This window comes from Homalodisca vitripennis, chromosome 1, assembly GCF_021130785.1.
Source record: "Homalodisca vitripennis isolate AUS2020 chromosome 1, UT_GWSS_2.1, whole genome shotgun sequence".
NCBI classification, from domain to species: domain Eukaryota; kingdom Metazoa; phylum Arthropoda; class Insecta; order Hemiptera; family Cicadellidae; genus Homalodisca; species Homalodisca vitripennis.
In genome coordinates, this window is record NC_060207.1 from 221,210,728 (window position 1) to 221,354,906 (window position 144,179).

The window sequence follows — 144,179 nt, forward strand, 5'->3', positions numbered from 1 at the left end:
CCTGAAAATGGTGATTAAAAACACTTAAAATATCACAAGTGTTTTAAATGTAAATTTGGAACAAAGGAGCACTAAGGGGCCAATAAATTTTAGTTTTTTATGAACAATACCTGAAAAACTGTCCAAATCCAATGACAGTATCAATACTGTATTGGAATTAGGCCGAAAGTGACATAATTTCATGTATACTGTAGACACACTGCATAATTTAAAATAGGAGAAATTTTAAAGCTTCAACATTAGTTATTTTGATGGTTATGAAAAATTATATAAAATTAATATATACAAAAATATCATCTAAGAATCAAATAGTCAAGGGATATCTAATAATATTATGTTACTTACAAAAAATCTGATATTTTAGTTTGTACTTTTTTACTTTAACAGTATTTTAAAAATTCAATCTAACGTGTTTTCTTACAGGTTGTTTAAGGAATCAACACATATGTTAATAATAAAATAGTTTATTAATTTACAAAAAAAATCAGACAAAACAGTGGCAGTGAAAGAAATTTAACCAACAAAATCGAGATATACACTTCAAAAAGTTTGTGTGAAATTAACAATAATATTTTGTTCCAAACTAAAAACATTTTTAACAATAATATATTGTTTAGAATACATAAAAGGTAAAGTAAAATAATGCCTTCTTGAATGCAACATAAAACTAACACATAAACTAAACACACAAATTAGATTTATATGAATAAAAGCTTAGCAGTTAGTTAGTAAAACTTAGTATGAATAAAAACTCTGCGACTATCAAAAGTAAATGGGATTAATTTTTGGCTGGGTGTTAGCTAAGCCTATTATTTAGGGGCAGGTAAAATTTCTTGTCTGTGTGTTTATCCACAGATATCCTGAAAACGAATAAACCTTTAGATTTGAAATTTTATATGAATTTAATTTCTATGTAGGCAAACATCAAGTGCAAGTATTCCTCTATGGGATTTGGCTGAGGGTTAGTGAACCCTAACTTTCTGTTGAATATCTAGAGAAGGACTTCACTACAGACTTAAAATACTGAAAGCTATAGATTTGAAATGTTATATAATTTGCCTAAGAGAGCTGGCAAAATTCCTTTTCTATCTTATGCCTATGTATCTGTCTGTCCGTTTTCTGCAAAATATCTTGAGAACTAATTGAGCTATGGACTTGAAATTTTGTATGTAACTTCATTTATATTGAGATTGATTGATTAGGGAATTTGTTCCTCTGTGAAAATGAACTCTGTAACGATCGCAGATTGACTGAGAAAGAACCTTCTGTGATATTTCTGCAAATCTCTGGATCTCTGCCACACGAAAACATCACAGCAACCCTCGGATAAAGTGTGTCTGCTAGGTGGGTGCCAAAACAGCTGACAGATCAACACAAGTTGAATCGAGTGGAGGCCGAGTAAGAGTTTTTGAGACTTTACAAACTCCACTGATATAAATTTCCATTGTTTAGAATTGTTCAGTTTTTACCTTATAATAAAACTCAATCGGAGATTTTTCCTTCCAAACAAGATAAACGGATGACGCTATGTATTTCGCACTTGGTGGGAGATTGGAATTACATTCTTCATGAAACGTATTGTCACATCAACAGTTCTCAACATACTGACCTTGAAGCGGTCTCATTGCGAAGGGGAGGAATCAGGCTACAGGGCACTGTAGCCAACATGTTAAAAAAAAAATCCCTCCAACCGTGAGAACCTCAGTACACTTACTTGACTTGGATATGTCTTGTAATACTCTCTTCAATTTCTCATCAGTTTTAAGAACACACTGCCACTCCTAACCGCACAAAAATCCTTTCTGAAATTTACAGTAACAAGGTTAACATGCTCTTTGAAGTTAAATCCACGATTAATCCTCTAGAATTTTAAAGGATAGTTTTTGTTGTTTTTTACTGTTTTGTAGAAATAGATCCAAGTATAACTTTTGTATTAAATAAAGGTGATTTGGTTGTTACTATATTATAGGGCAAGTGAAGGAAGCAGATGTCTACTCCAACATAGCTGGCAACAATCTTGGTCTGCTATCAGGCTCCTCCATGTTCTTCGTCATGGCCAGAGGCAAGATATTGCGTCCGAACCGGATGAAACACTCACTGCCTCTAGGAAGGAGGCAGTCTTCACCTCCCTCTTGGAGTGTTTGGACCATCTGACTCCTGAACATCGCAAGGTAAATGTAAAAATGAAATTACCTTTAACAATCTTAATGGGATTTTGGCTCTTTTAACGAGCAGGTGGTCAGAGTTAGGTAAAGGGTGCTCCCTTCCCTCTACCGCTGGGTGAAGGTCATTTATAAATACTTCCTTGGCAAGCGCAATAAGCATGGAGCGTGCACCGGGTATTTCGATGGCCTTGTGTGAACTAAAAAACTCTCCAATAGACATAATCTATAATATCGGATATAACTGTATATGGCGTTTTGGTGAAAGTGTATCATTGTAATCTATATATATAAAAATGAATGTTTGTATGTTTGTCCTTTATGGAATCGTGAACTATTGGACCGATCATGATGAAAATTTGTACGTATATGTATTTTTCCACGGAGAAGGTTTATAAGCTATGCCCATCCCTTTCCCGATTCAGGATTCCGCCCCACTGGTTACAGAAATACCCATAAGAAATGCATTGCAGCAAACATATGTTAACGTCTTTTCAAATTTTTAATCAGCTGTTCTTTGTAAACATATATTACACTTATAGTTTTAAAGCATAGAGTAAGCTTAAGAGAAACGACAAATTTTGTTTAAACTGTTTTTGCAATCACTGTTAAACATAGACTTTACTATCCAGATAATACAATTCAAATTTGACGTAAAAATTCACCTTTAACTGCAATATTTATTTAATATAAACCATGCTCATGCTTGATCAGAAGAGTAATGCAGATATCATAATTACTATCTTACGTTGGCTACAAATATAAAGAATGTTATAAAATCAACCTTAGTTGTTTTTTTTTGACAGAAGTATGGTTCTCAAAACTCCGTGTGTACATATTCTCTCGATCGAGACAACAAAGCAAGCTCAATCGTGGCATCGGAGATATAACTAATTTAATCTAAAATTTATTATAGTAAAAAAAAAAAAATTTACTAAGTAATATAAGGACTTCGGTTCTTAAGATTTGCGTGCGAAGCCGTGGGTAACAGCTAGATAGAGGCAGGAATATGGTACATACCTTCATAATACGCCCAAGAGGCTCACGATGGAACGACTATCAATTATCTCAGCAATGTTTAGAATGTGATAGAAAAAGAATAAGTGAATATAGTGTACTGTTTTCAACGGGAAATTGCGTGCGAAGCCGCGGGCAACTTTTGCAAAAAATTATTGAAATGCGCAGCAAAGCGCGCCGGGCCCGCTAGTATATCATATACGGCATGGGAAGGGTTGATATCTAGAAGGCCAGTGCTTTTGTACAAATGTTAGATACAGGTGGAAGCACTCAAGCAAGAATGCTAGAGGTAAAATATGTCATTAGTGTAAAGGAAGTTCTCTGGATAGTGAGTGTTTACCAACATGTGTTGAGCCAGATTCTCTTGTAATTGAAAGGGATATTGATATAGATTTACTCACTTAAAAAATGAAGGAAAATCACCCATCACGAAGTTCTAGTGCTCAAACTATGGCGGACTGGCAAACAATGGATGAAACTCAGAGATTTGCAAGATTTGAAAGAATGGGACGTGGATATGTAAATTTTAATATGACCCAGTTCTCACTTATTTGTTTGGCTATGGTCGATTTTTACCAAACGTTCATATGTGGACAGATAGTTTCTAAAATTCACCTTTTCAGTTTTGTGGTAGTTTTAGAACTATGTTGCATTTTAACTGTTACTCTATAATTATATGTCACATGTCATTTGTTTCTTTATTATTAATCTTGTTGAAGTTTTGTTAATGAAAGCCTAAAGTAAAGGTTATTCTTTTATATTATGTTTTAATTCTATAACAAGTTTTTCCATTCCTCTTAGTGTTATTATAATGTTTTCACAGAAAATAAAAGTCTTTTGAACATCTTAGTAATTGTATGTTATTCCATTATTTTTTCTGTTATTTATTTATAATTTTATAGAAAAATGTAAAGCCATAAAGTATTTTCTTAAAATTAACAATATTATTACAATGAATTTAAGTTAAAGTGATGATAGTTAGTTAGATCAGTCAAAGTAGTCAGAGGAAAGTGGCAATCTCTGTTCAAGGATTCAGCAAGTGTGTAGACTATAACGTGGTTGGTTAATCAACTACTTGCTCATCACCCTCTTCAGGCCTTGTCCCTTCAGTCTTCCCAATTCCTCTGGAAGATGATCCTGCAGCCCTGCAATATTTGCTTATCAGCGTACAGAATCTGTTTCTGTATGTATGTGTAAGAAAATACATGTCAAAGTAACCATGAATTAAGATTTGTGTATATTTTTAGCTCATTAAGATTGTGTACCATAATTAATTTATAAACTCACATAAGTAACATAGTTAAAAAATCTTGTTTCAATGGTTTCAGGTTTTGAAAGCGGTGTTCAGTAAAATTTTATTAGAAAATTTAATTAGCAAAGAAAAAATTCTTCCGAAACTGGATAGATCTATAGAAGATGCTCTACACGACAGCTTGATTGCACAACTAGGGGAAACACACTGTCTGCTGCAGCTTATGCTGTGCCAACACAATGCTTTTAAAGATATCAACCAAGGGATCTCTGACCTGTATTCTTCAGCTGTGATTTCCTGTCTGCACAAGATTCGGGATTGTGGTAAGCTATTGTCTGTGATATAATTTACTATCTAAAAACTTGTTTAAGTGCTGTAATGTTCAGTTTTATTGTTCTGTTAGTTTTACGGACCATAAAATAAAAATTAATATTTTGTATGGGTTTGTAATAATTAGAGATAATCCTATAATTCGAATTTTTTCATCAAAAAGTATGATAGACGCTTTGTAATAAGAATATGTGTTCTAAAACAAAACTAAAGAATTTTTATATAGTATATTAATGTTTTTAGAATACAGATACATGTCTTTATTGTTCATATAGCTATTGTTTGTTTAGGTAGTTGTCATTCCACACAACTAAATTTTTAAAACCCTCTTCATAAAATCTTATTGTCTTTTTTGATAAGTTCAAGAGTTATTTTTCTTCTTTTTTACTGTTCTAGTGGTAAATGTTATTAAAACAACACTTTTCCAATATAATTTATTTTTTGTACGAGGCTTTTCGAAACCAAAGGTTTCATCATCAGGGGACTCCACAAAAAATCATGGGGACAAAGCTTAGATTTGGTGTTAGTAAAATCCCTTGTACTTTGCACTGTTGTAGGTTTTAGATAAAGAGAGTAAATCACTTTTAATTACTTACCATTTTTATTGATACAAGACGTAAATTTTAACAGGTATAGATTCAGTTTTGTATGCTCTTACATGTGATAGGTCACAAGGATAGGGTTATTATTTCAAATTTTAGTGTCTTCGCATGCCTACCCATATTAAAAAAGGAGCGAAATTAAAAAAAAAAAAAAAAAAAAACATTATCAAGCTTTGAAAGTGTTCATATTTTTTTCATTAACAGTTTATATCAAGAATAAGTATGTTTGTTTTATTTAAAGAGTGTAGAAAACTTAAATGTTATTACCAGCCTTTCTGTGGAAACACAATATAAGTTTTTTTGTAAATGAACTTTTATTTTGTATTTCTTTATTTGATGAGTACTTAAAGAAAATACCATTAGAGAATCTTCCTATAATCCACAATGTTAGGAAAAGGAACAATTTATAAGAAATACACTTTGAATATCATCTGAAGCATTTGATTTTAATTTAATTACCGTACTCAAAATATTTACATTGAGGAGGGTTTCTTTATTTCTACTTTGTACGAATGGTATCAATATAATATTAATTGTAGTGAAAATTATCTGTTTTAATACCAATTGTAATGTTACATAATTTTGTATCATAAATTTACACACTAGAATAAAGGCTATAATTGATCAATAATTCTTTATTGTTAATTTTCCCAGAGAACTCGTCAAAAGACATACTGCTGAATGCACTGTACGGTCTTCTGATATTGATGCCGCCGGCAAAGCTGAGTGTCTGCGAAGAGATCGGTGCGCTTCTCTACTTGCTCTGCCTGGCTAACGTGTTGGAGCTGGATACTGTCCTGCGTGTCACATCATGTTGTAGCAGTCTCGCTGTCTATGAATACCTCACAGACCGTGAGAGCAAACGCAAGCTTCGGCACATCGACTGCAGCAATGCCACAGATCCGCAACTTGTAAACAGCGTATTCCAAGTGATCACTAAGGATTGTAGAGTATCTCTGGAGGAACTGAGTCTCCGTGTCATCACCTCCAAGTGCCATTGGGTGGAGGAGCTTGTGGTAAGTGTTTCTATGAATATCAATGTGTGTCCTCAATCTGATTATATGGCCTATGACATTTTGTGGATTATGTTATGTTGTTGCCAATGGCGCAGTGTAGCGGGTACGGCGGTTATCGCAAGATAACCAGATCAAGCAACGTCGAGCGTGGCCGCTGCTTGGATAGGTGACCGCTGAGCGATCCTGTCCTTGCAAGCGGCCGCCTGCCCGGCCATTGGTGGTGGTTCGGAAGTCACCTTTAAGCCGTTGGTCCCCAGGTTAAGTGTTAGAGAGGGCTTCTTAGCCCTAACTTCGCCTGGTAAAATAAGACATTCTTTACTTTACTTTTTTACTTTTATGTAAATGTTCATCCAGTAGTGTTCAGAGATGCAATATTTGCAATAAAATTGGTTTTAATTAATTAGTGTATTTGAGGATTATTATTTAAAATAATGTAATGATGCTGTTTTAACAGCTGTTTCATGATCTACGAGGGCCATCCGGAAAGTAGTACCCGTTTGTGAAATAAAGACACAGAAGTAAATATTAACAAATATAAACATTTTTATTGAAAAGAGCATACCTTAAACTACTTCTCCACATAATCTCTAAGCAAATTTAAGCATTTGTCATAACGTGTGACGAGTTTTTGTATACCAACGTCATATTCCTCCACCGCCAGCCGATTGAAATACGTAGGCACGCCTTCTTTAAGTTCTTCATCGCTGTCAAATCTTTTTCCCGCAAAAACTCTTTAAGTTTTGTAAAGAGGTGAAAATCTGAAGGGGCCAAGTCCGGGCTATACGGTGGATGGTCAAAAATTTCCCAATTGAATTGCTGCAGAAGTTGTTGTGTTATCCCCGCTGCATGAGGCCTGGCATTGTCAAGGAGGAGAATGACGCCATCAGACAATAGACCTCTCCGTCGATTTTGTATTGCCCGCTGTAATTTCTTTAATGTTTCACAATACGAAATTAGCGTTAATAGTGTCTCCACGGGCCATAAAATCAATAAGCAGTACACCACGTCGATCCCAGAAAATGGTTGCCATAAGTTTCCTGGTGGAAAGAACAGTCTTGAATTTTTTTGTTTTTGGTGAATGAGTATGATGCCACTCCATTGACTGTTGTTTACTCTCAGGTGAAGCAAAACAAACCCACGTTTCATCACAAGTAACTATGCGATTCAAGAACGTGTCTGCTTCATCAGAATAACGTTCCAAAAATGTGAATGCAGCAGCCATACGCTTGGTTTTGTGCTCATCTGTAAGCATGCGAGGGACCCACCTTGCACAAATTTTTGAATAATGCAGATGGTCTTTGACAATTTCATGAACAATTGTTCGAGAAACATTAGGGAAATGTTCACAGATGTCATCAATTGTGACGCGCCGATCGTTCCTCACGAATTCGTCTACTGACCTCAGCAGTTGATCTGTAATGACAGATGGTCTCCCTGAACGCTCATCGTCGTGTGTGTTCCCCCTCCCCAAGTTGAAATTACGACACCAGCGCCGAACAGATGACTCTTCCATCACATTGTTGAGATTACAATACACTTCCTTTAATTGGCGATGATTATCACAAGGTCGAACGTTTCTTGCGTTGAGAAATTTTATTACAGCCCTCACTTCACAACTGGCGGCGTTTTCAATTTTTTTAAACATTATGAACTGCCACAGAAACAACACAGGCAATGCTAGCGTCACGGAACTTGTAACAGAGAAGGCAGACAAGCCACTGAAGCGATCTGACCTTGACCGGCGGCTACTCGCGTCGTCAGTGCCTCACGCGGCGGAAACAGGTACTACTTTCCGGATGGCCCTCGTATGATCCCCAAACTGCAATTATTCTTTATTTTTAATAATAACTAAATTATTTCTTTAAATACCTTGAGACTATAACAATGAATTTTGTTGAGGAAGTGCTACGTGTTAATTACACCACAATATTGTTTTAAGCTAGAACCATCTATTGGAATATTTAAAGAATCATCATTACTATTTTTGAATACAGAAGTAAGTTAATTGTATTAAAATGAATTATTTTACTACAATTTTTATATTTTCCTCAGTTTTATTTGTTTGAACTCCTGAAGGTTCTTGACTCTGACATAGAACAGTAATTAGAAACTTGAAACATGATTTAGTAAATAGATAATTAATAAGTCCCCTGTCTGACCATACTATCACCTGGTAATGATGACAATTGATTAATTAATATTGTTAGCAAGTAAACTATTTGCAAATGTGTAATTACATACTAAATATTGAGATAAATGCTCTGTATCAGAAATATTAATTACTTTTTCGTTAAGAAAAGAATAGGTATCAGAGATTACAATATGGTCATGATAGTTTACATGATTTTGGTAATGATAAAAATTAAAATTGTTTACAATACATGTAATATTTTTCTTTTAAAGATAAGTCTTTGTTACAATTTTGAACTCTTGAATGGTGTAGATTGATTTATCTCTGAGCCAGATGTGTAGTCGTCTGTTCAAGCTCTTGGAATCACAATTATTTTTAAAGTCTTGTGGAAGCATGTTGAATAGTCTTGCTCCAATACAGGAAGATTTATTGGAGAAAAGTGTAGTTCTGTGGATTGGTAAGGAGAAGTCATTGGTATATTGAGTGTGATGATCATGGGTAGTCCTCATTTTAGGCAGGTTTCCTTGTGAAACAAGTTATGACTTCAATGATGTAGATAGATACCACTGAGAGAATGCCAAATATCTTAAAGGCTAGTCGTCAGCTATCGTAAAAAGCCAGCCAGGGCCTGTTCAGCGCACTTTTGTGTAACAAGAACTCTTGAGATTACCAATTGAAGAACTTCCCCAGAGGATTATCCTAAAACAAATATGGGATCAAAGAGGGTGTAATACTTTTCTGTTAATGTTGGTGTGCTTACTATTTATATTCTTTTAAATACAAAAACAGTACAATTTAGTTTATAAGAAAGCTTGTCAATGTGAAGCTTCCAAGAGAGATAATGATGACAGTAACTTGACAATTGGTGACGTTGTAGACTCTTGCATGGTCAGAGTCCAGTGTGGCAGAACTCTGAAGTTACACTTACATAATACATGAATTTTGATAAAATTAGAACATTGTTAACCACAGCTCATTCAGGCATCACCCTGAGTTGTCCCTGAACGAAAACATGAGACTACACTATTTATCTCGGTAAAAATCAAATTCCGGGTTTTTGTGCCAGGAAACAAAACTGTTGCAATACACACAGCCGAACGCAGTGACTCATGATTGCTCTCCTCACACAACATGCTTGTGCATAAACGCTCTTGTACCGTACAACCGTTGCAGCTGTCTGTGGTTGTGCATAAAATTCAGATTGATGATTTGGTGCAACAATAGATTGTACAATTATCATAACTTCAAGTCTGAGTCTTACATTTGGTGTTAAAGATTTTCTGCATAGTTTTTTTTTGGAAACAGTACTTTTTGGTAATGGTGAAAATTTCAGTTCTAATTCATAGGAAAAAATTATTCAAACAAACACCATTTTATGTAGAAGCTTTTCAATTCTTTACCGCAATATTTATAAAAACGTATCATATAAACAATTTTCAAACAAAATTGGAAACCTTTACTTTGATAAGACCAATTCAATGAAATAAATATTTTATAGATTCAGCCAATTTTTTAAATTTGTAAGTATTATGAATTTTATGTTTTAATGCTTTTTATTTGTATGTTTAATGGTTTAAAATTATTTTAGTTAGTAGTTATTTAGTTGGTAAGTTGATATCATGACGAGGTAACTATTTTGTATTACAATTTGTAATATTTTACAAATGTTATACATGTGCTAATGTATTTTATTACAAATTGCTGTGTAGTAAGTGGTGCAATAGTGTCATCTGCCTATAATATATATATATATATATATATATATATATATATATATATATATATATATATATATATATATATATATATTGTTGTTTAGTACATGTTTGAGAGCTCATAATTACAGTATAATACATTATTGTATGATCGTATATTTACTACCCAATTTTTGATGTGTGATATTCCTCTCTGCCTGTAGGGAATGGCGACCCAGTTTGTGTTGGACCACGATTGGGAAAAGCTGAACACACTGGTCTTTTTTCCCAGCCCTGTGGCCCATCCTTGCCGTCAACGTCTGGAAAGTCTTGTCTAACAGAGCAGATATTCTCAATGTAGTTAATCCCATCATTGAAATTTGCCAGGTGAGAAGTTTGATGTAGCTTGCTCAGCTGAAACATAACCAGTTTAAAATCAGTGTGTATGTGAATGTATGCAGCAAACGTCTAAAATGTATTCTATAGTTTAAAATTAAACTTTCCTGTTCTTTAACCCTCTCCCGCTCGCATTGTTTTTAGGCGCTCACGGTGCTTCTAACCTCAATTAAAATTCCCTCTGCCGGTCGTGCTCGGTCAACATAAGCGACGCCTCAACTTACACACGTTCTGTTATTGTAATTAACTATAATTATATATATTAATTATTTTACTATATATTGGTTCAATGAAGTTGATTGTACGAGACCAGGGAGGGGCACACGGACAGCTGGGCACCGGTGGCCCGGGGTTGTTTGTTGCGCAGTTACTTGGTGAAGGTCATTGTCTGGCTCGCCGTCACTGCCACTGCCACTGTGATCACTCCGAACTACATCCTCAATGCCACCAACCACTTCACAAGGCTCTGGTACATCTCTACATCACTACTCACTTGAATCGTCGCAATCACTACTAATAACGAGATCGATTTCACTGTCACGAAGTGTACGACTACACCTGCCATTGTTTCCGCACAACTAATATAAATAGCAAAATAATGGAATAAATCTACTGTAAAAGTAAAGTAAATGGTCTCCTGATAGCAAACAACCCGTAGTAGTACAAAATATTGCTACTCGAAAGCAGCACTTATCGGCTCTAGTGGGTAAAGCAGTGCGGGCCGATCTGTGCCGTTTAAGCTGCAGTGGCTATGTGGTGGCCGTGCCGATTCATGCCTTGCGAGCGGAAGAGGGTTAAACAATGTCCATACCTACTTGGATAGTAACATTGATACATCATTACAAGTTCTTTAGAACACCCTAAACAGCCCTCAGAGAGCTTATTATCTTTTCGAAGGGGGTTTTAACCCTAAAACTGTGGGAAAGGCGTCTGCAATGTCTTTAGACGAATTATTTCATTACATTGCTAGTATACACAATATCACTATGATATTCACTATTGTCATGTCATTTGATTCTCAGTATTAGGCGACTTGACAACATCTCGTTTCGTTCCGGTTGTTTATATCTGTTTTGTTCTTCAGCATTCAATTACTCTGCATATTTTTATTTTATTATCAACTCGGGCATGCGTTGATATTTCTCGTACTATTAGTAAAATCCTTAATGCGAAAATTGACAATAATGTAGTAAATAATGTTAAATCTTAATTTAAATAAATAAATTACCTTTAAATTGGCATTTAAAAAAATGTAATGTAACATAGCTGTTTTTAAGACATTTTGGAAAAAATTTACACAGGTCCCAAAAACATCTGAGACAGTTGTACAATAAAGACTACTTGTTTCTGACCTACCCTTGCCAATCACTCTACAGATCTAGACCACAGCAAAGATCTCGATCTATCTGAACAATGATTAACCCTTTGAACCCCAGACCAAAATATTGATGGTGGAAAAAACGTACCAAAATCATTTGACCTAAGAACTACCGAGAATCCCCGGAGCAGAAACAGCTGTTTTGCATACTGTTTGTAAAAAATTAATACTTTTGCTATTTTTTATGCTGTTGTCTTGTATTACACACCAAAATGTCCAGAATGAAATTGTATACACAGAAAAAGATTAGTCTGAAGTATAAAAAAATGTTTAACAGCATTAAAATAATTTTAAAATATATGTATATAGATTTTTAGGCAAACAAATTGATTTTAAGATTTTTTTAATTAAAAAATAAGAAATATTTTTACCATGGGCACCCACATTTTATTTTTCTAAATTTAGTTTTGTGTATGTACAAAAAAAAATTATATTGATATCTCTAAAAATAAACTTTTTTTGAATTTTTATATAAAAGTATGCGACTTGTAAAAACCTCTAGGCGTACAACACAAAAATCACTTATATTACCTAATTAAATAAATAGTCAAAATTGTTGGTACTTACGATTTTGTATTTTAATAAAATACATATAAATATGTATTAAAACTCATAAAATTAGTATTTTACGATTTCAAATAAATATGTATTAAACGCATATACCATGGCGACGATATTACGTCGCCCGGGGATTCTCGCAACTTCATTGGCGACGATACATCGTCGCCGCGGGGATCTTCGCATATCTTCTCGGCGACGATATTTCGTCGCCTGGGGTTCAAAGGGTTAATAAGACTGGTTGACTTGATTTTCTTTGTATTAATTATGTGACTTAATAATGACTTAGTTATCTCATATTCGGGTCAAGTAAAATAATCAAAAATTACTTACTAGTGATTTTCATATCATATCCAATGAAAGTTTAAATATGAGGTGATATAACTAAGAGTAAGAATATTTTTATTGACGTTTAGGCTTAAAAAGGCATTGACAGTCATTCAAATTGAGCAATATTGCCATGTCAATATTACCTATCTGTATAAATAATATAACAATACTTAATTTTAAGACAAATAAGTTAATGAATAGTTAGTAGAACAGTAGTAGAAAAATAGTTGAAAAAGTTATTGCAAAATAAAATCTCAAAAACTTATTTTTTATGAAACTAGAGACCAAAATAACAATATAAACATAACAACTTATCCATATACAAAGAAAACACAAATTTATTTATCAATAAAATTAGACAGAGACCTATTTTAAAACATTAATAGATAATTAAGTACAGTACAAAAAAACTAAGTTCTTAATTTAAAAATTGATCACAGACATTAAGAAAAATTGATCTAAAGAATAAAAAGAATGTGTTTAAACATTTTTACTGAATGTCCACTTATAAGGTTATTAACCTTATTGTACACTTTCAGAGACAATGCAATTTAACTGTATAAAGATTTGCTCAGTCTGTGGTACTCAATTACTGCCTTTTTCTTATTACAAGTATTGTGGTCATGAATTTTATTTATAAATTTTAAAAAAGTCATAATTCTTCAAAATCAAAGATTTAGATTCATTAGTACTTAAAATTACAATCCGTCCATATAATTAAACAAAATAAATCATACTTTATAACTTTATAAAATAACTGAATTTTTTTGTTGGCAGCAAGTTAGGTATGGATTCTGTCCTTAAATATGTTTTTATCAATATAAATGTTAGGTGAGATTCCTGATAAGAAAATCAAATCTTGCAGTGGCAGTATAAATGTGGTATGTAACGTTTGTAGAGCCACTACCCGAACCAGCTGAGTCAGATCTGTGAGACCACCAAGAGACTGAAGGTGGTGACAGACTGGCTGACGGCGCAAGGTCAGAAGGCACTGCCAGACGTGAACGTGATGCTCTCCCTGGCCAGGAACCACAGCCCTCTGTATATCTTGCAGGCCACCACTGATTTGGTAGATCTGGACCATCATCGGCTGCTTGACCTTCTTTTGGAACTGGAAGGTGACATACACGTCTGACTATTAAATAAGTGCATCATTCTTTTTATATGATAGTTGTTAGGAGAAGTGTTTTAAGTTTTTGAATTCCTAAAATTTGTCGGTGCATGAGACCTTGATAGAGGTAAGCTATAACATCGACAAAGTGGGATACATATGTAGCTATGGTGGGAAGGATTGGTTCAGTGCGAATGTGTCGACTTTACCTTCCACTTAGTGCAGCGTCTGAAATATGACGCTATCACAGACTCGGCTCTTGCGACCTAGAATCCCGGAGTCCATGACCATCTGAAGAGATTTTTAAAAAGTCGGCGTTGAAGAAGTTCAACACGAACTCTTTGCATTGAAATGAAAAATGTCTTTATTGAATACAACGAAAAAGCATACTCAATTGGTGAGGTTAGGACTATTAAGTCCTCTCTTACACCTAACCATTGTTTCGACATCAGTGACACCTAGACTGGAAAATCAAGTGTAATGTAGATGAAGAGGTATTTTCATTGTCTCATCTGGTGCATAATTGCGCTCATCAGATATCAGATGCTGCACTAAGCAAAAGGTGACGTGGACTTAACTCAACATTCAAAGTGGGATACTTAACAATTCTATAACAATTTTAAGGTTTTTTAAAAATAAGAAATGTATCGTTGTTCATCGTATCAAAAGACATTCTTCATTCAATTTGAATCATTTTAATTTCATTTTTTATGATTTGAACAAAATATAAAATATTCGGAAACCATGTTTTTTTTCTTCATAAATGGTATAAACAAATATAAGATTATTCCTCGAGTTTAGGTCTATTAGGATTTTACTCTGGGCTGTGTTAGTATTCATTGAAACATATCCATCGTAATTAGTAAAAGCTCCAAGTTATAACATGTGCTTCAATTTGAACCCGATGTCTTGCATGAATGAACAGTTGGGCAAGTATGTAATAATACTTGTAAGTCAGAATGGACATAAGTAATTAAATCATGGTCCTAAAGTTAAAAATGATATTTTGCTATAAAAAATGTCCTGTTGTTTAATTGGATATAATTATTTCTTAATGGGTCACATAGTAAGTTGAGGTTTTGTTTTTCTATTTTTAATTGCAAAAAGGTTAAACAGAAAAATTAATTATATTAGATTTAAATTATTAATAATTGAATGATCGCCAAATACTTCTTAATCATTTGCGGACGAATGTAGATATATCCACTAAAGACAGTTTTTGACAATTTGGTGATGTATCTGCAAAAAATCAGAACAACACCATAACAATTTACTTATTATGTAAAACTGTTAAAAATCATACTTATCGAAGAAAATTTATAAAAATATGTATAAAAACTCTCAAAACACAAATTGAATCATTACATGAATGAAATCATTATTTTTAAGTACAATTTGTTTTATGCATTGGCAACACTGCAGTCATATATATATATCAGCATGTCTTTTTTTTCATAAAACATCTAAAGAACTACTTGTGAAAATTTTCTATCCAACAGTTTTATATCAAAATCTGTCAGGAAAACGTGTTTGTAAAATCTTTTTGTCCCCAGCCTAAAATACTCTATACGAGGGTCTTCCAGAAAGTAAAGAACGATTGCGCATCACGGGCGGCGCAGTTCCCCCACCACCGCGGTAGATAGCTTGTTCGTTAGCCACACCTTCTGCCTCAGTGTGAGCTGAGTAGCGGTACCCGTGAGGTCACGCTTGCGTCTCCTGTGAAAGTTTAAAATGGCGGCGTTAATTGAAAATCCCGCCAAGTGTGAACTGCGTAGTGTGATACGGTTTCTGAATGCACAGAATGTTCGACCTATTGAAATTTATAGGCAAATTAAGGCAGTTTACGGTGACAATGCGATGAACGAGTCATCAGTGAGAAAATGGTGCATTCAATTTAAAGAAGGTCGAACTAATGTGCACGACGAGGAACGAAGTGGAAGGCCGTCACTCGTTACTGACGAGTTGGCAGCGAAAGTTGATGGAAAAATTCAACAAAACCGTCGTTTCACTTTGAGTGGTCTAGTGGAATTTTTTCCACAAATTTCAAGGTCGCTTTTGCACGAAATAGTAACTGAACGTCTTGGTTATCAGAAAATGTGTGCTCGTTGGGTGCCTAAGATTCTTACTGATGTCCACAAGACTAAACGGATGGGAGCAGCTCTTGAGTTTTTGACTCAGCATGACGAAGAAGGTGATGCGTTTCTTGACCGCATCGTAACGGGTGACGAAACTTGGGTTTCCTATCGAACCCCGGAAACAAAGCTCCAGTCAATGGAATGGCATCACTCGAATTCACCAACAAAAAACAGGAAAGAAAAACCAAATTTGAACACCAGGAAATTGATGGCAACAGTTTTTTTGGGACCGAAAAGGCCTAATCCATGTGGAGTTCATGCCGAGAGGCGAAACAATCAACTCAGAGGCCTACATCGAGACCTTGCATCGGCTTCGCCGCGCTATTCAGAACAAACGACGCGGAATGCTGTCGTCGAAAGTGGTGCTGATCCACGACAATGCTCGGCCTCATTGCAGTGCACGAACCAAAGCAGAACTCAATTCTTTCAAATGGCAAATCTTCGGACACCCTCCGTATAGTCCCAGATCTGGCTCCGAGTGACTATCACTTGTTTCCAAAGTTGAAAGTGTTTTTTAGGCGGAAAAAACTTTTTGGGTGACGAAGACCTCAAAGAAGGAGTAAAAACGTGGCTTCATTCCTTGGCGGCAGAACAGTATAACGTCGGTATAGAAAAACTGGTGCCACGCTACAACAAGTGCCTTGACAGTTCCGGTGAGTTTGTAGGAAAATAGAGTAAGTTTATAAGTATTTATAAACAAATTTTCATGCTCTTATCTTTTGTTTTTATTGACTTATAACAAAACGTTCTTTTACTTTCTGGAAGACCCTCGTATATTTTGTTAACTTCTAGCTGTCCGTGAAGGGTTAATTGATACTCTGTCTTATTTTTTAAGGTGAAAATAAATTTGTAAAAGATTGAAGGTCGTGTCAGAATAAATACCTTGCATTAAACACTAGGTTTCTAAATGTTTAAAGTTTTAAATTATTGAAAATTAAATTGTAGAGAAACAGGTAAAGTAGTTGAAAATGTTTTGGTCTAATGGCTATTTGTAATATAATAGGACATTTTTTTAAAATTGATTATATACCGGTATACATTGAAGATTGACGTGTAAACAAATGTAATGAATGTTTACTGGTAGGCTGTACATTACATCATTAATATCTCTAGAATCCACATCCACACTCTTAACTTAATACAGGTTTTTATAGGCGTTGTATTACAGTAGACTGCTACACAAATTGTAGAGCACCCTTTAACCTTTTTTAAAACCCCATATAGTGAACAGTAAACAAGATTGTTATTGTTCATAGTGGTTTTGATTTCAGGACCAAACAGTTGGAATGTTCAAGTGTTTGAAGGATTTACAATTCTTTTCTCTGTGTTCCAAATTCTTGAGAAGGGTGTGGATATCTTCAATGAATGTAAGTGTCATGAACTGTTATATCACTTGTGGTATAGTCCGAAAACACATTAAATATTGTGGAATTATTGAGTGGGAGGATTGCTTTGTAATGATCTATGGCAAATACCTTTGGTAAACCAATCAATCCAATACGAAAATACTAAATACTGATAGCCCTCCTTGATCAGTTCATCTGAATGTGGATTTTGATTAATTTTAACAGCAGACTAAAAAAAATTACGTATCACTAAATTGGGAATGTGATGCAGGTTTGTGATATGGCATGTTGTTTAGTAACAAGTGGTTCTGTTGTCTTCGACATTGCCACAAGTTCATTTTTCTACAAAATATATTAAATTAAGCATTACATTATTTTTAATTAAAACCGGCCCACATAGAATCCAAGTAAATTAACATGAAATAGAATGCTTTACTATATTGTATGTGTTATCCAGATGAAAAAGAAGACAATGACTGTGATTTAATGTGCCTTAAATACAAAGAAGAGGTTAGCAAACCGATTTCAGACCTTGACAAAAGTCTCAACAAACTGGAGCCGTTGGATTTTAGGTGAGTAATATTTTTTATTGAGAAAGATACATGGTTTTAATGCTAATATTTTGAGTCTTAGATGACATTTGCTAATGGTTTTATTCAAGAACGTCTGTAACTCACTGTAGTTTGACAAGAAACACTAGATAGAGAACTTTGATAGTACTAGTAGCTCACGAGATAACTCATCCACTGCCATATATCGCTGTAGTTTGACAAGAAACACTAGATAGAGAACTTTGATAGTACTAGTAGCTCACAAGATAACTCATCCATTGCCATATATCGCTGTAGTTTGACAAGAAACACTAGATAGAGAACTTTGATAGCACTGGTAGCTCATGAGATAACTCATCCATTGCCATATATCGCTGTAGTTTGACAAGAAACACTAGATAGAGAACTTTGATAGTACTAGTAGCTCACGAGATAACTCATCCATTGCCATATATCACTGTAGTTTGACAAGAAACACTAGATAGAGAACTTTGATAGTACTAGTAGCTCACGAGATAACTCATCCATTGCCATATATCGCTGTAGTTTGACAAGAAACACTAGATAGAGAACTTTGATAGTACTAGTAGCTCACAAGATAACTCATCCATTGCCATATATCGCTGTAGTTTGACAAGAAACACTAGATAGAGAACTTTGATAGTACTAGTAGCTCACGAGATAACTCATCCATTGCCATATATCGCTGTAGTTTGACAAGAAACACTAGATAGAGAACTTTGATAGTACTAGTAGCTCACAAGATAACTCATCCATTGCCATATATCGCTGTAGTTTGACAAGAAACACTAGATAGAGAACTTTGATAGCACTGGTAGCTCATGAGATAACTCATCCATTGCCATATATCGCTGTAGTTTGACAAGAAACACTAGATAGAGAACTTTGATAGTACTAGTAGCTCACGAGATAACTCATCCACTGCCATATATCACTGTAGTTTGACAAGAAACACTAGATAAAGAACTTTGATAGTACTAGTAGCTCACGAGATAACTCATCCATTGCCATATATCGCTGTAGTTTGACAAGAAACACTAGATAGAGAACTTTGATAGCACTAGTAGCTCACGAGATAACTCATCCATTGCCATATATCGCTGTAGTTTGACAAGAAACACTATATAGAGAACTTTGATAGCACTAGTAGCTCACGAGATAACTCATCCATTACCATAAATTGAGGCATTACAAAAGTGGACACTCTCTGTGGTGCACCCAGACTGACTTTAAGTGAACTTATTATCTCTCTCACGCACCCCATTGATGAGTTGACGCCTCTGTTCAGCTCAGCTCATTAGAATTACAACTATAGTCTACTTCCCAAGTGCAGCATTGCTGATGTTGGAACAGGCTGATTGGGACGCTTTAGCATTATTACTTGTCGTTGACATGACACTTCATTAACTATTACCACAGGGAGTGGTTGTTCTTCTTGTAAGCTTGCAAATATTATGGATGGACATCGAACATGCAAACACAGTGGTCATGGTGTAGCCCCGAGCATCGAACATCTAACTACGAACTTAACTAATCCCTCGGACAGTTTAATGACTGATGAATGCAGACTCTGTGAAGAGACAGAAGAATCAGTGGAGCATATAAGGCTGAACTGTCCTGCTGTTTGTAAAATCAGGAAAACTTCCAGGGTCCAAAGGACAAAAGAGAACAGGAACCTAAAATCTAACTGATTTTTTTTTAGAAGCCTTAGATTCAAGTGTTAAACACAAGTAATGGAGGTGGAAAAGTCGGTTTAGGACTAAGTGCAGACTCTTAAACTCTTAGACTACAAAACATTTTTCAGCACACCTGGTCCATGTGAATTAATTATATCCATGATATCTGTTCAGTGTTATGGAAGGATATACAAAACCAAAATCGGTCTGTACATGTGTATATACCCAATATGTACCTGCTACACTGCGCCACTGTCATATGGCGGTTATCGCGGGATAAACAAATCAAGCAATGTTGAGTGTTGTTGCTGCTGAGCGATCCTGCCCTTGCAAGCAGTTGCCTGCCGGGTGTTGGTGGTGGTTCGGAAGTCACCTTTAAACCGTTGGTCCCCAGGTTAAGTGTTCGAGAGAGCTTCTTAGCCCTAACTTCACCTGGTAAAATAAGACGTTCTTTACTTTTTACTTTTATGTGTATCCAAATTCATGCTTTCAACAGTGTTTCAACCTTTTTGTTAAAAAAAGCTGTTAAATTTAAAGTGCACATTTTCTCCCTGGTATATATTATAGAGTTGGCTAGTGACCATAGTGGTTACTTCAGACTCAGTAAATATCAGTACAGTATTTATATTATTTTGTAATATGTTTATCAATGGTTCATAACGTTAAAGATTGAATCTATTTTTAAAAGTAAGCTTTAAAAATTTGATATTTTTGCAAATTTCACAAAGTCCTGTTACCCTTTGAAATCATCCATTGTTAATAATAAATTGTAAACAAAGAATTGATGTAAGTGTTACAAATAGTGTCGGTCTAACAGATGATGATACAGTCGACTCTCGATAACTCGAATTTCAAGGGAACGGCTGTTTTCTTCGAGTTACGTATAGTTCGACTTAAGAAATAGTTCGAGTTATAGAGGTAATATTTCACTAAATTCGACTTACAGAGGTAATTCGACTTACAGAGGTAAACAAAATAAAATTCGAGTTATAGAGGTACAAATAAACTATGTTTTTTATTCCCCACATCCTATACAAAACTAATGTATGTACTGTAACTACATACAGCATTTGTACTTACTGTCACACTGCAATGTATGCCTACAATTCATACGTACATACAATTCAAATTTGAAAATAATCCATAATCTTCTTCTGCCTAAGGCTTTTTTCAGAATTTAAGTCTATAATGTTCTCAATAACAACAACAGCAGAGAACACGTTGTCTGGTACGTCACTTGATTGTTCTAAGTAGCTACGTAAAGTGTTCACTGCGGCCTTTTGTAGACAGTCGGACAATTCAGCGACATGTCCAGACCTGTTCGCCTAGGTCTATGACCTAACACAGGTTCACTGTAAACACAGCACAGCTTCGTGTTAGCGAGGGTTGATCTGAAAATTTCGAGTTGTAGAGGTAATGTATTTAAAGACTTCGACTTATCTACTGAACTTCGAGTTATAGAGGTAATTTTTCTGTTACTTCGAGTTATTGAGGTAAAATTCGGGTACAAAATTAATTCGAGTTACGCATGGTTTTTTTTCGAATTAGGCAGGTTTTCTCAAGGGAACGGAAAAAAATTCGAGTTATCAAAGAATTCGACTTATTGAGGTTCGAGTTATCGAGAGTCGACTATATGTAAAAGAATTATCTAAAAAAATTGTAATCTGAAACTTAGAGCAATTTCACAGAAAAGTATGGGTGTTATTTTATGTATTTTGTAGACAAAAATAAATCTGAAACTAAAGCTACCTACGACTTCGAGTGGATTGGTAAGTCAGTGGATCATCAACACTATGAATTTATTATCGCATTTTAATGTTAAAGGTTGTTGTGCTTATTTTCAGCGTTTTAAACTTACGTGCATTCAGTGAAGTGTTTGGTAAGTTTTTCGGTGTTGGTGATTAAACATGTGCAACTAACTCAACTGCAGCCAGAAAATAAATCATGTTATTTATATTTTTATCTTAAAACTAAGCTTAGAATAAATGTTATTCAGCCAACTTATTACAATCCACATAAAAAGTGGAATTGCATTCTCTACAAGTAATTTAAATTATATAGTTTTGCGAAAGTACTGCAAGTTTTTGCCTAAAATTTTATCTGTACAAATTTGCAGAAATAATTGAGTAGCTCATTTCAAAAAGTAACTTGTTAGAAGGTTTAAATATTATTTCTGCGTAACCATTGATTGAAAATAGTCAGCATTTATAAAGAGCCGATTGTCCTCCTTGAAGACTTTACCCTATAAAGAAGTTATATGAAGCTTACTATAAATATCTTCCATCAAGACTGAAGGGTGTGAGGGTTACAGACTGGAAGTACTGGAGGACATATTTCTACTGCTATTCCTACGCTCGGAGGACTATTGCGAGGAGAAGGACTGTGTGGACAGCAGTGCCGAGGAGCCTGAGGAGGGTCACAATTTGCTCTCACGGTCCGCGTCGGACAGCGGTGCTCTGGAGCCACATGCCCCCACCACCTCCCGCCGCAAGAGCTCCCCAGGGCGGGCTTCTAGTACCTCCTCCTACCCCTCCACCACCACAACACAGCGAAGATCGGCAAGTCACAGAAGGAGCAATAAGGTCTGCATTTATCTTTTTTCATTCATGACAGTTCAGGGATTTCTGTTTCTATTTTATACATACTCATATTGATTCATATTAAAGGTAAAAATTGGGATTTATTTATTTAACAATGTGTGAAAAATAATAAAAGGTGGGTTTTCAAATTGATAATTCATTGTAATAAATATTTTTAAATGGTAAAAGAAATTTAGTAATAAGTTATTACCTTTTTTCAATGTAATATAAAATAAATTTCACCCTTTCAAAATTTTATTTATTTTATGAAGTATGAAAATAAATGTGTTATTATTTATTTAAAAACTTAAACTTTTTACACACTTCATCTGCTGTGCACCAGTTTTTTTTTTTTTTTCATTATGAAACATTTTTAAGGGACACCACAGAAATCTATATTGAAGTCGAACCTCTCTGAATGTCTCCCAACCTTTGCATTGCTATTCATATATAATGAAATACTGGTTTATTTATCACCATTGTTGGATTGGAGTGACCTTGATCTGTTCATAATTTAAATTGAGAATAAGAACATAAAAAATATATAAATCAAATTAGGCAAAATATCAAACAGTTTAAATTACTTAGAAATTGTTCTTATTTAGAACTGAGGTTCATACAAAATGAGGTTGATTTCTGTAAAATATTGAAATTTGTAATGAACCCATATTTGTCAGAGAATATAAATTCTGTTAGTTACATTAGTTAATTTGATTCTCATTTTCTGCAAATACATTATCTTAACAATTACTGATTCTAGTAGGTTCTTAGCGTAGGAAATACAAATTTTATTAACATAGGATATTACACAATTGTACTACTATGGTTTTCTTCATAGTTATTTTGAAATTTGTATATGCAGTTGTATAACAGAATTATGGACATTTGCCATTGTTTTATATTACAACAATATAACACCACAATTTTTTGTGACATACATTCAACTCTTAATTAACGGCAAGCCTCCCACGATTAAACCAAAAGCACGGTCAGAACAAAGGGAGCCGTTAACAATGTTAGACTAGTAAATAATTGCTAAATAAAATGGTTTTCAGTTAATCCTACCTAACAGGAGTATTTGTAATCCATTTAAATCGTCTATTTAGTTAAGAATAAAATAAGGTTAATACAATTTTAATACCCACGAAAATTAATAAACAAAATACAATATTTACAATCTAACCGATGATGTGTTATGATTACTTATTATTTCATTGGAAGAAATTGATTATTGTTTTTTGTGTTTTTGCAGCAGCTTCCTTCCTTATTATTGTTGAACATAACTCCCGCAAAACGAGTTTGTCACAAAGCAAACTGTCTTCCTGCCCCTCCAAACGACCAAGCAAACACTCAACGTGATTACTGTTGCCCCGCCACGCAGGCTACACATTTCTGTCTGTGTGTAGTTATTACAACTGCCATGTTTCAATCACTACACTTCGACGCCCTGTTGTTACTTTTAAACATTATCTCCCCTCTTATCTACAAATGCTTGCATGGCAGTTCTTTATCTGATATTTAAGATCAGTACTAAAACTCAATTTAAATAAAAAGGAAATCAAATTGCAAAAATAAGATGCTCAATTGCTTTTAATTTGTATGGACCATATAATTAATTTTTATCGTCACTGAATTTTTTTACCCCAATTAATCCGCAATACGGTTGATCATCTTTGGAAAATCGCGAGTTGACTGTACATCAAAAACAAATTTCTGAAATCCTGTTATCCTTTCAAATAAACCATCATCAGTAATAAAAAGGACAATATTTTAACATGACAATATATAATCCAAGAAGTTATAGATTATCAGAATTTTTCTTGTCTTATTTCCAATAATATGTGTTTTGTTTATGTACTAATATTTTTGTTCAATATTAATTCTAAAGTATTATTTTTCAGTCTTTTGCAGTAAAGTTCAGTCAAGGCTTTGTTTGCTACCCTTGGCTTGTCAGTGATATTCTAGGCTGTCTGAAACGCTCTCTTGAACATTTGGAAACTGTCTGTGATCATTTTGGCTGTGATAGATTTAAGAGGTAAGTGTTGAATGAATAACATCATAAGTATTCATTATCTAAAGAGAGTTCAAGGATTTTTAATTCTTAAATTTAAAATTTTATAAGTTTTACTCTTAAATATAAGATTTCTACACATCAAGTAGCTAAGGTGGGAACGGCTGATTCAATGCGAATGTTGGGTAGAGTTCTATTTCAACGCTCGTTTTGTGGAAAACTCGATTGTTCTTGAGTGCTTTGGGATTGTGTGTAAAACATTGTAGTGCACTCAGTTGAGGGACCTGATGAAACAATCAGAACATTCATCTAGATTACACGGGATGGCTACTGGGTAACCAATTAAGAACACTTATGATCTCTGAAGTCAAAACGATGTGAAAAGCGTTTAAATATTGTTTTCGCCAAATTATTTTGATCTCTTCAGATTGACATGGACTCCAGACTCCAGGAGTCAAGTCTGTGACAGTGTCATATTTCAGACACTGCACTATGCGAAAGGTGAAATGAGCTACACTCAACACTCGTATTAAGACTTTTTAATCATATTTTTAGTTCATTACAATTTGTTCCCCATATGATTCTATTTGTTTATTAAGCTAGTAAAATATAATAATAGTCTCATAGATTGATACAAATCATTGACAACTTCAAAATTATAGCCTAAAACCTATCCAGTGCACTAAAAAAGGTAGGAACAAACTTCAATGAGGCTGCATGTAAAATTTAAAGTCTATAGCTACATGTGTTACTATGTCACATGCTGTTGTATAGTAACATTATTTTGTAATCATATTAGTATGTAAGAACATGTGGCCATGATTGTATGTATTATTTAATGTGTATCAATAACTGGAATAGTGTTAGCGTGAGAAGAGTAGACGTTAGATAAGTAATAGATATACAACATTATCATTAACAAATTGTCACTGCTCACACAGCAATCTACAGATCATTAGCACTTTGGACAATGATATGTACAGAGCGATAATCGCTCTTAATGGGTTGTGTTATTTAAGCCCTGCGAGGCGCAGCAGTAGTTATCAGTCTCCGCAGACTGCACAGTGAGGAACGGTCACGGTGTTGGGATCAGTCTCCGCAGACTGCACAGTGAGGAACCAGTCGCGGTAGTAGGCAGAATAGTTAGATGTTGGAATTATGAAACACAAGTACCACAAAGTATAGTGTTAATAGTTTATTCTCAGTAGTAATTTTATACAGGTGTTTTCATTTTACATGTTGTGAACAGAGTTGTGCCAAGTGACTATTTTCAATAAACTTATTTTTAACCCGATGTACCGAGTCATCTCTTGAGTTCCTACTCTTCAAGGTGAACATTGTTACGGGTTATCTTGCCACTCGGGTAGCCCGCTAACCGTCCCCGCAACAATGCTAACATAACATATGATTGTACTCAGTTTGTTTACAAATTTAGTTATTCTGTGTTTCTTTTGTTGCCATCATTGTTACCATAAAACCAATGTAAAAATGTTCACTAACTCTGTCAAATCCCATGGAGTGACATGCACCATCAACGAACTCAGTGTTTCTTATATAAAAATGAAGCTTCATGCAAAATTTCAGGACTATAGGTCAATTCATTTTCGAAATATCATGCAGACAAGTAGACATTAATGAGATCTTTTCAGCCTCTTGAGTGCTAGGCTTTACTAACTCTCAGCCAATTAGATAAACTTGTAATTTATTTCATATATGTTTAATTAGGATGAATGTTTTATAATAGGAAACTATACTTTTAGAAAGCAATTCAAATCAAAGAAGAGATTTCCATAAATGCCAACTGTGAACTGTAAAGTAATTTCTTCAAATTATATAAGTGTGTTTATCAGTTCAGACATAACCTTATCGATTATAAAGTGTTCTAAGTATTTAATCCTTTAAGTGTCAACTGCTTGTTGAGAGCTGCCTAAATGACGTAGTTGTGACCACTGCTGTATAAACGTTGGTGCTCATTTCTTTGTCTCACTTCATGGGCTTTTATAAGGGGGGCTCAGGGGATTCAAGCCCCCCACAAAATTTTGAAAGACGTAGATTAAAATTACACTCAGTAGATTGTTTTAAGCTAGAACACATGTATAAGATCTTAAAGCTTATTTGGAGGGTATTTTGTACATTCTAAACCATTTAGTGAATCAGCTCCCTCAAAATAATTGTTTATATTAATACGCCACTGTCTCATGTAGCAGTGAAAATCACAACTTGGTTTCCCCACAAGGCAACAATGTCTGCAACAGGGATCGTTTTTAAGATTAAGAAAACGTAATCAAATAGAGTTAAGAGACTTTTTGGCCACCCATAATTTAAGATTTTATTAATACGTAACCAAATGTTTTTGAGTTTTTCTTGTAAAATTTCTACATTAAATGTACATTATTGGGGTTCAATCAATTTTGATATTTTTTTCTGAATAACCAATAAAAGATATTGTAAAATGGTGTTTGGATGCCTATTAATGATTTAAAATGATATATTTCCAATAATTTTATGATTTTTCCTTCTTCTTGTTTTATTCTTCTTTGTTTTCTTTGCTTTTCCTTCTTCCTTTTTCTTAACTTTTAAGGAGAGACTGATTCCCTTTAAACCTTATTCTGCGCGTCCTCGAAGGCCACAGGCCTGTGCGAGGATCTTATTAGACAGAATAAGGTGGAGAGTCGATTCAGTACAAGGTCGATGGTACTGAAAAGGTCCTATGGTCTCAGTCAGGATTTGAACTTGTTCTAGCTCAGCTTCAATGTTTAACATATTAGACCGCTCAGCCATCAACACTCCCGAAAAATTAATAATAAGGGCTTTAAAATGTTTGTTGTTGTTATAAGGTTAAAATCAGATTGAAAGTAGGGGGATTTTGCAGGTTAAAAGGATCTGTTGATGATGCTGCATGGAGATTGGCCATGGTGTCAGATTCAAGTTCTGGTATCAGTCGAGATGTGCACAGTCGGGTGGAAGCCTGCTGGGTGTACGAAGGAGGTGACAGTTCAGACTCTGACGACACCCCCTCTCTCCCACCATCACCTAGACGCAAGGGAAGAAGATCCCGTCACTTGGAAAGCTCATCTAGGAGTGAATCCAGCAGCAATGCCACCTTCGGTACGTTGATTCTTGTAGATTACATCCAAGTATGCAGCTTGCAGTTGCAGTGATTGCATTAATATTGATCATGTTTATTGGTACCACCAGGCTCGTTTTTCAATAACTTAAACTTAGTTTTCATATATTCTTAAAGTTATCTCTGGTTCATATTAACATGTTTCGTGTTGGTTCACATTAACATGTTTCGAGTTGGTTATGTGATATTATTATGTAAAAGTGTGAATGTCATTTGTGCCTCTACAGTGTAGCGGATTTTAATGTTTTATAATTTAGTTAATCATTATGTCTATTTAAATTACTTTCTTAACTTAACTCTTAAAAAAATGCTACTATTCTAATTTTAACTCAAAAATGAAATCATAAGGAGCGATTTGTAAATTAAGGTTTCTTTAGTACAAAAATGTTCATGTAAAGACCTGGTGTCGTTTATTTTCTTTACATTATTAATTATATTTAATTATATTAATCTACATCATTACCAACTGTTTACAAGCATTTTCCCCAAGGTTCCAAGCAGATGGAAACTTATCTTAGATGTGGTATGGTAATGCAGGGAAGAATAAATGCTGCTAATGTGCAGAGTGTTAGAATAAAAAGGAGCTATTACAACAATAATTGAGTTACAACTAAGTATAGATAAGCTTTCAAAACAAGTTTACACTTCATAACTATCATCTCAGTCTTTTTGAAAAACTGTCCTGCAAAAGAGCTACCTTCTACAACTTTCTTCCAGAACATCTTAAGAGAAAACCAGTGAAGAATTTAATGATAGCACTGATAACTTGGCTTCTGGACATGTTTATACACACCATCCAGGAATTTCGGAACTCAGTGCAGAATGCTTCATGAATGCTCTGTTAACAGCTGTTATATAAACATTTGTTTCTGCATTTGACATATGACACAACACTGTATCCTACATTTGTGTGAACAAATAATCATTGTATTTTTAGTTGTAGTTGTAAGGGAGTGTTTAATGAATTGGGATACTGTGTGCATGTCTATTGTTCCATTTGACTCAAAATGTACATGTATAATTGCTGCTCTAAAGCTTTCACATTTAAGCTTAATCTTTTTTTATATTCATGTTTTTCAAATATTTTTTTAAAAAACATTTTGTATTGGAAAAATTACAATATATTTGTGTTTGACTGATTTTACTTCAAACATAAAAAATATATTAGATACAACTTGAAATATAAGTTTTTAAAAACAATTATTCAAAATAAGTTGATTTTGTGTTGTACCGATAGTGCACATTGCTTGAAAGTATAATTCTGGCTGCACAAATGTATTGTTACTTAGTCCTGGAAGAGTTAATACTATTTAAAAATTTAAAAACACAAAACACTGACAAACCTCAATCCTTCCTCCAAAACAACTTTCATTCCAAATATTAACTTTTTCAGGCCCCAAGTTCTCTTCAAGTGCAAGTGTTACGAGCAGTGTAAAGACTAGGAGATGTTCACGGCTGTTTTCCACGTCCAGTAACTTGATCAACCTAATGTTGGCATCCCCTTCGTGTCTTGTTTCCTACTTTATCGCTAAAGAAGACTTGGACAGAGCCACAAATGCAGTTGAAGTAAGTAAAATCAAATTATTTCACAACTGTTTTTATGTACTTTGTTCCTTTTTCAATCTAACAACATCTCCATACTGTATAAAAATGAATTATTGTGAAAAAGATTCTTTGGTTGACACAAGAAATGTATAGAATATATTATTAATTTAAATTAACCTTGAACTGGAAGTGCTCTTTTACAATATTTGTTACAAAATAACAAATTTGTAAAACAACTCAGTGATAAGTATGCTGCTTGGTAACAAAATTAAAAAAAAACCCTCCAAACCTAAACCTGAAATAAGTCCACTCGCTTCAGCAGGCTAACATTTTTTATATATATGTCATATTTAATATGGTATAAAAAGTGAGTTGACAGCACTGTTTCCCACATTGACTCTGAAACCCAAAGTAAACAAACAAGTAGAATTTTCTCTACTGGTTGAGAAAGTGCAGTGCAATAGAAAATTTCTAATTATGTGTAAAATATGTGTACTTTTATGTGTTCTTTCAGTCAGTGGACCCTACAAGATAGTTTTGAGAGCAAGCCTGCTGATTTTGTTATCACTTAAGCAAGACTATTCTGTCTTTGAGAGAATAAACTCTTAAGGTTCCTTTGTTTGGATTAGCTATAAAGGTGTTGTGTTGTTATGCCTGTCAAATTGCACCCAGTTGAAATTAATTGAAAAGCTACCATTGTATAAATGAGAAAATGATCTACAGGTGGTTTACTGAATTCCAACTGGCTCGCTGGTGCTGGAAGATCTTGTAAAATGAAAAGACTGGAAGCAGGCAGGATTTTTTATAATATCAAGTCTGCTTGTATCCTACTTCTGGAGGGACTATATTACTTACTACTAGGAGTGGTTGAACTTACTTACTGCCAAGGCCATCTGTATCTAAATTTATATTTAGCCACAACAACATGCCTCTTCCGTCTTCTTCATCTTTCTTCTCAGCTCCAATTACATCCTTATAAGATTTTACTTGGCTCATCATGTCTGTTCCTAAGAGTCACTTTCCCTTATGGTTTAGTTTTATTAGCGGTTTTACTTGAAATTCCTCTCCTCTTCTGAGTACATGTTCAGCCTACCCGATTCTTTTGCACCTCATTTCCCTCACTATATCTCTACCCTGGTAAAGAAAGATCCCTGACCTCCTCACCCTTTCTTTTCCATTGACCTCATTCATATGTGGGTCCATATTAATTCCATTCCTTTTCAAGTCCATTCATTTTTTGCTCTTGTTTATTTTTCAAGTTTCATATGCATAAAGCAAAACTGGGTATACTATTGTTTTATGTAGTCTTATTTTTGTTTCGTGTGACTAGGATTTACATACAAATCTCTGTATGTATTAAATGTAAGGTGCTTTAAAGTAGCATTCAATTTACTGTTAAGATTAAGGATAGCTGGATAAGAACAATGTCCTTGGTGTGACCAAAACAGCTTTGCAAAACAATGGAATTGACTATTGTTTTGGGAAGTAGAGGAAGTGTTGGATGTATACTCTTCTCCTTGATACAGTTATACTGATAATTTCTTGATAATTATGTTACTGTACTTTGTTATGTTTAGATTCACCTTGAATGTAGTATTATTTAATTCAGATACGTATTGGTTGATTTAAAAAAAAATAAAATTATTCATAGAGACTTAAGTGTTTCACTAAACCAGGTTGCATAAAGTAGAATGTTAAATAAATGCTATATAGTTTTAAATCATAAAATTACTTTTTCTCTAATTCAAAATCTAAGCTATATAAGAATTAGCCTTAATTATTTTTGATATAGTTTTGTTTAATCATTAAATAGACAATCTACTGTATTTATTTTCTAAAACAGTGACAATTTTGCCATATCAAGTATATTTTTTAGAACCATATGTTATCTTTTTTTAAACACTATAAGTTCACAGAAAAATGCTTGATGCTGAACATCTCGTACTCAGAATTCAAAATATTTGTATTTAATAATATTTTCGTCGTAATTAAACGTATACAGTACTTATTTAGTATCTTAAGTGTCAATGTACATTGCTACTATATATGTAACAATTTCTTTTATTTCCAACTAACAACTTATAGAAACACATAAACCATCATAATTTAAATCATTTCATAACTACATACTTTAAATCAAGGAGAAGTTTGTTTTTTTGTTCTTGTAATCTGATGAGCCACTTGGGAGATTCTGGAGATATTATCTCCTCTTCCTCGGTTGCCATTCTCTCTCTTATTTCCCTTATGCCTTTTTCTGGGTGTAGTATTTCAAATGGGAAACAGCAAAAGCACATTCCTAGAAAGAAGATTAGATTAGGTATAAAAGGGGGTTAAAAGGACTCTTAGGTCGTAATGTGTCAACCTAAGCTTATGACACACTCCAAGTTCACTAGTAGGGCCTTCCCATCCCTGTACTTTCGAGATCAAAGATTTTCTGTTCGGTGCTGACGTAGAATTCATCACCTGGACATGAGGTTCAAAATAGGGTTCTTCTCCTGACGTCACACTCCTCACAATAAAAAATAATGTGTTCAGCAGTTTCCTCCGCCGGATTATGTAGTTTACACTTAGGATCTTCAGTAGTGAGTTGTAACACGTGCAAGGATTTCTTGAATTGACCATGCCCAATAATCAGGAAAATGACCTGTGTTTTGGTTTAGTTTCATTAACCAGTTCGTGAACTGGATGTTCTTTGTTTGAAGTTTATTTTTGACGATGGAAGGATTGTGAAGGAAACAGGATTTTTCCAGACATTTGTCATCGTTCAGTGAAACAAAAAATCAGTGATTCAACTGTTGGCAAATGTCCGGAAAAATCCTGTCTCCTTAACTGGATGTTAGTGCCTCTAATGAGTTCCTTGCTCTATGATTGTCCAGAGAAACTCGCTACCAATGTCAGTGCTTATCTTTGAACTGCTTTCTAATTGCTTGGTAGGCAATTGACTTGTGATGTGAAAGTGATTCTTTGAGCCATTTCTCGTCAAGTTCTCAGCAAATTCATTGCCCTTAAAACCGGCATGTCCAGGAACCCAGCTAAGACGTACTGAATTACGATGAGCTACAATGGATTAAGTCTTACCAGAAGTATATTCTGTCGAGTTAAGACAAACGACCTGGCTATAAGATAGTATCACTAACCATCAATCGACATATTCCTAGTCAATCCGAGAGAGTAAGAAGTGGTCAACAACTTAATTTTCAGTTCAGACACACTAGGATTAGTGAACTTTATATTAATATTGCTTTGAACTTCTATGATATTCTGTTGATATTGGAGTATGTCTTATACCCAGCTCATCCCATTCCACATGTGCTAGGGTTTCTATCACACATTTGGGACTTGTCTGGAAATAACAAGACCTCATTTGGGTTGGTTGACTTACTAGTCATGCTCACTTCCGGAGGCATGTCCACAAGATAAATCTTTTCAACGGAGATTCTATATGGTCAAACAGAAGAAACAGTTCAGCGTATCATCGGTTAGTGAGGCACTAATAGCAAGTTGAGGAAAGTTCTTCCTACTCTTTGTCAACTTGTCATCAGACTAAAGTGACCAATCAAAACGATGCGTGGTGACACACTTCTTACTGATCATTATATTTATTTAACAAGTCTTACGTCTGACAAGCTATGTTGTTATTCACTATAATAATGATCTCAGAAACATTACTTATCAGCCACCCCTAACTATACAGGTCTACAAATAATACATTACATACAAAGTGTTTACACACTACCATAGCACTATATCACAGTATCGACAATACGAAATGTACATATACCTATACTAATGCAAAACGATTACTTACCATCATAGCACCACATTATAGGAGCAACAAAACAATATATACTAGCCCATACAAATAAAGTTTTTAGGATCAAAAGTGGAATGCTGTAAAAATATTTCATAGCCGAAAGATTTGCAAATTCTGTCACAATGCATACGGGTCCAAACACTGCGTGTTTCCAAAGGGCCATGTGTACGCACCGGCTGACTTCTTCAAGCTCCATGGTTACTTGGAATTCTCCTTCAATCTGAAGGCAAAGAGATTTAAAAGACATTAAGCTGGTGGAAGCAATGTGCTTGGAGACCTGGTCTCTAAGTGTTGCAAATACTATATTTTGAAAATGTAACTTTATTGATTCATGTTGGCAATAGACTACTTTTAACAATTTGATCTACAGTCAAACCAATGTTAAAGGAAAAATACATGTTCCATTAATTCTGACAATTGTTGGTTAAAAATGTACACACATGGTTGATATGTATTTGTTTTGTAAAATTATGTGTCATAGTATTGTGCTTTTAAAAATGTAATGTTGAGTTTATCCAGTTCACTTTCCTCTTACATGCAGCATCTAAAATCTGATGCTGTTGCAGACTTGAATCTTGAAATCTGAAGTCAGTTCATCTGTAGGGATCCATAAACAGTCGCTGATGAAGAACGAAGAAGCTTAACATGAAACCCCCCACATCGTTTCGACATCAGAGACACCCAGACTACAAAAAAGTAGTGCAATCTAGGTGAAGAGGCATTCTCATTGTCTCATCGGTTGCTCCAGCGTGTTTTGGAATCGTCATCATAGTGCACACAACTGTGCACCTGATGAGACAATGAGAATGCCTCTTCATCTAGATTACACTACTTTTTGTCGTCTGGGTATATCTGGTGTCGAAACGATATGGAGGGTTTCGTTTTGAGCTTCTTCGTTCTTTGTCACCGACTTGATCCTTTGTTCTTTGATCCCTTTAAACGAACATGACTTCAGATTTCAGGAGTCAAGTCAGCAACAACATCAGATTTCAGATGCTGCACGTAAGAGGAAGGTGAACTGGAGCTAAACTCAACATTCGCGCAAAGTAGATGTTCTGAACTTTTTGAGTTCGCCCTCAAGTTACTATTACCATATGCAGAGTATCAGTACTGCAATACTGACAGTGCAAGACTTCATGAGTTTGATCTTGACAGAACCTGGTAACATGCTTCTGAATCTGTACAGACCCCTTGGCCAATATTGTACTCTAACATGATGTATTTTTTAATTAAAATTTATTTTATTTAGTTCTTTCACTAGTAGAGTTTACTATCACAAATATTTTATTACAATAATTATATTCCGACATTCTTCCAGAAGTATTGAGTATTTATTGACTTGTTTTTAATTTATTTATATTTAATCAATTGTAATTTTTTTCGTTTTGTATTAGTGTAGTTAAATTATTTGATTTAACTTAGAATATTTTACTCCTTCATGATCATTTAATGTTTTACAGTAAAATACGTAATCAAATTACATGAATATTTAGCATTATTGTTTATTCATTAAAATTAGGTATTAGAAAACCCTTTTTACAACGAAGTTAAAGATATTTAAATTTTGTTTTGCTTTAGCAATAAGAAACAATCTACTTACTTCGTCACTTTCTGCTATATCTGTTTGATTTGCATAACGGAGAGTTGCAATATCTGGTGTCATCAAAGTTGCAGTGTCATATTCCTCTTTGAACTTCTCTAAGTCATAATCCAACTCTTTGTTTGTCCCATTCAAAATAGTGTCGACTACTACTTCTTCTGACCTTTCGGGCACCTCCCGTTTGAGTGATTGGTTTTTGTGTACGTCAATGTTACTGGAAAAATTCTAAAGTTACCATCTTCTTGAAATAACAAAATTAGTTCTAAATAATTTCTCAAGAAATACATATATGTTTTTACTAGTTTGTGAATCATAAATATCATGTAATAAGATGCTATGTTAGTTTTCAAACAGTTATAAATAATACAGTTGCTGTACTGTACAGTATTAATATGTGTAATTTTCATTCCTATGTAAAAGTCATTAATTTTGACTTTTCTCTATATACATAAATATTATGAATTGCTGATAAACCCTACAGCAATGTATATTTCTTTGTTCATGGCAAAATTTACTACAATTAGGCTATTCTAAATGTTATATTGCTACTATATTTAGTATAATATAAAAATTAAGAACATATAATATTCTTTCCTATTTGCGGTACTTATATAACACAAATTTACTACAATTAGACTATTCTAAATGTTATATTGCTACTATATTTAGTATAATATAAAAATTAAGAACATATAATATTCTTTCCTATTTGCGGTACTTATATAACACATTGGTGTTATATAAGTACCGCAAATAGGAAAGAATTTTAAATGTGCACTTATTCATAAAAATATTAAAAATATTATTAATATAAGTAGTCTTACATTATACATTTCTGTCTCCAGAACAAAATTTCCTACAATTTGGCTATTCTGAATTTTTTATATATGTAATATTTCAGATACATGTAAAAATTGTATTGCAAATTTTGTTTTTATTTTTTTTTTTTAATTTCTAAACCAAGAAATTGTTTTTTCTAACTTCATAGTTACACAGTCTGAAAGCACAGTTCTTTGCAAAAAAGTGGTATATAACACTTTATATTTAAGTTACTATTTAGATTTATTATATATTTTACAAGGACAGTTATCAAAACCTCACAAAATGGGTATGCATTTTACAAAATATGATGGACGCTTGGAGGGTTAAGCTATTGTATTTTAAATTACAAAATACAAAAAAAGTTTTATTATTTACTCATAGTCAGTGCCATAGTCGTAGTTCTCAAAGTGGACATCATGATACCCCTCCTTGGGCTCGGGTTGGCTTTGGGCAAGGTGTTGTAACCTCTCCAACTTACTGTCGTCCACCAGCAGGCCCAGGGCTGCCAACATTTTAGAAGAGATGCGTTCCAGGTCGGAATTAAGCAAATCACTGGAGCTGACACTGTAATGTTTGTCCCATACAATACTGGCAGCATTTGTTTCCGTTTTTGGAGAAAGAATTGAAATCAGAATTAGACTTAAGTAGAATGTTAACATCTTTAATATAGGTTATTACTTTGAGACCATGATGTTTATCAAATGTAGAACAATACTTAGCAAACATACTGTTATAACATGTGTATGTTAAGTGTTTGATTGATTTACTTTTTGTGACAGCTGGGTTGTTTTGTGTGAAATATGTTCCTTGTTGGATTAATCTGCTTTAATATTGATAAAACAATACTGTCCAATATGGTTTATTTTTTTGAAGATGCCTTTCGAAACCAAAGGTTGATTAACATTTAGTATTATTTAAAAATGTTCTTCCAATTGGTCCAAGAGTCTTCAATGATCATATTATAGTTTTGTTTGAACACAGTACTGTACTGTAGGTAAATACAAGTGCAATGCTTTGTTAAGTGTGTAATTTTTGTAGTTAATTTTATGTAGTTCACTTTTGTGTGTGGTATTAAAACTATTTTTATTTATTTTGCTTATTAATTTGATTAACCAGTTGGCACAGTTTGCTTTATTTACTTTACTTAAATTATTTATCTACATAAAAAGCTATTGAGGAAAGTTTAACACATCTGTATATTTATATTTCTTTTGCAGAGATTCAACTTGAGAGGTACTGCAGTTAATGTGGAACTGAATTTTCTTAAGGAATTCTCGAATTTGAGGAACAATATTTTAGAAGTGGACGTCAGAAATAGTGACGAGAAATCTTCAATAAAGAATTCTACTCTTCAGGTAGACAATAGACAATAGACAATAGACAATATTCTTTATTCATAAACGTTGAGTTTAGAATTTTTGTCAATACAATAAAGGACATACAGAACATAAAATTAAAAATATCAATTCATGATGCAATTGATTTCCAGTTTATGAAACTCTTGAATAGTGTAGAAGGGTTGCTGGAGAAACCAACTTTTGAGTGAGTTCTTCAGGTGTTTGGCTGGTGTTTTCTTCAGTGAGGTCTGGTAGAATGTTGAAATAGATTGCTCCTTTGTATGATGGTTTCCTCTCATATAAACTTAGGTGGTGTGTTTCAAGAGCAAAGTGGTGTCTATTTCTTGTGTTGTAGCTGTGATGGTCTCCAGTTCTAGTCTGTCCAGTTGTTACAGAGTGCAAAATAGTATCAATTATATAAAGAGCTACTACTGTTAAAATCCTCAGTTCTCTGAAGGCTTCCCTGCAACTGTCTCGTGGTCTCAGTCCAGTAAGAGCTCTGATGGTTCTCTTTTGTATTACTAATACTCTTTGTAAATTTGTTGCTGTTGTACTTCCCCATACAATTAATCCATATCTAAGGTGGGACTCAAAGAGAGAATGGTAGGCTGATTTACCCATATCTATATTGCTAATTTGTTTAATTCGTCGTACTACATAAAGGCAGGAGCTAAGTTTTTTGCATAGTTTATCCACATGAGGCTCCCAGGATAGTTTGTTGTCTAGAGTCAGACCTAGGTATTTTGTTGATGTTGTTACCTCTAGCTCTGGGAGACCCCTGTGATGGTTTCGGGAGGCAGTGAAAATTAGCTGCTGTGTTTTCTTCTCATTTAGTACCAGATCATTGATATGGCAGTATTGCTTTGCCATATCAAAAGCTATATACGAATTGATGTCAAGTTTGTTCTTTGTCTTCTCAGTAATAATAAGGGCAGTGTCATCAGCATACATCACAACCTTGCAGTATTTCTCCAGATATTGTGGGAAGTCATTTGTCAAAAGAGTGTAAAGCACTGGACCAAGCACAGATCCTTGAGGTACGCCTCTTGTTACTGGTAACAGTTCCGACTTTATTTTGTGAATTATTCCGTTGCTTGATGATGTAAGCTCTACGAGTTGTTTCCTGTTGCTCAAGTAGCTCTTGAACCAGTCTGCCTCTTTGTCTTCAATTCCTAATGATCTGAGTTTTTCAATTACTAAGCCATGCTCTAGGCAGTCAAAGGCTCTTACTGAAGTCTAGGAAGATACTTGTGGCTATACAACCTTCTTCTAGTTTGTCGATAATAGATTCAACTAGCTGGAGTTATTGCTGTGGTTGTTGATTTTATATTCTTCTTGAAGCCATGCTGTCTTGGAGTAAGAAGTTCATTTTGATTCAGGTGGCCTAGAAGTCTTTTTTTAAGATGACACGTTCTAGAATCTTTGAGAAGGTTGATATTAGTGAAATGGGGCGGTAGTTGCATGGTTCATTCGTTTGACCGTCTTTATATTTAGGATATATTTTTGAAGTTTTTAAACAATTTGGAAATATTCCTTGGAAAGAGATTTATTAAATTAAATTTGTTTAGTGGGATGAGAATTTCATTTTTGCAATATTTAACCAATTTTGATGAAAAATCATCTTCTCCTGCTGAGGACTTTTGTTTTAGTCCATTGATAATTTTGCCAATTTCATCACAGTTTGTTTTATAGAAGTACAAATTGCATTTTGAGGTGTCTTGGGTTATTGTTTTCGTGTGCTTGTTATTCTGCGTACTGTTCATGAGTGTTCTTTCAGCTGTGGTTGCAAAAAATTCATTGAGATGATTTGCTATTTCTGTTGGTGAAGAGATGGTTTCCCTGTTGACGATGAGAGTGTCTAGCTGCATGTTTGAGGTACAAGACTTTCTTTCCTGGTTAATTATATTCCATAAAACTTTGGTCTTGTTGTCTGCTTCCTCAAATCTGTTTGCGATCTCTTCTTTCTTAAGTGTTTTTAATTTCAGATCATAGGCTTTCTTCTTTTGTGCTGCTTCCATCTTATCCTCTGGTTTCCCTGTGAGAATTGCTCGGTTTATGGCTTCTAGGTAATTGTCCTTGAGCTCATTGCTTTCTGCATCCCATATTTTTTTGAGGTTGTTCTTTTTTAGTTTTATAATAGAGAGAGGACAGGAGATGTCTAATGCTTGTTGAAGTGTGTTTTGTGGAACATTTCAAATGCGTCATCAACATTGCTTGTTTGTAATACCTTACTCCAGTCCTTTACTTCCAGTAAAAGTCTTAAGTCCTCCATTGTATATTTGTTTATTTTTTCTTGTCAGTGTCTGTGCTGGGATGAGTCTTTTTTGTCTGTATTGATTTTACATAACTGGGCACAGTGGTCGGATATTCCTGTGTCGAGGACTTGGGTAGATATGTCAGCTTCACTCATGTTTGTACATATAAAGTCGATGCAGGTTTGGGCTACTATGTGTTATTCTTGTGGGGGGCAGTTTAAGTCTTCTCAAGTCATATCCTAGGAATGCTTCTTCCAGTTTCAGTGTGTTTTCATTCACTGTCATGGCATCTACATTTATATCACCCATTAACAATCATAGGATTATTTGTTGTAAGAGCGTTGTCTAGTTGAGCCATGAGTACTTCAATGGTCAAGCCATTTATACCTTGTTTGTATATGTATTTCTTAAACAATCTTATCATGTCATTTCAAATTGTGAAAAACAGTTGAAAATAAATATATTAAATTACTTTATTTTCAGCAAATTAATATGGTATTCTTTGTGTGAAATTGAGCAAAACCCTGTTTAGTACACCTTAACTTTTAAACTCTTAACCAGCCAGGAATGAACCCTCCTGGGGATAAGCTTGTATGTTACTATGTAAGCAACCTTATAAACATTGGAAAATGCTCTAAACGTTACTAATAACACAACTCTGCAATAAATTGATAAATGAATGTTAATATTTATATTACTTGTTTCAGGCGATCAGTGAAACAACGTCGTCAGGAGTTTTAAATGTCACACTAACAAAACTTGTTGAAACTTTTTTAATACAGACTCCATTACCTGAAGGTAAGATTAATGTTATATCAATATTTATGAGGTTGTGATTAAGTTTAACAGAAGTTAAAAAATTATTTTGTAGGTTCTTTGCACCAAAACTTTCCTTTCCAGCATATATAAACTATCCTCCAGGCAATCTTTACAGATCACCATGAAGCACTCCAGATACTATAAATCACCGTCCTTAGTTAAATCGTTAAAAAATGTATTTTTGTAGTCTACTTATTAACCATTTTAACCCCGACGTCCGCAAAGTACGAACGTTTTAAAAATAGTGTCAACTCCCAATGGCAATATAGTGTGGATGTGCACTTTTTTATTATTTTACTGGCCACCTATTTTACCAAATGCATTCACATTCTACAGACTTGTGTACAAAGTTGTATCGCATTGAAATATATTAGTTCTTAAAGCTTTGACTTCTTATTTTGTCAGTCTGTGATTGAGAAATTGCAATTCATCTCAGCTGACTGCTCAATGAATTTTGCAGATTTCATTACATAGTGAATATTCCACCTTGCTTCACGTTTTTAGGTTAAAACGGTATAAAGTACGGCGGTTATATTTTAGTTTGTTATTCATTTGATTTGAAAATGAGTAAAAGGAGTCATTCAAAGTATCCCGTAAGGTAAAATATACCAATTAGTAACTTCGTTGCAAAAGGCGTGGATGTGGGCAGTGATGAAAATTTGAGTGATAGCTACCTTGACATTTCTGTAAACATTTTGTACTGATATAAATATTGTATTAAAGTTATTTTTAGTTTTTTTTAATACATGCTATAAACATATTTGTGTCAAATATTTTTTAGCTGTACAGTTTTCATCAATAAACTTGAAGTTATCTATATATAAAAATGAATGTTTGTGTATTTGTCCTTTATGGAATCGCAAAATATTAAACAGACCATTATGAAAATTTGTATGTATACGTATTTTTCCACGGAGAAGGTCTATAAGCTATGCCCATTGATGTAACTCGCCACCAAGTGACGCTGCAAAAGATAAAAGGTTTCAAAGCGCCTGCACACTATAAACTGCAATTACAAGATAGTTACGTATATTACATAGCCAAACACTATTTGAAGGCGCTAAGTTATTATGTATATTTGTCTTTAAGATAAATTTCTGATTGAACTTAAAGTTTGAGTGTTAGACCACTTTATAATAAAGTAGATGTACGTGCACAATGGTTATAAACATAAACACATTTTCTTGATCGTGGCAACAAGGCAAACCTTACATCAGCGTTGTAAATATAATTCAATTAAACCAGAAGTTCACATACACAGGCAAAGTTTACGAAAAGCGTGTAAAGCCGCGGGAAAAAGCTAGTGTGTATATATATATATATATATATATATATATATATACACACACACAAATTAAAAATAAATAATTTTCAAGGTATTGTTGAGTTTTTTCATATCTTTATAACTTACATTTATTCAGAATTAAAGCAAAAAATAATTAGCTTGATAACTTAAAAAATACCCTAGTTATGAGTTAAAAGTTCCTTGGGATTTTTAGGACATGACTTGATATAATGGGCGAGGTTAAAAGGGTTCATATTCAACTACATATAATGTAGCTATGTTGGGAAGGGTTGACGCAATGTGAATGTTGAGTTTAGCTCTACTTCACCTTCCTCTTAGTGCAGCATCTGAAGTCCAATGCTATCACAGACTTAACTCCTGGAATCGGGAGTGCACAATTGGTGCACCTGATGTACCTTATGCACTTTGATGAGACAATGAGAATAACACTTCACCTATTTACACTACTTTTTGTACTCTAGGTATCTCTGATGACGTAACGATGTAAGAGTTGAGTTTCTTAAAACTTTTTTATCTCTTCAGACGATCATGACTTCAGATTCCAGGAGTCAGGTCTGTGACAGTGTCAGATTTCAGAGCACAAGGTTTACTGGAGTGAAACTCGACATTCACAAAATATGCAACTACTTTTCAAAGGTACCCCCGTCAAATAATGTACAAAACTTTAAAGATTAGAAGGTGCTTATGCTATAAAACTAGTACTGAATATTAATGTTATATTTCTTCTCAATGTATTGACAAAAAATTATAACTATAACTAAAAAAAGTCAAGTAAACTTTTTCCAACAATTTATTTTTATATGCAAGCTTTCATTTTTATCTACTATTGCATCTATTTTAAGGCACTTATCATATATACAAACATTTGGTGTAATATCTTCATAGAATATTGCTACCTAAATTAACAGTGACTGCAACACAACCTTTTTTGACCCTATCGTTGTGGCACTGACCTTCTAGATGCTTCTTCTGATGAAAAAACAAATGCTAGACTCTGGCCGCTAAATTGGGGCTTTTTGGTGGGTTAAGAAATTGTTCCTGGCAACATGCTGTGGTGAGATCTTGAGTTTGTTTTGCCGCGAGTGGACGGACATTACTGTATAGCAAAACATGTTTCTCTGTAAAAGTGTCATAGAGAACACTTGTTGAAAGTCCTTTCAAACACCCATCGTCAGTAATGAATTCTAAACAAGGCTTTTAAAAAATTGTTTAATCAATCACTGTACTGAAAAATCACGTATGTCAACCAATATTGTACAACTTTTCATGTGCAAAATAAAAATATTTATATTCATTGATTTAGGCATATTGTGAAGCATTAATATGATTTTGCAGAGATGGATTAGGTTATATTGTATTATTTCAATCCAAATTAGTAACAATTGCAATCTCAATGATTTTTTCCACACTGAAAGAATGATATCTGGCCTGAGGCAGTTTGTTATAATCTTACTAAGACACAGTGAACACTGTACGCCTGTCTATAAATGGTAAAACTACAAACATTCACATTTTGGAATTTTATGAACTCGCTCCGCCAGGACTTGGAACTGGATTACTTACTTGGCAGGCGAGCATGTTATCACTCAACCACAGAACCCTGACCTTTTGTAATTAAATTATTTTTTATTTAGTGAATGAATACATATGGAGAGTGTGATTATTGTTACGTTACAGAAGTGGGAGACAACAAGGGAGTTGTGGTGTTGGACTTGGCTCTTTCACCACTTCCCTCGCTCAAACACTCCATCTGCCTTCTAGATCTGGCTAGAACATACACCAGAACTGCATTGGCTTCTCCTGGTATGTATTTGTTGCGTGCTAAAGTAGATTAAAAGGTTAGCAAGGATATTTAGTGATTTACAAGTAGAATCTGAATGTATGTGGCAAATTTCTAAAAGAATATACTATGGAAAAATTAAATCATATAATTGTATTCTATTCTATTTGTGTAAGGTACAAAACTATTTGCTATTGTAAAAACAGGTGGGGAAAACAATAGATAAATAGAGCTACATAGCGGAGAAAGAATTCTTCAGCTTTTAAATACAACCTTGATCTATAGTGTATTTACAAACTTGTTTGAGAAAACTAAATTGAGATTTGTTGTTAAAAACTTTTAGTAGACTGGTAATGATGCTAAAGGAGTCATACAAGACATTATTGAACTATTAGGAGGTTAAATTAATTGCAGATTGCTTTTGCCACCTGATCTCACTGTGCCACTAGGCCTGGATGCTGCATGGCAATATATTTCGTGAATGGTCCATAGTGGGTTAAAATTATTTCCTTACACAAGTGACTTTTATTGAAATGTTCACCAGATTTATTGGTTCTTTTATCTATGCTGAGGTGGTAATCAGCCAATGGATAGATTAAGATCCTTCCAGAACTGTTCACATAAATGTACAAGTTCTACGACAATTATACGATTGGCTTATGACTTTTAGTTAATGAATGGAATTTATTAGTTAAAGGAACTGTGGAGGCGTTCACGCAGACAATGAGACGAGTAGTGGATGAAATCGATGACTCCTCCTCCTTGACAGACATCCTGCTGGACCCGTGCGTTCCTTTGAGGGATGCCAACAAGATCAGCAACCTGAGAAAGTTCTGGAGCTCACTTCAGGAGTGCCTCAGCAGTTTCCAATCCTCCATGACCTCAGCGGACGACGACTTGGCAGACGCAGCATTCCTCAAACTGACATCGTGCATTGTAGTCGGTCAAGGTTTGGTGTGCCACTTTTTGAATTTTCAACTTAAATAATGTATGATAGAACGAGTTAATTAAAAAATGCATTAATGTTTGTTTAAGGCAGGAATCACAACAACCAATGTTGTGTTTCAACTCCATGAACAATGACTCTAAAACATGCACTTAATAAAAGCAAAACACTAATTATTAAAACTGAACAAATTGTTTATGTTACAACGCTCTGGTATGATTTGTCTATTTAACCTAGATTTGTAATTATGTGGTAGATTGGTAGTTATCCACCTGAGGAAGAGATCAGATTGCAGATCTTCAAATGTAGTGTTACTGATTTTTTGTAACACTGAACAATAACAAATGTGCAAAAAAAACTGTTTTGCGTTCAAACCTTCCAACATCAAAATCAAATATTAAATGAAGAAATAAGATTATATATGAAATAATGTATAGTGTCTCTTGGAAAGTTTTGCTGTTCATAAAAAGCCTATTTTATGGCTAATTTTAATTATTATTTTATTTTCTTAGTAGGGTGTACCCTTTATAGCATAGTTATAAAAAAATAAGTAACTTTATTTAAACATATTTTTTAATTATCTTATCATTAAACAATTAAAATATATGTTTTAAACTATTAAAAACTGGTTTAAAGAACTATTTCTATGAAATCTTGGATATAAAAACCTGTATATTTTGTAGTAAAAATACCTCTTTTTAAATTTATTTAAATTTCATTCAAGTAGTAGTCTATAAACTATTATGTAAAATATTTTTTGTAAAAATTTTCATTGACATTCTAAAATGTTATAAGCCTGAAGGTAGATTTTTTTAATATTATTTCTCCATTTATTATATTTTTTAAGTCCATAAAAGTTCTAAAAATAAATATTAAACTAAAATTATAATTTACATCCTCAATTTCCTGTGTACTAAACTTTTCACCCCTTCATTATAAAAAGTAGGAGAATGTGTGACAAGTCAATACTTAGGGGCTTTTACTTTCATACAGTATATTCAGAATTATTGTGTAAGATTTCAAGGACATTTTCTGTTTCCCTTAGGCTTGGTACAAAACTATCAAGATGACACCAAGGAACACTTCTTGAATCACCTGAGATCTTATGTCACATGCTTGTGGAAAATTGTCTCTCATAAAATACCAGCAGGTAAATTGGCTCCTTTTCTATGCTGTAGTCGTTAATTGTGTAGTATATGCAATCAATAAAACTAATAAATATTTATAATTATTATTTCATAATTATATTTAATAATCAAATTTTTTAAATTTATTGCAGTGGACTAATTAGACAAGTAAACTTTGTGTAAAGTGTTTGCTGTACTTTTGGAAAAAACGGTTTCGACAACAAATATATCTGAGATTGGTTGTCTGAACTCGTGTAGAGATGACAGAAATCTATCATTGTCTGTACCTAAGATACAGGAATCAATGTGGCCCAATTCTACCGAAAAATATGAATAGTTAAAAAATTTATAGAAGAGAGTGTTTGACTTGGTGTTTGTAAAATTATCACCAAGTATACAATTATCTTGTGGCCAAAAATAATGTCTTAAGAAATATGTTATCTGTTGTTGCTACATTTATTTATTTATTTTAAAGCATCACATCATGTACATGACTGGTGACATTTTACTTATGTTCTTTTAATAAATGTACAAAGTTATCTGCAATCTAAAGTCTAAATTATTATTATTTCACAAAATCAAAAAGTTACAGTTATAACTATATTTACATTTCAAATTATTCTTAATAGAGTGAAATCCTCCACTCTGAAACTGTTTCTGAAGATCTATCCTAAATTGTATGAGGTTAGATCATTTTTATTTCTCCTGGAATTTAATGGTACACTCTAGGTTCAATAAGATCAAAACGTTTGAGTAGATGTTGTACAGATCCAATAATTATTGTATTGTCCTTGAGTGAAGCTATCAATTTTGATTTCTGCGGGAATTTAATGGTATATTCTAGGATCAACAAGATAAAAACGTTTGAGTAGAGCCGTACAGATTCTGTATTATAGTGTAAACACGTGTTAATTTAGTGTTATAATGAAGGTAAAGGATTCAGGAAGATAGATGAGAAGTAAAGATGAGCAGTAACGATCACTTAGTTGTTGAATTCAATCGATTATCCCATCTCTAGTTATTCTTCGGTTACATCTGATAACATTGTGCCACAACTCTAGCGTGCATTGATATGTCTCTTACTATAATAAGGAGCCTGTGATAAAGAAATATTGATCACTTTCAGTCATATTGGTGGGTTAAGCTTTAGCCTTATATCCATATATTATTTGCAGTAATGCCAAAATATTACAAGAATTAAACACTGTTACCATCACACTATTGCGGTAACACTGTGATCAGTGTTAAATTAACTCAAAGTCCATCACGGGCCAATTAGATCGACTTTGCATATTTTCATCACTACACGGTTATTTCTTTACCAATAAGTGTAAAATTTATACCAAAATATAAGTAAAGAACTTTTCTAAATAGTTGGTTTTTGTAAAATTACAAAATTAATATACCTAAGAGAGGTGACGATAAACATCAAGTATGCCTTGCTGCATCAGCTAAGTGCGTTAATCAGGTGATTAACATTGTTTGTGAACATTTTTGTAAATACAATTCAATACTGTTTTTTTTTTACTTTTTTAATTTTTTTAGTGTTTAGACTGGTAACTTGCACTAGTATTTCTGTGAACTCTGGATTATAGGGATAGCAATAATACAATTATGCTATAATTTAAAAAGTTTAAATAAAGAGTTAGTTTTTTCAGAGCTACAGTTATATGCTATTGTAATAAACTGTATTTTTAATAGTAAATTAAATTGAACACCGGCATGTACAGTGTAAGAACCCAAATGGCATTATTGTGATAACAGTTAGAAATTACTGATATTTAAAAAAAAATTTCAAAAATGCATGTTTTGTTCTTCTTTCCTTATATTTATTTATTTTTCAATATTTTATCTTCAAATTATAGTTGTATTCTTATAACATATTTATGATTACAGCAATACAGAGTTAACTCATAGTAAAAAAATGTATGTACATTTTTCTAAGTTTTAAAATTAAAAGTATTTTTAATTTTAAACATTTGTTTTTTTACACTAAAATCATAGTTATAACATTTTCAAATTTTACATGTAAGTGTAGAACAATTAAAGATGAATAAAACAAAAATTATAGCTCTAGCCATTGTATGAGTAGATTTATGATCGTTTTAACAGATGTCAGCAAATTAGCGTTCTTCAGTTTTAGCGCAAGTTCTCAATTGTCTTAGCGCTTTGCGGTCATTACGCACCAAATTGCTTATGTCTCTGCCGGTAAAAGGGTTAATTTGTGTGAGCGATGTTTTGTCACAGCTTGAACTTAGATGTTAGTTATGACACTGACCACATAAACCTAAAAACTTAATAAATCTTCTTTGCTTTTAACCCAGCTGATTTTTGGTTCAAAGCAAAAATCTTACGACACTCCATGAAAATTAAAACAAATTCAGGTAATTCTCAGCATCCTCCTTGAGCTGTGTGAACTACATCATGTAATGAAACAGAAACGAAATTTTTCAGGCACAAAATACAAAGTGTTAGAGTACGACTTGGACACTCTGGTGGGGGAATTGGTGTTCTCGGAAGGCAAGGATCCACTGGAGGTAGAGACAGCCTTGGAACCTGTATCAATCAATGTGATACACCTGGTGATGGCTCACTGCACACCATCCATCAGCATTAGACAGCTGAAGCAGAGACCTGCCACAATCGTTCTAAATTCCTGCCATCAGGTGAGGCTTGGAACTGCCAGAAGGTTAATTTGTTTAATCTTTCCAATTTACATGTTTCATCTTTCCAATTTCCATTGTTTCATCTTTCCAATTTCCATTGTTTCATCTTTAACTCTCCACATTGTTTCATACTTAACTTTCTAAGTGCTATCTATATCAGTTTAAAGTTCCGGCCCCATTTTCAAGTGTATGACTTAGTTTTTTTAAAGATTAGATTTTAAATACAATGTATTCAAATATAAATAAAAAATAATGTCTTTATTTGAGGCGATTTTCAACATTACAGTGGTTTTCCAAAATAAATATACATTCAAAGCGTAATACAAAATTTAAAACATATAAAAAATAGGTAATATATTAAAAGGAAACAATTATTTAACAGTAAAACACTCCTCCTCCAAAGTCAGTCTAAGATTGTTTTTGAACGAGGCATATCCATAAGCCTGAAGACTATGAAGGACGCTCTTATATATCTGGAACCAGATTATCTAAATCTATTCCTCCCCATCTCTAGCCTGACCCTGGGCACTTTCTGCCGAGTGCAACAGTCCTTAATCTCAGTGCGGGTCTGCAGCATCCCCCTGAGGTAAGAAGGTTTTTCCCTTCAGCAACACCTTGTGAACAAGGCAAGCCACCTGAAGCCTGAAAATTCACTTTACCGTAAGGATCCCAGCTGCACTGTGATACTGGCTGACGTGATCAAATATCAATGTCATGTATTATACGAGGGTCGTCCATAAAGTAACCGCCGTTTGGGCGTGGCACGATAAGTAGTGGGGGGGGTAGCGCCGCGATTCTCACATCGATGTGCGCAGCCGTTCAGTATGCTTCTAGCTGTGCAAGGAAGAGCATCGTGCGATCGCGCGTTCTTTTGGTACAACGTAAAAACATGAGCGCCGTGATAGAAAATCCCGCCACGTGTGAAGTGCGTGGTGTAATAAGATTTCTGTGGTCGAAAAGTTACACAGCAGCTGAAATTCATCGTGAATTGAGTGCGGTGTATGGCCCAAACATTATGAGCGAAGGTGTAGTCCGTCAATGCAATGGGGTCATACCGCTTCGCCAAGCAAGCCGAAGAAAGCTCGCCAATCTTTTTCAGCGAGAAAATTGATGGCTACAGTGTTTTGGGATGCTAAGGGCATCTTGCTCGTTGAATTTATGGAGCGTGGTACGACCATTACAGCTGCAGCTTACTGTGAAACCTTAAAACGGCTACGACGAGCGATTCAAAACAAGCGTCGTGGTCTTCTGACATCTGGTGTTGTGTTTGTCCATGACAACGCCCGCCCTCATACAGCTCAAAGAACGACAGAACTTTTGAAAAAGTTCAAATGGGACGTTTTTGACCACCCCCCCCCCTACAGCCCGGATTTGGCTCCCAGTGATTTCCATCTTTTCCCGTACATGAAGCGGTGGCTTGCATCTCAGATGTTTGCGAGTGATGAAGAGCTTCAAAACGCTGTAACATGTTGGCTACATTCTCAGGCGGCAGATTTTTTTAAAGACGGAATTTAAAAAACTGTTAAAAGATATGATAAGTACTTGAATTTGTATGGTGAATATGTAGAAAAGTAGAGAAAAGCTGCAGTTTTAACATTTATATAATAAAATTTTTGTATCTAAACTAGTTTATTTTTTATTTCAAAACGGAGGTTACTTTGTGGACGACCCTCGTACATATCTTTTCTAGAGAAACATGTTTTTGGTGAAGAAAAACCAAAATACTAACCATTTTTCATTTAGAAAAATAGTCTTATTGACTTTTCGGGTAAAACATTTTTTTAATTCATGAAATATAATATTTTTAAATTTGTAATAATGATTTCAAAATATCCTAAAGGTTTCAAATTTTATTCTAAATAAGATAAATGATGCACCAAAGCTGTTTGACCAAAAAAACAAATCTGACCCCGCCATCCTGAATGATCAGCTGACTTATATTTCTCATAATTTTCTGAATGAGTACATCAGTTCTGTAAGTGCATAGAGGAATCTTTTGTGCATTTTACAAAAAAAGCAAATAGTGAAAAAACCATTTGTTTCTAATACAGTAAAAAATAGGATATAATAGTGGATGCTAACACTTTAAAGTGGTTCTAGTTCATCGTACAGAGTGACAATATCACTTTGAAGGTTAATTCAGGAGTGTGATGGAAGTGAAATGGCTATCAGAGTAAGTAAGTTGTTATGTCATTAGATTTTTAATTGTTTAATGTACTACTACATTAAATTTAATGTAGTAACATTTAAATTTAATGTTTTTTTTTCATTTGTTGTTTTTAGATCCTCCTTAACTACAAATACTTATCCCTTAAAATATATTTTTCAATCATGTCTCCGTTGTTGGAAAGAAAATTTCTGTTTATCAAGAACAAAAATCCAAGACAGGCAATGTTGTTTATCATACACATACATCAGAAGTTTATATATCTCAATTTTTTATAATGGCTAGGGGTGGTTTAAATTTTGGTTTTTCATAGTGCGTGCATATCTGAGCAAAAATAAACGTGATGAGAGGTCTTAAAATAACGGATAAAGTCAGAAACTAAGTTTTATACTAAATATTCAGCTTGTTATTTTGTGATGAGTGTAACTTTTATGTGCGGATAACTGAAGGTTGCTGGAATTGTCATCAGCCTAAATGCATAGAACTGCTATTTGCCCTTTAGAATAATAATAAACATTTTTAAGCTGTCCAAAATATTTACTATTTGATATTTTCACAATAGACTTGTGAAAGTAAAGGAGGCCTGAATGTACCGGAAGAAGTATCCTCTCTCCTCTCCAAGCTGCTGGACACCATTGAGTGGAAGAGTTCAAGGGCTCTAGCCGACCTACCGACCTCCCCCAGAGTGCAGGAGGTCCTAGCGGCCACGTGTTGCCTACAACAGCTGGACTGGAATCAGCTGGTCCCTGGTGATCAGCTGTTTGCCTTTCTTGTCAACCTGTACAACCTGATGTGGCTACACGCTCTCATCTTGCTTGAAATATCAGGTTGGTTACAATATTGTGGTGTCTTTCAGAGATTACACCAGTAATGAATATTTTTTAATATTTCATCCTTTTAATTTGTTAACACCTGTACTGCTACACATTGTTTATGGAGTTTTACAAGCGTATGTTGAAAGTAAATGATAAGCACATAAAAATTAACAAAGTTCAATGTATTATTTTTTTTCAAGAAGCTATAGAATAAAAAAATTGTAATTACAATTACTTACCGTTGCACGTTGAAAAGTTATTAACAGCTTTTTTAGAAAAAATTTTTTTACTTTTTCCATGTTTAACTCAGCATAGCACTTTATTGAATTCACACAGAAAAATCCCAAAATATACAAAATAAGTATTATTTTATTACTAATAAAAAATATACAACTTGCATATTTGTTTTTCAGAAAAATTCACAGAAAACATGTATTACTTGTGCCGGCTGAAAAGCCTTACAAATCTGACAGATTACTTCAGTTACTTCAAAACATCAGTGTTATAGCTAAAAAAAGGTCCTTGTTGGTATTTTACATATTTCTGATCTGTATTATGATTAAAAAAAGCAAAAAATCTTTAGTTCACAAAGCAAGAAACAACTTGTGTAAGGAGTATTTCCCATTAGAAACAACGGTTCCAGCTTACCATAAATAAAGCTTTAAAAATTATCTGTTGCTAGTGACATTATTTAGGATAAAATAAAGACGGCATGTGTATAAATGAATAGTGATTTTTCTAGTTGAGAAATATCAACTATGGATGTTACGTCATTTTTTATAAACGTCAACATCACCACACTTAGCGCAGTGTTAGCAAGACCGGGCAGCTCGTTGACATTGTATGACACAATTTCAGCTCTTTTAGGGTTAAATATTATCTTTTTCAAAAAATTGCTGTGTTTTCAATAGCTCTTTTCATACATAGGTTTGTTATCAGATGGAAGAATAGTAATCTGCAGGCACCAGATATCAATGGATCAATAACTGTTATAGTTAATGTATTTTAAAACATTTTATTACACTTATTATCATTTGGCAAGATAGCATAAATAGATACAAGTGACAGAATAAATAGGTTTATTCTGTGAGCAAAAATTATATTGGATGGAGGTCAAGCTGGACACCCTTATCGCTGTAACCTTTCAGCGTATCTCCTTAGAAAGAAACAACTTCAAGCCTACTAGATAATATTAGTTTTAAATCAATTAAATTATGCTTATTGATGTCTCATTTATTTGTGCTATTGGTTTTATTTATCGCTGACAGGTTGTTTAAAAAAAAAATCCATGATTAAAAACATTTTGGGGTTTTAATAATTCATTATAAGTTAACAGGAAAAGTAATTCACTTCCGCAAGTAGATTACGGAAGGGTACGGAGCTTCATCATGATTGGCTGAAGCTTAAACCAATGCCAATCAATCTGTTCAGCCCGGCAGTCTATGCTGAAGAAGCAATATTGCTCAGTGATTTTTACAATTGATCCACTGGGTTATGAACCAGAATCTTTAACCACAAAACACTTGTGTCCAGCCAGCAAAATTTTAGAAACAAATTGTGCTCTTGGTTGATACCTTTATTCCAGAGTATGCAGCTTGTTGTTATCTTATGTCTTTAGGGAAACATATTTGTAGCAACAATTTAGACTCATGTAAGATTGACTACCATTCATACAGTGTTTTTTTCCAAAATCTGAACAGTGACAAAAGTAAACCTTAACTTGTCAGAATTCTCTCTTTTGCAGTGTTAAAATCAACATAAAGTATGTTGAATGTTTGTTTAGTACTTTGACATTAGTTATGGTGTTAGTTCTTAGAGTAAGTAGCTAACTGAGGACAGAGGATTTTGACAAAAAGTGTCTTAAAGTTTTTGAAATAATAAATATTTGTTATAGAAAAACTGATTTTCAAACATTTTGGTGTCCACAGATGAGTACGGTCTGGTCTCTCCGTCTGCCTGTCTACGAGACCTGAGCGCTCAAAGTGTGGGTTACATTGTCGGTGAATGTTACAGATGAGTACGGTCTGGTCTCTCTGTCTGCCTGTCTATGAGACCTGAGCGCTCAAAGTGTGGGTTACATTGTCAGTGAATGTTACAGATGAGTACGGTCTGGTCTCTCCGTCTGCCTGTCTACGAGACCTGAGCGCTCAAAGTGTGGGTTACATTGTCGGTGAATGTTACAGGTGAGTACGGTCTGGTCTCTCCGTCTGCCTGTCTACGAGACCTGAGCGCTCAAAGTGTGGGTTACATTGTCGGTGAATGTTACAGATGAGTACGGTGTAGTCTCTCCGTCTGCCTGTCTACGAGACCTGAGCGCTCAAAGTGTGGGTTACATTGTCGGTGAATGTTACAGATGAGTACGGTCTGGTCTCTCCGTCTGCCTGTCTACGAGACCTGAGCGCTCAAAGTGTGGGTTACATTGTCGGTGAATGTTACAGATGAGTACGGTCTAGTCTCTCCGTCTGCCTGTCTACGAGACCTGAGCGCTCAAAGTGTGGGTTACATTGTCGGTGAATGTTACAGATGAGTACGGTCTAGTCTCTCCGTCTGCCTGTCTACGAGACCTGAGCGCTCAAAGTGTGGGTTACATTGTCGGTGAATGTTACAGATGAGTACGGTCTGGTCTCTCCGTCTGCCTGTCTACGAGACCTGAGCGCTCAAAGTGTGGGTTACATTGTCAGTGAATGTTACAGATGAGTACGGTCTGGTCTCTCCGTCTGCCTGTCTACGAGACCTGAGCGCTCAAAGTGTGGGTTACATTGTCGGTGAATGTTACAGATGAGTACGGTCTGGTCTCTCCGTCTGCCTGTCTACGAGACCTGAGCGCTCAAAGTGTGGGTTACATTGTCGGTGAATGTTACAGATGAGTACGGTCTGGTCTCTCCGTCTGCCTGTCTACGAGACCTGAGCGCTCAAAGTGTGGGTTACATTGTCGGTGAATGTTACGTGACATTAGCAGATCTACGGAGTGTGCTTGCTCCATTCCCTACCACTCTGGTGACTTCGACTGTCGCCAGCAGACCCCTACCAGTCTATCCACCCCGTGACCCCAGAGCTCTCTTCCTCTTGGCTAACCCCTACAAACTGTCACCATCAATCGAGGTAATTATGCGCTTTTTAAGTTACGAATCACTAGGTGTTTTTTTGCTGATCAACGTATGCAACATCCAAATTTATTGTTGATAGATTTTAACACTTTGTTTGTAAGTTAAGCTTTGCAACAAATGAAACTGTCTAATTGTAAAGCAAATACTTATTGTTACTTTATGTTTCTTTAATTTGAAGATATAAATGCTGGAACATTTCTGAATCAGACACCCTAGTTTTTTTTTTGTGTACATTAGATGTTGCCGAGCCGCGATGTAGACCGTGTGATCGACGCTCGTATGGCAGCGTTTGTGGAGGCGACAGTTCAGGTGGGGGAGGACTCTGTCACCGTACCAGTCACTCTGTGTCACTACATCGACTATGTTACGCTGACACAAGGCACGGAGAGTGAGTACAGTGTGGACAACATTAGCAACTCCAGCCGCGAGCACATCACCGACTTCCTCAAGGAGTTCCTGAAACGCGATGATATGGCTGGAAAAGGTAATCACATCATACCATTTTAGAATTCTTGTAGTTGCTTGTTTTAACGTTAAAATTCGTTCTTTGTTCACTCATTGCAGAAGAATTATCAGCATTTAAAATTGGGTTAGGTCTTTTACATACATTTCTGAAACTGCTATCGATTACTGTATAGTTTGATTTACTGAACAATTCTTTTAAATAATAACACTTAATTATCATAAACAAATATTTTTCATAATACTCTTATCCTGATTGACTGATATAACCAAAGTATGTAACTGATAGAGATAAGTATTGTTATTGTTTTATTAATATCATTAATAAGTGGTTAGTTATTTCAACTAGCCAAATTCACTTTTCATGTGTTTTGTGTCTACAACAAAGTTAATAAAAAATTATATTAACTATATTTTTTTTCTTGCAGAACTAACGTTAGACACAAGTTCTGAATTTCAAAATTCTAATTTAAGAGGAGTGAGTGAGTCATTGATACTAGGCATTTTAATTATGTAATATTTCTGTTAAACCCAATTTCAAACAATTTTGTATCAAATTGACATATTATTTTAGATGTATGTCTTCTTTATCTTTGTATATCTTAGATATTTTTATAAGTATGTGGTAAAATAAAGTTAGGGGTAATTATGGGTGTTTTTATGAAAAAAAGTACAAAATGTATGTATTTTTAAATTTTAATTAATAATTATTCACAAAAGAAACATTCAAAATACCATTATTATTGTTTAAGATCTTACACTATTGAGCAAATAACAAATAAATGTGTTTTATTCAGGCAATGATTTGTAAACAGCTGAACTCTAGTTTGTCACTAGTGTAAGAAGGGTCAATGAAAAATATTTCAACACTAACATGTTTGTTTAAAATTGATTCTGTTACACTCTTTGTATTTTAAATACAAGTCACTAAATCGTCTGATGTTTTCAGAGATAATCATTGAAAAGGACGTAGCATTGACTGTTAGCAAGAGCTACTCAACTGTCATTTTGACCAAAGATAGTCGTCATGAAAGAGATGATGAGATTTGGAAGTCAAGATATACAAGGGCGGAAGTTTTAAAATACCTCTTTATGAGAAATACGCTCTTGGGTCAGATCGTGGAGAAGATCCACTGTATAGAGTCGGGCGTAGAGACTGTGAGGACGCCCGCCGCGACAACACCTCTGGAGCGGGAACTAATGAGTGAGGATACATGTTGTCTGGCCGCACTGTACGAGGATAACGTGATGAGGGCGGCATTGGAATCAACGGTAGACAGCGATAGGCTGTGGCTGTGGCTCGACACCGCCGTGCTGCAACAGGACTGGCAGGCTTGTCTTGACATGCTGTCCTCTATCCCAGAGAAACACGCAAAGACTGACCCTCGTTATCGACACTTCCGTGATTGGGTTTTGGAGCAGCTGTCGCCCACACGTGGTAAATAGACAACAGACTTAATTATTGTATTCTTAGAGAACAGTATTAGCAACAATATTATGTACAGGATTAAGGTTAAACTGGTTTTGAATTTGCATTGTAAAATTCTTCTATAGAGTATAGATACCTGTTACTGAGCCACTTGTGCAGTTCTCCCTCTTCCCCCCCAAAAAATTTTTACTTCACACTAGTCTCAAACGCCTAATAGTCTAGTTTGTATCAACTTTCAAACTCGGATGTCTACTTTTTGATCTGAGAATAGATATCAATATTTAGCTTTGGTTTTGAATTTTGCTGTAAACTGTTTTATGCAATACTTTGGTCAGTATTGTTGTGATTACATTTTGTTTTAGTTAAATACACTTCATATAAACTGTGTTTGTCTCAAAAGATTTTATTTATCCCTGTATAAGCTTCCTGGTGATTGGTGGTAGCGTGGCTTTACTGGAAACTTTATACACTCTGATCTTAGGCGCCCTTTTGTACTAGCTTGGAAGTACTATAAAATAAAGATTTTAGGACTTAATATTTCAAAAATTTTATGGGAGAGACGTCTCGGTTCTTCCTAGTGACCTGGGGGGGAGGGGTTTGCCATATCCCCCAAGATCTTAAAGTGGTCTCGACTCCCCTCAGAGACAATTTCTGGGTTGCACCACTGAGGAGTTGTATACAAGTCTATAATAATGCTTTAAATATTAACCCTCTTAACAGTAATAATGCAAGTCGCATCACCACGCTTCAAGCTACCAACTCATTAACAATGTCACTATTGCGTTTTTGTATTTATGTTAAAGCATTATGATCGCAATTGTTACTATATACTTATTTTTGTTAGTGAACTACTCTGCCAACTCTCAGTGAACTTTGGAAGTAAATGTAGTTCTAATCATATTCCCAAAATTTATTATATTTTTTTTAATGTTTGTCGTGTATCAAAAAGTGGTTTGAAATGACATTTTTCTCACAAAATTTCATAATTTCTGAACAAACACTTTATAAAGTGCTAAGAAAATTATAAAAAATTAATTTCACGAATGAAAAAACTCAGTTTTGGTGGTGCAAATTTATGAGTGTTTGGTGTAGATGGATGGAGGTATTGCCAGAACATGGAAGACCCCCAGAGACTGTGCCAGCAGACCCTGGCTAACCTGGACAAGTGGCCTCTGCAGGGTTGTATCACCGTGCTCAACGTACTGCTCTCGTTGGACTCTACTGCATTGTCACTCTCCGACCTGGCCAGGGCGAGGGAGCTGCAGACCAGCATGCAGACTACCAGCAAGGTACGCTACCGTTCCATCCTCTGGGAATATCTGACAATCCTTTGCTTCCAATATAAAGGAAACAAATATTTGGGGGTCGGCAATCATGAAACATCATCCAAACAGTAACATCAACAATACGGTAATGTTAAAGATAGATATTAGAAACCCCCATTGTGCGTAACGTTAATAGAGTCATCATCACAAACAACAACTTTTTTGACATAAAACATAGAAATTATGTGAGGACTTTTCAGAAAATGAGTATCAATCACCAATATTACGTGGAACGAAGATTACTTCACCTCATTGTATGAATGAAGTTAATACATTTTCTATTTTCCCCTGTTAGTGCTCCAAGGGTTAAGTAAACACAAAACTTGATTATTTAAATAACAGAATTTTTTATTTTTATCAATCAAAATAATGAATTCGTCTTATGTAGTTGTTTACTTATTTGTGTAACTGGTACAGCACGATAAGATTACATGTTGCAAAGTCTTATGTAACAACAGTTTAGCTTGCTTATTAGGAAGTTAGCTTGTCTTAGAAAAACTTGTGAAACTGCGATCAAAGTGAATAATTTGTGTTGACAGGTGACACAAGCTTGCACATTGACCTCCACAGATGATGTCTGGGAAGTGCTGGAGGAGCTGCTCAAGTGTGAGGAAGTGCACCTTGCCTTACAATGGTTCTACCACAGTGATCTCATCAATGTTGAGCATTCCTCCAACATGCTGTTGGTGAGTTGGATAACATTTGGTGTACAAGTTTAAATATGAGGGTTGAGGTGCACCTGGCCTTACAATGGTTCCACTACAGTGACCTCATCAATGTTGAGCATTCCTTCAACATGCTGTTGGAATGTTGGATGAAGTTTGGTACAAGGTAAATATGATGGTTTAGGTGCACCTGGCCTTACAATGGTTCCCCCACAGTGACCTCATCAACGTTGAGCATTCCTCCAACATGCTGTTGGTAAGTTGGATGAGGTTTGGTACAAGGTAAATATGAGGGTTGAGGTGCACCTGGCCTTACAATGGTTCCACCACAGTGACCTCATCAACATTGAGCATTCCCCCTACATGCTATTGGTGAGTTGGATGACGTTTTGTACAACGTAAATACAAGGGGTAAGTTTTTATGGCCTTACAATTGTTCCACCACAGTGACCTCATTAACGTTGAGCATTCCTCCTGCATGCTGTTGGTGAGTTGGATGACATTTGGTACAAGGTAAATATGAGGGGTGAAGTGCACCTGGCCTACAATGATTCTACCACAGTGATCTCATCAACATTTAGCATTCCTCCCAAATACTGTTGGTGAGTTGGATGGAATTTTTGGCCCAATGTAAATGTGAGGGTAGCTTTCTAGTGATTAATACTGATTGTTCAACCTTGGGAGTACTGTGTCACAGATAACTATGTCTTCCCATATTGTGATACAAAAATTAACTGGAACAGACAGTAATGCTAGAGTAAGTCCAGTCCTGTTGACACTATGGTGACTTTATGTGCATGATATAAGGTTGGTAGCAATAAAGCCACATTTGCATTAGACTGTGCTGCCAAACCAGGCAGGATTATGCCAGACCACGTATCATGTAACATGTTTTGCTAAGGAAAATACTTAAACTGTCCTCCTGAAGACCCCACTGTGTAGGACCATAGCCTAGATCTAGCCCATGTAGAAAAGAAGTTTCAGGCAAAATTTAAATTCTATAGATCAATATTTCCTCAAGTTATCCTACAGACAAATAGACAGACAGCAGAAATGAAATTTTTCAGCCTCTCAAGGCTTTGCTAACCCTCAACCAATAGGACCAATCAATTCAGCTGGGAAAAAAACATTATCATCAAATATTTCACAGAATATTTATGATTTGTCCTGACAAATACTTTAAATCTTGTTTTTAAAGGTTAGACAAAGGGTGTTCCCCTCCCCCTGCCATTGTGAAGGTCGTTTATAAATACTTCCTTGGCAACTGCGATAAGCACGGAGCGTGCCTTTTGTGAACTAAAAAACTCAGACATAATCTATAGTATCGGATATAACTGTATTTTGCGTTTCAGTCAAAGTCTACTATTCTTATATATCCTTTTAAGGCATGGGAAGGGTTCTTCTTCTATGGGGTGGCCTATTGGCATGCACATAAGCCTCAAGGGTCTTTTACACATCCCGGAAGCACACCATGAGGCCTACTAGTCTATGATTTCAGCAGTTCACAAACCACCGAAAACAACCTATCAGGTCCTCCTGGGGGAAATTCACCACCCTTGTCCAAACTACCAGAGATGGCATACCGCTCCCTTGCTATTGCAGGACAATCAAAGAGCAAGTGTTTGGAAGTTTCATCCTGCTCATCACACATTCTACAGAGCGGATCCTCCCAAAGGATGCAGATTCTGTGAAGAGGTGCTTCCTCAGGTGACCATGTCCCATGATCAGACCTATAACCAGAGAAGACATCGATGTACTTAATGACAGGTCAGGTTTAAAAGGGGGTTGCATTTGCGACCTGTGCTTGTCACCTAGGCCCACCCTACTGCATGATAAGCTACTTCATTTAATCAGTGATCCTCAATGAGTTGAAGCAGATTTTAGAAATATTTTGTTTTGAAACAAATATTTTGTCAGTTAAGTGGTTGAAAAATACAATTGTAGAAGAAGTAGTATTTTAAACTATACCTTTGTACAAATTTCAGTTGTAGTCAGTCTTGTTTTATCACAACAATCTGTCTTGTGACAGCTGATAGGTCAGTTGCTGCTGGAGCTGCTCGAGAGAGGTCAAGACGTGAGTGCCCAGGAACTACTACAGTTGCTGCCGTCCGAGCTGGCAGTTCAGATCTGTGAGAGTATCCTGGCACGAGCGCAATCTGTCAGTTGCCTGCAGCAGATAGTGCACTTCCTGCAGTCACAGGTCACTAAGCCTTCGCAGGCACTCCGATATACCCACTACGACATCGGCATACACATGCTCAACCACATCCCCTGGCAGGAACAGGTAGGCTTACTCTTTATATAATAGTGGTCACGTAAGATGGGGACTAAACAAAACTTAAAATATATCTAACGTCTTCAAACAAATCACTTTTATAACCTAATAAAACCCTTCTGTGTTTTCCAGTAACTTGTATGTTGTTCAAAAGCCGTGAATCATTCATTTATTAAGCAATTATTCTATTTGCTAAATTGTATAGTGTATTTTGAGAGGAAATTTATTTCGTTTTCATCATCAAGTACATATCTTGAACTACTTTCAGATTAAACATAACATAGCTTAGGTGAGAAGGGTTGATTCAGTGTGAATGTTGAGTTAGCTTCAATTCACATTCCTCTTAATGCAGCATCTTAAATCTCTGACACTATCATAGACTTGAATCCTAGAGTCTGGAGTCATATTCATCTGAAGGGATTCAAAGAAGTCGGCAACGAAGAAGCTTAAAAGAAAATTATATGTGAATATATTTTATACAGAGGTGCTGAAAACTCATGAAACTGTCAAATATCTTCTATACTTGTAAATGTACAAACATAACACTTTGTACAGTGGCATAGGGCATAAAATTGAACCTTTTGATTCAGTAAGTAACTCTTTACCACCTCATGGAGATTGCCCATAAGCAGTTGTGGAAAATCTTAAATGTAAGCACAAGTCGATGTGCATACCATTTTAAAGGCAGAACATCATGCCGCAAATTATAGCTTAAAAGGTTAATCCTAAACAAAATGACAGCACTCTAAAGTTTCAATACTGATCTTGTGCGAGTTCAAGAATGGCTTAATTTTATTGTAACCGTATCAGATGAAGTTACAAAACTTCACACATGATTACTGTACACAAACTCCTACTTTAAGATTATTCAGTGTTGTCCTGCTTGGGAACGGTCCACGAGAAGTCAGTGGAACATTTTTAATGTAAGCATAGGTTGATATGCACATCACTTTAAAGGGCTAGTCAAGCAAAGAAGTACAATTGCAGCAAACTGCACTTCTAAAGCTTTATCCGTTTCAAAATGGTGGTGGTTAAAAGATTTTAAAAGTAAACTGTAAATTCAGCACAAAATTCAGGAAGTTGCTTTAATTATTTTAATTTAACATTAACAATTTTTAGTGGTTAATAACAATAGTAACACAAAATTACCTACCTAGATTGTTATTGGAGGTGTTCAAATTGTTTCCCCTTTGCTTCTTTGCAATATCCCAGCCAATGATGAAACGCTTATAACACGTTATTTATTACATCTACTAGAATACGCACAGTTTCTTCCAAAAACGGTGTCGTGCTATTCTTGTCCTTCAATCAATTTTATAATCAAAACTCTTGGATACAACTGTTCTAATTCTTACCGTTTATTAATCTATTTGTGCTTGTCATGAATAAAGTGTTTACTACAGTGTAAGAACCTCATATTAAAATGAACATAGGGAAGCCGGGTCACACACTATATTGAGAGAATATTATGTATAGTGTATATATATGGATATTATACATATATTATGTGTTAACGGTTGGTATTCACTGTGTTCAGGAGTGGTATCGAGACCTCGCCAGCCAGCCGGAGCTGTTGGTGGAACAGCTGTTGATGTCAACAAGGATATCTACGCTGGAAGAGATTCTGGTAGCGTTGCGGGGACGGCTTAGCTCACTACCTCCTGGCTCCCCCCTGTCACCCCCCTGCCTGGATGCACTGTTACGCCGCTACGCTGCTCGAGCTGTGGACGTCCGCGTGCGCACCAGGGAGCTCCCCACGCAGCGTCAACTCACCCCGGAGATACCAACCAAGTTCACACCACCTGACACTCCCCCTACCAAGCAGGAATGGGTTGCCAATGACGAGGTGAACTTTTTTGCTTGTATTTCAATCAACATCATTTTTCGTGTTTGTATAAAAAATTATTGAAATTCATATAAACATTTTTTTCTCCACAGTTGGTTTTATCAACATTGCCAGAGGAATTTGTTTGTAGTAAATGTCTCAAGTATTTTTTTATAGCTACAACTTTCAATCTAATATTATCTATCTATCTATCTTTCTTGACAGTAAAGATCTATCTTCTGTGCCTAATACAATGGCTGTTGATGCTAATACGCTTCTCTACGCTGATGACACAACTTTTTCAATATGAACTAAACGAATTAACCGACACCACAATAAACAAAGCATCAATATGGTTTAAACACAAAGTACGATCAAAACACTTTTACTTTTGGTAATGTACGTGAAGCAGATCAGATGCCGTCTGCAAATAAACACAGAAGACTCACAGCATTGTGTGAACATAAATAGGGAAAATACTAACTGCAAGCGAGTTATTACTTACAATAGTTTGAATAATTATTGAATTAGGTTATGTATTTACGGTCTAGAACATTTAGAAAAGTTTGGTAGAAACACGTTTTAGTGATTGTTAATTTGTGTACTGTTGATCAGCCAATAATTAATGATGCAGTGGATTCCCACAGATTTAAATATCTAATACCGTCAATCGATTCTCGAATCCGAATCTTGGTTTAGGATTCAGTGGATTCGAGATTCGGCCTTGACACATCACTAGTGCCTAGTGTTAACACAGACTGTTGTACAGGTGACCGAGTGTATGTGCTGCCAGTCCACCAGGTTTTCCATGTTCAACAGGCGGCATCACTGCCGGCGATGTGGGCGAGTTGTCTGCGGTAACTGCTCCCCTCACCGTTTCAAGGTGAGAGTATTGAATAATAACACTAAGATATTTGTGGACTATGTGCACTCCGTAGTGTTTGTTTGTTTGTTTATCTTTACAGCAACCTCTTGATTATTGTTTTATTTAACCCTTTGAGTGCCACGGGTATTTTCCGAAGGCATATGCATAAAGTGCCACGCTGTTTTTCGCATATTTGTAAGCTTTTGGGAAAAAAGCTGTTGTAAAATAACTACCAAACAGATTTCCATCATTTTGTTGTTGTTTTTTTTTCTTATTAAATGCAGAATATGATACATATCGTTACAAATAAAATTTGATTTATAAAAATATAAAACTTTCAGTATTTATAAAAAAAGTTTTTTACTTTTGTATAAAAAGTTAAGTTTTGACCTAATTTGTGTTTATACGGTATTTTTAAGATTTTTTTTATTTATACCATGATAAAGGCCATATGTTTCTAAATAAAATCCATGTGTAATATCTTATTCTAGATTTTTAAAAACATGGCATTATATGTATTAACATAATGCTGCCCGGTACAGACATTTTATAAACTGTACTTCATTTGTCAGAGTTTAGAAATTACTTAGTAATGATGTAGTTTTCCCAATATATCTAATAAAACATTAATAAAACACAAATAAATATGATTAGTAAATTTAGAAACAAATACTTGCTAACATATTTACATAAAAGTTTACATTTACTAAATAATAACCCTAATAATATTTACACTGAAAATTCACGTTTTACGCTTGAACACGACTCAAATCATACATTACTTTTGTAAAGAAATACAGTAAAATACTGTATAAGTTACTATTTTATTTTGTATTTACTCAAATGCTTGGTTATCGGCACATAAACAACAAGAAAGGCCGTTACGCAACACGGTACTCGTCCGCTACGTCGCGTGACTGGAAGACAGAATCATCGTACAGGTACTTATCACAGCCCACTATTTTTGGACGAGTTTTCCTTATCAGAGATCAAAATAAACTTCATTATACGTTCCTTCTTCCATAATGAATCGAAAAATACTCGATGAGTCATACTTCCTATCTCCAAATCGTCTCCTAATATACACACGAATGGCCTGACATTTTCGAATAATGAAACGTTGTTCTTATAGTTTTTTATTTAATTGATTGTCGTAATAACTTGTAAATTCCAAAATAGGTTAAATAAAGTCAGTTGTTTTTAATACTGTAATTTATTTTGTCCCCGATAAGGAAAACTCGACCAAAAATAGTGGCTTCTTGATAAGTACCCAAACAACATAAGTTTCACAAATAAAATAGTAGAGAAACAACATAAAACTCGTATTTATTGATAGTTTGGAACCTATTGAATACAGCTGTCTGATTATTTGGCCAAAATAATCTTGTACTATATAAAATATTATCGAAATACGAAACGTCAAAATTGGCGATGCTGGCACTTTATGCACTTTTCGTACCGTCAAAATTAGCGACGCTGTGGCACTCAAAGGGTTAATCTGCATGTATTCCACGAATAAGTGAGTTTCACGAATTAGCTGTGAAAGTGTTATTAGTGTCTAAAAATGGCTTTGATTTTATTTTCTTTATGTAATATTGATAATGTTACGACAATAAAAAGTTTGGTTTTTTTTAGTTTATTTTTACCTGGGCAATGTATTTCAAGTCACACGTCACAATCAATGTAATAAATCCTGATTTTTATATATTTTAATTTAATTTTAGAATTGGAAAATACATTAATACTTTACAAATGTTCTAAATACCACTAAAAGAACAATTAATCATGGTTTTAATTATAACTAATTTAATCTAATATTATTTCTTCATATTTCTATTAAAATAATTCCAAATGTCACATATTTGTTTTTTTAATACTTCAAATTAAGTTTTCCTGCATTCAAATGCAGCTTGATTTTCCAGATCTCTCAAATATTCCAGTGTATTTAATGGTAATGTAATTTATTTTGTTCCAGGTGTGTGGTTACGGCAACGTCAAAGTCAGAATTTGCAGTGACTGTTACGAATACATTTTGCCCAAAGCAACTCAGGTAAACTTCAGAACCATTTAACTTTTATAATGTTTTCCTTAAATCCTAGTTTTTCATTGTGTCAATTAGTAATTATGCAAAAGTCTGTGATACGTTCAGTGCTGAGCAGGTGTTATTTTGTCAGTAGCACAAACTGCAAGAACTATGGAAAATCTTAAACTACCAAAAAGCACCAGCCAAGATCAATAAACGTAAGTTTTACATTATCAGAATTAACCAAGAATCGCCTGGTTGTTTTAACCAATGATCCTGTGAGACAAAAGGGACCTAAAAATAACCACATTTTACATTATGACAGGAAAATTTCAGAGAGCTAGAAAAGGGTAAGGTCTTAGCAGGGGCAATTATGACATGTTTTTACATATAATAACAAACCATACAATGGTTCTTAATTATTAGGCTTATGTAGCTGATGTCTGTACTATCATCTATAATATCATCTAAACATATATATATATTCTATAACCTAATGTATGTAAAAGAAAATAAAGGTAGATTTGAAACACAATGTACACTCCATGAGTATGATACCAGATCCTAAGAATTCCTTACCAGGATATAAGGTCCGATAAATATTATAAGATCTTGACATTTAAAGCAATTTGAATCAAATATATCAAAGTGGCTTAAGTTAAAGGAATTTTACAGTGTTAAGGAGTCAATGAAATGTGATATGCTGTAAATAAGAAAATAAGGATACTCCATAATTTATTATTTTTATTTTAAATTTTAGGTTTTAATTCCATGTTCAGTGTGTGTTCTTTATGTTTTATTTATTTTAGTAGATGTACGTATTTACTATAATAGATATGACTGGAAACTAGTATATATACACGATATCAAGCTAATCAAATGATATTTTGTCGAAGCCGATTGTAAAACATGGGTGAATACTACCCAAACAGTAAAAACGTATTTCCAAGGTAATACAGGTGTATATTTTAATGTGGTAGATGTTTTTTCAGTTGAGATGTTTTGCGTGTGGGTGAGGTCGCTGGGACCCGGCTTCGTCAAAGATCTTATTTAGAAAAACTATAATAGAAGTTTCAGTGAAAAATATTCAAAGTAGCGTAAAAAACTAATCGATAGTATTCTGAGTGAAGTTGGTGTCCCCCAGCCTGAAGGAGCAAGGCGTGTGAGAGCTGAGAGCAGAGACAGCGAGCTGGGGTGGTGGCTGACCAAGGATCTGGTGTACAACGCTACAGTCCGGGAAGAGTTCACCTACACGCACGCGCCCAGCGTCGCACTCTGTCTGTCCATACTGAAACTACACACAGAGCACTCGTCCTTACTGAGGTAACATTTGAAACTGGGGCGGTCGTGTCCACTCCAATCCTGGTGTCACTCAATTTTGAGTAGTGTTGAGAAGTTGATTATTCTTGTTAGTTTTAAACTTGTTTTTCAATCAATCAATAAAGCTTTATTTGTCGGTCACAATATTTTAACAATGTATGACAAAGGTCAAAAGATTTTACATTAGGCTACATTATTTTTAGACATAGTCATATAAGCCTAAAAATTCTTCTACACTGTAGTTACATATTTTAATAATAATATTTATTATATATTGTTCGAGAAAGAGAGGATTGCGTGAGGGAATAGTAGAAAGAATAAAGAACCTGTACGGCATATGTAAAAACAGGGTAAGAATTGAAGAAAAATATACAGATACTTTTAAAACAGAGAGAGGAGTAAGGCAGGGAAGCATATTGTCACCTTTCCTTTTCAATATTATAATGGATGAAATTATTCTAGAAGTACAAGGAAACAGAGGAGCAGAAGAACTTAAGACAATAGCATATGCGGATGACATAATGATATGGGAAAATAGGGAAGAAGAGTTAGAACGAGAGTTAAACAAATGGGCAAAAGTGGCGAAGAAATATGGTTTAGAGATGAACATACAAAAATGTAAAGTAATGAAAGTAGAGAGAAGGGATGGAAATAACAAAGACGTGTTAGTTGAAGGAAAAAGACTTGAAAAGGTGAAGGAATTCTGTTATTTAGGAAGTATCATAACAGATAGGGGCACAATAAGAGAAGAGATAGGAAACAGAATATGGAAGAGTGGAAAGTTTTTCAATATGGTAAAGAAGATTGTGTGGAGTTGGAACATTGGGAAAGAATCAAAAGTATTGATGTATAAATCTTATTTCCAACCAATTTTATTATATGGAGCAGAGACGTGGACGTGGACTAAAAATGATTTAAGCAGATTGCAAGCTGCAGAAATGAGATTTTTAAGAGGAATAGAGAAGATTACAAGAAGAGATAGAATAAGGAACGAAATAACTAGAGAAAGATTGAAGGTAGTTTCACTGCAAGAGACAATGGAAGGAAGAAGAATACAGTGGATGGGGCATGTGAAGAGGATGGGAGATAATAGAATGCCTAGAATAGCACTGGAGAAGGAGGAAGGAGGAAGAAGACCAAGAGGAAGACCAGAGAGGAAGATGGGAGGACCAAGTGTGGAAAGACATAGAGAGAAGGGGACTACAGAAAATACAGGTGGATGAAGAGGAGACCTGGAACGATAGACTAAAGTGGAGGAGGCTGTGTACGACGACCCGTGAGAACGGAAACGTCTGACGATGATGATGATGATATATTGTTCGTATAGGTCCATAAGTATAACTTGAATATTATATGGAAAAACGTGATAAAATTTAATACCCAGATACTGAAAGCTCTTTTGGGTCAAGCTGTATGTACAACTATATTTGATTAGCCTATGTTTGTTCCTAGTGTCATGATTAGGTACAGCAATATGGTCCTGAAAACTACCTATATTACTTTCCACAAACAACATGGAGAATTTATCCATAAAGTAATTGCATAACTTAAATGTTTAAACATATGAGCTTAGTACACACTTAACAAAACATCAACAGATACATTATTGTTCAACACTCGTAACAAAAACAAACTCTTGGCTACTCGAGCAGCAACATGATCAGTATGAATAACCCATCTTAAATTATCTTGAATACTGATTTTAAATTATCCAGAAATGTGGTGGATTTAAAATTATCTACGCTATTACAAATACAAAATTTAGTATTAATAATTTTATCTTGATGCAAACAAAGTTTGTTTGCAGCACACCAATAAAAAATCTCACCAGTTTTTTCATTCAGTAATCTCTGATTATCAATTTCCAAATCACTACAAACATTCAGACCTAGATCATCAGCAAACATATAACTGCCGACCCCCTGGCCAATGATGTTGGGCAGTAAATTATTAACGTACAGTAAGAAAAAAGTGGACCCCAGGATGGAGCCTCGAGGTACACCTTGTGACACTAGAAGAGTTTAGAAGAGTTAGAAAAACATCTGTTTAGAAAGACAGACTGGTGGTGATCAGCAAGATAGGATATAAAAAAAGGTAGTACAGGATCAAAACCATTCTGAGATAGCGTAGAGAGACTAGTATGTTATGGTCAATGGTATCGAAAGCTTTTGGTAAATCAAAGGGTCTAAACATATCACTATTTTTATTTCAATATTATTAAAACAATTATTTACAAAATCTTGGACAGCATTGATAGTACAGTGGAACTTGGATAATTCGAATCTCAAGGGACCAATAAAAAAATTCGAATTATACAAAAATTCGAATTAAAAAGTTAAGAATTAAAGGCTTAAAATAATGGCACTTTACATCTTTGCTGAAAACCTTTATTGAAAATAACATGAATGGTTGTAAATGTATGTTTTTCTGTGCATTTCTACCAAGCAAAGTATGGTAAAACAGTGCAAAATTGAATCATGAATTATCTAAAAAATACACAATTGCATTATTTGTTTTTGAATAAAAGAAAATAAGTTGAATGGTGATAAGGAAAATTATAAAGTACAATATTATTTAATTTTTTCGAAAGAAGTCGGAAATCTTCACTTGTTTTCTAAAGTTAAGTCTTTTGGAAGTGACAAAAGATTCTGCCATATTCAATGAATTGAAAATAGACTCACTTACGTCATTTTTACTTTCAAAAATACGTCTAAGTTCCATGATGTGATGTGCGGCCGCACTCGGAACGTTTATTTCCGCCCCAACTGATGACTCGCCGTCTTCGTCACCCGATGCCATGTCGCCATCTTTTTTATTGTTGAGCACGTAAGCGATGATCTCCGCGTCTGTTATCTCACCACATACTGCAACATCTTCATCCACGTTGACAAAATCTTCAAACGAGATGGCAGGGTCAGTAATGACGTCCTCCCAGCCGTCAACTGAAGGTACCGCTTCCGCTATAATGTCGTTGGCTTTTTCGCCGTAGTCCTCCTTTTTTACAAAACCAGCTTTTTTAAAGCAATGTTTGATCGTTTCGGACGTTACTTTGTACCAAGCTTTCTTGAACATGCGAGAGGCTTGAAGAATGTCTAACTTGATTTTTAGGGCGTCGCTATCTTCAGTCAGTATGTACTCAACCAATAAACGTCTGCAAAACTGTTTTAGATTTTTTATGATCCCCTGGTCCATTGGCTGGACAACCGAAGTCACGTCTAAAAAACAATAGGCGCGGAAGGATAGGGCCGAGCCGGCCGGCCGGGCGGGAGGGTGGCTAGATCTATGTTCAATGGCCTTGCGATTAGAAAGAGTGCAGCGTCTTTTCGCGGGTTCGCTATAAAAAGTTCGAAATTATCCAAAATAAACTTCGAATTAACCACGATATTTTTGCATTACTTATATAAAGAAAATGCTAGGGACCAATATAAATATTCGAATTAAAGAAGATTTCGAATTATAGAAGTTCGAATTAGCCAGGTTCCACTGTATATCAATTCTTTCTAGAGCCAAACTGCATTTCTGAGAATACATTATTGTCCTCCTTTTTATTCCAATATATCCAATTATTTTAGTGTATTTACACAGGTTGAGCATTTTACAGTTCTGATAGTTCTAATGTATTGCTATTGTGTATCGAGAACCAAAGTAAATGAATTTGCCCATTTACAGAGATACTGTTATCAAGTTCCAATTCAATCGATATACAAGATGCTACGATTCAAAGTGATCTAAAGTAAGAGGCTAACATTTCAGAAGGGACCTGTCAACGAAACACCTGCCATGGTTATGCCTGCACTTCTTCAGGTTACAAAAGATATCGGGAGAAAAGTTTATCATATTGTTTCACAATGATACATGTCTCCAAGGGGACGTGTTCTCTGTAAAAGAAACTTTTAATGTGATTATTCTAAGCAAATCACGTGTTCAGTTTGAAATAGTGTAATAAAAAAATTAGTTCTGTTATAAAATCCTACCTTAATTATTATTTTGAATTTTTTTATCCTGTTTGTTTTAATACTTAATCACTTAGTATCTAAATTTGAAATGAGTTGTTCTGAACAAATTCTTGAATAAATAAAAGCATTTTATTATGTATATATCGAAGACCAAAATATTCATGTAGCAATGACTTGCAGACAGTTCATAAATGTCAGTAATGTAGTTAGAAACACGTGGAAAAATCTTGTGGCAATTTTATTAACCATGCTAGCTCTGCTTATTGCAATATTCCAAACTAACATAATCTTAGTTTGTCCAGTTAACTAAAATTGGATTAACCCAATGTCATGCACAGGTTCCTCTTCAACACAATCGAAATGATGTTGAGGCTGTTGCGTCCAATCAGTCCTGGCATCATAAACCCCGAGGTGGACTACACCCTGCTGATCACAATGATAAGGTACCGGACATCATCTCAAGATACACCCCAATCTTTGTATCCCATTGCATTCAGTACTAAGGCATTACACTTTTTTGTACAGTAACTTACGGGTAGAAATGAAATGTCACAGGCAAAATGAAATCCGAAACTGGATACAATGTTCACATTAATTTTGAATTTAACTTATACCAAAATTAAAATCCAGATCCAATTGGATCTTTTCGAATCCATACATTTTTGTACTTGAACACAATTAGGACATTTGGGCAAATTTTGTCACATGCCTATAAATAATATATATGATGACTATTAATTACGTATGTCCTTAGTATGAATCATTGTTAGCCTAAATAAAATGTTCAGTTAAATCTAAATTTGTAACGTGCAATCTCTCGCCGGTCCTACATTGCACGAAAAAGTTCAGCTGTGTGATCTATTGCGGTGGATTTTATTATTTTTTGCAATAGCAAATGTTTATAATTTGATTATATATTCAAAGATTATTTATTTGAAATACTAGAGCTTTAAAATTTGTTACATTTATACAAATTACATATAAAATCAAAATATAACATTTCCCATATGTAAAATATTGTAAAATTCAATTGTTTTTCATAATTTATGTCTATTATTTTTTTTTTTTAATTTATAGACATAATATTTTTTCTACATATAAATATTTCTATTATTTTGACTTTTCCATTTTTGTTGAAGTGAAGGCTATGAGTTAGGTAGAAGTGTCTTGGAAAGAGATGGAGTGGAAGAAGGTTTAAATTTGGGTTTTTTTATGTTTTCAATTCTCGAGTTTATCTTTTTTATTTTAATATCTAGGATTAGTCACTAAATAAAAACATAACTAATATTTTATATTTGTTATTTTTAGGCTTAATCCACTACTCCATGTCCAATACTTTTTTAAAATCAGAAACATGCTCAGCTTTAAATTTATTATCTAGTATCTGAAATCATACATGTCTTGTGCATAATTTTTGTGGTTATAATAACGGATGTGTTCTCTCTGTACTAGATCTCTCTTGGATTTTGCCAAGTTAAGCTGTTCCCAGTACGGTTCTGGCTCAGAGTGGGCTACTGTAGACGGATTGTTTGCCGAGGTCGACCTGCTGGGCATGTTGGTAGCCTCACCTCAGACCTGCGCAATGCTGCCAACCGAACCTCTCCGAGGTCAGAGTTTACAAAGTGCCCTGTCAACGCTGCGAGAGAACCTGCTCAGGTCCGAACTCTGGACACTCGCTCTTGAGGTAATCCTTCATTTATGGTTTACTACTTACCTCAAGAGAGTTGGGAAAGCTTAGCTACAACTTCTAACGGATTGTCGTAACTAAATTTTTATGCTACGGAAGAGGTTTTGACGTGGTCTGTGTCTAAACCTTGCATCACTTTAAACAGTGCAAAGTTATTCTTCACTAATTTTAATGGGTAGTATGAATTCTAGTGATCATACTTATGAAACTAATAGATACAAATTCGGTTAAGAAAATATTATGCTTATGAAAAATCTGTTAAAAAATAGAGATGGATAAATTGGCATGCTTGAGTGGAAACAGAAATTTTGCCTAATTTTTAAAATGATAAATTTTTGTATAAAGAAAACTGATAGATATTTGTCAAACTTGTGAGATTTTAAATAATTGTCCTTTATTGACATGAATGATTTGGAAGGATCAACAACTGTTATTGAGTTCAGATGTGGAGTGTTTTGTAGCTCCAGCTCCTGCCTAGTTACTTCTGTTAACTATTATGGTGGTTGTTGTTGTCAGGTGTCCACCAAGGCTGGTCTGGACTACAACAGCGTGTGGCTGGCTTGGGGCAAGTCCTGTCTCAAGGCCGGAGCCTGGACGGAAGCCAGGGACAAGTTCGCCCACTGTAACCCTCACAAGAAGGACACGCAGATGTTGTCAGATATAATGCAGATATTACAGGTACTACATATCTATTTGTTGCTGAGCTTTAGCAAAGCTGATCACTCGAGAGGCTTGAAAAATTTAATTTCCGTTCGTCTGACTTTGTGTCTATTAGTCTGTCTGTCCGTACGATATCTTGAAAACAAAATGACCTTAGAATTTTGCATGAACAGATATCCATCGATTGGCGTTTAAGGGACGAAAATAAACTAGAATAGGTATATTTAATTATTGTATTAAATTTTAATCACTGCAAATGTACAAGCTATATTGGCCGTCAAGTATGACAAGATCAACTTTTTATTAAAGAGTTTATTCATTTTTGAGCCTCTAAAACTTTTTTTAAAACAAAATGGTTAAGAGATTTCCATAAAAAAACAGTCAATTAAAGGAGGTGACTTCAAAGTCAGTATTCGGAAGAGAAAATTAAAAAAATGTTGCTGTGTATAAAAATGTAATACAAATTATCCAATATTAAATCAAATGTTATATTTGCTTATAAGTGATTAACATAATCAATGATTTCATACACCTGTGCAGGATAACCCGCAGTTAACGGATCTGAAGAGTCGACTGGGTCGGCTGAAGATGTTATCGACAAAACAGGAGACTCTTCACACCAACCAAGGACTGGAGCCCAGGGTTTACGAGGAGTGCCTTTACTACCTGCGCACTTATGGCAGTTACGCCACCACCCTCTCCTTCTACCTCAACCAGAATGATATAAAGTATGTTAGTCCTCTAGATTATATTATTCCATACAGGAATTATTGTTTTAAACAATCCGTGTATGACTTATTCTGATTTCTACTTTGGCATACTACTAGATTTATTTTCAGGCTCTTTGGTAGAATATTCTGAAATGTACATATCTCTCTCTTTGTCTAATTACTTCGATGCACTTCTAGCGCCACCGGACTGGATTGATTCGACTGGTATTCCATAGGAGAATACTTTAGTGTTATTATCATTATAACAACACTATTAAACAACAGTGAACAAAATTTTTAAACACTATATATTGTTGTGAAGATTATCAAATTCTGTACGATATGGTGGTATTTAAAACATTATTAAGCTTAGCAGTAAAGAACAAATTAACCAATACCAAAGCTGTGAAAATAACAATATGATGTTGGTAAAACAGTTGTTGCAGAAATTTATGAATAATTCCAATAATTCTTTAACACTCAATCACTGTCAAAGAAGAAATTGAGAAAACATTCCATATATTACTCCTAGATAGCATCCTTAGGCATAAAACCATTCAGTGGACAAGGACAGTAATAAACTCAATATATATTTCCGTTGCCAGTTCCAAAATGGCAGCACTCAGCTGAGAGCAATGATAAAGCAGTTGGAAACGATCTGAGGTAATTGGACTTGACCACCAGGTTTGATTCAAAACGATTGCCTGGAAAAATAATATTAGGAACTAAACACTGGAGTTGGCTGCTGTGAGAACTATTTTACACAAATTTAACACAAATTCAATCTCTATACTGATTCCAGTAAGAGTTTGAAGAATTGATATTTGAATCATCTGCAAAAACAATGAAATACCTTTGACCCAAACTAAGTAGTAATTTTTTGTTTAGTTCAAATTTTAATATAATTTTATTGAAATTTTCAGAGAAGCTGGTGAAGAATTGTCATGATTTATTCACTTGCATGTAAATTCTACTGTTATACACCAATTTCCGATGAATATCCGAACCATCAATATTAAAAAGTAGCCGCAACAATAATCAAACATTACAATGATTTGAGACATATTTCGGTGTCAAGCTATTTATGAAGTATTGTTACACAATATCTGATGGTTATTTGAACTATTAAAATTTTTTTTTAATATCTGCAACTATAATGGAACATTACAGTGATTCAAAACGTATTTTAGTGTCAAGCTATTTATGAAGCATTGTTACACAATTTCTGATGGTTATTTTATCTACTAATATTTTTTTAAATAGCTGCAACTATAATCGAACATTACAGTGATTCAAAACGTATTTCGGTGTCAAGCTATTTATGAAGCACTGTTAAAAAAATTTTGTTTTCAGCTATGTTATTAGTGAAAAACGTTAACTTGTTGATCTTTTTGAGCAAGGCCTCATTTTTGCACCAGAGTTGTAATGGCAGTTTGCATCAATTGTATTGTGTCATATACTCATAGTGAACCTTGTGTTCTGTGGTTTTGAGCATCAAATTGATAATTGGGAAAAGGTACTACAATTTCTGGATAAAAAAATGGAATTTACGTGGTTTTAAATTATTTTTTTTTTAAGAAGAAGAAGCCGATCTCCTTTTATGCCTTATTTTGCCCGTCCTCATGGGCCACTGGCCTGTGCGAGGATCTAATCAAACAGAATAAGAGGGAGAGTCGGTACAGTACAAGGTCGATGGTACTGATAAAAAGTGTAACAGTCACAGACAGGATTCGAACCTGCGCTATCTCTAACTCAGACTCGAAGTCCAACGTCTTAGACCACTCGGCCATCGGCACTTAATTATTAATTTTAAACGGTAATCTCATAAACACAAAATATTTGTCATTTTTAAGTAAATATTTTTTAATGCGAAAGCGTAAATGACTGTAACCGAAACTGTGCCAGATCTGCGGTGTGTTTGCTGTTAGAAGGGGCAGTAGATCTTCAGGTCTACCTAGAGAATCTGTTTCTGCCTGCTCTACAGTCCGGCAGAGTCACAGAGATGTACACCTGCATGGCCAGTATCGACAAGACTTTTACTGTTTTCAAGGTACTGTATTTTGACAATTACTTTTCATTTGTTTGGTTTCCTGTCTTATTTTCTTTCTATTTCACACAATCCAGGAGAAGGTACTATGTTGGTTAACCCTCTGTATGGCATGCTCGTGGGAAGTGCTTTTTACAAGGTTTTTTCCAATTGAATATTTAATGCATTTCAGTTTAACGTATTTTGACTGATAGTTCTCCACTGTAAATCTAAAATATTTTGAGTATTTAATTTTAATAATTAAAACTGAGTTAGCAAAGTTTATACCTGGTGTGAACTGGCGATGTTAGTTGCCAGTTATGATACTGGCCCTATAATTCTAAGAACAAAAAACATTTCTTGTAGTAGCCTATTCATAATGTATTATATCTTATTGTACTGCCATGCATAGAAAAATAAAAGCACTTTAAAATGGCAAAACATTTAATAAAAATCTGTTGGAAAAAGTACTGTGGCATTGTAAATAGGTAAATATTGATTTTGAAACCATTTTTAGCATTTTTTTTAAAATTAATCAAAAGGGACAGTTGTGGAATTGTGTGGTGTTTTACTGTTTTTAACTAAACGCTGAGTTTTCAACGGTGCTGTCAACCGTTAATTTGCCGTGCATAGAGATGCTCCACAGTCACCATACATGTAGCGTGTTTTTCGGCCACCATGATCAACATCAGCAACTCTTAATTTACCAAACTGCCATGAATAAAGTGAGTCGACATCCCAATCGCCACCACCATTCTCAGAAAAGTTACACACTGCTGAATTTCTCGCAACAGTGCATCTGGACACATCTAAAACGGATCAAACATCCTTATCATTATAATAAATATTTCTACCATACCAACTGAACCACAATCAAAATATAAAATTTAAAAAATCACAGTAAATTCAAATGCTCAATAAATTGAATTAAATTAGAAGACAGTAATATTCTGTTTCTAATGCCCAGGTAAAACTTCACCACATGCTTTTGGGATAGTTTCTCAGTTGACCGTCAGAGCATATGGCATGTGATAACACAGGCGTGGCAGTTAAGGGGTTAACAACTTCTTGTTTTCTGCATTTACATTATTTAATTAATATGTTGAGAATTTTGGTTCATACCATGTCGAAAAATTCTTGAAATATTTCAACCTTACCGTGGAAAGTTATCTTCAGTTTACAAATGTTGAACCAAAACTGTTTCACAGCAGCACTCTGTCTGTTTTGCAGAACTTTGCCAAAAAATTATTTTTTAACAATACAGTTTTTCATTGTATTTAGTATTGCAAGTGCTTATTCATTAAACAAATTATGCATAAGAAAATTATAATTCCGTTACCTGAAACAATTTTTCAAAAATTTTTAATTTTATGTTATAAAAGCGATACATGCTAAAATATCATTTAAATGATCAGTTTATATAAATGTACCCTTAAAAGTAAACAGTTACACCAAATTGCATTATTTTATCGCTACAGATAAATAAACTCTAGTATTTTTAATAAGTTAATATTTTTCAGAAATTTCAGGTTTTCTCAGAATTACTAGACTTTTACAACGCAAACTTTCTTTACATTGAACCCAGGTAAATATGTCTTTGCTGAATTTTGAACTAGATCTGAATCTAGTACAAAACCTTTGCTTCTCAGAATTCAGCCTGCCCAGCGTACTGATGTTGATAAAAATTGTCATAGTAACTACATCTTATCTCCCTAATGATATTTTGATGTACAGGAGTATCTGCGAGTGTCCTGCGCGTACTGTGAGCGCCATCAGCTGTTCCACGTGTTGTATCAGGTGCAGGTCTTGACCGGTGACCACGTGCGGGCAGCCCTCACCTGCATTCACTTCTTCCGCCACAACGCACGCAACTACGGAGACTTGGCAACCACCAAGGGCCACCTGGAGACTGCCGTAGGCCACCTGCAGCAGGCCCTCAAGCCCACCAAAGGTAAGCTACCTCTTCACCTGCATTCACCTGGGTCTCAGGGGGTCCTGTTTGGGAAAGATATACAGATATTATCGTTAAGTGCTGTCATGAGCACAGATGCAATAGGCTGATTTTGTATACAAAATCTACCTAAAAGCTGTGGAAATGAATTTAGTGACATGAAAGAAACATAGATCACTTCATTATTAATTTTAGTGATTAAATTTTTGAATCATTATGTTTGGTAACAAAACCAGACAGGATCTGACTCGGTACCTTAACTTGCCAGACTACAGCTGGAAGTGGTGGTGTTCTTGGCATCTGCTACGCCTGAGGAGGTCACTTCGTACACACTGTTTGGTTACAGAGCCCAAGAACCCACTGGTGATGCAGTTGTCTGGACAGGATCTGACTCGCTACCTGTCCACTGCCAGACTACAGCTGGAAGTGGTGGTGTTCCTGGCATCTTCTACCCCTGAGGTTGCTTCGTACACGCTGTTTGGTAGCTCAGCACACCGAGTCAGTCTGGCCGCAGCTGTCATCGCCGCTGGAGATGATCTTGAGCAGAGTTTAGCACTTGCTACCAGGTCAGTAGAATTCCAGTATATGGGTTATACTTTGTTTTAAGATCTTTATTGATAAGGCAATCATATTTGTAACTTTGTCAACATAATGGATATTTCATAGGAAGTTTAACCCAAAATTTCATGTCATTTATATACATAATACAAATCCGTGTTAATTCCACTACTTTTTTAAAACACCAATATTAGTTTTATCACAAAAATGGCTGTACCAATTATAATGATCTCTAATCTAATCTAATGATCTCTGATAATTTGTTGAATTTGTCTCCACCCTGAATAACATAACTATTATTAATATATCATAAAAAATCATGGAAAAAATCTGGTAAATAGAAACATATTTTTATACAGTAGTTTAGATCGATTGAGCCTGATAAATGTAATCAACTGTTCTGTTAAACACATGCGTTTTACTCAATCACATAAAAATTACTGGATTAATTGTTCTGATATTTTGTATGGACATTCTTAGGATCCCTGGTTAACCCTCCGGCTGGCGCGCATTCGAGCCTTGACTGGCACTTTGTTTTGAAGCTTCGTGCAGAGTTTTTAATTTTTTATCCTGTACAATTAATTATTGGAGAAAACACAAAAGTGTTATACATCAAATTACTCTGCAGAATATATTGTACAATATAAACATAATTATAATTTGACTTACCTGAATAATGGTGGATGTTTGATGGTCAGAACTAGAAATTTTGACAGTATATTACGACTCTGCCAGTTCACAGTGGGAAAAAATGAGTCGTAATTTACGACGTTGCCAGCCGGAGGGTTAACATATAGCCTTATTCCTATTTGGAAAGTCCCTCTGGGCTACAAGCGCCACTGATACATAAAGTTGTGAAAAACCCCCATCCTGGTCTATAAGCTTGCATTACAGCAAACTAATGTTATTAATTGAAAGATCTAGTTAAATGTAATTAACTGTTCTGTATAAACATTTTTAATGTCAGCACAACCATATGATTAATTTATTTAACCCTTTTAACCCCGGCCATTAAATCAAGTGATGTGCCAGAAATCCCAAGCCATTTTCAGACAAAATGTAAGGGTTTTTTGTAAAAAATTCATAACTCAGTTATTTTTTAAGATATTTAGGTAATTCTTTTTTTGTTTTACTTCTTTATACATGTAGCTTACAGAAATATACAAATAAAATTATTATTTTGAAAGTAAATTTTTTAAAATGCATATACATATATAAAAAATAAATAAAAATGAAAAAATTTCAAGTTTGATCATGGAAACCATATAGATAAAAAAATATTTGACACAAAAATACCCATTTAATTTATGATATATGTAATCCTTAATAAAAGGAAACAAAAATTATAGGCCTACCTTATTTACAAATTGAGTAACATCAATTTTTGTAAAGCCGTGTAAATTTTTCTTTTTGCCATTTCTGGGCAAGGCAATGTAACAAGACCTTTGAAATTCACAGTACTTAAAATAAACATAAAACCAAAGTTATTTCTGACAAAATAACTAAAACTGTTCATAATCTAAATTTTAAAAAAGTTTTAAAACAATATTTACATCACTACAAAATGTAAATTTTTAAGATATCCATCACTCAAATCGTCGTCACTAATCACATCCACACCATTTGCAACTAGGTTACTAATTATTGTATTTTCACTTACGGGAGACTTTGAACGATGTCTTTTACTCATTTTGAAATAAAACAAATAATAAACTAAACTTTAACTGCCGTACTTTATACTGCTTTAACCTAAAACTGTGAAGAAAACGGAATATTCACAACCACGTGATATACAGCTGTCTGCAACAAGCGTGAGCAGTCAGTCGAGACGAACTGCAATTGCTCAGTCACAGACTGACAAAATACGAAGTCAAACCATTACAAACTAATATATTTCGATGCAAAATATCTTTGTGCACAAGTCTGTGAAATTTCAAAGCATTTGGTGAAATAGGTGGCCAGTAAAGTAATAAAAAGTGCACGTCCGCACTATACGGACGTCGGGAGTTGACGCCATTTTTACGACGTCCGTATAGTACGGACGTCGGGGTTAAAAGGGTTAACTATTATTTTCAATTTGTTTACATTTATAGTCTTGAAAACATATCATTTATAGTAATAACGCTTCTTATTTAAATTTCTTCTGCAACCACTGTTGAGTACAGGATAGGAAAATATCCAGGCAAGAAAATTAAAAGCGTTAATAAAAATATACTTTTAACTATTCATTTTAGCAAATATTATGTATACAGTGCTTTGTCCGTACTGCATTACAGATATCAAAAACAAAGTTCCTAACAATTACTGTTGATTTACAGATTGTTATAACACCCATATTAGTTGTCTTTTGACAGAAGTAGGCTCATCAAACCTGTGTTTGTATATATATTTTTTTAAATATATATGTAAACTAAATCAAATTTCCAACCACTAGATACCACAAATGTGTCCTTGTTGCTATATTATAAATTTTGTAAAACATTTTAAACACCAGTTTTGTGATGTTTTGTTTGTAAAATGTTTTAAATGATCACAAACACAATTTTTGTATAACTTTTTAAATATGAATTATAAAATGTATTAATCCTTAATGCTACCATATTTTGTACTTCATTCTGGGAAGGAACATATGCAATGTATCATATATCGTGTACTATTGATTACATTTTAATAATATTATTACCAAACTTTTATGTATACAACTGTTTATCATAATTTACGAGGATAACCGGTATTTGTTTCATAGCATTAGTAAGGTATCCTAACATTATAAAGGGTAGAATATCAAATTTTGAAGCTTTTGGAAAAGATAAACAATATAAATATTTTTCTTAGTGGTGTTGGGGTTGGTTCTTTTCCTTTCTTTGATGGTTCAAAAATGTTAGATTTTATAAGTTCCTCTCTAATTTTCTGATTTAAAAAAATTCAACACTATGAAATATAATATAAAACAAATTTCTAGGACCAAATTAATAGGCTGAAAAGCATTTTGTTCCATGGCCCTTTGAGGGAATCTTGAAAAATGTATTCTGTTTTTTTGTTTATGAAGAACTAAGACCAATGACATAATGTGATTGTGGTTATTGCGCAGAGTGACAGAAGATTGGCAACAAGGGAAACCGGCTGTTCTGTGTCCAGCAGCGGCTCAGTTGGTGAGAACAGGTCGGGCCAGTGTGGTGCGAAGGTTGGTAACACTGTTCCGGTCAGAGCCGGAGCTCTGTAATGAGCTGTTGATCACTGCACTGAAGGAGCGCCCACAGCAGTCTGACATTGATACTCTGATGGCCCTCGTTACCGGTGTGCCTTCCAAGGTAATTGTTAGTCCCTATTTAGTTCATAAGGACATTAGGGCGAGAGGAGTAGATTTAAGGGTAAAGGACATTTCACCATTTTTAATCCTCAAAACCACTCCAAAGTATACATGCACAATCACTAAACACTACTTAACCCTTTTAGCTACCCTAGTTGGCTACCACCAACGATGAGAATCTGGAAAAGCATGGATTATGCATGAATTTTGGGCTCCAGGAAACATGTGTGGATTATGGGTGGACTTTTATAATGTTCCTGGAATTTTTACTACGGATCAATCGTTTCTGACACTCGGTGCCGCGGCTCTTTTCACTTGATTTTGATACCAACTGAAATGTTTAAATTACGCTTGAAAAATCATGATTTCACAATATTATAACTAGTGATATGGGAAAACTGAATCTCTAATTTATTAGGACTACTACTACTGATCAGCAGTATGCAAATTATCAATTGCTAAAAGGTGTTTTTGTAGCTGTTTGTGTATAACAACTATTTAGAAATATTTAGTAACAAAATAACATTATTTATAAATAAAATTTTAATTGAATTAATTTAATTAAAATGTAATTTAATTAATTTAATTTTAATTAATTAAAATAACATTATTTAATTTAATTTAATGTTCATATTTCTTTGTCTATATTTGTCAATGCCAAAACAGACGATCGCTTAATTTTTATTTCATCTGTACGTACTTTATTTTGTTGTTCATAAATAGATTCTCTATACATTTTTACGTCAATGGAATATACTCTGGAAGCTCATTTTATAATCTACCATTGTTATTATTTTAAAAGATAAGAACAATCATAGGTTAGATAGATTTTAGATGAAAGTATTTGATTTGTTTGTTGATTGTACTGAACCAACCTTGTGTATCGAAATCATTGCCATGTACTGAAAGTTCGTCCACCACAGACCTCTGACCCGCAATGTTGGACTTTATGCTGCTGCCCCACAGTAGCTCTGTTCTGTGTTGGTATTTGTTTGTTCTCTTTATTTTTCCCAATTGTATGTATGTATTTTCCAAATATTACAGAAGAGAAAATTATTAGGTATACGCAATTTTATGTTGACACAGAAATAGAAACTAAGCAGCTTAAAATAATTTGTAGTGATAAATCATAACAGAATTGCTCTCATATCACTAGCGACGAAAATTTGCTAGACCACTGCAGCTTCATATTTCTTGCAAATATAGGTGGTGATAATAAACCGACTTACACTTGGCACTTGGCGTTAAGGTTAAATACAGTATTACATTCATTTATTTGGTTTGAAAATAGACTAGAGAACCGGAAATTTTCAACCTGGAAAAAACCGAGAATTTGAAAAGAGGTTTTGAGTGGCCAGCATGCTTGAGGCATAGTAAACAGTTGCTATACTTTATACTTACAAATAAATTTTAAATAATACCAATAAAAGAGACTTCAAATTAAAATTTTTGTAGGTTTTAACATACTATTGTTTTTTTCTTCCTATAAGTTTTTTCCTCATTGTATAGTATGTAATGGGACATGTACCTGTTTCATTTCATTTCACTCAAACATTCACAAAAGTTTAGAAAATATATAGGAATTGCTAAAATTTACAACAGAAACGTAAACCGCATATCTGATAATCAATGACGGACGACTGGTGTGACAACGTTATTTTATTAAAATCCCAAAAATAGTATGTTGAGTTTAAAAGAGTGTTAAGTTTGTCAAGTAAACGAGAAATTGTAAATCCTTTACATAGGCTATATATTAAATATTGTGGTTTTTTCTGAAATAGTTTAATTATGTACAGATCACAGCTATGATAGAGTGTGGCCAGCTAAAGTCTGCGTATCTGCTGGCTGTGAAACATGATCGGCTCTCGGACATACAGAGGATCATGGAAGCCGCAGACCAGTTGGGCCAACCGCTCATCAAGAAAATCTGCCTTAAAAGACTGAACATTCCAGACGAGTCTTAGCTCACATTATTTTGTAAGCCAATGAAAAGATTGTGTGATTCCTTTACAAAATCTGTATAAGCTGTACATAGACGTCTGAGAAGTGATATGAAACGTCTCCTTTAATTTATTATGGCTGTTAGTTTTGTGATTTAGATCAGCATAGTCTTGCAATAATTTAGTAATGTGTCTTCCGCCATTGTTTTTTTATGTATTTATTTATTTATTCTTCCGCTAAAGGAACACACTTCAAATATTTTGCTAACATTTTTTATAATTATCTATCCATTGAATAGGGGATTTTTATAAATTAATTTATTTATCGTGTTGTTGGCAATCAATATGAATTGTTAACTAATACAAAATAGGATTATGTTATTAATACATAACAATAGAATATTAGTTATTTTTAGTTGTGGTAACATTTTACAAGACATTTATTGTGTAGGAGTATTATTTTTTTTTTTTTTTTAAGAAAAGCTGACATTTGTGTAATTTTATGTAATATTAACAAAGTATTTCAAATTTTGAAAGTATAAGATATTCAACTTATTGTATTTTAGTAAAAAGTAGAAATATACGATGTTGCATTTAAATAAATAAAATCTTATAAAGCAGTACATTTGGTAATTAAACATTTTTATTTGCAAAAAACATTGTAATGTGAAATTAAATATTAATAATTTATATTAGTATTAGTAATTAAAATAGTAAAAATTAACATGCTCTTGTTAGTGGTTGTAAAAATGTTATCTGTATATTTAACATGTTTGCTACTGGATCAAACATTTATATTTAAAATAGAACAATTATGAAGCATTTTATATGTGATGACTATTTAAAATGTAGACAATCAAATATCACACTTGGGAAGTAACTCACACCGGGATGAGTGAAATGAGTATCGAGGACCTTTCATGTTTAGGAATTGATTTGGCCTGGGCTTTTATATATTTTAGGTTTAATAATAATAACTTTCTACAATATCATACGAACTTTGAGTTAATGTTCATAGTCTGGATTTCCGAAATGTGCAAGTTCCAAAATATATATTTTGTACATTACATACGTTCCAGTTAATTTATATTATACAACTTGTGTACAAAGCCATGTCAACTAATTGACATTAAAATAAGTAATATATAATAAAAATTGACTGAAACGTCTCATTAATAAAACCTTGCAAAGTTTGTGTGGTTTTATGCGATAAAAATTATAACACAATGTTTTGCTTGTTGGTAAGCTATATCGATATGTGCACTGAATATAATGTACAGTGACGTTTAGTAACAAATGTATGAAATGTCCAAGTTCCTGTATCTTGTTCTTTTGAATGCAACGGTGTTCAATTTTTGAAATGATGTCGGCTTAAAATCATTAAAATGTTGAATGTATTTTAAGGCTTTAAAACAATAAATACTTTGTGGATTAAAAAAGTGTTGTATGGTGAAGAGATAGGGTTAAATGTAACAAAGGTGAAGCATGCACGATGGGTTTGAGTTGTTATGTCACATCCTATATTTTGAGGTATTTCTTATCTGCTGTGTGCAAATAGTCATGTATGTAATTCGTAGTAAGTTCATGTCAAGTTTATGCTAGAAAATCATACAAGTTTGTTTCCTGTTTCCGTGCCTTATTATGCATTAAATAACTAAAGTAGCAACAAAGGTGTTAGTGTTTGGTTTAACTGTGGACTTGATGTTGAATGTATATTGTTGAAAACATATTTTAGCGTGGGGTTGGTCAGAATATATCAGATTTATAAATGTAAAACAAGTTTTGCCACCATTTTGGTTCACATTACTCATATGTCCTTCTTCTTTATTAAAGTTATTTTTCCTCTCCTCTCGCTGTTGATCGTATACCGAAGTTAATTATATGATTAATAATAAAAATTTGTGGAAAATGCTAAACATAATTTAAAACGAATTGATTAATAAATTCGTTAAAACATGATAAATCAACTGTTTTTTTATGTGTTTCAGGAGAAATATAGAGGTTTACATTTATATTTTTACTACTCTATAATTTACCTGTTGTAGAACTTGATCGTTCCTTACAGATTAAACATATTTAAAAACAAATTACATGAGTAGGAGATGTTTATTTTGTAAAGGTTGGCAAAATATCAAAGTAAACTCAATGCACTAATTTGTACTGCAAATCAAATAAACTTTTAGTAACATCTGTTTAAATAGTAAAATTTGTTAATTAATGTAAAATAATGATTAAATTCCATGCTTTTCTGGATAAAAGTACACAAATTATTGCAAAGAGCCACACACAATTGAATTGTCGGATCACTCAACAAGTACTGTCAAAAACCAAACTTAATTGATAATTAAGTATTTTGCAAACTAAAGATGCCTTAAATCAGTGTGAGTTTAGAATTTGTATAATTAAACACCTTTAAATTTTGCTGTAATGTTGCATTTTTGGGTCAAAAAGCCTCAGGTTCTATTCCAAAAAGTAAAATTTTAGACTAACGTAACTACTAACCCCACAAAAAAATGAAAGATCTGTACCAGAGAAGTGAATGTTTTGTCTTATTACCTTAATAGAAAACATTCCCCTTATTCTTTTATGCCTTAAGCTCTGCTCTCAAAATATTTTTCTGCAAGTTTGTACAAATATATTCCTCCTTGTTGTAGATGCCAATGATAATAATCTGAAAAATTTATCTTCTGGCTTAAGATCACATAATATATGTTTTAAATCAATTCAGTTGACTTTAATATATGCAATCAAGTTTTAGAATGTTTTGTTATTTAGGTTATATTTAAAAAAAAGTATTTAATCAGTTAATTTCTGATATTTTGTATCTTAGTATCTTGTATCTTTGTTCTTAGTAAAAACATGTTAACCTCTACTGCAAATCCATGCCATTGAATATTTATATGAAGTTGTTATGTAAGATAGATTATTATGTCATTCATCTAGTCTTTGTAATATATATGTCTTGTTACGCAATAAAGAGATAACTATTTTAATGTTTATCAGTAATTCATGCCAAATATTTTAAAGATTTTGTATTGTTAATGGTAAATAAATTATATTTTTCACTTACTCTTCAGTGTATTAAATCTTCCTTCACACCGAGGAAATAAATTGTCTTGTTTTAATTCATATAAGAAAAATGTTTTTATGAAACTGCATGTGCATTTTTGTCCATCTGTTGTATTATTTCCATATAAATCTAAAACACTAATTCCAATAAACTGAAATTAGCTCCAGCCAAACTTACACTCTCCCGAATTCCAGAAAAATATTTATATTGTTTGTAAAATTACCTTGGGATGTAAAAGGATAAAAACTAATGAGTAAACACCATTATCATATACAATTTGTATAGATAACAAAGATATTCCATACAGTTTACAAGAGTATTGTAGAAAAAGCACAGAAATTTTATATAGTATGGCGTCAGTTGGTTGTTAAACACAACTATTGATAGTGAATTTCAAGGTAACATCAGAAGGCTCTACATCTAAACATCAGCATTTGACATCCTAACGTCAGTTCTACGCATCCAAACATCAGTACCTCATCTCTAAATATCAGCACTTTACTCTCCACATCACTTTTTTACTTTCAAATGTCATCCCTTTCTTTCAAATGCCCTTTACCTCCAGCCCTCTAACTCCAAACAGAAACCTACACTTATTTAAGAGGCTGCATGTGTAAAATATACATGTTTTTACACCAACCAAATTAAAATAAATAAGTATTAAAAGTTATGAAAAAATATAACATCATTATTGGATGTTATGGTAAATCATTGTTTATTATTTTGAAGAGTTAATTGGCTGAGCGTTAGCGAAGGACTATACTTTCTTTTAGTTTGTAGTTCAGTGTGTCTGTTAGAGTAACTTCTATCTGCACTAGCTAATCTATGGAAACAACAAAACTCCCCTACACTCCTGCTCTGTTTCAAACTTATAGCACACCATTCTTATCTGGTTTTCCATCTCCAACTCCACCCATAACTCAGCTCTGACACACTTATCAGTACACATTCCCAGTCAAAAACATTTGCCCAAATATATAACTATGAATCTCAGTTAAAATTAAAAACTATTGTGTTGTATGTAATAATTGTCATTAATTTTAATTCTGTAGATGATCTTTAAATAAAAGATAAATCGCAGCCCAATCTGTAATAATGCTAGATATAATGATAAATTTATTTTAATTATGCATTTTAACATTCAAGGTGGATTAAAAAATTAAAAATAAATGAGAGGTTATTTTGAAGAACTCAAGTATATCAAGAAGAGTCTGCTTAAATGAGCATTGGTTTAAAGAATGAAAATGTCCATTTTTCAACAGTATTGCAAACTGTAATCTTGCTAGTTTTTAATGCAAGGGAGGTATAATCCATGGTGGTACTTGCATTTTGTTAAAAGACTATGGAATATGGAGTGAGAGGTGATCTGTGTACTTATAGTGAGGATTCAGTTTTTTTAAATATCTTGTGTTAAATTTTAACTTTAAATATACTTGATTTTTTCTATTTATAGAATTCCAATATTAGATTGTTTTTAACAAAATTTGAAGTGATGTAAGAAAGTTTGGGCAAAAACGTGAAACACTCAAAGTATTTTCTTAGCTTCAGACTTTTAACGTAGACATCATGGATGACTGTTTCAATACTCAACAAAAATTAGACTTCCTTTCCTCAAATATGCTTTGAAAAACAAATCATGAATAACAAAGGGCATTCAAGTTTCTAGTATAAAAAACGAGAGTTAAGTTAGGCTGGTGAAGCATTCCAATGATACAAATTTTTACAAACTATGTAAAAGAAATACAAAAAAAAAAACACTTAAAAAGATCTGCAATGTAGAAGAAAACTTACAGACAATAAATGCATAGCCAATTCAAATGATAAAATGTAAGGCGGTATGGAGTATTGTTAAATCTGAACTGGGTTGTAAAAGAGTTGAAGCAGAATTTTCTGACATAGTGGTAGCTGATAGTTGTATAAATAACACACTAAAACATTGCAAATTTTTTTAAATAAAAATTAATAGATATTTCTAATGAAATTGGACTGTATCCATGTGCTCATAAGGCTCTGAAACTTGTGAAAGTCTTAAATGTATACCCCGAGTATTCAGATGTACTTTTCAAAACATTAGTTTACAATGATGTACTCAAAGTAATTAAATCCTTACAAAACAAAAAATCTGCAGGTTGGGATGGAGTTCCAGTTAATGTGGTGAAAAAAGTTTCATGTCTTATAGCTAAACCTTTAGCTATAATTATAAACCAATCTTTTCAAAAATGCCTCTTTTCCTTGTTGTTTAAAGTTCGCAAATTCAAACCCCTTCATATAAAGGAAGAGAGAGTAAAATCCTGATAATTATAAAACCGGTTTCACTTCTGCCATCTTTATCTAAAATTCTTGAAAAATTAACTTTAATTTAAATCAAATATCAGAATTTTCAAAAAAAAAGATATTTTAGCTTGTGAACAATTTTTCTTCAGAAAAGGGATGAGTACAATGACTGCATTATCTTGATGAAGTTCCATGGGCTTTGGATGGTTCCCAGAGTGCAGTGGGTGTGTTTTGTGATCTGTCCAAGGCGTTTTGACTGCGTTAATCACAATATACTCATTAAAAAGCTGAATGCTTACCAAATTTTCTATGAGTTCAATATCTTGGATAAAATCTATCTATCTAATCGTTATCAAAGGACAGTCATACATAGAAAACATGTTAATACTAAATCAGAGTGGGAGGAACTAAAAGTTGGGGTTCCACAAAGTTCAATTATGGGACCTCTTTTGTTTCTTTTGTATATAAATGATCCCTCTGCAAACATATTAAACAGTCTAATACTTTATGCAGATGATACGACTGCAGTTGTTAAATCTAAGAATGACGAAGAAATGAAGGTTAAAAATCAGTGAAACCATAACTGAATTAAAGGAATTGTTGAAGCAAATAGACTGAAACTAAACCAAGAAAAATTCATTTGGTAACATTTTGTACTCCTCAAATCAAGAAATCATTATTTTTAGTGATTTAGAATTTGGATATCAGAGATTCTCTATTAGTGAAAACTCCATTTTTGGGCCTATAACTATATTTGCATTTAAATTGGACTAAGTCCATTGAAACTATTTTAAGAAAATTAAACTTAGCATGCTTTCAAATGCTTATTTTGAGACATACAGTAGATTTAAAAACATATTTAATCATATATAGGCTATATATATATATATATATATATATATATATATATATAATGTTTATTTTTATTAAATTCTTCAGTACAGGATTGAGTTCTGGGGGTTTTCCATATATAGGCTATAGATACAAAATTTTAATTCAGAAGATATTTTTAAGAATAATGACATTTTCATCTTGGAAGGCTTCTTGTAAGCCTATCTTTAATGAACATAAAATTTTGACTGTACCAAGCCTAATAATTTTCAAAACCCTGTTAACAGTGCAGTCTAATTATGACAACCTTTGTAATGAAAATCATAAACACGATCATAATACTAGAAATAAAATTTATTTTCAATATCCCAGACATCATCTGAAAGTGGTGGGAAAGACACCATCCTATATGGGGAAAAACTTTTCAATAAATTACCTTTAAGGTTTATGAAATTAATGTATTCAGGTGCATTCAGAGATAACATTAAGGAGCTGTTACTTAAAAAAACATATTATAATGTAAGTGAGTTTTTAAATGGAGTTTTCTAAATTTAAAGCACTGTATTACTGTTTGTTAATGCTAATTTATTTTTATATTTTTAAGTAGGTCTACTAGTTGACATAATTGCTTTCCTATGTTAATTCAATTAATACCCCGTTTTATTGTTGTTTTGTGTGTTTTATTGTATTGACTGTTTGGTTGTTTGGAAATGTTATTTACTCATTCAAGAGTATTATAGCTTATATTTGACAATGTCATTTGTGTTATAGCTGTGCTATATTGTTAAACGTTTGTGACAGTAAAGATTTATTTATGGTTTTCCAAAATTTGTCAGAGTATTTCAGGGCATATTTTAGGGATCAAAATAAGATATCTGATATCAACATACAAATGCATACCCGGGAAACTATACCTCCCAAAGGTGGGAAAATGTAGTTTATTGTCACTATATCCAAAGTAAAGCACCATTCCCATAAAATGTGTTATCTAGGAATTTTCTTGTGTGTGTATCTCAATTTTAATCAAATAAAAAGTGTAAAATATAGTTCAGATTTTTTTGGAATTTGAGAGAGAAATTAATGTTAGAGGAAGATATAAAAAAATTATTTTTCAAAATTCAAATAAAGGATTAGACAATTTTAAAATTAGTATTTTGAAAATGTTTGATACAATGCACTTCTATCATGATAATTTAGTTTGAAATTTTAGTGGAGCAGCAGTGGTTGATAGTGTGGATGAGATTAGTGTTCTGATAGTTTATTTTTATAAATATTGGCTGATTGAGGGGTGAAAAATACTATTGTCTGCCCAAATTTAGGATTATAACTACGAGAATTTGCATTTTTAGACACATGTTTGTACGATAAAAGGTCTTATTTTAGCCAATAAATTATGTGCAGCAATTCCCTGACATCAATAATGGATTGTACAATATATGGACAGTTTGAACTTCCTCATGCTCTGATAAAGCATTACTAATAATTTTACAGTATCACTGTGGCCTGTACTCCTGCTGCTTTCCTTTCGGTTCCTAAACTTTCTGGCCTTGAACCCTTCTCCAATCCATTACAAAAATAAAAGCAATTAGTGCCTATGCTGAAAGTTATTTGTTTAAAGTAATTATACTTGATTTTTTACTTAATATTAGATAAGTATTAATTGGGCCTGATAACCACCATTTACAGTAAGTAACCAAGGAAAGTCTGCGATTGTATACTGTACAGGCATAACCACTTCCTTGCAGAAAAGTCAACAGGTAAATATTGAAGTATTTATATTTCTCATACATTTTAAAAGTATTTTATTAATATTTTTACATTTATTGTCAGTTGTACACATTATTATACCTTATATGTATTGTACTCCTTTACACATTGTTTCATTATTGAACTACAGTATAACTACAGTATAAAAAATGTAATTGGATACATTTTTTAACCGTTTAAAATTCACTTATACATTTTTTAGTCCATCATTTGTTGTTTAGTAGCTAGTAGAAAACAATTGGACATTGTCCAATTTTTAAAACTTGACAGGAGAGCAAGAAACATTTGAAATATTATACTTTTTACAAGGGCTCAATGTTCTAGGGTCTTGGTAATGTTATAATGTAACATATACAATATTTTTGCTACATTGTTGGGATTTATGTCTTTTCAAGGTAGGAATTTGCCACACCATGTGTCATGTATCAGGCTTCACTAAGGTTGCATGTATTGTTTCGAATCTAAAACTCATTTTATTCCCGTTATTGAGATATCCCAGGACAGACAGAAATATAAAACTTTTCAAGCTCCTCATGTAATAGGCTTTGCTAATGCTCAGCTAATAAAAAAACATATATTTGGACATAGTTGGGTTTGAAGTTTTTTAATTTTGGTACAATATATATATATATATTATAAAATATATATACACAAGGTGATTGTATATATATATATATATATATAGGTCTGGGTACGGCTTAATATTTTACAAACCATAGCAGATAACATCTATAAACTTTGCACAGTGTCATTAGGCTATGTAAACTACATGGCTATTACCATGACATGCAAACCATGGGGGGACGGCCCACAGAGGAAAACATGGAAATCTTAAATGGAAGCATGAGTCGAGTGATACCTCATTTGAAAGAGCTCACTTAGTAGAGTTGAATGCCACAAACCGTATCTCAAAAGGTTTATCCAACCAGAAATGGCGGGTAGTTTTAGGTACACATTGTGAAGTACATTATGTGCTGCCATTTCTGACTGGATCGTTGTATTCTGATGTGGTAGGCGGCGTTTCACTCTGCAGAGCAAGTACTTTTTGCAATTCAATTGAAATTAAATAAGGCAATTTCCATTTATACAATTTAAATTTAAATATATATATATATACAGGTGTTCACAAAAGGGTGTCACAAACTTCTGTGGGTGATAGTACTCATCATTTCAAGCAAAATATGTCCTGTAAATATAGGTACAAAATGTGTCTTTTAGCTGCTAGCCACCATTTTGTTATTTTCAGAAAAATATTAATATCTCTAGAACTATTTAAGCTAAGAAATGCTCCTCATCAGCATACATTATCAAGTCATGAATTTAGAGTGAGACGACAGTGAGGGTCATCAAGGATTTCAAAGAATTTCTACAGCTTTCATGATGATGGAGACCTACTACTGTCCCGACACCTTTTTTATAGTGAGGATTCGTTGAAGATCCATAGCAGTTGTTTTGCCCCATGCAACAAGACCATATAATATAGTATCTGAAATTCAAAAAGTGAGAAATAGTATTTTTTGTCTGTAAGCTGCAAAGAGGAACTAATTGTTTGACCGAAAAGTGGCTCGTGTTAAGTTTCTTGCTGAGTCAAGTTTGTCTCAGTTTATCTATGGTCATGCCAAGAAATTTAAATTCTGTTTCAAAATTAACAATAGAACATTTTAAGAGATTAGAGATGGAACAAATTTTAATAGTTTTTATTCTTTAATTTTACGAGGAAATTATTGTTCTTGCCCAATCCTGCTTTGAGTTAAAAAAAAAACACTCATAATGAAGGAAACAGGATTTTTCAGGACATTTGCCATTGTTCAGTGATCCAAAAAATCAGTAACACTACATTTCGAGATCTGCAATCTGATCTCTTCTTCAGGTAAATAACTAACTTAACACATAATTACTAATCTTACTCTCTACAAATGATACCTAAATCACTACACCAAGCAGTGACCCTGCTTTATATATATTATGGTGGCCTTGACCACTGCAGAACCAATTTTAAGACAAACATTCAGGAGTTTTAGCAGTAAAACTATGAATACATTATATAATTGAAGAGAGTTAACATAATTTTTAATGTTGATCATTCATGTTTAAGCTATGAAGGCAAACCTCCGCTCATTTGTGCATCAACATTTGCCCATCACCGAGTGGTTACCGAAATACTCAGTTAAAGATGCTGTCAGTGACATTGTCGGAGGCCTCACAGTGGGCATCGTGATGGTGCCTCAAGCTATTGCTTTTGCAGACTTGGCTGGGCTGGGACCTCAGGTAACATTCTATTGCTGGCTTGAAAAGGCTTGTCCAGATAGTAAGTAATATTGTAAAATAATACTGAAACTGTTTTTTAAGGTAATTTAATTCTAAGCACGGTGAAGCAACTGAGTTTTCTACACATAACGTAGCTATGGTAGGAAGGGTTGATTCAATTGAATTTTGAGTTTAAGTTTATTTCCAGTTCACATTCCTTTTATTGCAGCGTCTGGTATCTGACACTGCCTCAGACTTGACTCCTGGAATCTGAAAGTGGTAGTCTCATTGTCTCATCAGTTACACAATATGAGACAATGAGACTACCACTTTCAGATTCCAGGAGTAACTGTTGATTCATATTGTGTAACTGATGAGACAATGAGACTACCACTTCACCTATTTATAGGTGTCTCTGATGTCAAAACAATGTAAATGTTTCGTTTTGCGCTTTTTTGTCGTCGACTTTCTTTGGATCTCTTCAGACGAACATGACTCCAGATTCCAGGAGTTAGATCTGAGACAGCATCAAATACCAGACACTGCAATAAAAGGAAGGCAAACTGGAGCAAAACTTAAAATTCAACTGATTGAATTTTTACCAAAAGGAGCATTTTGTAAACTTCTTACAAAGTATTTTCTAGCAATGTTCAAGCACTTTCTAGGAAACAAATTGACTTATCTCAAACCTTCCTCAAGGAAACATCATGCCATGCAGTGATGCTACCACTTCAAAAGTGCTTATCACAAAATGTTTTACGTACAGGAAATAATGAAATGGAGCCATGTTGATGAAACTGCTCACAACTGAACTGATAGATTTCTTTTTCAGTCTAACCAGCAGAACAGGGCCAAACATTGATGGAGCAACAACTGATCAAGATACAAACATTCTAGAGTACCTAGAAAGTGCTGATATATATTAGAAATCGCCAGGACTACTAATTGCTTTGTCAATATGTCTTGTGCAATATTACGGCAGATAACAGAATAAATCAGTATAACGATGTGTAATATTACATCAGTAGCACACTTTTACGCAATCGCTATGAATGTAATATTACGTCAAAAACCCGTTACAGGTTAAGAGGGCTCCTTGGTTCTTCTGACCTAATCATCTGACCTAAGTACTGAATTCTTGCCCACAGTATGGACTCTACTCTGCCTGGGTCAATGGTCTAATACATGCCGTATTTGGTACCACCAAGGAGATGTCTATAGGACCCACTGCTGTACATTCTCTACTTGTTTTCACTTACACTCACCATCTCAACGCAGACATGGCTGTCTTCCTGTGCTTTGCATCTGGCTGTGTCCTTTTTTTAATTGGCTTATTTCAACTAAGTAAGTTAGGACCAGATTGTCCAGAAAGAAAATTTAGACTAAGTTTTATAGTGAATACATAGTGTAAGTGCTATATTTTGAATTTCTAAAGTAGAAAATTGGAATTTTCTTTTTGTGAAATCACGTGAATAAGCAAATAAAAATATTTTCTTTTGAACCTTCCAAATGTAACAACTACATAATTTCGTTTGTAGGTTTTCTGGTAGAGTTTGTTTCGATACCAGTTATTTCTGCGTTCACAACAGCCTCTGCGCTCTTGTTGATCGCGACTCAGCTGAAGGGATTGTTTGGGCTCAACTACGTCTCGGACACATTCGTGGACTCTTTGTTGACTTTTGGTTCCCACATCTCAGAGACCCGGTTGTGGGATATTGTGTTGGGAGCTACCAGTATAGTCATCCTACTGGCTCTTGAGGTTTGTTCGGGTTATTGTTACTAATACAACATTTTTATGTTTACTTATTACATTGACAGGATATTCTTGAATAGTTAATAATGGTGTAAAGTAACAATCAAAAGTGGCGTCATTAGCTTGTGCGGATATGGGTCATGTCAACATTGGTGAATGCTCCATCATGTGGGAGACTGATCGTCCATTGCGTAAATTTTTTAGTTTGAAATCCAAAATGTTTTGATCTACATATTAGCACTTGTGTTATTTTCCACCACCCTCATTTTAAAGATTTTACAATGATCGTACAGGACTTGGTGGGAACAAATAATGATATTAGTGGAAACTGAAGGTCACTAAGGTAACAAAGGAATCAGTTCCAATCAGAATGAAGTAACAATCACCTTTCCTCTACAGATTCTGGCCTGGCACTGAATTTATTTAGTCGAGAGGTAATGTTGGGATAGTGGTATCCTCTGCATTTGGATCACAATAATGCCATGGGGTGCCAGCGAAATAAATGTAATGAATTTGTTACTTGCTCATTCTAGGATAGTATGACTGACATAACATCAAGGTTTTCTACACATAACGTAGCATTAGTAGGAAGTGTTGATTCAATTTAAATGTTGAATTTATCTCCAGTTCATCCTCCTTTTATTGCAGCATCTGGAATCTAACGCTGTCTCAGACTTGACTCCTGGAATCTGGAGTCATGTTTGTCTGAAGAGTTCCAAAGAAAGTCAGCGACGAAGAAGCTCAAAACGAACCTTTACATCAGAAACACCTATGATGTCGAACAAACTCTAGTGATGTTGAATAGGTGTCACTGATGTCAAAACGATGTATAGGTTCATTTTGAGCTTCTTTATCACCGACTTTCCTTGGATCTCTTCAGACAAACATGACTCCAGATTCCAGGAGTCAAGTCTGAGACAGTATCAGATTCCAGACACTGCAATGAAAGCCAGTTGAACTGGAGCTAAACTCATTCAAATCAAGGTATTGTTTGAGTTTTTAAAGTTTTAGATTATTTTCCATCCTTTTGATACTTTTCTACTCCAAAAACTTATCTTTAACCAGTGGCGTAACTAAGATAGGAAATGTGGGAGATAGAACACCCCAAAAGCCTTATAAAATTAAAAAAAATATTTATATAACAGCAATCTAACTTGTTTAAAATACAGTATTTTTTTTAACTTTTAATGTGGCTTATCTCATTTATTTAAATTTATATTTATTTTATACTCACATGTATGGAGTGCTCGTCAATCGTGTTCGTCTACCCCCCAAAGCCAGTCTTAGTTACGCCACTGATCAACTCTATAAATCACTGAATTATTTGCTAGATAAACCTTTTTATTACATTCCCCAAATGTGTAGTCTAACAATGAATGCTTGATTCATCTTTCCAGACATTGAAATGTGTTGATCTTTCAAGTGGCAGAGAGAACAAATCTTTTAAAAATAGATTTATCAATGGAACAATATGGATTATCATGATTGGTCGCAGTGGGATGGTCATGTTTGTAGCGTTTATCATGGCAATTGTATTGCACAACAATGGAGAAACTCCTTTTCTCTTCATGGGTAAGTGTCCTTTCTGATAGTATTCTGTTTGTAATATATGTTTAGGTTTTTGTACAATACATTACATGTTCACATAGAGAGTAACAAATGTGCAACTTAAATAGAAGTAACTTCTTTGAATGTAAACGCTGAAAAAATTATTGATCATGACATTAAACATTCGTGTAAACGTTTTTAGCAACTGTAAAAACTAGTGTCATATACAATTTTTAATTTTCTCATTACTAGTCTTGAAAGTGACCTATTTCGGGGCGAGATTGCATTTGCGTGGAAAGTACTATTGAGCCACGCAATAAAACTTTCGAGACGAGTATTGAATGATGCTTTCCATCACTATGCGAAAAAGCACACAACATCTTTTAAACGATTATTTGAAATTTCATGTGCTAGTAATTTTTATTCCTTAAGGAAATGTAACATTATTTTATTATTCATTTTGGTGTTAAAATTAGCTATTTATTCATAGGACTGTCAATAGAACAGTAATAGAATCAGAATTGTTTATGCAGGGAAAGAGATGTTTACATAGGAAAAGTAATGTTTGGGAGAGGGAAAATCAGTTGACTTAGCTATGAAAGAAACAATATCTTTTGCAGATTTCACATGAATTAGAAAGTAATCCATTACCATACAGAGTGATAAAAATATATTTACTTATGATACTTGACTTTGAGTATTAATTACGTTGATAATGCAACATACATTATAAGGTATAAGGTATTATAAAACTTGTTTCAAGAATAGATTTCATCACCACACATTACTGCTTGTTTTCTATAACACACAAGTAAATAAGACTTGACAAAAATTTAATTTATTGGACATCACCAGACTTTTAAACTGTTTTTAAAGTAACTGATGTTTGATTACTTAGGTCCACTAAACTTACTAAAACCCAAACTTCCAGGTTTATACATAATATCTGCATAAATATCTATAATCCGTAAAACACATAAACCAATATTTAAAACTTTAGCCAATACAAGCTCCATCTTCAACATCTATAATCCATGTCAAAAATCAAACCACTCTTTTATGCAGTAAGAACTTTGCCAAGACAATTACATTAATGAAATGGGTCTATAACCTGTCTATAACCTGTGGAAGAAAACTCATCACTTTTATAAACAGGGATGATTTTTTATGATTCTTGGAGCATTGTAAATATTTTCATTTAATACCACTAGTGAATATTGTAAAATGTGTTGTAATTCACGAGTGAATGAGTGTAATTCACGATTAAATGGGATAATTTATGTAAATTTCAAAGTTTTCAAGTACACATCTTAATGGATACACAATTACACCTATTAATAACCTTTGTTTGAAGGTTATTTTTGACGATGGAAGGATTGTGAAGGAAACAGGATTTTTCCGGACATTTGCCATCGTTAAGTGAAACAAGAAAACAGTAACACTACGTTTCGAGATCTGCAATCTGATCTCTTCTTCAAGTAAAGAACTAACCTAATACATAATTACAAACTAGTCGTAAATGGTTAGTAGACGAGTGAAGACATATTGTGACCTGTATTCCGTAGTTTAGTTTAATGATTGGTGTTTTGTATAGTTTTTTATTAAGTGCATGTCTTTAGTGTTAGTGAAGTTGACATACAACATGTAGGTTGTGATTCCTGACTCAGGCGTGCCACAACGCTTTAGTAAGATTTGTTTATTTTATTAATAACCTTGTTTGAAACCCTATAAAAATATTCACTTTGAGAAGAGCCTAAGTTACATCATTTGTAAACTATCTCTACCTCTTTATTTTCAGACAGGATAGGGTCTGGTTTGCCAACGCTAAGATGGCCACCCACGTCCACTGTGGTAAACGGGCGTCAGTTAGACCTTCTAGACATGATTAGAGAGCTGTGGTCTGGAGTAGCAGTTATAACCATCTTGACCACTGTCAGCAGTGTGGCAGTGGCCAAGACCTTCTGTGAGTTGCATGCCTCAATTTTCATAAATTATTGATCAAACCCAGTTCTTTTGTAATTTTTACGTTTTGTTTTTCACTCTAAAATGCAACCAAGATTGTTGATTAAGTTTTCTGGTTTACACTATGTTGTAACGTTACAATCACATGTTTTGTCTTGTGTTGTAGCCAGGACCGTACTCGGCTTTGGCAGGCCCTAGGAAGGATATTCGACCGGGTCCTGTCATGCCCCCCTCACACTATTCCACCCTCCTCCTCGGTTATCCCATTGACAACATCTTATTATTTTGTTAATGGTGGTAAAACAACTAAGAAAGATTTTATCAATCGGACCACCTTAAGTATTGTTTTAATTAATTTATTGAACTCTAAAAATGGTTAATAGTGGTCCGATTGAAATTTTTGTATATATTTAGATATTAGTGGTTGCCAGAAAAGTCTTTTATAGACGTGCCTTTTTAACTTTATTTTTATTCTCAATTGAATCCAATTCATCTTTTGTATCAACATTCCAGTTATGCCTCATGGGGTCAGACCGAACACAAGTGTTGAGGTTTTTCACATTTCATCGCAAGAACTGTTATTGACTTTTCCACTTGAATGCACGATGAAAATAAACACATTGTGATTGTAAAATTAAAAGTAATATTATTATTTTAAAAGTAGTAGTCACAGTTTCTTTGAAATTGTAATGAACGATATTACAAATTTATCTTATAACAGTGTTACAGTTATTAGATTGAGCTATCTCGTCTGTCAATACTGTCCAGACGTGTGGGGGGACCCAAACCGAGCCCGGGCCTCAGTAAAATTGTCCGAAAACACCTGTCTGAGTACAGGCCTGGCTGTAGCCTTTGTCATATGGAGTAGGCAACTAATTGGCAAATTGTTCTTAATGTTCTTTTATCATTTCATTTCACATTCATACATAAGTAAACTGATTAATAATGTATTGCTACTGTTGCAGCCAAAGGGAGGGGGGTCGACAGCAATCAGGAGACCATAGCTGTAGGTCTGTGCAATATCTTGGGCAGCTTCGCCCAGTCCATGCCCGTAGCCGCCTCCGTCTCTAGGACCGGAGTGGCCAAGACCAGCGGCATCAGCTCACCTCTAGCCGGCCTTCATACCAGTCAGTGGAAGCTTGTAAAGTATAGGAATTGTACAAGCGGAAAGTAGAGTGTCTTGTAACTTTTATCATCTTACTCATAGAGCCAAATGTTCCATTAATATATTGACTGCGGCAGACACCTGAGTATAGAACCGCAGGTTAAGGTGTTAATACGTTCACAACTATGGCTTATTTCCGAATTTTTTTTTTTAATTTTTCAATAATAATGGCAAAAATCTGTAATAGTTTTTTTACAAGAGATGTATATAGGCTTTGCAATTTTATATAAAAAAATTAGTTTAAAATGTTTTTAAATTTTTCTCTGTATATCCAAAGAGGTGCCTAACAGATTACATTACCTTGAAAATTGAGCAATTGTGCGCCCAATGGGGTATTTATTTAAATGCGGAATCACATTTAACAAACCAACAAGACAGGCAAATACTTCTGCCATTACTCTGAGATAGCTGGACAGTCCAGCCAATGCTATTCTGCTAACTCTTCCTATTTATCACGAAATTCTAGTTCGCTGAATTCAAGTCTCCCAGGATGTTTTTGGAGAAGTCCATGACCTGCTAAATTCTTACAGGATTCTTGTTTTTATGTTGGTATGGTTAAAGGCAGTTTATTATCAACTGGTTTACTGCATTTTCCCCAACAAGGGCTATAAACAGGTTGACTGTTTTCTCATGGATATTCGGCCACTATTGAGTTGTAACTTCCTTTTCTCATCTTTTTAGAACTTTGCCTATAAAACAAAGGGGAATATTGAAGTTATGGACCTGTCAATAGATGCTTTCACCTTTAGAACAAAGGGAAGTATAAAATTGAATTTCTGGACCTGTCAATAGATCCTTTCACTTTTAAAACAAAGGGGAGTATAAAATTGAAGTTCTGGACCTGTCAATAGATGCTTTCACCATTTTTTCACCAGCGAATCTGGCTTTTCACTTTCACTGATTCCTTCATGGCCTGTCTGTGTTTTTCTAGTTTTTTCAGCATTTGTTATCAGCTTTGCACAAGCCTCAAATAAAATTTCCATACCATTGTGATATGCTGTTACAAATAAGTTGTACAAAATTTAAAAAATCAATATTATAAAAATAATTATTTTGAAAATAACAATTATAAATTAATACAAGTATAACAGTTGTTTTGAGTTTTTCAGTAAAACTATTCTATATATTATCATTATATTGATTTAATCTTTGTACCAGTGATTTAATCTTTTACAACAAAAATTATAAAAATGGCCAAACAACGTGTGTGTGTGTGGTTGTACTAAGTAAATGATTATCCATTTTAGGGTTATAGTTGAGAATGGTTGATAATTAAAGGTAGTCTTCTGTTCGTAAGATATGAAGATTTTTGTTTCTTAAATGGCACAAATTCTTGAGCATTAACAAAACACAAACATAATATACGTGTTAGAGAATAGTCATAAAGTTTTTACTGATGTTTTATTATTAGTTTATTGTCAAAGCTGAAGTTTTATTGATTGGATTCCAATGTTTGTTTGAAGGTTTGGTGGTGATTTTTTCCATAAGTTTTCTGGCCTCGTACTTCTATTACATCCCACGGAGCTCCATCTCAGCAGTGCTCATTGTCTCAAGTATCTACATGATTGACACTCGGATCATCAGGAAAATGTGGTTACTAAACAGTGAGTATGGATTCTATCGTTGGTTATGGTTAAGTTAAAACAGTGTTAGTCTTTATTATATTTCATTAGCATTGTGTAATTGTCTAAGTAACTTGTTTGAAATTTTAGAATTAGTAAATTAGTGTCCATGATCACAGTGTTAAATTGTCTGTTGTGGTGCCTACACCATATGTTACAATTGTTCAAAATGTGAAATTTCATGATTTGTCGTTTTTTATTTTCTCCTGACTGAGCTAGATGTCATGTATATTTACAATTTTGACTTAAAACGTGGTTATCTTTTGAGTTCTTATGATTTGTTCATAGCCATGTGTTTAAATTGCTTAGTTCTTACATACTTTATCTCATATTTCAATATTTTACACCTGAGGAAGCGGGCAGACACTAATTCTTGAAATTTTGTGATTCTGTTGTTTTAACATAGAATAAAGGTAAGCAGAGATTGAGTATCAGTCTCAGCCAGCAGACTCAGTAAGTAGATACTGGGTTTTACTCTCTGACAGTGGACTCAGTAACTGCTTGGAGACTGAGTATTACTCTCTGCCAGAAGACTCAGTAAGTAGACTACTGATATTACTCTCTGCCAGAAGACTCAGTAAGTGAAGACTGAGTATTACTCTCTGACAGTGAACTCCATAACTGCTTGGAGACTGAGTATTACTCTCTGCCAGAAGACTCAGTAAATGAAGACTGAAGTATTACTCCCTGCCTGTAGACTCAGTAACTGCTTGGAGACTGGGTATTACTCTCTGCCAGAAGACTCAGTAAATGAAGGACTGAGTATTATCAGTAACTGCTTACTGAGTATTACTCTCTGCCAGAAGACTCAGTAAATGAAGACTGACTGTAGACACAGTAACTGCTTGGAGACTGGGTATTACTCTCTGCCAGAAGACTCAGTAAGTGAAGGCTGAGTATTACTCCCTGCCTGTGGACTCAGTAACTGCTTGGAGACTGAGTGTTACTCTCTGCCAGAAGACTCTATAAGTGAATAATGAGTATTAGTCTCAGTTTTAGTTATCTCTAAATTTGTAACATTTTTATGACAGATTTGTGAAACAGGTCCTAATCTAAAAATAAAATAAAAATATATTCTAACCTGAAATTTATTACATGAATATTTCAGAAAAAGATCTCTTACCATACACAGTCACAGTTGTGGTTGGTCTGACCTTTGGTGTAGAGAAAGGAATAATTTTTGGCATACTGTTGGACAATTTGATATTGCTGTACTTCACTGCAAGGCCTGAAGTCCATTTACATGCTGTTGGGGTAAATATATATTTTGTGTAAAATATTAAATTTAACATGAATGTTGCGTTCAGGTACATTACACCTTTCAATTACTGCAGCATCTTAAATCTGGAGTCAATATTCATATGAAGAGATCGTAAAGAGTCGGTGACAGAATTCAGGAGTCAAGTATGTTACAGTATCAGATTTCAGACTTACACAGTTGAAGGTGAAATGTAACTGAGCTCAAAATTAGCATTTAAATAAACCCTTCCCACTATAATAGCTATGTTATATTAGATTTAGTTTTCTACTTAAAGTACTTTTTTCACTTATAAATCAATAATATACTTATTATATATAATTTCCTGTTTTTAATTGAACAATTTTTTTAAATCTTTCAAAAAATTGCATTAATTTTCTGCAGATGTTTGATTTTTATTTTAATACTTATTAAAATATATTTATCCAGTCTTTGTTGTTTAAGTAGTTGTCCAGAGCCATTTGAAACCACTGTTGTTTCTACATGATTATTGTTGCAACAGCTATGCTACTAAGATAGATATATCCAACCCTCATTTTAAAAGATAATAAATAATTTCTTAAATATTATTTATGACAATTTATTGTTAGTTGAATTTGGATGAGATGAACACAAAATTCCTAAAATCAACTCATTACTATGAGTAAACACTTGATTTTTATAAAATTGAGTGAGGATACTGAACAAAAACAGGTCACTCACTCATTGATTTACACACCAAGAAAATTGTATCTTCATGGGTATTTCTCAAGAGTTTTGAATTGGAAAGTCGTATCCACTGACACCTTTGAGAATCTCAACAAAACATGAATGATGAGATAATAAACAAAAGTAATACACTTACAAACCTTTCCAGCAGCACAATATTGATCTTTCGGTATGAAAAGTCATGTCCTGCATCTTTTAGACCGTCAAGATATTCCTCTCTTCATCTGTTAAGCGATTGTTCTCATTGAGTGTTTGCTCCAAGAAGAAACAATTAATGCTGCACAGCCCTGTAAAACCCTAAAGCTTAAGGAGGCAATACAAAACAAAAAAGAGGATGTGTGTTGGCTGCATGACAATTCATATTCTCACATAACCAGCCTCATAGCAACTCTTAAGTTTATCTGGTGGGGCTACATCAACAACAAATCCACTTGCAACTTTGATATCTGTACCTTTAGATTCTTCTCTCTTCATCACTTAAGTGGTTTATGGATGAAATGAGGTTTTCTATTAACAATGCAGTGAAATGAGTGCTATCTCTTGTGGTACCTGTGGGAGATGTTTCTCAATAGAGGTATTAGACAGATTATCCTTCAGTACACGAAGGGAATGAAGGCAAATATGGCGAAAAGTTATGTTTTATGTAAATTGTGAATGTATAAATTTGTGATAAATATATTGCCTTTCCATTTTTTCCAAACAATTGAGCCAAGGACGTAGCCAGCAAGGGAGTCCAAGGGGTCCGGATCCCCCCCAAATTTTCACTGCTGAAGGATTGTTCTCAACAAAGAAACGGGTCAAGAACTTTTTAAGGAACAAAATGGGACCTTACTCTTTGTCCACTACGGGAAAATATAGTTGTCTGAACCCCTCGTAAATTCTTTTCCTGGCTACGTTCTTGAATAGAGCACTCTTAATTTTTTATACATGCCACATAAACGACTCTTTTTATTTCTCATCTTTTTACATGCTCAGGAATAGCAGTCAATTTTCTTTTTAAATATAAACATATCAAATGAATTAGTGACATGTGTATGATGGCTTGTGTTGTTTTCGCACAGAGCGGGACCGTGCACTGGGTGTTACAACCTCGTGGACCTCTTATGTACCCTGCAGCGAATCATGTGTGGGATACTGTGGCCAGATTGTCTACAGTAGACAAGGATCGACGTGCAGTAGTGTTGGACTGTGACTACATCTGTCACACAGACTACACCGCAGCGCAGGTAACAATACTCAGGGCCGTACTTGTTGTAGTATTAATTTATAGTGATATCATATTTGTATAAACTTTTTTATCAATTTCAATACTGTTTTGTACAGGGTCTGAATAACACGATAAAAAATGCCAAGGCTCAAGGTTTGATGGTTGTCTTACTGAATGCAGACGACAGAACCATCAAGTCTCTGTGCATAGATGATAAACAAGTCAGGGTGGCCACCTCCCGTCAACATCTCTCTCAGATACTTGCAGAAGTACCAACTTTAAGCAAATAATGTTTTTATTCACATTGTTGAATGTTTAAGAATGAAGATTTTGATATTTAAAATCATGAAATAACGTTTTAATGTTTTGTTTCTTTTTACGCCTCCCACTCTTAAAGATTTTAAGGTAAGTCTTTTAACATCATCATTTAAAAATTGTATTTGTAAAATTAATTTTTACTACACAACGCTTTACAATAAAAACATATGAAAAGGCTAGTCACTAGAAACTTTTGTGAATAATGTGAGGGACATGTGTGTTGACACAAATACACCAAAAAGTAGTCTTAGGACTTTTAAGGCCTCATGGCTAATGTCTAAGTTTTTCGGTTCAAACAGCATCGAAACATTAACACAATTATAAAGTTGAGTTATTTTCAGCCTCACTGTGGAAGACAATCTTCTGTCAACAGATTTTTTAAACCGAAACTGCCAGTAATAACATTTGCTTAAACACGTGAACTCTGTTGTGATTGGCTGAAACTTAAACAATCAAAAACAGATATGACCAAACAGCAATCAAAATGGCTTCTTTATCGGCTACCAGATGTTTGATAAATTGATGTTACTTTATTGTTGTTACTTATTTTTTTTACTATGTCTAAGGCTTATCTTACTATTCTTGGGCAATAGAAAGAAAATTTCTCAAGTTTAATTATAGCTATCCACAGTGAGGCCAAAATATCAATTTTTTATTTTTTCAATTTTTTATTTCTGGTTATAACGTTTCAAACTGGTGTAAATCAGAAAACTTAGATGGTTGGTGAATATAATAGCGTATTGTTTAATACAGTATAAAATTTAGCATCAAGTTACTTTCCCTGTACAGTTGAACGTTTTGGAGGCAGTCCAGTGGTGTAACTAGGAGTTGATTTTAGGGGGGATTGAGGAGCACACCACACCAGAGGCTTTTTATTAAATTTGGATAAATCTAAATTTAGATAAATTAGATAGGCCTAATTCAAATCAAAACATTTAACTGCTGTATTTCAAACAAGTTGGATTGCTTTCAAAAACATATTTAAAATATTGCATACGGTAGTGCTTGCTAAGGGAGGGGGAGGTGGTAGATTTTATTCTTGATTAAAGTCTAATTACAGTCTAATTTGCATCAATGATCACAAAAATAAGTTATTTGTATATCACTGTAAAAAAGGAAAAACCGAAAACTGAATTAACCTAATAGCTAGAAAATAAATAAATTATTGCTAGTAAATAATAAGCTTTGTATTAATAATAAACAGATAAGTACTAAATTAGCTCCCAAGTAAGTACGAGAGTGGCAAGGGAAGAACAGCAAACGACAACATAGATTTGATAAAATAAGTCTTATTACTCACCAGATCTTGCAAATAGAGAGGAATAGTCAGTACCCTGTCATCTCTTACTCAAAGAATGCAGTGTACATCAGCTTAATTATGTTACTGCTTGTTAAAAATTACTCGTTCTTCGATGAAACCAATAATAGATGGTGTAGATTTGAAAAGTGAAAAAACGTGTGGAGGATATTTTGATTAAAAAATAATAGCTAAGTATTTTACGATGGAGTTTAAAGAGATGTATTTTCCCATACTTGAATAACTGAACACAATTTCAGATTTTGGTGAATGACACGTCAAAAAACTTATCAAAGTTCAATTTAATATTTTGTCCATTCCAGGACAAAATTAAGGACACTTTTTACATGCCTAGGATAAGGTAAGCTCGTTCTAGTCTGTAGAGAAGAAATGTACTTTCTTTATTTATTTAGTTATCTTAACTTATAAATGTATTGAATAAAAGAGGGCCAAGATTCGATCCTTGTGGCACACCAGAAAGGGTCTGAAAGTCAGATGTATATCTCGCATGTGATACGAACTGAAATTTTCTGGTAAGATACAATAGATTTGAGAGACCGAAATAATTTAGCTTGGAAATCAAGTCAAGTGGTAAACTTTATCAGAGGCTTTATTCAAAATTGTGTAAATCACACCAAATTGTCCTCATTTATCCAAAACATAAACACAGAACTCATAAAAGTTTAGCGTTCCGGAATTAATTAGTGTTATAATTTTAATTACATTATAATTCCGGAATTAATAAAGGTATCGGAATAAAAACCACGATGATGAATACTTATTTACTTTAACGTGGGTTAACAATCTAGCACACAATATAGTCTCAAAAACCTTGGCAAATGAACGCAATATCGCTATAGGTCTATAATGTTTTATATTTGAGCGCCAACCCTTTTTAAAGATAGGTACCGTCTTAAGGCTGCGCTCTACCACTCTGGTGAACGCTGATGCAAGGGTATTGAATCTGCCTCACTGTAGGCTCATTTTTTGAGCTATTACAAACATTTTTATGTCATTTAAGTAACTAAATATTTGTATACGTGCATTAGTTTTTGAAATTTCAATTTCGATTAAACTTAAGCTGCAGATCAGGTGGAAAGTTTTTAAATAATGGGTATTTTCAACGCTTCATAAAATAAAAACGTGTCTGATACGAAATCTTCATCTGCTCAAGAAGGAATTCCTTAAAACTAGGAGTTTCTAGAAAAAGATGAATTGCTTGTGATCCATTGCCTTTTCTCTCAACCATACTTAGCTCTTCTATATGGTAGCTACCAAAAACATTATAAGAAGTGGTGAATTACTGACACCTGGTAGAACACCGAGTCCTCAAACTTCAGAAGATTAAGCTTGATGTATCTAGTTCTATCGACGTATGTCTGTTGATGTCTTGTATTTCGCACCATCTACTACTGTGGTGTCTGGTGAAGAGATGATGAAGGAGGGTTGGAATCCAATGCAAATGAATTCAATTCATTTCTAGTCAATTATTATCAATTATCATGTCATAGCACGAATAGTCAATTCATGCTATGAACTATGAATAAACTATATCTTAACCTTTACATATTGCATCAAAAGCTGTATTTTTATCGTTTGTACAAATATTCTAAGAAGAATAATGATAAATCATAGAATTAATTCTAAACCTACAAAGCCATTGTATTAAATTTTTGATAAAGGTACAACATCTCATGTAAGGAATACCAAATCATTTTTTTTTTTTTTTTTAATAATCTTGTTTCAATCTTAGAGTCTATAACAAGTCTTTGATTTAAGATATTAGCTTAAACCTCTTTGTGAACTAGAGAACTTTGAAGCCAACACACACATTGAATCAACCATTCCCACCATAGCTACGTTCCTCTTTGTTTCTTTTTTTACAGAACTAATCTTTAGCAAAACTTTATACTATTCGTAATAACGTTATTGGTTAAAAATCTCTTGATAAAAAGGGCATAGAGTACAAGAAAAATGTGAAGTTAACTAACATGTTACTAACTCACGAGAAAGAAAGGTGGGAAATTACAGTTTCCAAAACTGTACAACGTATAAAATGAGAGGTAAGAAATTCATCCTAAAATACATTTTGTAAAGAGATTAAAGAAGATGGTCATTATTATCAAACTGTTTCTTAAAATCCAAAATTTCCTTTCAACTATTAGAATCTTCAACTTTCCACCCAGATCAAATCTACCCCGAGTTTATTTTCAGTCATAAATGGACATAAACAAGCGGTAAATGGGATAATAAAGCATATTTGTAGAGAATATTGGTGACTCATGCAGCGCATGGGCTGGGTGACACTGGAATTGTATTTACACACAGTAATCGTCTGCTAGCAGCAATCTCCGTCCATCCCGGGATGGGAAACCAGGGCGCGCCACCTGCGTCGTGGTCTCTGGGAAAGAGATAAAACGGCTTAATGACATCTTGGAAATGTAACGTAGACCACCATTTTGCAGATCATTTGTAAAGAGAGGTTGCATTCTGCGACAAAGTGTTTTGGTCGGCAGCAGATTACAACGTAGCGGGTTTATAGGCCATAAACCCGGCCGTGCCACCAACGATGCTCTATTTGTTTATAACTCTATTTCCACTCCGTCTTAGAAAGCTTAATATCTGTCATTTCTCGGGAAAAGTAGCGCAATTGTGCGACTAACCGTGATTTCGCTATAGATGTCTCCAAAAGCACTTACAGGAAGTCTTAAACACAGGCTTTGGAGGATGATGAGGTTTTAAAGCGAGTGCGGTCATTCCTTTCGATTGTGCATGTACGACCCACAGAACACGCTCTGGAATCTGTGGAGAATGGAGCTGAGAGTGCATTTTGTGCAATAACCCTTTTAAATTTTATTATAAACTATAATTATGTTGAAATGTTACAGTATCTGTATTCAATTATTGTTAATTTTCTGTATTTATATGAGGTTGAGTGGTAAAGAAGGATTGATAGCCCTAACTCCACCTCTTTAATAAAGACATTTTTCATTTAATTTAATTAACTTTAAAGCTATATATTTCAGCCTTCTTTTCAATGCAGAAATTCTTATGCAATTCTTAGAAAATAAAGGGTATAGGAAACAGGATTTTCCGGACATTTGGCATAGTTCAGTGATAAAAAAAAATCAGTAACACTACGTTTCGAGATCTGCAATCTGATCTCTTCTTCAGGTTAATAACTAACCTATTATAGTATTACAATCTAGGTTAAAATAATATATATATATATATATATATATATATATATATATATATATATATATATATATATACCAGAGCGTTGTGACATGCATAAGTCAGGAATCACAACCAACGTGTATAATAAAAAAAAACACAACACTAATTAAGTGCATGTTTTAGGGTTAGTGAAGTTGACACACATCATTCTGTTTCCTTCACAATCCTTCCATCGTCATAAACAAACTTTCATCAAAGAATAAAAGATGTAACTGGTTATTAGTGTATTTACAAGGTAAACTTCCAGGTAATAGTAGACGATACAGAGATAAGACTTATATAATATGATAAATTTAGATCCAAAAATTATCGCTTTCGGTACTTTATGATTTTTCCCACCCCACAAACCCGGATCAACATAATTGATAATTCATACAATTTTTCATCTGGAATATTTTACAGTGGTAATTTAAATTTGGACTATTAGCCTAACAGTTTGTGGCATTTCTGGAACAGGATAATAGGATTTTGCCCATTTGCCATAGTTTATATGTTTCAAAATAACAATTTTGCCAGTAACGACGGCAAATGTCCGAGAACCTATCTTTCTTTTAAATCATCCATCACCAATAACAAACTTTAAACAAGAAATGTCTAGAAAGTTTTAAATATAGTTTTGAGGGAAGAAATCTACGCGCAGAACCGGATATAAATTGCAAAAAATGCAACATACTAAAAAATATATAATTTTAGTGGACTTTTACTTTTTATCTTTTATTCATACATAGACGGTCACCAAGAAGAAAATAAAAATTAACATATCTTCTAATTTAAGGGCTGAGTATCATTGTAAATATTACAAAGAATATTCAATTTTCTTTCCATAAAAACAATTTTCGCTTCCATTGCTCAAAATATTTCTAGGAATAGTCGTTATTATCACAATCGAAAGTACTTCATTACCGAGTGTTAATTTTCGTATAATTTCAATAATAATTACTATGTCTGCAGTAGCGAATATAATTTAATTCAATAAAAAGTTTAATAATTTGTCTGGGCCATCACAGTAATTGCTTATGCATTTATTTACAATAGGTACTGAAGTTTCTTTACGACAATGGTAACTTTTTCAGGTGCGTTGAATTGTTGACTTTAGACTATTCCAGTCATGACTGAAATCTTATCCGTGTTGAAACCACCGCCGCCGCATAACCGTATAATTGTGTTATTTAAATATGACTATTTTCGTGCGTAAGTGCGTGATATTTAATAAACGCGTGCCTGCGTGTTTATCTTCTTTTCTTTACTTCACGTTTATAATCTTGCATCATCCACCGTACCTAAGAAAATTAAAATCGAGAAGAAATTTAAACTAAATGCGTGAAAGATCACCATGATAGACTATGTACATTTTACTTTTTATAGCATTTTAATAATGGTCTGGAAATTACAACAATGTAGTTTAATTTGGGTTTACTTTGATGGACAACAACAAACAGTATACACGGATGTGTACAAATTAAATACTTGGGCAGTGGAATACAATTGCTTCTAAATCATTCCGTTTGCAGTAAAGCTAAAGTAAAGTAAAACTGTCATTACACATTTTTTACTTTTTAAAACTACATTTAAAAAGTTTAATATTATGGGGTAGAAAAATCGTGCTATGCTACGTCCTTTGAATATAACAATTTAAATGTTCAAAAACTGACATTTAATGTTCAACATAAGTTGCAGCACATATCTGAAAGCTTGTAACACATAAGTTACGTAAAGAGGTCTAAAGGGATGCGTTTTCAAGTCCTCTAAAATATAGTGTTTTGAAACAATATGTTCGATTTTATTACAATTTTAGGTCAGATTCCGTTATATGCCCCCAACGCTTAAACTTTTTTCACGATTACGGCAGAACGTTATAAAACATGTATTATTTAAGGCACGGTATTGCGATCGGTATCATTGTCGCTGTTATCTCATCTTTCTCGAGAATGATTACGGCAATCACATGATTATTTAAGTTTTTTGCACGGTACATAATTGCCTTTCCATTACAATTCAATTTATATTTCTGATCAGCCCCTCTAGAATTTGATATTTTACTGATAGGTACTATCTCGAGGGATGTTTTTCTTTCGTAGGCCGGAGGCACTCGCATTTTGGGTAGCGGAGTGTGATCAAGAATAAAAACAAGTTTTGTGTGTTTTTTCAATAAAGAGTTTAGTTTTTGTTTGTTAATGTTTGTTTTTGTTGAATTGTTGTGTTTGGAGACATGTATGGGTGTGGTCGATATAATACGTAAGTACACTTTTTTCTTAGCTAGTAACCAATTGTAATTCATTATAATCATCCGTAAATGAAAAATTAGCGTTGGGGGCATAATGTTAGTTCTGTTACTCAACTACATCGTTTAATAACGTTCTAAGTTCACTGAAAAAAGTTCAAGCGTTGGGGGCATATAACGGAATCTGACCCCATTTTAGAGTATTAGGGACAACATAAAACGTCAAAAAGCTTTTCTATCATTATACAATATACATTATACGCCTCGGTATACAAAGCACACATGAAGGTGCGAGAGGTGTGTACTTTATACTTTTAATAAATTATACACTACCATTCCGAATGTGAACTGGAATTAAAAACCAATGTTTTTAGAATAAAACATATTTCTCACATATGTGATGTTAATTAAATTTCAAATTGAAGTGAAGACGCATCGAGTTTGATAATTATTGGAATGGTTGAAATTGTAAAATGCCACATGAACTAGGTGTCTTTGCCCCGGAAACTCTGTGAAGATGCCAGAGGAATGAGGGTTTTACTGATTAAGTAAAAAAAAAACTCTATTGAATTGATATTTTATTGCTTCTTAAGTGATTATGTGATTTTATGTGAAATTGATCCATAGGAATTACAAACACAACATAGTAGCAAGTAAAGTATCAAAAAGTCTGAATTTTTCTACTGACTGAATAGTACCACCATGTCCACCAGCCACAGACCTAGGACATGCCAAAGTAATGATTTTCTATATTAAAAGTTCGAGTATTCCAATGAAATTCAATTGATGTACTTTTTAAATAAACATGGTTTACTGTATCATCCAAAGAACCTGTGTTTTTTGAAATCGGGCTTAAATACATATTTATTAGACGTAATAGTCTTTAACAACACTCTAGAGACCATGTAGATCACAATAGCTGCATATGACCCAAGGATTCCTGCTGAGTTTCTGGGGTTTTCTAATAGTGGCTACTGAAGTATTGGGACGGAGCCCTAAAGTTTTATTTGTCTGAATAATGCTGGTGCACCACCATGACGTTTGTACATTTTCATGATGTTTGGTTCTTGCAGAACTGTTTAGATCGTAACTTTAACGGTGGGATGGAGTTCTGAAATCGGAGATCGAATCGGTATCTTAGTGAGTTTTGGATTGATTTTATTTGACCCCATAGTGATTTCTCTCCCCCCCCCTCGCATTTAAACCGTATACAAACACTATACAAGAAACAGAGTCCAGGTTTGTTGACTGAGTTAATCTTATGCTATACGAACTTACTGAGAGGTGGACAAAGACGTGGCTAACGCAAAGTGACAAACACTGAGTGAATAGGCCTAACAAAGTGGATCAAATCGGTTTAAATAATGGGTATTGAACGGTTCGTAATGTCTACTTGTGGGGAGTTTCACCGAACTCCAGGTGTGGTAATAATTGATGACCCCAGGTCGTGCCAGGCATTGTGAGAGTTTAGTGGTGGAGCAGTGGCCTGGAGGCCACACGCACACTAATCGGCCTGGCACTGGCAGTGAACGGATCGCTCTCTCGGAACGATAGAAAATCAATTATCGAGTGGTCCAGAGGGTGATAAATGAGTCGAGCCCGCGCTCTGGGAGTCGGACGGCTACACATCAACACTTACATGTGTGCGCGCGCCTGCGGTACATGACGCGCTGACCTCCACAGGTCAAGCGCTGGGCGGGCGGCCGGCACCTCCACTATCAGATCCTCCACGGCAACAATACTCGTACAACCTCCACCCATCTGTCTGCTCTCGTGGTCGCTCCGACAGAATACCCGATATAGATACTAATCGTGGTTATTGCCGTGCTCCACGTCGCCATCTCACCACAAAAGTAACAATTGCATTCAAGGGAACAGGAAGATCCAAAAAGTGATTGTTGTAGAAAAGTTCAACAAGACCAGTTGATGAGAATTCAGTCTGATACGCCTGGTTATATTCCAAACGGATTGAGATATCGATGTAAAATCTTCACTACACTTCACCTATTCAAATACCTCTTTGGACCTTTTTTGAAGATAACAGTGTTTCCTCTCCCTGTTTCAAAGGGGGTACAGGGGGGTCACTTGAGATTTTCAAATTGCAACCCCTATCTCGTGACATGTCACTTTAAAAGTAAATTCAAAAGGAAAAAGTAAAATTAAAAATATCTTATTTTACCAGGTGAAGTTGGCAAGCCCTCTCTAACACTTGCCAACGGCTTAACACGATGACATGAACAAAATATCTCTACGACGATCCTAGCATAAGTGATGGGCAAACAACCCCTTACATCTAGGGGTGTAAGGCCAGTTGATGAGAATTCAGTCTGATACGCCTGGATATATTCTAATCGGATTGTGATATCGATGTAAAATCTTCACCACCATACCTATTAAAATACTTATTTGGACTTTTTGAAAGATAAAAATATTTCCTCCCTCTTTTTCAAAGGAGGGTACAAGGGGCTCACTTTAAATTTCCAATCTCTAACACCTATCTCGTGACATGTCATTTAGGAGGAAAATTCAAAAGAAACACAATTATTTTAACAAAAAATCTCTACACCTATCCTACCATAAGTTATGGGCAAACAAGCCCTTACATGTAAGGGTGTAAATTATGTCCTGATACGCCTGGATATATTCCAAAGGGATTGAGATATCGATGTAAAGTCTTTACCATGCCTATTACAATACTTCTTTGAACTCTTTGAAGGATTTAAATATTTCCTCTCCCTTTTCACAAAGGGAGTAGAAGGGGATAGCTTTAAATTTTCAAATTTCAATCTCTATCTTGTGACATGTCATTTGAAAGGTGAATTCAATAGTAACATAACGACATGAACAAAACATCTCTACAACGAGCTTAGCATAAGCTATGGGCAAACATCTAAGGGTGTAAATTAAGTCCTGATATGTCGGGATATATTCCAAACAGATTGAAATGCCAACGTACAACCTTCATCATACTTATTAAACTGTGTTTTTTGGATTTTTTGAGGGTAAAAAAAGTTCACCCCCTTTTGAAAGAGGGGTTGAAGGGGTAACCTTAAATTTTAAAATTGCAACCCCTATGCTGTGACAGGTGTATTCAATAGGAACACAATGAAACTAATAAAATACCTATATAGCGTTTCTAGCAAAAGTTACGGGCAAATAACGCAAACAATTAATGATCTGTATGGACAATGCCAATGTCTTGTGCAAATCAACACAATGCATGCGTGATATCTTTTAGTAAGACATTGAGGTGCCCAGCTTATCCCTTTACGTAGTATTAATGTTTCTGATGTGCTTAGTTTTGGTAAGAGGTGTCTTTTTCTAGGTGGAATTACAATGCAAGGGATTTGGGAGATTGAAAAGGGGGTTGGGAATTGTTTCCTTCAAAAAGTCCAAAACATTATTTTAATAGTTATGGTAAAGATTGTACATCGATATTTCAATCCCGTTTGAATATATTCAGGTGGATAAGGACTTAATTTACACCTTGTATAAAAATCCCATTCAACAGAATTTGTCAGAAACTACTGAACGCAATGTCATTATGTTTTTCACAGCCATTCTTGTTGTCCTCTTTCTTTTTTTGTTCTCTTAGGTCAAAAAGTTTAGAAATTGCACCTTGTTCTAAAAAGACCTTTGTGCTGCTTCCAGAGTGACAAGATATTCTACATGGATAAAGTTAGGGTTAGGGGCCGCCTAATGTCGAGATCCAGGAGAAAACATTTAGGGCATTACTCTCAGTCACATCCCCTCGGAAGAAGGAGAAGTCAGATCTGAACCAGCCTCTCCAGTCAAAACAGACACGGGGTGACACACCCTTATGTCTAGGCTAGCAAGAACCTTTGACTCTTAGGGAATCTCATCAACTTCAACGGCCATCTCCCGCAGTAGACTAGACCTATCGAACTACCCTTGCCCCTGCACCCCAGAATATCAACATTTGCGGTTAGTGATGTGCCGCTCCTGGACATCCATAAGGTTGATCAGATGCAAGTGACACATCGGTTTTTGCTGTGCCCAGTGTGAGTTCAACTTGAAGGTATAAATCAACCAGAAGTGGACCCTCCTGGGGTATTGTTGTCCCTTAGGTGCTATGTTCCTAAAGAACAGTTCTGAAACAAACAAACTTATTGAAATCTTAGAAATAGCTACCAAGGCTTACATGACATTTCCATATGAATGTTCATTTTTGGACAGTTTTGGTTTCCGACCTCAGAGCTCTGCCCTGTGTTTCTCATTGCTTAAATGAAAGAGGTAAGGGATGCTAAAATCTTCACCACACATATTGATGAATGTGAATTCAAAAGAAAGCCTTCCATCCATTCCTGGTTCTAGGCTACAGGTATTATTTACATTACAACGTATTTTTACATATACATGTATGTTCCATTATAAGTGCTCTCTAGGAGACAGCTTCGTTCTATGAGTTCAGGGCTCCGCACCACTGGCTTTAAGATTTCAATGAAAACTACTACTATTGCAAAAGCAAATACCAGGAACAATTGATACCATCTTTAAATTCACACTAAATAATGGATGTATTCTTTGAATGACAAATATAGGGCTTCGCCCCACTGAGCAATGCTTTAGAATCCGTTATTAATCCACAGGAATTATAGAACCGTGATACAATGGAGTTCTGCATTGGCTATAGGTGTTGAGTTCATCATCATAGGTGTTGACCAAGAAAATGTTTTGCTTTATGACTTGCAACTTCCAACCTACTGGTACGTAACGTTAGAATCGATCGTGGTGCTGGAGATAGGAATTTCTTCCAATGACCTTAACTCATTTAGTGCTGATTGAAATGCCATTGACAGGCGTTGGCTATTACTGTAGGGTAAGAATGCTGAAGAAGTATCCCCGCTACGCTGCTGGGGAATATCCTAGTTATAATGCTGAGAAAGTATCCCCGCTACGCTACTGGGGAAGTATCCCCGATACGCTGCTGGGGAATATCCTTGTATAATGCTGAGAAAGTATCCCCGCTATGCTACTGGGAAGTATCCCTGCTACGCTGCTGGGGAATATCCTCGTTATAATGATGAGAAAGTATCCCCGCTACGCTATTGGGAAGTATCCCTGCTACGCTGCTGGGGAATATCCTTGTTATAATGCTGAGAAAGTATCCCCGCTACGCTACTGGGAAGTATCCCCGCTACGCTACTGGGAAGTATTCCCGCTACGCTACTGGGAAGTATCCCCGCTATAATACTGGGAAGTATCCCCGCTATAATACTGAGGAAGTATCCCCGCTACGCTACTTGGAAGTATCCCCGCTACGCTGCTGGGAAGTATCCCCGTTATAATACTGAGGAAGTATCCCCGCTACGCTACTTGGAAGTATCCCCGCTACGCTGTTGGGGAATATCCTCGTTATAATGCTGAGGAAGTATCCCCGCTACGCTACTGGGAAGTATCCCTGCTACGCTGCTGGGGAATATCCTACTTATAATGCTGAGAAAGTATCCCCGCTACGCTGCTGGGGAATATCCTCGCTATAATGCTGAGAAAGTATCCCCGCTACGCTACTGGGAAGTATACCCGCTACGCTACTGGGAAGTATACCCGCTACGCTACTGGGAAGTATACCCGCTACGCTACTGGGAAGTATCCCCGCTGTAATACTGGGAAGTATCCCCGCTATAATACTTGGAAGTATCCCCGCTACGCTACTGGGAGGTATCCCTGCTACGCTGCTGGGGAATATCCTCGTTATAATGCTGAGGAAGCATCCCCGCTACGTTACTGGAGTAGTTTCTCCGCTACGCTGCTGGGAAAGTATACCCGCTATAATACTGGGGAATATCCCCGCTATAATGCTGAGGAATGCATGCAATGTCACGGATACCATCTATTTCCCTAAGAATTACACATTTTGTTTTCATAAAGAAATATAAATGTGCTATGTAACACACGTAGTAAGATAGCAGAAATCTGACTAGTTTGCGCTAATTTCCGGGTAAAATTTAAGTAATACCAATTAAATGATCAAAGGGTAATATTTTTCACTCTTCAAGCCATAAACCAGAAGCTGAAGGACAAAGACTCCACGAGATTCAGTGGAACCAGATATAGCCAGTATCCAGTCAGTATACTCAACCAGGTTTCCTGGAGATAATGATCAAGAACAGATCGGATTTGTCAAATAAACCAACTTGTAGCACTAAAGGTTGGAGTTTTCAAGGAACCAGTTATAGCAATACATGGTTGATCCTAGTAACCAGTACCGATGGTACAGCAGGTTATTCGCTCAGAGCTGGTGTACTTTACACCCCAGAGGCTTCCAGAGCTCAAATGTTTTACGCTGCTCGGAAATTTCTAAACATCTCAACTACGGCAAAATCTAATTCTCTCTCTAAATATAACCAAAATAAACTTAAACCAAAAAGTCAAAAGTATGAAAAATTATCTTTAAAACATGTTCACGACGACTGATTATTTCCGGACTCTTTTATTTTCCGTCGATTTTTTTCAATAATAATGGCCAAACGTCTAAAACGTCTACGTTAAACGTCTAAGCATAACAAGAATAGTACAGTATGTAGGTTTCGCAATTTCACACATAACAAATTATTTCAATATGTGTATTCTCAGTTCTTCTCCGTGTACCCCAAGGGGTATCTAAAAATTTAATTTACCTTAAAAATAAATTCAATCGTGTATCCGACGGGTACGAAAGCCCGGTGTGTACCCGATCGGGTACACGACGGCAGTTGTGAAAGATCCCGTGTACCCGATAGGGTACACGTCAATATAAACGTGTTAACCAAATCTGGCTGTTCATAGTTGTCAATAACAAGTTTGATTGCGAAGAAGTAATGATCATAAATAATATTCAAGGGTATTTTTCGATTATAGCTTAATGGCTATCAATTGGTAAAAAAACATAAATTGAATTAAAAAATAATTCTGTGCCTTCAGGCGAACTACCTTACTATGCTAATATTTAGTCATTGATTTCTCTTGGAATTACTCTTTTTATGAAACTTCAGTCTTAACTATTCGCAAATGTTTTCAAAGGAATATTTTTAATTCAGGGAAATTTTTTATAAGATATTTCTCACAATCATAATACTAGATATCCGTAAAACATTGACCCGGTCACTGTACAATTACAAAACCATTATTCAGTCACAACCCTCTTTTATAACGCCTAACAAGAGTAAACGAATAGAAGGTGTGCTAGAAGCCGTGTCTCGGATCGTATGTGCAGACCGTACCGTGAGAACTTATCTCACATTGAATCACTGCGATATTGGAGTGTGTCAAACTCAGAATTGTCCGTGAAGATTTGATCATCTTCATAGTGCAATTTGTATTTTGTGCTCTCACTTTCATTTTAAAAATATAGTTTTAAACAGTATCTAGTGGCATTCCGCGAAATTGAGGCCTGTTATTTGGTGAAAAGGGTATTTACAGTCTGATACTGTTTAACGTTATCATTTTAACACTAATTTTTTTAAGACACAGGGTAAGACCTCATTTTGTTCCTTAAACAGTTCTTGGCCCGTTTATTTGTTCAGGACGACCTTTAAGCAGTACATGTCAGTAATACTTAGTTATTTAAATACTAATAATCGTTTACTAAAAAATTAATTTACAAATTGAAAATTGGGAGGGTCCTGACCCCTTGGACCTCCTCGCTGGCTACGTCCTTGAGGGTTAATTGTATGACAGGGCCTTATGGCCCTAAATTCGCCCTTTTGTATTTATATATGATACAAATAGTCATTATAATTAGAATTAGAATTAGAATTTGAGTAGCATATACTTTTGGGAATTCCCTTTTGTTACAACACCGTTTCTTGACGTAAATTACTAAAATGTATTGACGCAAACTTTTCTTCTCTTCCCAGTAAAAATTACCAATTTCCACGTAAGCACAGCCAATTTCAATATTTTTTTTATAACAGGTTTCGAATGCACGTGTGACTTGCACAAATTTAGATCTCTCAGCTGACAGGCCCTATCTTGGCGAGTTAGACACGCTTATCTCTGCAGCGAAGAACCACGCCTCCGCAGACAAGTCCAACACTCTTCGTTTAACACTTGAGCAGTGAAGACGAACACTCTAGAGAGGCTCCTCTGGTAATTTGAATGCAATCAAAATAAATAGCCACACTTAACACAATGTGTGCGGCCAGGCCGTCAGGTATTTAACCAGCGGATTGTTGCCTTGTTAGCGTTTAGCGTCTGTGTCCCGGAAGCCACTCGGCTCGCTCGGTTGACCGGTTTCCGCCCAATTAACGTCCGAGACAATACAGGTAAGTAAATGTAATATCAGTTTTAATTTCCGGTCGGATATGAAGGAAGGTCTATTAATAAGCATTACTTATGGGTTGCACCGTGTAACGGCCTATTACGCGGTCGGTCGGTGCGTGGACTGGCCAAATAATGACGGGTTCGGCAGCTGCCGATGCCTCTAACTGGAAGAGTTTATGGGCTGTCATCTCCTCGCCCCTACCCGCCACGCCCTGCACGGGTATTCAGGTGCCGTAACACTTGTTAGAGTCCCGAATGTAATCAGTCATAGCTTATCCGACATGATCAGTCTATGTCAAACTTTTACTTCCTGGAAGAATTGGAATCAAAGTCCCTCTTCTTCCTTATCTGATGTGATAAGTCTTCGTCAAGCTGTAACTTACTTGAAGATATGAAATCAGAGTCACTCTTCTAGTTTCAAATCTAATCAGCCTTAGCTTATCCAGTATGCGTCTAAATTCCTGGAAGAATTATAATCAAAGTCCCTCCTCGTCTACCTTCAAATTTAATCAGTCTGTAGCTTATCTGATGTGATAAGTCTTCGTCAAGCTGTGATTTCCTGGAAGAATTGGAATCAAAGTCCCTCTTCTTCTACCTTCAAATTTAATCATCTATTGCTTATCTGATGTGATAAGTCTTCGTCAAGCTGTAATTTACTTGAAGATATAAAATCAGAGTCACTCTTTTAGTTTCAAATGTAACCAGCCTTAGTTTACCAATATGACCAGTCTGAGTCAACATCAAACTTTTTTTGAGAATTGGAATCAATGTTTCTTTTCTTCTACTCTTAGATGTAAGCAGCTTTAGATTATGATATCTGATATTATCAGTCTACGTCAAGCTGTAACTTCCTGCAAGAATTAGAATAAAAGTTCCTCTTCTTCTACCCTCAAATGTAATCAAGCGTAGCTTATCTAATGTGATAAGTCTTCTTCAAGCTGCAACTTCCTGGAAGAATTGGAATCAAAGTTCCTCTTCTTCTAACCTCAACTGTAATCAGCCGTAGCTTATGAGATGAGATCAGTCTTCGTTAAGCTGTAACTTACTTCCAAATTTGTAATCAAAATCACTCTTCTAGTTTAAAATTTAATCAGCCTTAGGTTATCTGATATTACCAGTCTATTTCCTGTAAATTCTTGAAGTGTTGGAATCAAAGTTGCTCTGACCATTTATTACCAACTTTAAGCTCTTTGATAAAAGTTTAAATTAACTCATCGATTATATGTGTTTAGTTATAAGTTAGTAGTATCAGTCAATATTGTCGGTTTAGAGAGGTAGTCAGTTCAAGACAGTTATTGGAATCGAAAAATTAATCTCTGTCTTTTGTCATTTTAATTCCTCTTCTTTCACCCTTCGAAGAGTTAGAATCAATCAATAATAGGTATTGTCTTTTAGCATAAGTTAGGGGTTTCGAATATTCTCTTATATGATGTGGAACATTCTATCAATTCCAAGTGGGTTTCGAATATGTTCTTACTTTCGTGTGGAGGTCTCAATTATAGTATACGAACAAGAATGCAATTGAAATTGAGAAGGTTAACTGTATCGTGTTTGGTGATTTCCGGCTGTTTTCTGAATAATCTTTAAATTTAAGAATTCCAAATATTCCTTCATGTGTCTGAATCATCAAACCCTTTCAATTTTATATCTTTATAAGTAAGATTTCGGTTCCTATAATCTTCTGGGAAAGGTTTCTGATTACTTTTAGACTTAAGGTTCTACCTAAATTATAAGGTTATTCTTATCATCTTGGGTTTAAACCCTAACGTACAACTTTCCAAACTTGTAATAATAAAAAGTCTATAGGGCGAGTTTTAGCTTCGTTGAAGTGTATTTCGCTTTGTATTGTCAAAGCAACCAGCTTCCCATTTTGTATTTGAAGCACCTCATAACAATGTACTGTTTGTATGTAAGTTATTAAATGTAAATGTGTCCATGAATAAAATTATCGACGCTTAATAATTTATATATACTTTGTTTTGCATAAGACCGAAGGAGTGTGTGTCAGAAACCGATGAACGTTGTTTAGCCATATATCTATATATAAATGCGAATGTTTATTTGTATGTTCCGTTATAACTCTGGAACCAATGCACGAAACATCGTGAAATTTTGTACAGTGATTCTACACGTTCCTGGAAGTAACATAGGCATACTTTTAGAGAGATTTTAATAGTTTATTTTCATTAATGTTTTAATTATAAATTTTTGTTGATGTTGGTGTGTTTTCTATTGGATCCGACAGACTGCGCTACGACACGTAATACAAAGCGAACTGATACTTAACAGCTGATAATACTTTCAGCTGAAGTTCATCAAAGAGGCAGAAACATTTGTTTACATTTAAAATTTAAAAGATTTTTATTGTAAAGTGCTTGATCAGTAGTGTTTTTTAAATTCAGATTGCATCAATGATCAATAAACAATTTAATTCAAAGAAAATACTATTAAACGCTATTATGAAAACAACCTCATTATACAAGTCCGTGAATGTTTGCACATAAGGTAATCGAATTTGGTTACATCGAAGGTTGAAAAGAGCCGAAAGAAGACACTTTATGATCGAAACTTGGTTTGTTTGATACATTTTTTGAAGGCACACTTAAAATAATACTGGAAATATATCTTAGACAGAAAATTAATTTTAACAGACCGAATGTGATTCTTTATAACCTAATTAGTTTACCGAGATTCATCCGTATACAGTAACTGTTCTGAATAACTTATCAACACCTAGCAAAAACCACGAAGATAGAGGCAGGAATATGATACATACCTTCATAATGCGCCAAGAGGCTCACGAAGGAACGACTCAATTATCTCAGCAATGTTTAGAATGTGATAGAAAAAGAATAAGTGAATATAGTGTACTGTTTTCAACGGGAAATTGCGTGCGAAACTGCGGGAAAACTGCTAGTGTTATTATACTAGAGGTCCTTATCTTGTGACTACTAACCAAATGTTCTACATCCATAAAATACTTTGTTGACAATTGAAATGAAAAAAGCTTTTATTAAAGAGGCGGAGTTAGTAAAATCTCTACCACTCAACCTAAAAAAAAAAAAAAAAAAATAAATAAAAATAAAAATAAAAAAATAAAAACACACACACACATTTCCCTCTTAACAGGTTTTCATGTTACTATAAAATTTTAAATTGACACAAACGATCACAAAAAACAAAACGCGTAGAGTTAAAATATGACTTGTGGTTAGCAGCCGAACTCTCACGTCTGCCTCGGTGGTCTATCACGTCTCATCAAACAGTGTATGGTGGCTTACCTGAGGGCAATAAAACTTTTCACTCATTGCAATACAGATCTCCCAATAAATAATCGGAGGTAATTGGAACAGGACTTGTTGAATCTACAAGTAATGATGTAGAAAGGTAGGATCTCCTCATTTGAACGACTGGTGTTCTTTAATGACAATAAATATAACTTAGGTATAATCATTAACAATCCGATGTTAATCTGCCGTCTATCGTTGTCCCATCACTTCACAGTCTGCAGTTACTGTAAGGACATCTACCGTCCACGCTCTCTGAATGACGGTCCAGTCATTCGTAATTAGGCTCTGTATATAAAACACACAGTTTAATCCTCAGACAGTCACCCAATCGGGCCTGGACTGGCAGCCCGGTGTCGCAGTCGTACTCAGGCGGTATAACAACGCTAGGAATGCCGCCGAGGTTCACTACTGACAAATTCTAGTGATTAATCCTCAGACAGCAAGCCAGCCGGGCCTGGACTGGCAGCCCGGTGTCGCAGTCGTGCTCAGGCGGTATAACAACGCGAGGAATGTCACCGAGGTTCACTATTGACAAACTCTAGTGATTAATCCTCAGGCAGCCAGCCATCTGGGCCTGGATTGACAGCCAGGTGTCGCAGTCGTGCTCAGACGGTATAACAACGCGAGGAATGTCACCGAGGTTCACTACTGACAAACTCTAGTGATTAATCCTCAGACAACAAGCCAGCCAGCCGAATCTAGACTGACAGCCAGGTGTCGCAGTCGTGCTCAGACGGTATAACAACGCGAGGAATGTCACCAAGGTTCACTACTGAAGAACTCTAGTGATCAGACAGCCAGTCAGCCGGACCTGGACAGATAGCCAGGTGTCGCAGTCGTGCTCAGGCGGGATAACAACGCGAGGAATGTCACCAAGGTTCACTACGGACAAACTCTAGTGATTAATCCTCAGACAGCCATTGGGACTTGGACTTACAGCCAGGTGTCGCAGTCGTGTTCAGACGGTATAACAACGCGAAGAATGTCACCAAAGTTCACTACTGAAAAACTCTAGTGATCAGACAGCCAGTCAGCCGGGCCTGGACTGACAGCCAGGTGTCGCAGTCATCCTCATGTAGTACGAGTATAACAATGCTAGGAATACCAAGAAGGATCACTACTGACCAACTTTAGTCTTTAATCCTCAGGCAGCCTGCCAGCCTGGCCTAGACTGACTGCCAGGTGTCGCAGTCGTGCTCAGGCGGGATAACAACGCCAGGAATGCCGCCGAGGTTCACTACTGACCAACTCTAGTGATTTGTTGCCCACACCTCGCACCTCTCTGTGGCCGAAACTGAAATAGAATCTACTGTGCCATCCATCTCTGGAAAATTATTGCCATCTATAAATCTCACAAGTGATCATTCCTAGTGGCTTGGATCGCCTACTACAAATTTGTGTAGTCATGTTTCTTCCTTAAAGTGGTCGTTCTATTAATTTTCGCCAGTAATGTACTTACTTTTACACCTCCTTCTAAAAATTCCCGAATATTCTTATATTTGTTTCTGAATATCATTTTGTACATTCTTCCGAGAAACCACAATGAGTTAAGATTCTTAATTTATCAAGATTATCGGTTACGATACAATAGTTTTCACAAACGGTTTGCAAATAGTTTTTTAATAGTATTTAAACAGTTGTATAAGTTCCATCCAAGATTTTCTCATATGTTCTTAGAAATTCTCTCTTTTGTTTTTTTTCTTGTTTGCCGTGAAGATGAGACTAGAAGTGACTGTTCAACAGTTTAATAAAGCAAATCCTTCTCTAGCTGGACAAATCCTCATGAGAGGTTATTGTTATGACATGATTTACGAAAAAAGAATCAATATAATATTCTACTCTATGGCCAACGTTGGCAAGTAGTTTCTGTTATTTTTAATATTTTTTATATTTGTCAAACATTGGATATCTTCTACATTATCTAAAAAGACCTAATGAGGATAAAACTGGAGTAGAAAGCTTAATAGATTTGTAACAATTTATAAGGCTGTAACAGTTTAAGGTAGATTTAATAGAAATCTGCTTATTGCATTCACCCTCATAACTGAATTTTCAGCAGAATTCTTGCTCAGTGTGTTCCAAAATGGTATGCACACTGAAGGTATCTTGGAAACTATAAGAGATACAGCAAATATTAAACGGGCAAAGTTATGTGTAATAATAAGAGAAACAAATTAATATGATCAAGTTGAGTATTGGTTGAGTCGTTTACTCGCTGCGCTCTAAAATCTGATTCTTATCATAACATTTCAAACTGTCACAGCTCTCTTATTGGTACCTATATTTAAAACGATTTTACGTGAAATCTGCACGAAATTCTTTCTAGTTTTTAAACATAATATAAGAACAGCAAGCAGGAGGTATGGGACTCGTCATTTTTTTAACGCAACGACCCATTTTTTACTTCTTCGAAAGAAAGTCGATTTATACTGAATCCAAAAATACCATACACGTTTTATTTTGGTCTTGTTTTTCATCAAATAATTAATAAAATCCCATCTTTGTATAGTTGTGTGAAAGGAAGTTTTATTCTATTAAACGGATAGTAGTTGGTAAACCTGTTATTCACTGCACACAGTGTTGGAATCAGTTGTTCCTTGAATTCCTGTTTCTGGAATTCCCAATATAGACCTTATATATTTTCTACATACTTTAAGTAATGATGCAAACTTTTATTTTTGTACTTTTTCTATATCTAGGTTTCAAGATGGCGGCCGTTAAAAATTGGGGAAAGGGACAGTTACATATAAGTTATTATCATCGTAGAGCAAAACAAAAAAGTGTTTTATGACTCGCAGGACATTTACAACAATGTGAGTGATTATATATGTTTTGATGTCCTCAAGATTTCATCAACAGAGATACAACAACATTGCAGGAATAATTATGAACACGATAGCTACCTGTCGTTCTTAACAGGTTAAGACTAAACTTGATACAGAGACAGTATATTTACCTATAATAGCTTGTACGCGTTCGTTAGTCATTCTTAACCAATAAAACGTTTCTAGATTTTGCCAACCTTTTTCGAGCAAAGTGTTTATATATTGATTTATGGTGTGAAATAACCGATGTAAAATAATATTTAGTACGTTAGTAGTATACTGATTTCAGATGTTAACACAAGACCTTTATCCTAAAAAAACTTGAACAAAACCCAATTAACCAATCGATAGGCCTCTTACAACGGCTATTGGTTTTATAGAACAGGTATTTTTACATATTGGCTTTTGTATAATATTCAACTGGGATGAAATTAGGAACTCAAATTTAAACCAATAAATGCGGTAAAATGTGATATGTACTATTTTAACAAGACAGTGACGATCTCGTACTATTATCGCACCGATTGTTTTCTGACACTTCACCTGGCCTTGTAATCTCCGGAACTTGCAGGTGTAACTCCAGAACTCCACTGGGGGAGGTCCCCAGGAGGCCGGAGTCCTGAAGAAGGGAGTCGAGAAACTTAAACGGCTTCCACTTGTACGGTATCTATCTATCTGACAACTCCAGTTATTATGTCATTTGAACTGTTCAGTCTACAAACACTTAACAATAATCCTCCCCCGAATCATTCATCGAGGAAAACATACAACTGTTAGAAGATCTCTAAAAATCAGTGTCTGGAAAATATCTACAGGAGGAGCTGCCACAAATGTACGACATTGTTCTGAATAATGACTCAAAACCACCTTTTTTCTGGCGCCCAGGTTCCATGGCACTGGAAAGCCTCCCTTTTCTGAAGGGAAAGATAAAAACCGCTCGTTATTAATGAGTGCCCGCCATCGCGAGGGATGTAGAGCCCTCATACCGGAACCAGCGACCGAAACGGAAGTGGCCCAGCGACCAATGGGAGCCGACTGGCCATTGTAACGTCTGCAGACGCCAGATTGCTATTTATAATCTCCATTTATTGCCGCACTTTACTGGCCGTATTTATGAGAAGAGCAATGGGGTGTAAAACCAATATAAAACCCGGAATGACCGGAAGAGCGTCGCTTGTGGGTTTCCAAATCGCGTCAGTGAGGAATGAGGCAATTAATTCAGTTCGGTTTTATGAATTGTCCTTTATGGGAGGTTTAACTGTTGGGTCGAGGTGTGGGCGGGGAACTTACGGGCGTATTTCACCCCGGCCATCGATTGTTTCTAGGGCCCATCGCTTTATATCAGTTATAAGTCATGTGAGTACGGTTGTATTTTATCGGCGTACATGCTCACGTACGTAGCTAGGCTAATATTATACACATATTCATATTTATGATTTTATTACGGTGGGAACATGAAAACTCATGTTGTACACTAGTCGTTGCTCACGATTTCACCTGTTCCTGATATTTTGGAAACTATCGTATTCTAAGGAAGTTATCGTATTCACAAGCCTATATCATCGATACCAATATAACAATCGAATGATGTCTGTTTTTGTGTTCGCGTGTGTGTTACTCAATCACGTCACAATTTTACATCGACAATGTTATATATAGGCTACGCCCCACTGGTCTCTAAAGTTGCGAAAAATCCCATTTTGGTATCTAAAGTTGAATTACAGCTAGCAAATGTTATTAATTAAGAGATACTGTTAAATCTTACCAACTGTTCTGTGTAAATACTGTATGACAGAACAAACATACGATTGATTAATTTGGGTAATTACATACTATTTTATTTTTTACATTAATTATAGTCTGGAAAGCTTAGCGTAAGCTTGATACTATCAACACTTCTTAGTTCAACCTTATCTGCAACTGCCGTTGACCAAAGAGTAAGAAAATATATACAAGATATTTAAAAGTTTTAGTAAAAATATATACTTTTAACTGGACCTTTTAGCAAATATTAAATATGCAGTGCTTAGTCAGTTCTATAATACAGATATCAAAGCCAAAGTTACTATCTATTTTTTATTCCAAATTTAAAGCTTGTCATAACACCAATCTTAGTTGTCTTTTGACAGAAGTAGGCTCCTCAGACCTGAGTGTGTATAATAAGCATTTTCTTGATCGGGGAAACAAGGTGAACTCAACATTGGCATTAGAAATAAAATTCACTTGAACCAAAAGTGGTCATACAATGCATACGTAATTGCGGGCGAGGAGCGGATAACTACTAGTTCTTCCATTTTGGAAAATATTAAGCATGCAGTGCTTGGTCAGTACTGCAATGCAGATATCAAAGACATAGTTACTATATAACTTTTACTATACATTTAAAGACTGTTATAAAACCCGCAACAGATGTCTTAGGACAGAAGTAGGTTTCTAAGATCTGAGTATCTGGGAAAGAAGGCAATACCAACTATGGCACAAAAAATACTGACCGGATAACTACTGACCTTTTGCATATTTTTTTGGTCATGGTAACAAGGTAAACTCAACATTGGCGTCGTAAATATAACTCACTCGAACCAGAAGTGCCCTTACAGGTCCAAAACCAACGAAAAATCCTCGGGTAACAGCTAGTATCGCATGAAGCTACACATATTTATTTCCTAATAGCGGGTGGGCTTTGGGACCTACGCGGCTAAGAGAATAAACATTCCCGAACATTCTGTTATGAGGGAGATTACATTAGATTGCATTTCATGGAAATCTGCTTAAAATATAATATATTATGTAATTTAAATGTCCGAAGAAAGGTAAATAGCTCATGTTTCCACCATCTAGAAATGTCAAACTAAGGATGTATTATTAATTTAGATATTTGATTCGCACTGATTTGATTCGCCAAAATAACTCTCAATTTTGGCCTTATTTTAATTTTTAACCTGTACATGGTATAGAGGCATGTAAATCTATTTTGAGGAGTTGAAACCTCTGACCTTACTTTGTTTATATATTCAGGAAAACATAATGCATTAAAATTTAATTCAATTGTGGGAAGGGATTTTCACGATCACTTTACACGATTTAATCGAATGTCTACAAAACAGACCTTCAGTCACAAGCAGGCGTCAGATTGTTTAATAAACTCCATGAATACATAAAATTTGAATTCAATTTGATTCACTCAAGTAAAAACTTGATGAAACTAATACAATATTTGTTGTCTAGAGCATTCTACAAAGTCGACAATTGTATGTACATAAAATAAATGACTAAAATTAAAATGTTAAATGATTTGGATATTTTAAAAGATTTATACATGTTTTAAATATTAATCATTAATAAATCGTTAAATTGTGGATGCCTTTTTAATTTCAAACATTTATTTTATAGAACGTTGAGTGTAGAACGTAATGTTGTACATGTCAATACAACATGGGTATAAACTGGGAGAATGCTGATGATCTAAGAAATAAATAACAATTAATTATAATGAGAACATAAGTTTTATACTTTATTAAATGAAAAATTGTATTCCAAAATGCGTGTTCATGGTTTTTAATGTGGCCAAGGGCAGTGATCAATCGGAAGGGTTTTTTGATAAAATATGCATGCTGTATACTATACGGTTTAATTATTAATACAACACAGTACTAATACTCTGGACCCTTCAGGACGAGAATAATAAAACCCCATAAAACTCTGAAAATATCAATATTCTCTAAAACACCCTCTATAGAATTGACAAAAATGTTACAACGACAACATGAGTGGCACAACGGAATTCTCAAATGGACAGCTCGCGAGAAAGTAGTCATTAGAAAATCTTTAATGTAATCATAGCTCAAATTGTGAATTATTTTAAGGTTTTGTTGACGCAAAGCAATGCACAAAGAAGGAACAATTATACAATGAAAACACATAATGGAGGCCGTTTCATGTTTTTGAATATTAGAAACTAAAATGTTTCTTTAATGTTATGCATTGGATGTGTCGAAAAGCAAGCTACAAAAATCTATTTAAGAGTTAAAGAAATGAAAAATGATGTGTAACAAATTCAGTTTTCGTGAAGAATAATCTTAATTTATCAGAATTCTCCTAAAAGGCGAAGAAAAGCTATATTTTATGAAGAGACGTGTTTAGTTACAGTTTAATGTTTTTTTAGTAGGTCTACACTTTTCTATGAATTTCGTTTGCGGGGTATTTATTTTCGTTTTTTCGGGGTCGTCAAAATCTTATTATTTTATATTTTATTTCATTTTTAAAATCTGTAAATGATATGCAATATAACACAAGGGTTTTCATGGATTTCTCACAGAGAATTTATTTGGACGGCACCGCCCAAAGTTACTGCGCCCTCCGTGAATTTTAGGACAACTCATTCCAAATTCTTATAACGTTGATCACCTGCACCCTGGTACCGGCGCAGTGCCGATCATGGGTGCGCAGTAATCACGTCGCTTCCGTGACCGGTCAGTCAGCACGAACGCATGCGCATCTGCACCTTGGTACCGGCGCAGTGCCGATCATGGTGCGCAATAAAGACCTTTTTTTAATAATAATAATCTCTTTATTACATTCTTTTAACAACTTTTACATCAAATCGCAATCGTCAATAGTTTAAGTCAATTTACAATATTTCATCTACACATTCACACAACCTCACACTCAGTTCATACAATCATTCAAGACACAATCGCATTGACCTTAGATTCAGCAATCTCAAATATCCCAGCGGCTTGTCATGAATTCATCAACAGAGTAGAAAGCCTTGGACTCCAAAAGGAGTTTGAGATACGTTTTAAATTGATTTTGATTATTGGAAATTTTGATTTCTTCAGGAAGCCTGTTGATTAATCTGACACCAACTTCTTGCGATAGATGTTGTGCTAATGTCAATCTGCGCTGACGAGTTCGAAAGTTGTCCCTGCCTCTAGTTTCATATTTATGAACGTTCCTGCCACCAATTAAGGTGCACCTTGATCTGCAGTACATGATTACCTCAATAATATAGAGGCAGGGCAAAGTCAACAATCTCAACTCCCTGAAAGATTCCCTACACGACTCTCTGTAGTTCAAATTTTCAATGATTCTGACAGCTTTTTTCTGGTGTCTAAAGACGCGCTCCATTTTTTTTTTTTTTTTTTTTTTTTTTTTTTTTTTTTTTTTTTTTTTTTTTTGCACAACTTCCACAAAGTCTTATTCCATACGCAAAATGAGGATGGATTAGGCCATTCTTCAAACTTCTGGGGAACAAACTTTTGCTAGATTGCGCAGAGCATATATACCTGAGATAACTCTAGCACAGACCCCGTCAACATGATCTCTCCAGGTCAGTCTTTCGTCCAGAATCATTCCCAAAAACTTTGTGGAGTTATTTTCTTTGAGAAGGTCGTCATCCATAAATACGGCCAGACGCACCACTCGATCATGCTGACGAAGGCCAAAATTTACTACAATTGTTTTTGACTGATTTGTTTTCAGATTCATTTCAGTGAAATACTGAATGCAAGTGTTCAGTTCTATGGAAGAGTGATTTCCAGTTCTTTTTCCGTGACCGGTCTTCAGCATGGCCCGCATGCGCAACATGCACCTTGATATCGGCGCAGTGCCGATCATGGTGCGCAGTAATCACGTCGCTTCCGTGAACGGTCCTTCAGCACGGCCAGCTTGCGCACCTGCACCTTGGTATCTGCGCAGTACCGATCATGGTGCGCAGTAATCACGTCGCTTCCGTGACCGGTCAGTCAGCACGGCCCGCATGCGCACCTGCACCCTGGTACCGGCGCAGTGCCGATCATGGTGCGCAGTAATCACGTCGCTTCCGTGACCGGTCAGTCAGCACGGCCCGCATGCGCACCTGCAGCCCGCGCATCCGTAACTTGCCGAACATGCGGGCGGTAACACAGCGCAAGTAATGTCCCTTCCATTCTCGTTTATCTTGCCAGCCGCGCTTCGCCCTCATCTCCTCTCTATTGTACATCGCTTTATAGAGCACGCGATGTGTGCGCTGTGCACTCTGCGAGATAATGGAATATAGGCACAAATGTATCGACAGGCTAAAAATTTATTTGATCCTTTCTGTCCGTTATAATTGTACATGGACGTAGACTACTGGTTAGATAAAAATTGGTCACGGAAGGGCCAATAACTTCCCTGTATCTTACTGTAAGCCATTTATTATGTAGCTGTATTACGACCAGGGCCGTACTCAGCTTTGGCGGGGCTGGATCGGGCCCCGGTTAAATTTCCGAAAAAAGTAGTTTGAATAACGAGCCTGAATGACCATCAATAGGTTCAGGATGATTTTTTGTTTCCTACTGCGTTCTCCACTTTACTCTCTCAATGGCAATGAGTAGTATCTGACTTTAGCTCGCGAAACATCAAGTGTCAAATTCATGAGGCTAAATCAAAAAACATAGCCAGGAAAGAAATTCAAGGGGGTCCAGACAACTGATATTTTTTATGTAGAGAACAGAGAGTAAAGCTCCATTTTGTTACTTAAAAAGTTCTCTACCTATTTATTTGTTGGGAACGATCTTTCAACAATATATGTCATTAATGCCTAATTATTTCAAATCAAATCAAATTTGATTTAAAAATTTTACAAACAAGCATGGTAAACGTAATATGAATGAAATTAGTCCCACGTGGGCCACAGAGGCTTGTGCGTGGTGATGAGTCTGTCACTAGATGCTGTGCACAGCGTTATGATAGTTATTATGTTAGTTAGTGTATTATGATAGTTATCATTAATAATAATAATAATAAAGTATTTCTATAATTTTTTTAAAACAATTATTATATATCAATTCTAAAATAATCTGTGTAATTTGTTGGCCACAGACAGCTTTAATTATGCCACAATACCCAATAGTCTAATTATTTTATATAAAAGGTCATATAAAATAAGGTATGTTATCTGCTATTGTGTAAATTATTAAACTGAACAAAATTAATTACTGACGATACTTAGGTTAAATTTGGGTTATTGGAGGTGTTTAAAACCATCGGAGAGACGGAACGGCGCAAGACGGCCATCGCAACAATAGTGGAAAAAGTTTGTTACGTGTAATAAAGTAAGTTATTCCAGTAAATAAACGTGATCATATACATTAGTCTAGTATATAGATGTGTTTAAATAATAAAATGATATTTTTCCGTAGTGAACAGAGAGTAAGGCTCCATTTTGTTACTTAAAAATTTCTCTATATATTTATTTGTTGAGAACGATCTTTCAACAATATATTTCGTTAATGCCTAATTATTTAAATAATAATAATCATTTATTGAAAAAGTAATTTAAAAAAATAAAAATGTTGGGTTTTCCGAACCCCTTGGACACCCTTTCTGGCTACGTCCATGGCATAAGTAAATTTACTACCAAAGATTTGGGGTCTATCCTGCATGCTTTTTCAATTATTAATCGTTTCGATTTATATTCGATTGGTCCTAAAATTGTTTTACCTGTACTGGAGTACAATTTACATATTTTGTGAGCTTTAAGGTAAAAATATTATTTCATCATATAAACACCAATATCTTATTTATAATTTTTCAAATAACGAACCGATTTAGACGTTCGTCATGTAATTTTAAAGTTGATCAAACCAATAATATTTTTGGTACAGTCAAAATCTTGTCATTAATAGCTTTGTGACTTAAGCTTTTCAAAATATAAGATGTGTGTTTGAGTAAAATATTTTGAAAATTGCAGTGAACGGAGATTGGAAATTGCGCTAGTTATAAGAATTGCAATAGAAGAGAATTGCGTGCGCAACAGTTATTTGTATATTTTAATCGTTTTACTTATTTACTTATTGTAGAATTTTTATGCAGCTCTAGTAAATATTTGAGATAAGACAAAATATACCTATTATTAATGCAGTCAGTTTTATGATTTCTAAAATATAAAAATGTTAATAGTTATAACTCAACTGAAAAGAAATCCACGCATCACTTAGATTCTTTTGTACAAAAATAAAACAATACAATGGGATGTTTTTTGTGTTTCTTTTACTTCCAAAATATAGAATCAGTACTGGAAACAAGGTTAATGCAAGACTGCCATATAATTATAAAAACTTCCAAGTCGGTTTCACATTCTGAGTCAATTTAAAAAAATATGTATTATTAAAAATGTTTATTAATAAACAGCCCGTACAATTAATTACCGGGTTGCATAGTACAAAATAGGAATAAACGAACGATTATCCATTAAATGTACGTAAATTTAGAAGGGCTTACTTTAGAAGAATTTCTCGATATTATCTTAAGAGCTAAGTTAGCTAATAAAGTACAAGCATCAAATGAGAGATACTCGTATGTAAAAAATACTTAGAGGCAGTTAAAACTACTAGTATAAAATTTGTCGTATAGTATGCAGTTGCGTCCGATGAACCTCAAGATTTTCCTGAAATTACAGACTTGTCATCTTTTCAATATTGAGTTAGCCTAGTACATTTAATTATGTATACCTAATTATTTGAAATCAAAAGTCACATTGAGTCAAGCCTTCCCACCACAGCTACGCTATGTTCAGAAAACTCGGTTGCTCCACCGTGCTTTGGGTTCCAAAACATCGTAGTGCACTCAATTGTGTACCTCAATTTTGTGATATGAGTGAGAATACCTTTTCATCTATGTTACACTATATTTTTTCTGATGTCAAAACACTGCAGACTTCATTTTAAGCATCTTTCAACGCCGACTTTTTAGGGATCTCTTAGGGATGAACATGACTCCAGATTCCAGGAGTCAAGTCTATGACAAATTGCATGTGTTAATGAGTAGAAAATTAAATATAGACTTATGTGTGTGTGTGTGTGTGTGTGTGTGTGTGTGTGTGTGTGTGTGTGTGCGCGCGCGCGCGCGCGCGCGCGCGTGTGTGTGTGTGTGTGTGTGTGTGTGTGTGTGTGAATATATTTGGTGTAACATGAAATCTATAGATTATGACCTTGTATACAGCCAATAAAAGCAGTCAGTAAACATAAACTTCTATTTCCTGACACAATTAGAAGGACATGACAGGAATAACAGGAATTTGGAGAGTACGTTTCAAGAATTGCAATCTGCCCTCTTCTTCATGTATCAATGCAAGCACACTTATGCAAGTATTAAGTATTGTAACAGCTGAAGATGGGGATAGGTTCCAATTCTCTAAACGTAGTGTATTTGTAACATACAATGATGTAACAATAAGGTGTTCGAATTTACCGGTTTTATTTGCGAGATTTCCCTAAAAATCTTTTATTCTAACGTAATACAATAGGCAGGAGTTTTTCCGTAGTTTTATACTTTTTACGCCCCTACAAGTTGTGGTAAAAGTACAAACAGTTTTCCAATAACCCTTTTCATCATATAAGGAATAGAAAAGCTTAAAACTGGTATTGTTTCTAGCCTGCTGTTAAAATTTAAACACAGAATCTTTCAGAACTTTAGCAATTACGCAGACCATACATTTGAATTATATTATAAATGCAAAAGTTTCTTTGTTTCTTTTGCTTTCACGTATAAGCTATTCAACGGATTATACTCATATTTTACATAGACATTCCTACGGTCCTTAAGGATGGACATGGGACTATTCTTATTTCTTAAATCCGTCTGGGACACGCCCCACTGGTCTTTAAAGCAGCAAAATATCCCTTCTTGGTCTCTAAAGTTGTGTAATTTAAATTGAAAGAGGCAATTAAATGTATTAAACTGTTAAGTGTAAACATTCTACTATAACAGCACAACCATATGTTTGATTATTTTAACCAATATTTTCAATTTGTGTACATCTATAGAGTGAAAGCATAACAAAAGTAACAACACTTATTATTTCGACATCTTTGACAACCCAATTTATTTATTGTGGGTCGCAAAACAATAAACGAGACACTAAATGCAATGTTTATAACAATAATCATCGAGGTGAAATCGCACCCATTTCTCATTGATAAGATACACGATACTGATTGGGTGTATAAATACTGATATAATTCCAGACCGGACCGACTAAATAGTATGATATAGTGTACATGGATTGGGAAGCAAGAAATGTACTGCATCACGTATTATATTTACGTATGTGTGGCAACTGTAATAATATAAGTATTGAAATGTGCTATTATTATTGGTGTAGATTTTAGTTTTTAATTTTCAATAAGAATATCTATATCAATACAACTTAGAAAATCATACTGTTTTGGGTCCAACCTCATTAAAAAATTATATATAATTTCAATAAACATTGAATCACAAAAAGTTATTGCTCCGACGGGACTCGAACCCGGATCTCTCACTTGACGGGTGAATGTGCTACCATTACACCACAGAGCCCTTATATATATATATATATATATTATATATATATATATAATGTTATTAACTCCACTTATAGGGTTATCTATATATATTTATGTAATGAAAAGTAACTAGAGCCCTTTTAAAAATCTTTTTATTGACATGCACGTGTTTCGGTTGTTAACCATCTCCAGTGTACATTAACCTCTAAATAAATAAATAATAAACAATTAAATATACACATGTAGACCTTTTAAACATGTGTTAAATTTAAATGGCGTAGTTGTACATTTTTATTAGTAATCTGTATATAATATTTACAATTTTTCTTTAAATTGGGTTTGTCTTATTTTTCAGATTACTATTTAAAATGTATTTTAAATGTATTTAAAATGTGAAAGCTATTATATTGGACAAACTGGCAGAAATTTTAATAAAAGGTTTAAAGAACATATACAAGCTTTGAAAACAAATAACATGTCTACAATAAAATCAAATTTCGCTGAACATTTATTAGAAACTGGACATAACTACAAAAATATTGAAAAGAACATGGAAATTTTGGATATCGAAAGGAAAGGAGAAAAATTAAACACGAAAGAAGAATTACACATTTATCTCAATTATAACAAAGATCCTCACAAAATATTAAATAGCAATTTAAAAAATAAAATAAATCCTATCTTTGAAAATATATTAAATACAGAATACTAATCAAAATGACAACTGTGTCATATAAATTTAACATCTGTTTAAATAATCGACAGGTGTATATTTATTTGTTTTGTTTATTATTTAGTTAGAGGTTAATGTTCATACTGAAGATGATTTATACCGAAACACGTGTCTGAAATAAAAGAATTTTAAAAGGGTTTTAGTTTACAATAATTTATTATTCTAATATAATATATTATATATATATAATATATATATATATATATATATTATATATATATATATATATATAATTATATTGTTTCTAGGGGGAAAATAGCAAATTTCAATTTTTCTTTGGAAATATAATTAATTTTTAATTTGAACTAGAAGAAAACCTAATTATCTACTATACGGACGTCGTAAAAATGGCGTCAACTCCCGACGTCCGTATAGTGCGGACGTGCACTTTTTATTACTTTACTGGCCACCTATTTCACCAAATGCTTTGAAATTTCACAGACTTGTGCACAAAGATATTTTGCATCGAAATATATTAGTTTGTAATGGTTTGACTTCGTATTTTGTCAGTCTGTGACTGAGCAACTGCAGTTCGTCTCGACTGACTGCTCACGCTTGTTGCAGACAGCTGTATATCACGTGGTTGTGAATATTCCGTTTTCTTCACAGTTTTAGGTTAAAGCAGTATAACGTACGGCAGTTAAAGTTTAGTTTATTATTTGTTTTATTTCAAAATGAGTAAAAGACATCGTTCAAAGTCTCCCGTAATTGAAAATACAATAATTAGTAACCTAGTTGCAAATGGTGTGGATGTGATTAGTGACGACGATTTGAGTGATGGATATCTTGAAAATTTACATTTTGTAGTGATGTAAATATTGTTTTAAAACTTTTTTAAAATTTAGATTATGAACAGTTTTAGTTATTTTGTCAGAAATAACTTTGGTTTTATGTTTATTTTAAGTACTGTGAATTTCAAAGGTCTTGTTACATTGCCTTGCCCAGAAATGGCAAAAAGAAAAATGTACACGGCTTTACAAAAATTGATGTTACTCAATTTGTAAATAAGGTAGGCCTATAATTTTTGTTTCCTTTTATTAAGGATTAAATATATCATAAATTAAATGGGTATTTTTGTGTCAAATATTTTTTTATCTATATGGTTTCCATGATCAAACTTGAAATTTTTTCATTTTTATTTATTTTTTATATATGTATATGCATTTAAAAAAATTACTTTCAAAATAATAATTTTATTTGTATATTTATGTAAGCTACATGTATAAAGAAGTAAAACAAAAAAAGAATTACCTAAATATCTTAAAAAATAACTGAGTTATGAATTTTTTACAAAATCCTTACATTTTGTCTGAAAATGGCTTGGGATTTCTGGCACATCACTTGATTTAATGGCCGGGGTTAAAAGGGTTAATCGTGAACAATTTTAAATGGGTACCTGATGCACGATATATGACTAATTCACCTTAATAAATGTCATTAGACCCTTCATATTCCATCACAAGTGCTTTCACTAAGAGAAAAATGAACTTCGCCTTTGGAGTTTCCTCTACATTGATCTAAAATAGTTTAAATGTTACTGAAATCGTGGGAGCTATTCAAACAAATCTACGGAATGTTGTATAGTCATTGCGAGCGAAGCCGCGGGTGTATGCTAGTATAGAATAAAACAAATAATGATACTAAAAATTATTTTTGAAGTCGATCAACCCTTACAACGCCACAGCCTTGTGGAACACTGTAAAATAAGTACCTGATACATGATATATAACTAATTCCACTTAAAAAAACACCATAGGACTTTATCAGATTACATCACAAGTGCTTTCACTAAAAACATTATGAACTTCAACTTTAGAGATCCTCTACATTGATTTAAAATAGTTCAAGTGTTACTGAAATCGTGGGAAGTGTTCAAACAAATAAATACACGGAATGTTGCACAGGAATTGCGGGCGAAGCCGCGGGTATGTGGCGGTATAGAATAAAACAAATAATCAAACTTAAAATATTTCTGAAGTCGATCAACCCTTACAATGCCACAGCCTCGTGGAACACTGTAAAATGTGTACCTAATGCAAGATATATGGCTAATTCCACTTCAAAAAAACACCATAGGAATTTACCATATACATCACAAGTGCTTTCACTAAAAAAAACAATGAACTTTGACTTTATAGTTCTTCTTCATTGATCTAAAAACAGTTCAAGTGTTACTGACATCGTGGGAGCGGAATGTTGCGTAGGAATTGTGGGCGATGCCGCGGGTATGTGCTAGTATAGAGTAACACTAATAATGAAACTAAAAACATTTCTGAAGTCGATCAACCCTTACAATGCCACAGCATCGTGGAACACTGTAAAGTACGTACCTGATGCACGATACATGACTATTTTTACTTTTAAAATACCATAGGACTTTACCATATTACATCAAAAGTGTGTTCACTAAGAAAAATGATCTTCGACTTTAGATATCCTCTACATTGATCTAAAATAGTTCAAGTGTTACTGAAATCATGGGAACTACTCAAACAAATACATGGAATGTTGCATAAAAATTGCGGGCGAAGCCAAGGTTATGTGCTAGTATAGAATGAAACAAATAATCAATACTTCTGAAGTCGATTAACCCTTACAGTGACAGCCTTACATACACAGCCTTGAGTAGAATGTAGGGAACATCAAGTAGTGTCAGAGGTTGGCACTTAAGGTGTTAAAGATCGCTTAATACATCGCAAAGTATGAGCACAGAACAATGGTTCTATTACAAATGTATTCTTTAGGCATTGAAGCGTGCTTGGACAGTAATAATTCCAAGAACGTCCTTGTCTTGCAGGACCTCCTCGGGATGACACGTCAATGGCGAAGCCTCAATCACATCTGGGCGAATTGAAGAGCACGTCAATAGGCCGTCACTCGGAGCCGCGCCGCTCCTGGATAACAATTACCATATAGAGTTACCGGCGCCGGGATGGGTCTATTATACGCATTATGTGACGGGGAAAGAAAACACAAGCGGGACAAAGGGGCCCCCATGCGTAAGACAAAGTGCTGGCAGTGCAGTGGGCCGAGAGTCGCCACCGACCCTTGGGCCCTTTGTAGCGCTCCAGCACAAAAACCTACATTCATCCCGGGACATACTGACACTTTGCTGGTTACGTCAGAAACAATTTTATTGACGGTAATGTTTTTTGGGGATCGCTTGCAGAATTCACGGAGGCTTCCAAAGGATGAAACCTTTTGCACAGTATGTTCCCTAATGGAACGCGCAGGAGCTCTTACTTATTGTTTAACGTCATTAAGCATGTCATGCAAACTTGAACTTTGTTGGATTTGCTACGCGAAGGATGCTTCCAAATGTCGGAATGTGGTTAAATAATTCACAAACGAACTTCTTTGAAGAAAAATGTACATATTGAAAAGAACGTAGTCAGGCAAATGTTGGGGGGTCCACACAACTGATATTTTCCCGTAGTGAGCATAATGTAAGGCCCCATTTTGTTCGTTCAAATGTTTTTAACCCGTTTATTTGTTGAGAACGATTATATGTTGAAAATTCGGAAGGGGGGTCTGGACCCGTTGGACCCCTCGCTGGGGCTACGTCCTTGCTTCTTGGTTATAACAATATGAATTTGAGTTATCAACTCGCTTGTGCAAAGATTTATACTTTAAAGAACCTTTAGTTGATGATAGGGGATTTCGTCTATACCTTTTGCTAAGAAAGGGTTCACTGTAATTAAAATAAATTTATATATTCTATAGTATAGTTTCAAAATACAAACTGACATTGATTGTTTACCTTAACCAAGTTTCAGAAACTAAGTATAAAATTAATTACTATGCAATTTCTTCCCCTCTTACATATGAGCAAAATTTATTTTACAATAATTTCTAGTGATACAATTCTGTCTTCATTGCCCGAAGCCAAAAAGGTTTCTTAATCATAAAAAATATATATCATAAGTAATTAATATATTGACTGTAAGAAGTTGTGTCAGCGCTACTTTGACTGTGGCAGTTCTAAGAAGTAAGTTCAGTGTTCATTTGTCAGAAGCTAGATAGATATTGCATAATGTTGCTTTGGTAGCGTTAAGACGTTTGGTAGCGTGAGCCGCATTACCATTTCAAAAAAGTTGGGATGGTTCCGGAATTTTTGAATACGAAAATGGGTTTCCCAGAACACTTGAGTAACCCATAGGAACAAAGTCTTACCATGTTCAAAATAATTGAGGAGGTGAGCAATAGGTAATATGGTATACCGTGTTAGCAGACCAACAGTTCAAATTGTGTTTGTCTTGTTGTAGATGCTGGATTTAGGATTGAACTCCATATTCCAAGAATTGTATAGTTCTGAGATTACATAGTTAATGTTTTACATAATTTTTTAGAACGATTTTCTAGGTTAATTCCTAATATTAATCCAGCAAATTACAAGCTTTTTCTTTCCCTATATGAGTAATGCCATAAAGCAACATTAAATGACTTCCAATACGGTATTGTTTTAAATAAAGTATATTAGAAGTTAATAAGACCAAACCCTAAAAAGCTAACGCCGACACGTCTATTGCCATTAAACAGCTCTTTTTACACTGGTAGCTAACGGTACAAACACCCCCGCCCGGAAATTAAATAGTATAACTTACAAGGAAATCATCCAAGGAAAACCGGAAAACCTTTTCGTCGAATCTTGAGAAGAGACAAACTAAAAGTTTTCCAAAAAGTAATTAACTTTGATGTATGCATGTTGGTGCCTTTTTCAGTATTTATCGAAGACAATTGGTTACATAAACTCGTAACTGCCCAAGACATACCATTGTCCCAAAAGTATCTGCCCCCCCCCCCCCGCCACCACCACCATTTAGGGTTGGGTGTTGAAATTGTCATATACCCGAAACACAATGATTTTGAGTGTTATAACAATCTCCGAATAGATTTGGTTAATATATTTCTGTTCAAAGGTTACTAGTGCCGAGGGGCTTTAAGAACACCTGGTTTAGTGAAAATGTTACATTTGGTGCTACAATAAGTCAAACATTAGTACAATAAGTCAATTATTTGACTACACTTAACAATAAAAATATCTTTTACACGATTTAAAAGTTACCTCAAATTTGTAGGTATTATATCGAATGAGGAGGTCTTTATTTTTAAAGTCGAGTATTGGAATAGGAATAGGAGCGAACTAGGAGATTTTTAACAATTTGTTTTTAGAAACAGTCCAAATTCTTTAAACGGATCATTAACGTAAAAAGAGAATGTGATTTGTAATGTTAAGATCAGTTGCAATACACACCATAATATATTCAAGCATTTCTCGTATCTTGTAGTACGATCAGATAAACCTTATCAAATCATTTATTTACGGTTAAATCTAACTACTTAGTAAACTTTGGGGAGGTTATTCACTTCTTACGTAGTAAAACATTTGTTTTTTATGCTGTAGAAATAAATTAAGTGACACTTTTTTAAATGTTACAACCAGTTGCAATACAATCGTAAGGTATTCAAGCGTTAATCGTGTCCTGTAGTGCAATCAGACAAACCTTATCAAACCATTTATTTACGGTTAAATCTAACTACGTAGTAACCTTTCAGGAGGTTACAGCCTTCTTACGTATTAGAGAAAAAGTTATTTATCCCGTAGAAATAAATCAAGCGACACTCTTATTAGTAAAATGAAATCTTCGTGTTTTACCTTTAACGCGAGAGATCATTTCTCACGTAATTTATTTTTATGACAGAACCAATAATTATTTCTACGCCCAGCAGAGCAGTTTACCAGAGCGTATGTTGTAATTGTGGGATAACGTGTCTTTTTACAACTCGTACTCCAGCGAGAGCTACACGAGTTATTTATTACTCGTAAGTTATCGTTTGGTTCTAGAGACTCCGGGTTTACGATGTGGAACATACGGACCACACGCACTCTGGATGTGTGGTTGCCTACTTGGTACTTGTGGCCGTAATTAACGTAATAATAAACCTGTCAAGTCGGCGTCAGTTGGTTATGATTTAAATAAACATCGAAAGGTATTAGTCTAATACAACTGTTATACAAATGTCAGGGCAGCCAACATTGTAATTCACTATCAAGAACTTCATTTTAGTCATTAGACTTCATCATACCTAAATGACTATTTAACAGTTATTACATAAATGCTTCAAGTTCATTCCTGAATTCAATACTGTGGTTAAATAATATTTACTACATAAATTGTCTGCACATATAATGGGAAATATCATAACCTACTATAAGAATAATAAATTAACAAAATTGTGTTAACAGTAAATAAATAAATAAAACATAACAAGACATCTATGTAATAACTCACAGGTTAATAAACAGCAACTTTAAATACTGAATCATAACAGTAATAAATAATAAAAATGAATAGCAATTAACAAATAACACGAATTGACAATATACAGTTAAAAACTGTATACAGCACACAATAAATAAGTACAAACAATAAACTGATATTTTACATGGTCGTTCTCGTGGTTCCTGGGATGATTATAAGCCTGTTCTTATTTCGAAAATCCCTCCAGGCTACACCCCACTGGTCTTTAAAGTAACGAAAATTCCCATCTTGGTCTCTAAAGTTGTGTAATATCAATTGAATGAGCCTGTGAAATCTAATGAACAGTTCTTTGTAAACATTGTTTATTATTTTCAATTTGTTTACATTTTCTGAAAAGTAACTATAATCTTTAAAACGTTTTAGATTTCAGCGATTACCTAAGTATTTATCTATCTTAGAAAATGACTTAAAACATAACAAGGTCAGAATTTGGCTCCGAAGACTCCCTTTGAAGTAATGTACCAATACCGGCTCTAAGTTTTCTAAATTATTTTAAAACTTCTACCCTATATTTAAAGACTGATATAAAACCCATCTTTTGTTATATTTTGACAGAAGAAGGCTTCTATGATCTGTGTTATACATGTTCTTGATTGGGAAACGAAACAAACTCAACTATGGAACAGAACATACTGAGAACGAAATAAACTGCAAAAGCCATGATTATAAACTTTTTGACATATTTTCTTGATCGGGACGACAAGGCAAATTCAAAATTTGAGTCGTAAATATAATTAACTCGAACCAGCAGTCGTCATAAACGTGCAACGCATACTAAATTGCGTGTAACTGCTGGCAGTGCGGATGTGGGACAGTGTAGTATAACTTTTACTATACATATTACATAATACTGTCATAAAAACGATCTAAGTTGTCTTTTAACATAAGTAGGCTTTTTAGAGCTGAGTATGTATTTATATTTTCTTGATCGGGAGAGAGGTAAACTCGGCTTTGAAACAAAAAGTACTGAGAGCGGAGTAAATTACAATTACCATGAATATACACTTTTAACCTATTTTCTTGATCGTGAGAAGAAGGCATACCCATAACTAGCGTCAGAAATATAATTCACTTGAACCAGAAGTGATCATACAGGTGCAAAACTGATGAAATGCCTGCGACACCGCGGGTAACTGCTAGTTTCGTTATATAAGTAAATACTATTAGTGTTTTACTACACTCGTTAATACTATTTTTAACTAATTTAATTGTACTATTGACGAAAGAATAAATAATAAACGATTTTATATTAACAAACTGCAGCATAGGCTATTACAATTCTAAATAAAACATGTACTGTGTTATTCAGCTAAATTTATGGTGAACAACGCTTTAAAACATTTTATGTGCATCAGTTATTTTAATAGTCTTGCTTTAATGTGTCTAATAACTTTACTAGATTATTATAGCTAACATGATATAAATATCTAAAATCAAAAAAGTAATATCA

General features: G+C 34.4%; 4 protein-coding genes across 4 annotated transcripts; 3 read left to right on the forward strand and 1 right to left on the reverse strand.

The window, feature by feature from the left end:
• The first annotated feature begins 10,451 nt into the window (after positions 1-10,451).
• LOC124353075 lies at positions 10,452-52,448 on the forward strand. The gene is made up of 16 exons (XM_046802889.1): positions 10,452-10,591; positions 13,765-13,984; positions 17,384-17,479; positions 17,916-18,030; positions 22,018-22,288; positions 24,187-24,320; positions 27,169-27,404; positions 28,817-28,989; positions 36,422-36,559; positions 39,504-39,594; positions 42,599-42,724; positions 43,393-43,650; positions 44,693-44,797; positions 47,229-47,440; positions 50,170-50,434; positions 52,351-52,448. The coding sequence occupies exons 2-16, from the start codon at positions 13,876-13,878 to the stop codon at positions 52,437-52,439; spliced, it is 2,418 nt and encodes an 805-aa protein (XP_046658845.1). The 5' UTR covers positions 10,452-10,591; positions 13,765-13,875; the 3' UTR covers positions 52,440-52,448.
• On the reverse strand, positions 30,908-35,952 carry LOC124353076. The gene is made up of 4 exons (XM_046802890.1): positions 35,580-35,952; positions 34,383-34,596; positions 32,777-33,002; positions 30,908-31,264 (listed from the first exon to the last, which is right to left on the reverse strand). The coding sequence occupies exons 1-4, from the start codon at positions 35,861-35,863 to the stop codon at positions 31,080-31,082; spliced, it is 909 nt and encodes a 302-aa protein (XP_046658846.1). The 5' UTR covers positions 35,864-35,952; the 3' UTR covers positions 30,908-31,079.
• Positions 52,449-53,017: 569 nt separating the features above from the next.
• Positions 53,018-82,998, forward strand: LOC124353078 (zinc finger FYVE domain-containing protein 26-like). The gene is made up of 19 exons (XM_046802891.1): positions 53,018-53,524; positions 53,767-54,013; positions 54,941-55,429; positions 56,513-56,709; positions 57,285-57,431; positions 59,440-59,694; positions 61,223-61,531; positions 62,280-62,393; positions 64,351-64,425; positions 65,543-65,721; positions 70,013-70,117; positions 71,127-71,358; positions 71,878-72,039; positions 72,562-72,749; positions 74,637-74,781; positions 76,492-76,708; positions 77,055-77,274; positions 80,358-80,577; positions 82,373-82,998. The coding sequence occupies exons 2-19, from the start codon at positions 53,767-53,769 to the stop codon at positions 82,538-82,540; spliced, it is 3,669 nt and encodes a 1,222-aa protein (XP_046658847.1). The 5' UTR covers positions 53,018-53,524; the 3' UTR covers positions 82,541-82,998.
• Positions 82,999-90,318: 7,320 nt separating this feature from the next.
• Positions 90,319-104,287, forward strand: LOC124353079 (sodium-independent sulfate anion transporter-like). The gene is made up of 11 exons (XM_046802892.1): positions 90,319-90,448; positions 92,554-92,726; positions 93,854-94,049; positions 94,244-94,464; positions 95,856-96,030; positions 97,805-97,969; positions 98,934-99,095; positions 100,597-100,737; positions 101,864-102,009; positions 103,783-103,947; positions 104,045-104,287. The coding sequence occupies exons 2-11, from the start codon at positions 92,556-92,558 to the stop codon at positions 104,216-104,218; spliced, it is 1,716 nt and encodes a 571-aa protein (XP_046658848.1). The 5' UTR covers positions 90,319-90,448; positions 92,554-92,555; the 3' UTR covers positions 104,219-104,287.
• Positions 104,288-144,179: the final 39,892 nt, after the last annotated feature.

Bases quoted from the DNA above. Each gene is read 5' to 3' on its own strand.
- LOC124353075 (XM_046802889.1), top strand. From the start codon at position 13,876: ATGCTCTCCCTGGCCAGGAACCACAGCCCTCTGTATATCTTGCAGGCC. The intron at 24,321-27,168 runs GTAAGTGTTGAA...GGGATTTTGCAG, and splicing joins GGCTGTGATAGATTTAAGAG to GTTAAAAGGATCTGTTGATG. The intron at 28,990-36,421 runs GTAAGTAAAATC...TTTCTTTTGCAG, and splicing joins GAGCCACAAATGCAGTTGAA to AGATTCAACTTGAGAGGTAC.
- LOC124353076 (XM_046802890.1), bottom strand. From the start codon at position 35,863: ATGTTAACATTCTACTTAAGTCTAATTCTGATTTCAATTCTTTCTCCA. The intron at 34,597-35,579 runs GTAAATAATAAA...GAATTTTTCCAG, and splicing joins GACTATGGCACTGACTATGA to TAACATTGACGTACACAAAA. The intron at 31,265-32,776 runs GTAAGTAATCGT...TCTTCTTTCTAG, and splicing joins TATAATGTGGTGCTATGATG to GAATGTGCTTTTGCTGTTTC.
- LOC124353078 (XM_046802891.1), top strand. From the start codon at position 53,767: ATGTTGCCGAGCCGCGATGTAGACCGTGTGATCGACGCTCGTATGGCA. The intron at 55,430-56,512 runs GTAAATAGACAA...TGTTTGGTGTAG, and splicing joins GCAGCTGTCGCCCACACGTG to ATGGATGGAGGTATTGCCAG. The intron at 62,394-64,350 runs GTGAGAGTATTG...ATTTTGTTCCAG, and splicing joins GCTCCCCTCACCGTTTCAAG to GTGTGTGGTTACGGCAACGT.
- LOC124353079 (XM_046802892.1), top strand. From the start codon at position 92,556: ATGAAGGCAAACCTCCGCTCATTTGTGCATCAACATTTGCCCATCACC. The intron at 92,727-93,853 runs GTAACATTCTAT...TCTTGCCCACAG, and splicing joins TGGCTGGGCTGGGACCTCAG to TATGGACTCTACTCTGCCTG. The intron at 97,970-98,933 runs GTGAGTTGCATG...CTACTGTTGCAG, and splicing joins GGCAGTGGCCAAGACCTTCT to CCAAAGGGAGGGGGGTCGAC.